This window comes from Melanotaenia boesemani, chromosome 10 (genome assembly GCF_017639745.1).
Source record: "Melanotaenia boesemani isolate fMelBoe1 chromosome 10, fMelBoe1.pri, whole genome shotgun sequence".
In the NCBI taxonomy this organism is placed as follows: Eukaryota; Metazoa; Chordata; class Actinopteri; order Atheriniformes; family Melanotaeniidae; genus Melanotaenia; species Melanotaenia boesemani.
In genome coordinates this window covers 4,858,170-4,967,936 of record NC_055691.1, presented here as the reverse complement: position 1 = coordinate 4,967,936, position 109,767 = coordinate 4,858,170, and the positions used below count along the sequence as shown (strand labels likewise).

Here is a 109,767-nt window from a genome sequence, read left to right as displayed (position 1 = left end):
TTCTTCCTATGCAAAATAAGTCTGATATGTTAAATATATATGCTAAATATGTCTTGTGCGTCTACAGTGGATGTTTTGTGCACCATTGTAGTTTTTTTGTTTTGTTTTGTGTTTTTGTGTGTGTGTGTGTGTGTGTGTGTGTGTGTGTGTTTGTTTGTTTGTTTGTTTGTTTGTTTTGTTTTGTTCTGTTTTTTTTACCATTTGTATCATGTTAACCATGCTTAAGATGATTTTCTGCCCAGTTTTTGATGTATGTATGGTGAAGTAGAACAGCACTCTGCTTTAGTAATCACATACAATGAAGGTGCTGGAGAGGCTCATGTTGGCTAACTTGAAACCACGGGTGAATCAATCAATCAATCAATCAATCAATCAATCAATCAGTCAGTCAGTCTGTCTGTCTGTTCCAGATGGACCCATCAGAAAATTTTAAATGTGAAAAATGTGTGTTTAATACTTAACTAGTTATATTTCTGTGACCTCAGAATATGGTTATTGTCATTCGAACAAATCCAAGTGTTAACAACCAGTCTGTAACAAATTGTATTTTTTCTTTTTGTTGTTTATTAATCAGTTATTTTTTCTATCAAAGTAACACACCCATCAAAACAGCACATCTCTTCATAGACTACATTCTTTCAGATTAACCCACCTGTCAAAACATCATACCTCTTTATGAACTGTATTATATCAGATTAACCCATCTATAAAAATAGCTTTAATTAGTGCTGTTTTGACAGAGTAGCCAAAACGGTAAATAAGTCTAAAAATGTAAACTTCCGGTATGCTATTCTGATGAGGTATGCCAAACTGATAGAACACCTCCAGAGGAAGAGGAGACGGGACACGTGTAGGCTACTTGTGGTTGCTGCAGCGGCTGCTATCTTGCTAAGGCTTGTCACGTTGTTGGAATCACCCAAACTGCCAAGAGTGCTGTATTCTTGCTGTGTGACAACTAACATATGATCCTTTCTCCACATTATCATTAGATCGCTGTCTTATGTCCACTGTCCAAAGGGATCCGTCTGCCACTACTTCAATGAAGCTAGAGAAAGACTTTGCCCCAAATATCGCGATAACTTAAAGAAAGCATTATGATCTGTAAATTGTCGCGGGATTTTGTTATTACACGCACACAGATTAAATATACAAGTATACACACACACAGCTTGCAAATATCTCGAGACATAAGTTTTCTTAATGCAAAAATAGCACAAATGATTCTACATTTGATAATATGGTACCACTATAAAAATTACTGTTAAATAATTATAAATTAAAATTATTTTTAAAAGAACACAAATTAAAATTAAAAAGTTGGATGGGAGGGCCTGACCTGTGAATGGGCGGGACTTACCCAATGGGACCCGCCCATTGGGCGTGTTCGGATTCCATTCTGTTGTGATGTAATCACATGTAATTTGTTGTGCCTTTGATCACTGTGATGTCACTTCTACATTCTGTACATTAGAACTTCTTAACGGTTTGAACCCAGAAAGCAAAATAATTGCAAAGAGGACCAGACCATCATCAATATGGCAACAGCTATTTCTATGCATGAAAAATCGAAGAGCAGCTCACCTTTAAGTGAAGAAGTATCAATGGCAGAAAAGGCTGATCAATTCGCCTCCTCAGAGGCCGCAGTAAGGACAGAAAACAAAAATCACACCCATCTGTTTGTGTCTCTTCTCACTGTGAACATTTTGGAAAAGTTCAACGGTTTCCAGGGCCAGAAAGAAAAGGACTGGTACGGCCACTGCTGTCACGGTTTCTGGGTTTTGGTGGGTGTTTTGATTGTTTAGGATTTTGGTTTTTGTTATGATTAGTTTGGTCATGTTCTTGGTTTGTAGTTATGTTCATGCTTTAGTTTTCATTTTGTCATGTTTGGTTTTTGTTCTCTGGAGTTTATCCCCGTCGTCGGTGGTTCCCTGTCGTGAGTTCCTGGGTAATAAACCTTTTTACCTGCACCAGTTCTGCCTCCTGCCTGCATTTGGGTCCTCACCTCCACCTCCATTCGTGACAGTAGGATCTGACCACAACTGGACCCAGCAGGTTTGATGGCTTGGTATCAGTTTTACGGTTCTGAGGATGCTGACTGGTTCCCAACGGTGGAGGAGCCAGACCTGTGGTTTCCTGATCCTCCTCCCACAAGGTCCAGGAGGAGGAGGACGTCCAGGCACCAGGGGCGGCAGCCCATCGAGTACATGACGTCAAATGAACTGGTGGGAATGCTCCTTGGACTGGACACGGAGCCTGAGCCGCTGGAATATCCAGAGTGGTCGCCGTTCTGGGGAACCAGACTGGCGATTAGCCCAAAACCACTGGGGCAGGCCAGGTCTCGGAGGTCGACACCAGCTCCTCGGTCCACGTCTCGAGTGACGCCATCAGCTCCACGGTCACGGGTGTCGTCACGGGCTCCCAGGCCCACGCCTCCAGTTTCACCTCCAGCTCCAGTGGCTCAGCCTGCGGAGGTCCTGTCAGCTCAGCCTGCGGAGAACCTGTCAGCTCAGCCTGCGGAGAACCTGTCAGCTCAGCCTGCGGAGAACCTGTCTGCGCAGCCTGCGGAGGTCCTGCCTGCTCCCAGGTCTGCTCCAGTGCCCCAGCTCTCCACGCCTGCTCCCAGGTCTGCTCCAGCTCTTCAGCGTCCCACACCTGCCCCGAGGTCCTGCCCTGCGCCGCGGCGTCCGACGCCAGCTCCGAGGTCCTGCCCTGCTCTGCAGCGTCCCACGCCAGCTCCGAGGTCCTGCCCTGCTCTGCAGCGTCCCACGCCAGCTCCGAGGTCCTGCCCTGCTCTGCAGCGTCCCACGCCGGTGCCCAGGTCCTGCCCAGCTCTTCGGCGTCCCACGCCGGTGCCCAGGTCCTGCCCGTCTCTTCTGGTCCCAGTTCCTGAGGGGGTCTCCAGTGGTGACGCCTCTCTTCTGGTCCCTGTCCCTGAGGGGGTCTCCAGTGGTGACGCCTCTCTTCTGATTCCTGTTCCTGAGGTGGTCTTCAGTGGTGATGCTTCTCTTCTGATTCCTGTTTCCGAGGGGGTCTCGGGTCGAGACGCCCCTTACCCACTACTGGTGCCCGACCCAGAGCTCCAGTCTGCCCGTCCGCCGCCAGGGCTCCGGACTGGCCGTCCGCCGCCAGGGCTCCGGTCTGCCCGTCCGCCGCCGGAGATCCGGTCTGCCCGTCCGCCGCCGGAGATCCGGTCTGCCCGTCCGCCGCCGGAGATCCGGTCTGCCCGTCCGCCGCCAGGGCTCCGGTCTGCCCGTCCGCCGCCGGAGATCCAGTCTGCCCGTCCGCCGCCAGAGCGCCAGTCCAAGCCTGCCCGTCCTCCAGAGCGCCAGTCCAAGCCTGCCCGTCCTCCAGAGCGCCAGTCCAAGCCTGCCCGTTTGCCTGGAAACCTGTCTGTGCGTCCTCCGGGTCGTCCTCTGGAGGTTCTGCCCCGGTTCGTCCGGCCTCCTGGCCGGAGCCTGCTGTCTGCGCGGCCTCCGGGTCGTCCTCCGGAGGTTCTGCCCCGGTCCGTCCGGCCCCCCGGCCGGCCTCCTGACCTACTCCTGCCGTCTGTTCTGCCTCCAGGTGGCTCCCCCTGAACTTTGTCCTGGGGCCTGTCTTGTTTTGGTCGGTCCCTCCTCCGGGCCCCCTCCGCCCGCCCTGGGTGGCCTGCTTGGGGTTTTTCTCTTTTGTGGACTTTGTTGGGCCGTCTGGTATCCGGCCCTTGAGGGGGGGGTTCTGTCACGGTTTCTGGGTTTTGGTGGGTGTTTTGATTGTTTAGGATTTTGGTTTTTGTTATGATTAGTTTGGTCATGTTCTTGGTTTGTAGTTATGTTCATGCTTTAGTTTTCATTTTGTCATGTTTGGTTTTTGTTCTCTGGAGTTTATCCCCGTCGTCGGTGGTTCCCTGTCGTGAGTTCCTGGGTAATAAACCTTTTTACCTGCACCAGTTCTGCCTCCTGCCTGCATTTGGGTCCTCACCTCCACCTCCATTCGTGACACACTGCAAGTATCTGATAAATGAAACGATGGTAGGAATTAATGTTGCTGCAAAGGATTCCCTCGACTTTAAAAAGATTGACAAGGTCTGTAAAAAGATAATTTCAGAGCTGAAGGCTAAGTTCCGCTCCAAGGATGTGGGCTCACTGTTGTTACAGCAAGACCCAGTTTTGGACATAGTTATTATTGAGTCTATGGAAAACCACATTGCACAGCTCTCCAAAAACCATCTAAAGAGGAAACTCAGATTCAAATCGTGGAAAAAATTTACAAAGGAATTGTCATTAAGTGCTGGTAACATAGCAATTATCGCTGTTGTGACATTAATCGTACTGGTCGTGTGAAAATCAAAAGAAACATCAAATTATATTAGGCTCATAAATATTTTTTTAAATAATCGCCAAGGCAAGTGTATTTGTAAAGTGCATTTCAGAAAGTTTTCGGACTTCCGGTTATGGCGGCACGCTAAGCAGACGCGTTTTCCTTCAGCTCCGTTGCTGCTTAACAAATCCTGCGTCAAAATGTTAAACAATGTTTAAATCAAATATTTTTTGAAAGCATAGGGAAGTAACAACACTAAACATGCCCAAAAAAGTTGTAAAGGACAAGCTCAAGGCTGCGGAAGTCCCTGGCGAGGAAAACAGCACAGCTTTGGACAAAGAAAGTGCTGCATACTCTCCGCAGCCTAGCCTAAATAACTTCGACATCAACGTGGAAAACCCCTCGACTGTGGATTTAATGAAAGCCATAGAATCTTTCAAGCAAGATTTTCACACGAAAACTGACAGCATATTGTCAGCAATAAAAAAGTGTCCAGGGCGAGGTTAAAGAATGCGCCAGGCGTGTCACTGAAGCCGAGCAGCGGATATTTACAGCTGAAGATGAGGTAACTCGCTTGGAGAAAATTGTGGAGAATCTTAATCACAAGACAAAACTCCTTGTTAATAAGGTGGAGGACTTGGAGGGAAGGAGTCGACGAAATAACCTTCGCATATTGGGCGTTCCTGAGAAGGTAGAAGGCACAGACACTTGTTTGTTTATGGGAAAATGGATAGCAGACATCTTGAAGATAGAGCCCCCGACACTGGAGAGTGCTCACCGGATAACATCAAATCAGAGGCCCGCTATGTCTTCAAGAACAATCATGGTCAAGTGTTTAAGCTACAAGGACCGGGAAAACATCCTGAGAGCCGCAAAGAACTCAAAGAGGTGACATAAAAGAACAATAGAATAAGATTTCTCCCAGGTCTGCCAACTGAAGTATACAAGAAACAAAGGCAATACGATGGCGTAAGGAAAAGGCTACGTGAACATGGACTTATATGCACTGCACTAGCACTACATGACAGCACCTGGGTCCAACTGGACTCAAAAGCGGTCTGACTATCACTTAATTATGACGTCCCATCTTGTTTGAATTCATGCTTGTGTTGTTCTTCCTCTCAAATGTAAGTCGCTTTGGATAAAAGCGTCTGCTAAATGACTGTAGAATAGAATAGAATAGAATAGAATAAGCACCGGATCATATATCCTACAAACTGCTCCTCACCAATGAGGAGCGCACCTTTGTTTTTAACACACCAGCAGAGGTAGAAGAATACGTCAAGAAGATGAAGCCGTCTGCAGAGGACTGATAAAGGAGCGCCTGTATATGGTATTTGCTTCTAAAGGGAAATGTCGAAAGCCATCTTATATTTTTTCTATGGGTTAATAATGAGGACATGCTCTGTTTTAATTTGGTTTGACTCTGCCCATGCGGTCCATTCAACTGGTACTCACAAAGGTAATTATAAAGCATCACATAATGGGCCGATTCATAAGTCGGGTTATTTTTACTTTGTATTTTTTCAAAGTACCAGTGTGACATCATTTAAGGGAGTTAGTACATGGCAATCCAGTCTACATAATTTGGGCAAATAGGCATTTTAGATAGCCTATGTGGACTTTTTATTTTATTTCTTTTTCCCGTTTATAAAGCCACGAGCTGAGAATTCATATACAGCAGAATAGGGGCACTCTCTGCATTTCTTTCTTCTATCAGTACCAAGAACATTAGGTATACATTTATTTTCCTTGGCTGAAGCACATCTCTCTAAGTTCATTAAAATTGCAGGATAGATGACAGACGTTTTGATTGAATGCATCTCTTGGAATTGTAGAGGTCTACATAAACTAACCAAAATAAAGCAGGTTATGGATAGGATAAAACAATTAAAAGCAAAGGTTGTATTTCTACAGGAAATCCACATGTTAGCCCATGAAACAATTAAGATAAAACGTAGATGGCCTGGACAAATCTTATCAGCTCCCTATTCTTCGAATTCTAGGGGTGTTATGATATTGATACATAAATCTATCCCATTACGTATTGATAAAATAACAGAAGATCCAAATGGTAGATATCTCATTGTACAGGGAAATATCCTCTCCACTCGAATTAATCTGATTAATGTGTATGGACCAAATGATGACAATGCAGAATTTTATAACAACTTATTTTTAAAAATCTCTACATTGCCAGGAAAATATATTATAGCGGGCGATTTTAACTGCGTTATTGATCCAAGTAAAGATAGATCAACAGGCTCAGATAACACCCATATAAGGACTAGGAAAACAATACATTACTTTATGAAAGAAATAAACTTAGTAGATATTTGGAGGCTTCAAAACCCATTAAAAAGGGAGTGCTCTTGCTGGTCAGGCACCTCCAAAGGTTTCTCTAGAATAGATTACATTCTGATATCAGCCAAACTTATTTCGCAGATCAAAAATTGTCAGTACAGTGCCATAGTCATATCAGATCATGCTGCTATTTCTATAACATATGAGTCAGAACTGAGCCAAAGCCGCCCTAAAAAGGAGGCTCCCAATTAAATGGATGCTAGACAACAAATTTCTAGAATTTCTGGGAGGAAAGGAGTGGGGTTATAAATGTTTTTTCTTGAAATAACAATGTATAAATGAATGCTGACTGGTTAACATGTACAAGGAAAAACAATAAAGATATTGTTAAAAAAAAGTGCATTTCATGTACAAGAAAAGTGCTTTACAAAACATTAAAAGCATTCCAGCAGGGTTTCAGGAAGCAATAAAAAGTACAGTGTTGGGGTAGTTACTCTAAAAAAATAATTAGTTACTAGTTACTCATTACTTCTGTAGGTTGTAATGAAATTATTTTACTAGTTACTGCATTTGAAAAGTAACGCCACTACGTATTACTTTACCATTTCTTAATTCACCGTGTGGACATGGACAAACATCGTAGCCGAATCATCCCTACCTCTCTGCATAGTGGGAACTGGGCTGTGCCTAAATCAATCACACAATCAACCAAAATAATTTATGTTTGGTTGTATTTCTGCAAGTCTTTGTAATACTGGAGTGCTACTGAATGTTAAAATTCTCCTACACAACAACATAAAAGTATTGGTGTTCAAGTTCAAGTCGGGAAGAGGCCAGGATGGTAGAAGTGGACACATTTGCCCTTTCAGTTTAACAGAAAGCATGTTCATATGGTAGTGTACATGCAATGTTCTGAAAAATAAATAAAGATTAAATCAGGTCAGTCCAGGATCTCTATTCAGAGACTGCCTCCTACTTATTACTGCAGTCCAGTTTGCACTTTAAGGCCATATTTGCACTGCATGTTCTGGGATTCAGTTTTTCCTGCATTGCTTCTTCCTGGATCATCACTGTAAATGAGAAATTTTTCTCAATTTACCTGTCTGGTTAAAAAAAGATTTACCCTGCATCGGCTTGTTGGCCTTTGTTGTAAGACAACGAAAGTTTATGAGCTGTTAACGGAGTTATGCTGTAGATACACCCATTCAAGAATGATGTTTTCTGCAGTTCCACAAAACACACAACCAATAAATCTTTGTGTTTAACTGCAGTGCTGCATCCTCGTAGAGATTATTGATAAAACAGTAAATGTGTGAAGGTGATCTTTGCTGACCTCAGATTGGGAACTAATATATATAAACTGTATAGTTTAACCAAAAAAAAAATTACCTTCCACCAAAGAAAAAAGAATTCAATAAAGACCTTAAGTTTGGTTGAAGATTCCTACCTGCTTTTCTGGAAATAAAGTTAATGATGTTTGGCAGCCATCAGGTGGCACTGTTGGACCTGTGTTGTAGAGTTTAAACCATTAACTCATACTTTAGTTTATCTAGTGTTATATAAACTACTGGTCATACGTTTGGGAATACTTTCCCATTAAAACAATCCATCCATCATCCAATGGGTAGTATAAAATTAAGAATGTTACGGCCACTGCTTATTGCCGGCAGCTGTGGCTCATCCTGCTGGTAATTGCCTGGCCAGGAGGTCTGTTTGGAGTGGCTGGATCAGACACACCCCGGTCTCCTCCCCGCTGATTGACTCAACGCCCAGCCAATCATACGGCAGCTTGGTTGGCGATCAGGAAATAAAGGACTGCGGCTGAGATCATTCTAGAGGGGGAGAAGCTGCACAGCTTAGGCTGCTTCCCCTCACCTTGGCAGAATTACGCTGGCGTTGCTAGTCAATGGAACCATCGACTTTCCACACTCCTCCAGGGATGTCCAAACAAAAAGGGAAAACAATGTGAGATGGGGAAGTCACACAGACACTCCCCCTGCATCCCACAGCCGACAGTCTAAGAGGCCTTTCCTCTACGCACTCTGGGTCGCCCCTAAGCCAGAGCCACCATGTGTAGCTGCAAAGACAACAGGTTCTGAAACACCATAACTTCTCCCAACTCAACACCAACGGAGCCAACTCAGCCTCCGGGTGTCAATCTCCAGAACACAGAGCGAACTCCCCACTTAGCATGAATGAAATGAATGAAATGAAATGAAATGAAATGAAATTAAATGAAATGAAAAATACTTTATTAATCCCAAAGGGAAATTCAATTATGAGACCCACTTGACGGTCTCCACAGGAAGCAGCTGGAAGAAGCCCTCACAAATAATAGATTTTACTCACGTCCACATCCATGACAAAAATGGCTGACTTATCCACAACGTAATGACAATCCCAGGGATCTTTCTAGGTGATATACAAAGGGGAGTCTACCCCTACCTGAAAGAAATATCCCGGACGAGCCCCCACTTGTTACGACCCAAATCTGGGGTGTGACTGGGTGCAACAAAAGTAACGTTGGGACGGATGTAAAAGGTGAACACAGCACATTTTATTAACATGAACATGAAACATGGATTAAAACCTAGAACAAAAGGAAAAACATGTGTTGGGGTTAGTGAAACTGCTGAAATAAATACAAAAAAGGTTTAACCAAAAACCATAAACAAAAACCACCGAATGACTTGAAGGACGTGACTAGAACTCTGGGTTCAATCAAAACCAGACAAAAGAGCAGCAGTTCCATAAACTAAAATGATCTCAATCACAAACAAATTCCTAACCTAGCCCAACACAACTTAAGACAAAAGATAACGAAGGCAGAATACACACTAGGAGGCAGCATAGCTTAAACCAAAACTGAGTGTAAAACAAAAGGTAAGTCCAAACTAAACTGACTGTTCTACCGTCCCCCACTGGGAACACACAAGCAGCCAGGATTTGTCCTGCTGCACACACTCGAACAGTCCAACACCAAACAGACTACCAAATAGCACAGCGGACACCCAATAAACCATGCTACCAATTTTCTGCCACACTCGGAGACAAGGCTACCTGCGCTGACCAGCCTCGCTCCTACAACACGACTACAGTGAATAAGGTGAGGGGACGCGGCCTGTGCCATTCCAGCTTCCCCTCCCGACTGAATACCGCAGCAGCCTTTTCTGTCCTGGCTTCCACTGAACTGCAGGCTGATTGGCTGCACGTTCGGCCAATCAGAGGGGAGGAGACAGGGGAGCCAAGCAATTACCTGCAGAACGAGCCGCAGCTGCCTGCAATAAGCAGTGGCCGTAACATAGAAAAAGTTATAATAATGTAAGTTTTTATGATACATTTGTAACTTTGATCACAACAACCAGCAGTAGTCCTGAGTTTAGCTTTACAAAAAATACTTTTCACATCATTAGTGATGGACAATAATGGGGTTTTTCTATGACATTCAAGTACTTTGTTAAATGATTTTTCAGATTTGCTGAAAAAAATTATTTAAGATTTTGACTTGAGACTAAAATAAGCTTTTGTTGAATATATTTTGATTTGTCATTATGGATTCAGGACAAGATAGATAGATAGATAGATAGATAGATAGATACTTTATTGATCCCGAGGGAAATTCAAGCATCCAGTAGCATATACATACATTAAAGGTTAGTACTTGACATTAGGGGTTAGTACTTAAGCATAACTAGACTAATTTAAAATTAAATAGAGGCAACGGTAGATAAAGAAGACCATTATTATGGTCTATGTACATATATACTGTACAGGTGATCAAGTATGTACATATGTTGACGGTGGTAGCCAAACAAGGTGCATGAGTGAAAAAGTGCAGGATGTGCAAAAACTGCTGAGACAGTGTTAACAGAATGGGATAAGAGCAAATGTGCTTCCAAATGAGAAAAAGGCACATGTCCATAAAAACTATTCAGACTATGGTTGTGGTTGTGACCCCTGCGCCCTCAGCGAGATGTTGTACAGCCGGATGGCCCGGGGTACGAAAGAGTTTTTGAGTCTGTTGGTGGAGCAGGTCAGGGACAGTAGTCTGGGGCTGAACACACTCCTCTGCCTGCTCAGAGTTCTATGCAGAGGGTGAGAGGAGGAGTCCAGGATGGTCAGGATCTTGTCCAAGGTCCTTTTTTCTGCCACTGAGACCAAAGAGTCCAGCTCTGTGCCCACCACAGATCCTGCCCTTCGGATCACTCTATCCAGCCGTGCTGCGTCCCTTTTCTTTATGCTGCCTCCCCAACACACCACAGCATAGAAAAGGACACTGGCCACCACAGTCTGGTAGAACATCAGCAGCAGTTTCTTGCAGATGTTGAAGGACCTCAGCCTCCTTAGAAAGTACAGACGGCTCTGTCCTTTCTTGTGGATGGCGTTGATGGTCTCTGACCAGTCCAGTCTGTCATCAAGCTGCAGTCCCAGGTACTTATATGAACTGACCGACTCCACCTCCACACCCTCTATGGAGACGGGCCTCAGGTCTGATCTGTTCCTCCTGAAGTCCACCACCAGCTCCTTGGTTTTGGAAGTGTTCAGCTTCAGGTGGTTCGCCCTGCACCAGCCAACAAAGTCTTCCACCAAACTCCTGTACTCCTCCTCCTGTCCATCCTTAATACATCCAACTATGGCAGTGTCGTCTGAGTACTTCTGCATGTGGCAGAGCTCAGACTCATACTGGAAGTCTGATGTGTAGATTGTGAACAGGACAGGGGAGAGCACAGTGCCCTGTGGTGCTCCGGTGCTGCTGACCACAGTGTCAGATGTGCAGCCACCCAGCCTAACGTACTGTGGTCTCTCCGAGAGGTGGTCCACAATCCAGGAGACCAGATGTGAGTCCGCTCCCATGTTATGCAGCTTGTCTCTCAGAAGAGTGGGCTGGATGGTGTTGAAGGCGCTGGAGAAGTCGAAGAACATGACCCTCACAGCGCCTCTGCCACTGTCCAAGTGAGTGTGTGCCCGGTGAAGGAGGTACAGGATGGCGTCATCCACCCCCACCTTTGCCTGGTAGGCAAACTGCAGGGGGTCCTGGGCGTGTTGAACCTGGGGTCTGAGGTGGTGGAGCATCAGCCGTTCCAGGGTCTTCATCACATGTGATGTTAGAAATTAAAAGAAAATGGGAAAAGGACATAAACAAATGTATGTATTTAACACTACATTTCTGTATTTCATCACTTATTTACAAGTGAATGAATAAATTAATGTTTAAGAATCACTCAGGGCACTAGGGGTTAATACTATTAATACTTGTGTTCGATCGCCATCATTTGCCTGTTGTTTAATTCACTCAACTGACCAATCCGGCATCAGACTGTGGTTTGGAACATCTGTTGAACAGACTAAAATGACATATGATGATCTCAGCTGACTAAATTCTCATTAACACCATCCTGTCCTAAAAGGTAACTCACTATATTTATGGATCAATACCAGTAAAACTGCTGTCTTAGTCACACCCAGTTTAGCTGTCACAGTTATGATGTAAACAAACAACTTGCCTGAGAAAATTTCCCAGCTGACCATGCCAAAGTTAATCTCTCACTACTCTTGGAATTAAGATTCCTCTCCACTGCATTCTTGTCATGCTGTCGGCCCCCGGGTCAGCAGAGGGAAGCAAAGTCTGAATGACTGACAAAATCAGAATGACACTTAATTTCAGTGTCATGGAATCAAGAACAGATTATATTAAGATACATCAAGCATTTCTTTCTTTGGTGCCACAGTATTTAATGTCAATATCAAACAATTTACTTCACTACATTGTTTGAAACAGTGGAAGCACTAATGGTGTTTCCTACAACAACAAAAAGAAAGCCCACTTAACAGTGATCATTGATCCTTGTCCCTTCCCCCAGCCTGTGCTTGCAGCTTGCTCACATTCCTTTCCAAACACAACTGTAAACACACACGTGCATTCACACCCCATTTTCTCCTCACTTTTCCCTTTCCTTTACCTCCCTTTTACCTCCTACTATTGAGTTTTAGGCCTTTTACTCTGCCATACACACTAACTGCAAGTTTTTTGAAAGGAAGAAGACTTGAACTTATCATTGTCCAGGTAGAAAAATCCAAATGTGAATTCTTTGTTTAGTTAGAGAAGATATCTCAATAAGCTCCCATTAAACAAAAAAAGTCTCTTTTCAGAGTCTTTTCAACAACAGCTGGTAATGAAACTGATGTAATGTGGCTAATAATGAAATTATTAGGAAATATAAAGATCTGAGTTAAAATGCATTTTTTTCACAGTATCAATACCATGTTAGAAATCATTGTCTGCTAGGTTGTCAGGTGTCCACTGAAATTTCACAAGCACTTATTAACAAAAGCAGCTGAGGTCACACATCTTTGAAATGCTGTGTTGGGTAGAATCCACAAATGATTCATCATTTCCTTGTTTTTTGAGGGAGGACAGTTCCAGTCCACAGCATTCAGGGGCTCACGTGACAGGAATGGGAGGTGTATCTCATTAAGTAAATAGAAAAAGAAAATAATAATAAGAAAAAAATTCCTTTAAAATCCCAAGACTGAAGCAGTTTTCACTGATAAACTCTGAATAGAGTCTATAATTTGCTTGTTTACTACATATGTGATGCAGAGTTTGAGAAAGTGCCATGAGCATGTTTTCTATTCTATTCTATTCTATTCTATTCTATTCTATTCTACAGTCATTTAGCAGACCCTTTTATCCAAAGCGACTTACATGTACACTCACCTGATGTAAATTCTCTGAAATACACCTGCTCAATCCACATGAGCTCATTCAGGCATTGCCTGCACTTTGCACCAGGACTGGCAGTATGCTCAAAGTCCAGTCCAGTTGTCACAGATCCTGAAGACAATATTGAGATCATTTCAGGGCTGTTTCGCTGTTTGTTTCACTTCTATAATCTGCCATAAGTGTTTGATAAGTAGGTACATGCTCTGGGAGAAACAATATGCATTGCCCTTAATGTGGCACTGCTTGCAAGCTGGCAGTGACTCCAAGCTTCAAAATGTTCAGTCAGGAGTGACGGCCAAAGATGCTGAGCTGACCTTTTCCCACAAACATTTAGTTATTTTCAGATCTGGCTGTACATTAAACATTTTATTCTATTAAATGTAAGTATGTTGTGAGACAGCAGGGATATTGATTATTTAGTTTCATAACAGGGCAAAGTACAAAGCCAAGAACTGAAAAATGCACTTAGGAGCGTGATCTGGCTTTCATCAGTGTGAATGTTACAAAGCAATGTTATAAACCTTAAACTATGGTTTATAACGCCGCTAACAGTAAAGAACCCCAACTGTATAATGGTTAGCAGCTCATTGTTTGCTATTCTCTCTGATATCTACATCTGATAAAAACAAAAATGTGTTTGTCACGTCACACTGCGTCAAAAGCAGAGCTCTGTTATTGGCAACAGTGTGACATTGGTTAAGGTGATATTGTATGAATGGTGCATTTGGCTGCAGATTCATTCCAGCAAGCCAAGTGTGACTCACCACTGCTCTCAGTGCAGTATTCCACCATCTCACTTGTTTCAAAGTCCATTATCTAAATGAATGTTCCATACAAATCTGTACGGGATACGTCCAACAATATGCTGCATTTAAACAAGAAAGATGTTGCAGATAAATAAGCTTTAGAAAGTCATCTTGCATCACTTTCAGTTGTACTTTGTGCTTACAAGAGTTTTCCAACGAAATGTTTTCTGACATGTTGGGCTTTGCTGCAATGTTCTGTAACTGCAGTCTGCGGGGACCACTACCCTGCTGTTTTAGATGTTTCTTTTGCTTTAAGACACCAGTTTGTGATAAAGGTTTCTTCTTTTTATCGTTGATGCTATGCTGAAAAAAATTATTTGAAGTGATTTAAAACCAGACTGCAAATTGTCTGAGCCAAAGCTGTTAGTTTGTACTGTGTTTCTGAGTCTTAAAACATTGACTGTATGGTATGGAGGAAGTAGATCTGAATTTTTAACAAATTATCAATGTTTTCCTAAGTGTCTGATATAGTAGTCAGCAGTGCAGGAGCACCACAAGGGACTGTACTCTCACCATGTCTTTTCACACAGTACACCTCACACTTCCAATACTGTTCACACTGTTTATTTGCTAATGACTGTGGGTCTTATTTTTGAGTAAGAAGCTCTAATGGCAAAATAAGGCAGACTAGACTGGAAATGCAACAGGGATAAAGCAGACTTTACTTCTTATGGAAGCTTAGATCATTCAGTGTCTGCACCAGGATGTTTCATATCTTCTATCAATCTATTATGGAGCGTGCAATCAGCTTGTCAACCATCTATTGCAGCAGCAGCATCAGAGCCAGAATTTTTTTTTTTCTTTTTTTGTCCTGTCCAGCATCATAGCAAGCAAAATGATAATCTGGTTGCTGTATCGTGCTGAACAAATTTGCTCTGCCAAGGGGAGGCCTATGGGTAAGGCTCCTCTTGATAATCTGATTCATTTATTTATTTATTTACTTTGAATCACGGAATCTATGTAATCTTGCTGGACCTGACCGGAGGGGACAGAAAAAGATGGAAAATAGCAAAAAGAGCAAAAGGGGAAGAAGAAAGGAGACAAAAACATCACAGACAGAAGGAAACGACCCTTCAATCCACACCATCACCAGACAACAAACTGTTACACCTGTACATGAACACACCAGAAAATTTCCTACAACTTTTACAAAAAAACAGAGCTGCTAGTCATTAAGAGTTTTTAAATAATAACCAAATCAAAAAGACATATCATGAAAGTAGCATAACAGCGACCAGATACTAACTCACAGGAAAAATAAAAAAAAGAATTATCTCTTAGTATATAAATCCACTGGACAACTCAGTGACTGTGTCAGCATGCAGAGCATGAGGAATAAGGAGTGGTCAGTGATGAAGAGTGGTGAGTGAGATCATGCAAATGCGACCACGCCTCCACGGAGGTCAGCAGCAGACCAGGGCAGCCCAGGGCCCAGGCCCTCAGCAGGAGCCCCGGAGCACTAACCCAAGCTACCCCACCACGAAGCCGACTCCAGCCCCACCCGAAGGGCAGCAGAGGAGAGCCCCAGCAAGAGCCCCCCACTGTCTTGGGGCACAGGTCCCAGTGGGCCAAGACTGGCAGCCACCAGCCCCGCCAGGGACTGGCCACCCAGGGCAGCCCAAGTGAAGGGTCCTGGGCCCCAGGAGCCCAGAGGTGGCCGCCCCACCCCCCAAAGACAGAGGGCCCGCAACATGCCTAGGAGGACCAGGCCCCCCAGACAGCCACCCGGCGTAGGCCAGCACGCACCCCGATGTTCCAGCCGCACACCCCAGGAACCAGGGAGCCATCGACCCCCTCCCCCCACCCCCCACCTACTCCAATCTGCACCCCATATAACCCCCCACTCACACCCTTCCCTGTGCCCACAAGCACTCACCATCACACAGTCACGTCACACATAACCCATCCACCATGCCCCGTGGGGGACACCCTAGGCGGACCAGAGGACAGCGAGCCCCAAGCACCGCCCCCCCTCGACCCAGCACCCACAGAGCCAGCAGCCCACCAGCGCAGCCACCCGGGGCCACCTCCCCCCGCTCGCCCCCGGCCACACCCAGGGGGAACAGGGGTGTGAGAGGTCCCCAATACCCTCTCCCTCCCAGCTCCTAACTGTTTATGTAGTGTATGTTGTGTGCAATTAAAATTGAGGGGCAGTGACCGCAATGAGCCCGGAGCCAGGCCGCCTAAGTGGGAGAGCGAGAAATTTAAAGAGGCTGAACAAACTAAATAAACTGGTTCTGCACTGGAGACAACTCTGGATCTGCTGAAGACGATTGTCCAGAGGAGAATGCTGAAAATCAAATCAAATTAAATCAAACTTTATTTATAAAGCACTTTTCATGCTGAAGGCAAAGTGCTTTACATGAAAAAAGCAATTCATGCATATTTAAAAACACTGAGCCTTTACACATATCAAATTAGATTACATAACAACAAATTTAAAAAAAACACTCAAAATCTTTCACACAATCACACGCACACACATGTATATACACACAGACACACACAAAGCAGAAAAAACAAACACAAAAATAATACTAATAAATAAATACTAAAACATTGCAATTTCCCTCTAAAACTATTTAAGTATTTTTCATTTCATTAATTTAATTTTAGAAAATCACTGATGTGTTTTTTATTTAATTCTAAAATATGTAGCTAGATAGATAGATAGATAGATAGATAGATAGATAGATAGATAGATAGATAGATAGATAGATAGATAGATAGATAGATAGATAGATTTCAAGAGCAAATTTCATATTGAAAAGTATATAACGCTCTTATAAAACTGACTGTGACAGCTGTAAGATTTCCATTGCAGCTCAGTGTAATTTGATACAACAAACATGGAGCACAGTCTTTAAAGCTCTTCACTGAATGCTCCACACTCAGCAACCTTCTAAAGCTGGTGGCATGTTTTAAAAACAGACTGTGCTGGGAGGTTACTGCTGAAGAGGGCACAGCAGCGTCTGCATTTCCTGCAGCAGATGAGAAGAGCCCACCTGCCTCCGCCCATCCTCGCCATCTTCTACAGGAGAACCATCAATAGTATCCTGACCAACTGTATCTCTCTGTGATGTGGAGGCTGCAGTGCCTCCAACTGGAAAGATGAGAGGAAAGTAGCGAGGACAGCAAAAAAAGTCATTGGATTCCCTTTGATACGAGGCTCAGGAGCATCCTTTGCAGGACCACCAGGTTCTGCAATAGCTTTTTCCCTCAAGCCATCAGACTGTTGAACTGTTAAGGGACATTACCAAACCCATCTAACTATCTCATCCACTACTGAAACTTTACTCTGCTTTACATTGACACTATAATTACTGTCACTTTTGTACTAGCTAGAATTAGTTTTAGAATTCCTTTGATAAGTTTGAGGTTATTGGCATTTTGGCTGTCTAACTCAGTGGCTCCCAACCTGGGGTCCCTGACACCCCCAAAGGGGTCCCCAAGGAGCACAAGGGTCTGTGAAATTTCACTGAATGGAGCCTTTGTGATTCAAATTAAGACCATGTCCACAACAGAGACAAGTTTATGTTCATGTATTTAAGTGTATTTGCTTAAATGTTTTATTATTTGGATGTTTCATTCACATGAAACTGGCGGTTTGGGAGCCATAAAACACAAATGACCAGGTCTAAAAGTAAATAAATGGGGCTATGAAAACCTGCTACGCAACAATATTTCAAGGTAAGTGTTGAACTACAGGGGGGCTATCGCTTTCACAGCTCTGGGGAAAAAGCTGTCTCTGAGTCTTTTTGTAGTGTTTTTTTATGTCCCTGTACCGCTTTCCTGATGGAGGTGGTACAAACAGTGCATTGCCTGGATGGATAGGGTCGGCTGCAATGCATCTGGCCCTCTACTGGACTCGGGCGCTGTAAATGGAGACCTGCTCTGGATAGACATCGGCCCACAATCCCCTGAGAATCCCTGGACTAAGTTCCTACTGTCCTGTGCAGCTGCCATACCACACCGTCACACTGAGACAGGATGCTCTCAATGGTGGCTCTGTAAAAGTTCACAAGCAGCTGAGAAAAGAGCCCTGTCTGCTTCAACTTCCTGAGGAACAAGAGCCATTGTTGGGCCTTCTTCACCAGGTGTGAAGCGTTCATGGTCCAGGAGAGGTCACAGGAAATGTGGATGTCCAGGAACTTAATGCTGTCCGCACGCCTCACTTCAGCGTGCTCAGTCTTCCTGGACCTCCTGTAATCTACTATGACCTTGTCTTGTTGATGTTTAGAGCCAGATTGTTGATGGAACACCATTTTGTAAGACTCTGGACCTTTTCTCTGCAGTGGGTCTTATCATTGTTGGATATCAGACCCACCACGGTGATGTCGTCTGCTAACTTCACAACCCTGTTGGTGGAGTGGATGGCAGAGCAGTCCTGTGTGAAGACGATGACGAGAGCAGGGCTGAGCACACAACCCAGCAGAATTCCAGTGTTGAGGATGTTGACTTCCCTGTCTTCACACCTAGATCAAATACCTTATAAATCCAAACTAGTGATTGCATTACTTCTAGATGATATGTGTTGATAAAATGTAAATATGATGGTTCTGTAAATTACAGTTTTCTTACAACATCTACGATTTACACCAAGAGCAGCCAATAGAAAACCATGACTAAAACCACAGACAGGATCAACGAATATGCAGGCAAATATGCAGCAATTCCTGCAAAAAGTTGTGCATAACTTTTCAACATTATATTCTACAAACAGGTAATAAGAATAGGTTGAGTTTAGTGGGCTCAGTGAGCTGGTGAAGTAATGGAGTAGTTCATGTCTATCCTGGTAATTTTCTGCATCATTTTATTCTTGAAATATGCCAGAGAAACACCATAGTGTCGACGATTCATCCATAAAAAAATTTGTGTCCAATAATTTTTTGCAATTGCATGAAGGAAGGAAAGTAGGTTTGGAACCACTGATCTAATTTATCTGACATTTTATTTGTTAATGTTTTTTTCACACATGCAACTGGACCTGCAGCCACAGTTGTAAAACATTTTGCAATTCCACATGTTGCTGCTGCTATGCTGTATCTCATCATCTAAGATTTTAAAAATTTTCAGATTTTGAATACTAATTTCTTTAGAATTTATAAGTGTGAACCTCTTAGTAAATCTGCAGTTATTCAACTTCATGCTATCATGGTCCATGTTAGCATGTTAGCACAAAGAACAAAGGAGTCATTATTAAATACAATGAGATCTTTTTCTGGGGCAACCAAAAAACAGCGCTTCCACATCATCTTGAGATATTGTTGTCAAGTTTAGATCCTGAATTGTTGGAACACAGACTAATTAAAAGTTAGACCATAAAACTTGTTACTGTGAAATAGTTTTAACTATAACACATATTACTTAAAAATATTTATCTATTTTAACCTGTAATAACTTCAAAACGAATGAAAAGTTAGGGATCAGCCAGAAAAGCTTAAAAAGAACTTCAGCACATTTTTTTGTTAGTGAAAAGTTTCATTCTGGACCAAAGTGATAGACCCAACCTACCATGTGCACTTTCACTGATATTTATTGTTTGCTTGTCATATTCTCATTTAGGACACCTAAAAACTATTGTCCTGATTTTGAAAAACCTGAATATAAATGCCTAATTGCAGGTGTAAGTAAGTAAAAGTAAGTAAGTAAATGTTTATTTATATAGCACCTTTCAAGATAAAATCACAAAGTGCTTAACAATACTGAACTGTACTGAAAAGCACCTAACATGTCTCCCTGAAGAATTTGATAGACTATAATTTACATTCAAATATAGACATTTTCCTATATCTAACAAACCACAACATCCAGGACAGTTTCAGAAATACAAGTTCATATTTAAGACTATCAGCCTGAAATCCCCTCCTTCACCTTGGTTTCAGTCTTTTCATGTGTGGATACATGTCCAAACAAACCTGACACCCACAGTATGTTGCATCTTTTAAACTTTATTTGTGCAAAGCAGTAAATTTACAGCCAAGGTCATTTCTGTGCTACAGCAGTTCACCCAAAACCTTTTTAGATTACAGAGTACATACACATTCAGCATAGCTGCATAGATAGCAGAGGTGATTGCTGTAAATAACATTATAGTGTAGTTGTGGCTGCTCATCACAGAACAGAGCATTACCCCAATATATATGAATGTATGTATTAATAATAATAATAATAATAATAATAACAATAATAATAATAATAAGGTACAGCTCTGTGATTATTTATAATTGCTTGTTTTTTTCTACATAACTGTTGGTGAATATTACAATAAAAGAAACAGAAGTTGGGGTGTTTATTTGTTCTCTACTGGAAATAATTACAGTTGTACTGGAGGAACCAATCAGAGCCATGTTTTTAGGCCTCTTGGTCTAAAGGGTGTGTGATTCTACAGGTGAAGTGATTAGTATGGAATATAATATGATGACACATAATCAGTCAGTATTTTTTTTTTTTTTTTTTTTTTTGTTTTGTTTTGTTTTATAACAAAGTAAACACTGAATAGTCAGGGCAAGTAAAACATAAAAAATCAAAGTAAAGTTCACTAGGAGAAAAAATCAGGCTCAGCAGAAGAAAGCATCATTGGATCGGTTTTTTTAAAAAGAAAAAAAACTTTACATATTCATATCTGTACAGAACAACCCACTGCACATTCTGCTGGTGGATCTCAAGTCCAGTATATCAAATAAAAAATAAATCTAAACATTAAACACATTCAAAAGTAAATATAAATAGGTTACATTAGCATGTAAAGTAAAACTAACATTTCAACATCTTAATAGTCACAGTTTAGCAACACTATTCATTTTTTTTTTTTTTTTGCATCCTCCAAAGTGCCCCGTTGACATTCAAATGTCTCTGATTGGTTCCAGTATCAGATTAGGTGTGTAGTGACCAGTTTAGTATTTTAATAATGTAGTAATAAATGAAACGTCATATTCACATTATGCTAAATCCCAAGGATTCACAAACTGGAAATATATCTAGATGTAAAAAATCACTATGGCTTCACAAGAATGAATATAGATGCATATCAGTCTTTGCAGAGGTTGCACAGCTTTCATTTGTAGCAGCACAGTGTCATGGTTATGTATTTTCTATATTTTTTGACAAACAAAATGAAGTGTTTTGCATGTTGGCAGATGTTAAGCAATATTATGACTTCTGTGATCTTTGAGCTGACTTGCTAAACACCTTCATCCTAAATGTCAATGGGTAATTCTTAACTTAGCAAATTACTAATTTATTGACACATCCAGCTAGTAAGTGATGTTTAGTTGACTATAACCAAAAATCACTATCTAACTAAGTGGTAAATTACAAAGTGACCCAATTTGTCTGTCAGGTTTGAGTGTTTTCATTGTGTATGAGCTCATTTGGAAGTTAGGCTTACAATAACAACTGTTAGCTTGTCCAAATTAATGGAGAGTAATGCTAACTTGCAAAATTAGGCAAAAGTAGCAAAAAAGCAACAAAATGGTTTAAAGCTTGAAAGGTGCTCATACCCAATAAAAACTACATATGTTGAATAAAAGAAAAGGGAAAAATAACAACAATCAAAAAAGTGCTGGACATCTGTGCTAGTTAGCTTCTGTTACTCTTATACAGCATTATGATTGGCTTTTAGCTGTAGTTTTAAGTGGTTCAATTATAGGTCCAATTAAAGTAAAGTTGTAAATGTATTAAAATTAGTGGCCTTACGCAGGTCAGAATGAGACTGTAAATTAGCATTAGCTAAAGCTAGCTGTACAACTAGCACAGATCCCAGTTTGGTCTTCACTTTTTTTAACTAAATGTTTCTGTGTTTTATGATATGCATGTAGCAAAACAGAAAGATAGTTTAGCAAGTGTGGCTTAGCTGAAGTTCAATTTAGTCTGCTCAGTCAACTTTTGATACCCTGGCAATACAGGGTCTTACATCAGTTTTAATGGTCTTTGTAATTCACATTAAAAAAAAAACATTAAAATGCAAAGTGAAGGCTGTCTTAGCAGTAGGTGATACATATTTAAGTGTTTTGTGTAAAATTACTTGATGGTGTTAATTTGTCACAGTTTTCATTCTCAACACTATCACTATTTTCAAAACTAACCATCTGCAGTGGATAACCTCTAAAATTAGAACTGTTAAAAGTCAGCACAGTCCTTCCTCCTGTTATATGTGCCTAAAGTCAGTATTTTACCAAGCTTTAGTACACAGCAGTCATAATATAAGCTCAGATTTGAGGGAAAGTATTTCTCCTGATGAGCTATTAGATTAAAGGTGGTAGCAGACTAACTGCACAGCAGTTCATTTGCAGCTTATTAAGTAATAATTAATGCAAAAATTGGCTATGCTGCATGATGAGATCACTGAATCATTATTCTGAATTATGTGTGCAATGATGAGGCAACTTGGTAGCAGGCACTTGCGCCAAAACACCAGTGTCCAATCACCAAATCCATCACCACTGTTATGTGCACTGTAAAGCTCCTCTCTATTACATGATTGCCAATACAAAACTTAGCAGCCATCAGACAATGCAGGCCTACTTTGTAAAATTACACACAAATGTGAAGATTTGAATCTCCTTGTCACAGTGATCAGAAACAATAATTTAAAACCCTCCACACCTCCACTCTTTGTTGGAGGATTACTTGTAAAAATGTCACAAACAATAAGGCATACAAAGACGCCTGGAGTTTGATGACTTGGTTTTGATTTGGTGGAGCCACCCAGGAAAACAGTCACCTCATTGACAATACAAAATAACTATCAGCCCTGGCCAAAAAACAATGTCCTACATATCCATTAAAAAAAGGAAATCAAACAAACAGCAAGTATACAAAAATTAGACCCATAAATCAAGTCATGATTCCACTACACTAGCCTATTCAGCCCACCAGTACCAGATAGGACCAGGCTACTGGCACATTGAAATGTATATATAGTAATCTATATATAATGTAATATTACGTTGTTAGCAACTGGCTTCCTCAGTGAGCTAGACTACCCAGAGAAGTTCGCATTTTGGTTTTTTCCCATAGAGCATTTTCATTAGCGAATGATCTATACATACACATTGATGCAATGTTAACATTTCCGATCTAGCTGTAACTGGAATCCACCATTCTCCTTCTCAAAACCACTGTTAGCAATATGGTTTGAATAAGACAGGAGCAGAGCACTTCTGCCTGATAATGAAAGTTAATAAAATTTGATGTCTTCTCTTTCTCTTTCTGGTTTTTTATTTATTTATGTTGTTGTTGTTGTTGTTGGACTTCAGGTAGTAGCGCAGTGTAAACTTTGAGCTACGATGGATTAATGGGCATACTTTAAGCGCCAAGCCATGAGATTAAGCTTCGGCTTTGGTCAACACAACACCAACAGTAGGCTGCAGATCCCTTCAAGACAGGGAGTGTAAGTAAAGCGTAGATCGTGGAATCTATATCAGCCTGTATGTCCACTTCCTGACATTCTGGCTGTCAAATCTTCCAGTCATCTTGCTCCATTAAGGGGCCCAGATCTTTTTCTGCTGGAAGTAGGCATCAAATCTGGCCTGGGCGTACTCCTACACAGCAAAATAAAAAAAAAAGCACTATCATGAGTATTGATGCATAATCACAATTCTAAGTATTAATAAATCTGATTTTAAACCTTGTAACACATAGAAAATATTGTAAACTTCTGTAATAGTTATTCATATAAAGGAAGGGCAGCATTTTTTGCATCAAATGAGGACAATTACTTGTTATGACATTGAAGTAATGTGTAAGCAATTAACAGTAGTCCAAAAATCTGCTTGTAAAAAGTAATATTTCTTAGTCTAGCCAACATGTTTCATTGAATGCTGTAAATGAAAACTGGTTTGTGAATTTACTAATGTTAATATTATTAGTGTTGGTATTTGGAGCTGTCCTGGCTCAGGTCATGACATCCCTTCAGGCAATAATGGCAATCAGCTGACACCAGATCTGACACAGCATCTTCCAGGAGGTAAAAATACTAACATGGCAGGCATGACAATTAAAAAAAATTAAGAAATATAAAGCTTACCAGGTATCCAAACTCGATCGTGGACAGCCGGGCCTGGATGATGGACCATAAACCCCAAAAGAAGTGAGATGCAAGGGAGAATCTGCACTCAAAAACACAAAAACACTTTGCTAAGTACTTTAAAAAGAAGAAGAAAAAGAAGAAAAAAAAAGCCACTCACATGTTAACTTTCCACTTAGACTGTTGGACTCACCTGTTGACCTCCACATACATGTTCTCTTTCAACTTCATTTGGTCGTCTGCACTCAAGATGTCAAACCCTTGATTGGACTCACGCAGGTAGCTTTCAATGAAGTGGAGCTAAGCACAAACATCTTACAGCAGTTAGTGGTCCAATCAGAGAAAAAACAAATAAATAAACATCAGCACATTAGGAACAATTAACACACACCTGCTGGGCTTTTGAAGGATAGTTCTCGGTATTGACTTTGAAGAAGGGAAACTCCTCACAGTTGTAGTCGTACATCCATTCACAGAAATGGTTGCCAATATCAAATCCCCTGCAACATAAACAGAAGAGCAAAACTTGATTAATTTTATGTACTGTGTATTTACACTATTGCAACTTCTTAGGTTCACTGAAAAAATAACCCTGTATCTGTATGAGGATACAATTCAATATTTTTTCTGTTTTTTTCTTTTATTTTCTTTTTCCATAAAATCTAATTCAAGTATTTAATCGTGTTATCTATTGTAATAGCTGGTATCTTTGGAATAGAGTATTTCTGTGTATATGTGTGACAGTTACAAGGATTTAGGATTTAAAGTTTATTTGCAACAGTTAAACTACCTAATTTTTCTTTTTATCTTTTTTTAAGATAACCTGAGACTTTGTTTGTGTGTATGTGTGTGTGTGTTTTGTGTTTTTATCTGCAACTCTCACTCACTGCCTCTGCTTCCAGTCTCTGAGGGTTTGTTTTGTAGTCTGTGTTCTGTATTTAAAATATAAACACAGCTGTTCCTGACTTGATCTCAGACCACACGATGTCCAGCATATTAAGGAAGTGACTACTGACATGCAGCTTTGGCTGATTTGCGACACGTTGTGTAAAAACGTGCACCACATGTGAAAAACAGATTAGCTAAAACCAGATATAAATTAGACTAGTAAATGCTTTAATAGTATATACTAAAATAACTGCTTAAATTCTATTTCAGATAAACAATGTTTGATTTAATTCTCCACTGCTGTTGAAGTGCTTTAACCCAGAACAAATACAGTAGACTGTGTCTGCATGAGCTTATGTCCTAATGTAGCACTTGGAAGCTGGTTCCCACACTGTTATCAGGGGCCTGGGACTGTTTTCAACATAACCCCCTGCCCACCCTCTGCTCTGTGGGAGGCTACATTCCAGGCTCGTCCCTCCCGTCTATTTCCTCTTGTAGCCAATGAAGAAAGAAAAATGTTTGAACACCCACAGTATGTGACAGAAAGTGTGCGGAGGGGTGTGTGTCCATTCTGTACATACACAATCATTTGTTTCATATGTGTATGGTCATTTGTGGGCCCAATGTTTACTGTGTTACATTTGGATAGACTAAAAGGGCCTTTACCTAAAAGGGTGTCCTGGCCATCTAAAAATAAGCTACACTGTAATTGGCATAAAAATAAGTTCTCCTTGAGACACAGTCACGTTCCAGTTTTTGTCTCTATATGCAACCTGTGTGCAAGCTGCAGTGGAAATCCACCACACAATCATCTCCATAAGTCACACTGACAGGTCTTCCCGTCCCCTTTATCCTGGGCGCCCTCACCAGCCTGACAAATTGTGGTTACATAACATCTGCAATGAATATTTTTTACCAGGCTGAATTATGACATCCAGGGTCAGCAAATACTGAAAATACTGAAGAAACAAATCAGGGTGACTTTGTCCTTTTTTCCCAGTTTCCATTGGCTTTGGTGTTTGTTTGTCTCTGGATCGGGGTCACTCGATCGATTGCTTTTGCAGATTACCAACCACCCTATCTAGTTTAAGGGGACTAAAGTTTAGCTGGGAGGAGAATTACTGGAAGTAGAATGAGCAATGGTGACGCAACAGCAGAAGCACACACTAAGAAAGGAGGGTTCAGGAAGGGTCTCAAAAATGAACACAGGGTTCAAACAGTGTACACGTTTGTACCTCTTTGTCTGTACATGTAATAAAACTATTCTACACCCATAGCTACAACACTGTTTGTTTATATTCTGGTGCAAGAATGCATGAAGGGAGATGAACAAGCAGATCCTACTCCTATAGAAACTTCTAAAGGAAGCAAGAAAATAATTAGCTAAACACAGTATATGGCAAATTCTTATCTGTGAAGTCACACAACACTGTACGAAGCAGAGATGGGAGACAGAAACTAAAAAGGTTATCCTTCAGGATACTTGGAGGGAAACATTCTCTTAAACACACAATTCCAATATATCCTGGACTATCTAATGGCTTGAAAGAGATTTTTCATCCAAATATCCCACAACCAACTTTCATATCCTCCCTGTGTCTATATTACATAAACTTCATGTGCCACCCTCATATCAGAGCCTCATTTGTACCAGAGAGATTACTGTTATCACCCAGTTTATTCCAGGTCAGGCTTTCACACGTGTATACTCATAAATATAATTTTCATAAGATTATTTCCTTTTCTTTTGAGTCTCACTTTTCATTTAATGAAATCTTAAAATGGGACATGGAACAGAAATATTTTACTTTTATTCAGCGTCACCAAACAAATAGACCAACTGATGTGCTCAAAACCAGCCTCACTGCTGTGGCAGGTAACAACTGTACATCATGTAAAAGGTTTTGTGATACAAACACAGAAAATAACACCTTGTTTTTCATTTAGATTGACAAGACTAAATGGGGCTCAGAGTTTGGACTATACAGGGTCAGTTAGACTAAATTTAAACAGTGAAGACATAAGATTTCTACGAAAGAAGCCTCGTGTGTTTCTGTATGGAAAAGCTTAAAGAAAAAGATCGATAAGAGCAAAGTGATTTTTTGTTACACGCAGGGAAATCCCCACATTTCTACAGACTATCTGACAACCTGCTGACAGTTAGAACATGCAGGTTCTCTGGTTAAAAAACAAAACCAAACACAACTTTAGCTGGAACTGAAAAAACGACCAAAATAGATTTCCCCTTCCTTTGTCTTCAAATTTCCTTCCTTTTTTAACTGGAAAAGGTCAGCTTTAACAAGAATAAACTATTCAGGGAATTTTAAAGAAAAACATTCATTTATGTATTTTCCAAAACCTTCCACTGTTCCTGGTCTACTTGTGCTCTTTCTTTATGTGACTCACTGCTCATTTTAGAAATATGTTTTTAATATGTCTGGTAAGCTAAATAAAGATATGAAGAAAATGTTTTTTAATAAATAAATAAATACATTCTGAGCACTTTTCGGTTGCTGAAGACACACATCCTTAAAATGTTACACAAAGCACATTTGGGAACTACTTTTTGCTGCGGATTAACACACATTACTCCACAAGTGAGTACTTATAGCAGAGGCCTAACATGCATGTGTGAGTGAATCCAAATAAACGTATATCTATGTTGCCTCAGACAGATTCGTTTTCATTACTGATTATTCTGCAAGCCATTTTTCTTAAGAGTCAGCCAGCTTAAAAATAGGGAACAATCTCCCATATACTTCCCACAGTCCAAAGGGAAACCTCCAAACATCATCTATTCAGATTAACAGCCACAAATTTAAAGAAACTTAGTTCCCTTTCACGTGTGCCAAAAAAACAATACAAATTATTGTATTTGGTAGCTGAAAAATATATATAAAAACAGTAAACTGTGTTTCTGAAGTACCTGTAGTTGTAACTGCTGTATTCAAAGTCAATAAGCATCAGCTTCTGTTTGTCTGAGCTCTGGCGGCCCTTCAACAACAGGATGTTCCCTGAAAACAGCACAAACACAAATGTTAGGTCCTCTATAAAAAGACAAAAGCAAATAAAATTAAGCACAGAGAGCATTTGTGTTGGTATCTGGTACCTTCTTGACAGTCGTTGTGGCAGAACACCACAGGAGAATGGGTGGACTCCAGCAGCGACCTAAGCAAACACAAGAAAAAGTCAGAAATCTAGAAGGCGTCTCATTCGTCCAGTTACCTGGCAGCTTAAAGAGGTCTGCCTTTCTGCAGCGTGTTGGTGGCTTGCTGTACATGTGAAAGGCTTGCAGTGCTATAAAAGTAAAAGTTAATGCCAAAAGAAGACAGTGCTCCTGAGCAGCCTTTAACATGCAGCTTTTCTTCCTGGATTTAATTACAGAACATCAAAACTGACTTATTTAATGTCTGTTTAGTGGCTTGTTTGGCAATCGTCCCACTCCATTGTTTTTGACCAGTCATTTGACCAATCAGAGCCAGCTGGGCTTTCGGGAGGGAAGGCTTAAAGAAACAGGAGCTGCAATTCAAACATGTGGCCAAAAGCGTGGCAACAATAAAGAGTATGTGAAAAATATTAAAGCTTACAGACTTAATCTAAAAGGACCCCTGATAAGATCACTTCTAAATCCAAATCTTTTCTATGATCTGTTTAATTTAATTATTTTCTTATAAAAAAAAAACACATGGCCTTAAAACCAATACATGTTGAATTTACTTCTTTACAAAGTGGGTCTTAAGTACAAAAACATCAAACTTCTCAGCTCAGTTTTATTTAATCAAATAGTCACATATTATTAGCCAAATAATAATAAGAAAGCTTGTGTCTAACTCAGATTGTGGTCTAATTTTACACTGTTATACAACCTAGAAATGTCTCTGCTCTGCGAAGGTCTGGTTGTTTTCTTGGAAAGGAGTCAGAAAACAGCATTCCAGCATGATGTATCACCTTCACAGAATTTATACATTCTATACGTCCTGTTACATAAGACCGTGTGAGGAAGCAGCCCATGCATGTGCCATGTGTGTGTTCTGAAACGGTGTGCGGGAACATACTTCAGCATTTCCATCTCCTGTGGCAGGTTGTAGGCGAGCAAGTGGTTGAAGCGGCGCAGGTGGGACTCTCTGGTGAAGTTCAGCCTCATGACTTGGCTCAGGTACCTGGTGAGGGAGTGACGTTCAGTTACTCCTCCTTTTATCTCATGAAGGACCACAGTGTTTTGCTCGAAATAACCAGGTTGCAGACATAGCTGAATTAAGCTGTTTCTGTTATTTAGTTGCTTCCAGATGGAAATCCAGTTCTGCTGAAGGTGCCTTCAAGTTTCTGTGGTCAAATCTGTGGAAACTGAAGTCCATCACAGCTGTCTGCAATTAAAACTCAATAGGTAACTTCTAAAGCATGTTCCTGCCTAATTTCACTAGGAGTCTTTTTATTACTGCGGTAAGCCTCCAGACTCTGGAATGACTTGCCCCTGACCCTCCATGGACTCTTTTAAAAGCAGTTGGAAACTATTTTAATAGGGAAGCTTTTGTTGATAGTTATTATTTATTTTATTAAATTATTATGTTGATTTATTGCACCCATTTTATATACAGAACTTTGTGATTTTTATCTGTGAAAAGCACTTTATAAATAAACTTTTAATCTTTTTTCTTTATCTTTTTTTGTATTTATGTTTATATATGTTTGTATGCATGTGCATGTGAATCTGTGTAAATGATTAGCTGCTTCTGCTTCTCTGTGAATGTATGATATGAACATGTCATTTGCTGCTTGTTTGTTATTACTTTTTGTCTTTTGTGTTCAGCACTTTAGGTTTAGATGTAAATAAATGTGCTACATAAATAAAACTGGCATGGCCAATCACCCACAACTCTCTGATAAGCTTAGAATAGATGAAAAATGATTGTGTTTAATTTATTTTTCATAACTTTTTTTCCAAATCCTAGTATGACCAGGGCTGTTCAGGGCAGTCTTAGAGCTGTCACTAATAATTATCACTAATTAAATGTTTGCGCTTTTACAGATGGAAATCCACAAAAAAAGTCTTAAACCTAAGGGGTTAATATTGGAAAGACTGATTCCTAAATAGGTTGATAAACTTGACTGTCAACCTCACTTTATTATGCAAATATAAACTTCAGTTCAGTCAGTTTGGTCTGCAGGCTAAATCATTCCAGGAATTCAACACATCAGCAAATGAAGCGTTTGACCCTTTAATGAAGCATTTTTACGACCACGATTGGACTAATTTCTTATCATTTCACAATGATGACACTGACTTTTGTTTAACTCATCAAACTATAGTTTTATATGTAATAATTATCTTCATATTGTATGTTGACTACATTAAGCTGATGAGACCCAAAGCAGGAATTTAAAATGTAGTGGAGTAATTTTACTTAAGTATAAAGTCTGAGGACTTCATCCATCACAAGTAATGTTAAAGAGCAAGCTTACAACATTATAAAAATATTTTGGAACTTTTAAATAAGCTGATATCATAGCTGTGTTGTATAACTACATCATAACAGTAATAGTTTCCAAACCTTTCATGCTGAAGTGTATTCTGCCTTCAGCAGCCTGGTGGCTAACACAGTCAAAGATTCTGTTTAAAAACAACGCAGCTGTTTCAACACATTTAAACCATTTCAGCCACTTTCTGGGCTTACCAAACTTGTTAAAGCTTTCAGGTTTAAGTTTCTCTGTTTGAATTTATTCCCCTTTTTTAGCATATGATCCACAGTAATCATTTCTACTGCAACCTTCTCCAGGCAAAGGAAAAGACAAAGATGTAGTTAAAATCCAAATTTATTATCATTATTTTTCAGAATGATTTGACTGTTTCTTATTTTTCATTTCTCGAGCTGAAGTTTGTGCTTTTCCTAATGATGGCTTGGGAATCCTCTGAGCTCTCTGCTTTATGGCGTGGAAGTTTACATAGCCTGACATACAACAGGTCAAATTCCCACCGGGGGCCGATAAGTGTATTTAGCTATCATTGCAAATGATCACTTGGTTGCAACAACGGACTTTATCACTACACGCTGACAAATATTATGCAACATCAACCTTGCAAGCAGCCAATCAATTCACTTGAAAGTCCTTCAAACGGAAGCGCATCCTGATAAGCCCATGACCCACAGATTTGTTAACAAGTTATCAGTGGTGTGACATGTTACTGGCAGAAAACTTTCCAAATGCTCTGTTGGCTAGATGGTGATGTAAAGAGATGAATGACTCACTTGTCCATGGTTCCAAACAGCCACTTTGGCTCCTTGTTGAAGGGCATCCTCATCCCATGAAACTTGGCCATCTTCTCTGCAACCTCAGCTGAGATGCTGGAATCACTTAACTCACAGGTGTCCAGTTTACGGCTCTTTCAAAAAGATAACATGTCTGGTTATCAACGTGATTTATATCAGCCGTTTATATGAAAATGACCTGCTACAGACACTTGACAAACACAAGCTGCTGATATGTATCTGCTATACTCCCATTTAGGGGAAGTGTTGCCTGGAGAATTTTACATTTTTCTGTTCTTTTACTATGTTGCAGTCAATGTTTAAACCAAACAAATATAAATATATCTGAACGCCTCTTTGTTCACACTTTAATGACTCCCCCAAGGAGTCAACTAAGGTCAGCTTTATTTCATGTGAAATAACAGTAAAGAGATGTTTCAGGGAATAATGACAAGTGTATGGACACGGATCAATGATGCATAATGGAAAACTGCACACCCACACACACACTCACACACACACGCGCACACGTACACATTCACATTAATTTAAGAAATAAAGGAAACTCTTCCTTTATGTGCTAAACTATACTAATGATCACCTCAAACTAATCTACTCACATTTATTTCATATAAATATTACATAGAATAAAAACTTGTTATTGAGAGAAAATGATGTGCAATTTTATTCAAATCTAATCGGAAATAATCGACCTAACTCCCTCTTGTGTTTTTAACAATCCTAAAAGTTTTACATGTAAACAAACCCATTTGAACAGTGGTTCTCAACCTGGGGTCCCTAGACCCCCCAGGGGGTCTCCCAAAGAGCAGAGGGGGTCCCCGAGGCGTTGGCTGTTCAGACCCTTGTCGAAACGCGCTACCGCAGGCCAAATTTTTAGGTTTATTTTACAATCTGTGCTAACCCATCAGAACAGAATATTATTTTTTAGACCGCTAACTGTTTTGTGTGATCAAAATTACTTAAAGATCTTTTAACAAAAATAAGTACTCTTTAGGTATGATCTTAACAAATGATGTCACGGCTGTTCACAAATGAAACTCTGAATTAGCTAATGATGATAGGATGTCTCAACAGTATTTATTACCCTATAAAAGCCTTGTACCTTATATACTAATGCAGGTAGAACGATTCCACATTGTAGATTAGTGAATGTACATATTCACATATTATATAATAATTTAACACTAAAAATAGTTAAAAGAATTTATAATATACAATTTCTATAAACATGCATATAAATGAATAAATCAAGCTTATATAAATCAAAATTAAGCTTATTCCACAACACAAAAGTCTCACAACACAGAGGTACAGCTGTGACACCTGGACGGTATAAATTAACCCATGAAAGTAAGCAACATAATATATAAAATTAATGAAAGGTAGGATGATCCGACAGTGTAAATTACCCCATAAAAATGTGCTACTTTATACATAAGTCTAAAATTGTGCAGGTAAGATGCCTCAACAGTATAAATTAATGAAAGTTTATATTATCAGGCTTTCATAATAATAAAAAACTCAAAGTACTTTAAATATAGGCCTAGAATTTCTATGAAAATACATTAAATACATATTTGAAATAAAAGTATATTAGTTTATTTGATGAGGAACAGCTGATGAAAGCCTCACCACATGAAGGTACAGCTGCTAGACACAGACTTTGAGGGTAGGATGGATTTATGGGTGTGTGCTTAGTACACTGAAATTAGGTTTTTGTGTTGTGTGCATGCGCGATGGGTGGGATGAAATGTTAGAAAACACTAACTATGCATCATTTATTTAATGTGAGATGTCTGAGAAATGCCACAGTGCGGATTATTCGTCCTTATTTTGGAAAAAAAAGTAAGGCTATACGGTGATAATTACTTTAACTTTGCTTTTTTGCATCATTTACGTTGAGAAGCAGCTAATGAAAGCATAAAACCAAGGATGGTATCAACACAAGGCAGCCAGGGGGTCCACCGTTCTTTGGTAGTTGCATGAAGGGGTCCTCAGGTAAAATAGGTTGGGAACCACTGCATTAGCTTAAGACAAACAGCATGTTGACTTACAGGGACGTACTGCTCCAGGCGGCCCTGAGGGAAAATGCCATAGAGTTTAGGCCCCAGTTCCCTCTCTGCCAAGATGGCGAACATCACGCTTTCCAGCACCATGGCCTCTGCCCCCTGCAAACACACAGACGGTGAGAAACAGCTACAAGCTCTACCCATCAGTGCTGCAGAGAGAAATCAGAACAGGATGAGAAATGACATTAAGAGCTTTTTCTGGTCATCACACCTAAAAACATTCAAGTTAGAGTGAGTTAATCTTTGGTCGGCCCCTTTCAGATATCCGTAGCAGCTCTTTAATTCCAGTTAAATCGATGAGTTAAGTTTTTGATTATCTCACTAAGGAGTAAATAAATATCTGTAGGCCTGTTTTAATAAACACTGTGCTTACAGCTTCACAGGAACAGCAGCAGAATGGTGTCTGTCACCTACATTTTCTGTGTTTAATTATTTATAACTTAAATGTTACATATTCTATCTCCACAGAAAACAAGCTTTTTGACCTGGATTTCCCTTTGCTCTTCTTAATAGCAAAAAGATTTCTGGTCACTAAGACACTTGTTTCACTTATAAACAAATTCTGGATGCTGGCCTTTACATATCTAATGTCACATTTAATTTAGAAATCTCTGGACACACCTTTGTGGATCAGTGGGAAAAATAACAGAGCTCTGGTCTGCTTCCAAAAACTGTGAAGTGAAGGTGAAAAATGTGGGAATGTTTCACAAGTTGTAAATCAGTGTTTGTGGAGCATACCTGTGTTACAGCCCATACATGCATCCCATAATTACATTGCACCCTCCACTATTTAGACATCATATTTGGTAAATGCATACTTTATGTATTAGTACTCTTACTAATACCTATTAATAGCCTATTGATATATATTTATTTTTCATACACGAGCATTCACACTGCTTACTCTCTGATACGGTTGTTTAGAAAGTATCAAGACCTTGCAACAGACATAATCTATTGTCAATCTATAAACTTTAACATAAAATGAAATAAGTGAAAACGTATTAATTCTTAGTTTTGAAAAACTAAAATTACTGACTCTTAGTTCTTTACTTTATGAAGGCCCTTTGGCAGCTCTTGCAGCTTTAAGACCTTTCAAGAGTTTTTCCTTTTCTTTAGGAAAGCCTCTTTAAAGCTCCAAGACTGGGAATAGTCCAACAGTCCAAGTCTAAATAACTTTCCACACATGCTCTGTGGGCGTTAAGTCTGGGCTGTAGTTGAACAACTCAAACAAAGCCAGAGATTTTTGATGAAAGTACTTCAGTGTTGTCTTGGCTATTGGTTTCAGACTGGTAACTTGTTTCTGTCTCAGCTTTTGGCACTAAGTGGCTACTTTTCTTCGAGGATATCTCCATATATTCATATTTGGTTGCATTCATTATCCTTCTCTCAGTTCATACCAGCCTCTTAGCCCCTGCTACAGAAAAGCTCCTCCATAGCATGATAACGCTACTGTTATGTTTCACTGTAAATGTGGTGTTTCTACTGGTTCTTAATGGTCACCAGTCCCTGCCAAAAAGCTTCTTTAATCTTCTGAGGGTTGTATTTGACGACAACCTGAGTGACACAAATAATCTGAAACATTTCAGACTTTCTGTTTCATCAACTTTGCTGAACTTTGTAAATGGCAAACCAATAAATTATTATACTGAGAGCCGATTATTGGTAGTTTTGAACATTTAAAGTAACTGTAATTACATGGAAAAGATGGACTTTGGCTCTGTTTTTTTGTAATTTACTGTCAAACAGTGACAATCCTATTAAATCTGCCCTAACTTAAAAACATTTTCAGTTCAACACAGTTCAGTTTTTTCCATCAGTGGTTTTGGCTATCTATGACCTTAAAGTTTCATTTCTAAAATACCCTTCCAAAACCTGAGATCCCCAAACTAGGAGACTGTGAGAACTGATTGTGCCAAACTGGTTGTTATGGAGACCTTGCCTAAACTGCTAATTTTGATAATGTTCACATATTTGACTATGATTCAATCGAGAGATAGGGCTACAGAGGCATTATTCTAAAGGAATATTCATATTCATTCTGAAAGTGTTTTTGGTTTTAGGCAAGTCGAAAAGTGTTTTTCTTGTGTGCAATATGCAAACTTCATTTACTTCTTCACCACTAGCACATACACAGCTTTTCACATATTAAATCTCACAAATGTTCCCTTTACTATGACTCAAACAGACCTTGTGGTTGCAGAGATATACTTATTTCATTATTGGTATGCAGAGGTCTAAAACTAGGTTCAAAGGACTCAAAGGGTTAAACTACTATATTACCTGTGTTTGCATGCTTAGAAGCCAAACTGATATGTTCATATTTAAAGAATTACACTGTAAAATGAGGCACATTTCAGTGTTTCTAAGCTGGAAACTGCCAAAGCTGCTTTAAAAGAAAAGGCCTTGAAAATACCAAAATGTTAGCAGGGTGGGTTGGATGTCTGAAAGGAGCTTAAGAGAAAGTTAAGGGGGGTGGAGGAGAAAGATGGATGACCCTGAATGAAAAAAGAAATGCTGCAGTTAGGGTTAGTTAGGTCTGCCTGTCAGAGCGGTGAGGAGAACACAAGAGGTAGATTAAAACTTTCAGGGAAACTTGGCCATCATTCAGCAGCAGCCACTGTTGAAGTTGCTGAAGCAGAGAAAACAGCCTTGTCTGTCTCACTTTATCTCCAGGACACACAAAAGTCCCACGCCGACACATGCAGCCTCGAGGACAACAGGGGCTCAAGGCTAACGAGGAAGCCTTCCCTCATACCAACACAAACACGTGACCGACTAAAGCTGAGTGCAAGTTTCTCACCAACTGAGTCACCTCCACCCTATTGTGTGGAGAAGATAGAAAGCTGGGCTTCTTACCAAATAGGCAAGAGTCCATTGGCAGAGAAAGATCACTTGCTAATGAACAGTAAAGCTACCAAACTGAACAGGTTCACGACTCATTCTCGTTGAAATATCCTGTGGGAAAGTTAACTTCAGATTTGGGAAGTTTTTATTTGCATGTCTTGGAGGCAAGTATGGATGACCAACTCAGTTTCCCAGTTTCATTAGAAATATCCTTTCACAAAGTCCAACATTTTTCATGTTGTCTTTTCTTGTCATAAAATGACTAAAGCTTCAAACTGAAGCATGAATCCTGATTTACTTACAGTTATGGTTCTAATAAAGAAGAAACATTAAGTAGCATTATGTGAAACATTACTTCAAAACATGTTTTATGTCTACTAAAAACGCTGGAGTGCATCTTTAATATGAGCTGCAGCAACCAATCTGCTGAATTTAAACTAAACTCAGAGGTCAGAGTAAAAAGTAGTGTGCTGTATTGCTATCACAACCCTCCAAAGTGAATTACCATCAGACAAATTGCTGCAAAGACAGAGACTTGGACCTGAACACTGCGGTTGCAGTCTCATAGCCAGAGGAATGTGTTTCATACTGACGGTCCAGCAGGAAATCAGCTCAAATAAAACAATACCGCCCACTTTCTGGCCTTTGTGAGATGATATGCTTTATTTTGACCCATTTTGCGACCAAACCTCTCAAAACAGAACTGTGCTGAAGCACCTGTAGAGAGGAGCTCTCACTTTTGGGGATGTTTGTATTACTGCTTTAGTAAAGCTAAATAACTGCCAGAAAAATGTGGGTATCAAATAACAATTTGTAAAATAGAACCATTCAAGAGCTCAGCAAGGATTTTTCAGGTAAGGTCTCCTGGTTGCCGTTTGTGAAAGGAGAAAGGTGTAGAACAGGTACATTTTAGAGACTTTTGGCAATCAGGAAATTGTATCTGGCAAAGATAGCTTATTTGTGAAAGGAGAGATTAAGAAAAAGTCCAAAACAATCATTATTTATTACCTTAATTTCTGCACGGACAAGTCTAGCAAAACAATAACTGAAAAGCAAGTAAGAAAATCTCTGCTCAGTGATGCTGGACTGTGTCCTGAGTTCATCTTAACTGAATGCATATGGTAAGAAATTAAATCTGAAACTCAATCATTAACTGCTGAAGACAGAGCACCAGATGTTTGAGGTATAGAAGGACAAAAGCTGGAGAAGGAGAGAAACTATTCCGCCAATAAATGTTTTCACTATTTTGTTGTATGTATTATAAATGAGTTTCTTTAAAAAATTATCTTAGTTATTTTTCTTCTCAACTTTCCAAGGAAATTTAAAAGACCAGAAAAAGCTCTGCAACCATTCAGAGACGATGTATTTGTGCAACAAAGGCTGCAGCTACCTGGATGTCAAATGGATGGCGAGACTGTATGTTTAGTGGGCTCAAGGCTAATATACAGCTATATTTATAATGTCTCAATAATCAGAGCAGGTTTAAAAGAAGAATTGCTCGACTATGTCACACAAAAAAGATAAAAGTCAACTTTTATTCTTTCATTTCTACCCCTCTACATAGCTCTCAGATTAAAGGATTCTGGGTAATTTTTTTAACACAAATGGACAGACCTACAGGCTTCCAAAGAAGCTAACAACACAGAGCCATCAGTGGTGATGTGTTGTTCATCAACGAGCCGGCTCTAAGAGCTGATTTGTTGTAGTGAATGAGAAGAGTCGAGTCTTGTCGAGTAGGGGGCGGGACTGTTACGGCCCCTGGCCTGTCAGCGCCTGAGGCCTTATTTGGAACAGCTGTGTCCCATTGTCTCGGGGGTGATCGACAGCAGGAGCTGCTCCTCAACTCCGCCCACCTCCGCCGGGATTGGTCGCCCGACGGTCGGGAAACACCCAAAGGGACTGCTCGGCTGGAAAGCCTCGCCCATAAAAGACTCGCATCACCATCATTCTGGGCAGCTGTGTACCTTGAGCACACAGTTCGCCGGTTTGGGATCTATTGGTGATTGATGTGACTGATTGTAAGAGCTTTCTGTGACAGCGACATATCGTCTGGTTTAGAGAAAAGACACTCTTGTTTCTGTGTAGCATTTTTGGTTGAGAGATTTAGGTTTTGCCATACCCTCAGTAGGAAGGAGGAATTTATGTTAGTTGTTTAGCGATTGATTAGATTCTTTATTGGTTTACTTGTGGAAGTCCCAGCACGATAATTGTCTGGTTGACGTTTTTGTTTGTAAAGTTTATTGTTAAAGTACCTACCTAGGACACCTTTTGTTGTATTTATGTATCGCCGGGGACGGTATTTTCATTTGCCTTTGTTATAATTTATTGTAATAAACCTTTGTTATACCGTTTGATTTGACTCCGGCCCGTTTTTGTTAATGACCTTATACCCCTAGACGATAAGGTTATAACAGGGACTTTATTTTGATAGGTATATGTGGCCAGTCACATCCGAGGAAAGACCAGGATCATACTATTAAATGAAAGAAGTACTACAGACTTTTAGAAGAAAAGAAGTAGTGGAGTAATATGTGCCATTTTGTAGATTATACCTAACCAAAAAGCATTACAACGCAAGCTTCAGTCGATGCAGTGATAGGTAAAAGAAAGTCAGTAAAAGGAAAATTCACTGTGGTACAGTCCAGTAAGGTAGCTTTTGGATCCCTTCCAGCTTGTCGACTAATCCTCCTTCACTGTAAATTATCGAGACCTCCCCTCTTTAAAATCTGGATCAAGAGTGTCCTGTTTATGTTACCGCTCAAAAAGTTAAGACATGGAAGGGCCGGAGCCAGGCACAGATTCATCACTACCTGGTACCCATTCATAGAGCCTCTCCTCCATGTGAACCGACCACAGATCCACCTGAGACAGAGATTACGCTGGTGGTGAAAATTACTGAACTGACCTTCCCTTGAGACGGTTATTGTGTATATTTGTAATACACTAAGATCATTAGCCATGTACCCTCCTTTTTACTTGTACTTTGTTTTGTGTTTTTGTGTCTTTCATTTTATTTTATCTGGGTCTTGGTGGAATGGGTGGGGGGTTTTGGGGGGGTTCATCCTGAATTTACACTGTTGTGGTGTATTTTCACAATGATTACTATCTTTAAATACCTGTTCAATAAATACAAATAAAGTTTATTTTAAAAAAGTCAGTAGATATTTCATATCAGCATGTTTGAATCAGCATTTCCTCAGTAACACAGGGAAACACAAGACTGATTTAACAAATGACTGGACATTCTGAACAAATAATAATCCCGACACGGACTGTGTGCAGCTCACTGTTTCACTTGCTCATACATTACTCCCTCTGGTTACATAACGCCTTATCTGCAGAATGCTGATCACATGCAGTTTCAAATCTGCAGCGTGAATTATCCACATTACCATAATCATCTTGACACACATACAGCCAAGCAAACCAGCTGGCAGGCAGCCTGTGCAAAAAGCACTGAAAAATACTATGAGAGGGAAGAGAGGGTTGCTTTATGGAATAACTCAACAAGTACATCATGTCAGGTAGTAAAACCTAACAATATATAAAGACTAACCTTTTAGATATCATACCCTACACTAAAACCTTGCTGCAAATCTGTCCTGCAGGTGGAATCGGTTATTTAGACTGGATAATCTTTAGCTTGTGCTAAATACATTTGAAAAACTCCATAGAAATATGTCTCTCTTCAGAAATCATGACTCAGATGGCAAAGAAAATCCACAAACCTTGATGTGACCAAATTCATGTAGGAACTATTTTCTTTTACTGACTTAAAACCAATAACTGAATCTCTGCACAGAAAGAAATGTGCAAAGTGATTAGGGATGTGCACTGTAAGGAAAAATGCAATTTGTATTGCACTACTAATAAGACTTAAGTACTTCAATACATGATGTTAATCTCAGTTGTCTCAGTGAGAGCTGCACTCCATTTCTGTTGCAGAAGCTACACAAAAACAGAACATCCATGTAAAATTAACTTTAAACCTAACCAGACATGCCACTGTCTTGCTCATTCACACCTGCAGCCACACACAGCTGAGGTAGAAATAGCTGCTACTGAAAGCTAATCTGAAATGGGTTCTCATGATGTCAGCTGTACATGAACAGCTCAGGGAATGTAGTTTTAACTGAGAGCTCCAGTTTGTACAACCCATCCCACAGAATTTAGTTTACTCCTCTGTTCAAGAGCTTTCATGGCTTTCATTCCATATAAATAAATAACAACAGAACCCATTTTCTCCATCTTGAGTTCAGTAAGTTCAGTGATACTGTCACGAGCAGGAGTCTCGTGCCATGACGAAGCACATTTTCTCCACACTGTGATACAGCTGACATTTTGAGCTCAGCAGAAGGGAACTGACCACTGTTGAGCTCACACAATAATCAGAATTGCTCTAGCTGTTACTGACATTAACAAATAACACAGTTGATGCTTCTAATGCAATTTTCAAGAATCTACTTTGTACCTTTGTGAAAAAAATTAAGCCGAGAGGAATTCGCCAACCTACACTTACTAGTCTGTGAGTATATGTCGGCCTTCTCTGAAGGGGGGAGCTGAGCTGAAGCACAGCAGAGAGGAAGGAGGAGGAGCTTGCACATTGTATTCAAAAAGCAAAAACCTTAACTTAAGTTCTCCTTCTTCACATAGTTTTTCTCTTCTGCTTGAGGGGTTAATCGATGTAAAAGGTCCAAAAGAGGCAGAGCATTATACAGTGCCTGATATTAATCACCTTAAATTACTAAACCTATGAATGCATCATATCAGGCAGACAGAAAGATATTCAAACAGCTTGAGTATTTCAGAAAATACCACTGATATAGAAATGTGTTTATAATAACATGTTGCCTTTTTATCCGCACTTATTTATATCTGGGTAAAGAGATAAATGAAAATGAGCTGGTCTTTTTATTTTTTCTTCTTTTACATTAAGTCATCAACACAAAATGGACCAAAAAGGACAACTTTTTGGGGATTACTTACTTAGTTTATCACTAAAAGCAGCAATCTGATGAATTTAAACAGGCTGGAAGGTCCTTTTCTCAATGCAAATCTTAATTCTGTTAATGCTCTGCTCGGCCAATCGTGCTGGGTCCGCTGTTTAGAGACTGCAACGTCAGCCCACACACTGAACCATGCTACAATATTGATTGTGTAACAGCCCTAAGTTAACCTCTTTTTCATTTCCCCTGTCCTATTTTAAATGCTAGAATTCGCTTAAATGGTTTATTTGATTGATTTCCTCCCTTTGACAAGTTTTCCATCTGTTAAAATGTTGATAATCAAAAAGTAAAAGATTCATTAAGGAGGCTAGTTGTCCAAAACAGCTGAATTTTGACGCCTAATTCCTGCTGTTTCCTGGTGTCAGAGCGGAAACAGAAACTTCCTGATGTAAAGCTGTTATCTTTTGTTGCCATTCCTTTCATTTTAACCATTGTATCGCATTCAGTCTAGTTCACATTCTGTTCCTGTTCAGTGTTTGATTACAACTTTTACTCTGGTCACGTTATCAGTGCTGCTTCTCTGCACTGGGATATTTAGCGGCTGGCCTTGGAAAGATGCACCAGGTGCATTGTGAGCTGCAGACAGCTGCCGCGTTGACCTCAGCACTTATCTCCACTGCTATGTGTGTCAATAAGCCAGTGAGGGGGGATGGATTAATGAAGTTCAGACCAGTCAAATCCATCTGAACTAAGCAAAACTACTGTGACACATTTATTCCACCCATCTGTCTACAGCAAAGAAGTGGACAGTGATAAGGGCTGGAGTATATCCACATTTAATTACGTAACATGTAACAATCAACCACAGTCATGTTTACAAACTGTATGAATTCATTGTTTTAGCTATTAAATATTGGGAACTGCTCAGAAATAGAGAAAAAAAATTAATAATATTTTTGAAACTGTAATCAAGGTGCTTCCTGCTCTTTTTCCTCTACATGAAGATCGAAATTGGGCTGGTAAAATATTAAAATGTTTAATCGTCCACTGGATTATTTTAAACTGATACCACTGCTGATATGGTTTGTTTCAGGGTAAAATTTTCCCAGTTTCATACATGGTTAAATCATGCAAGTGAATGATTTATATTTACAGGTATTGTCTCACCTGAACAGACATATAAATTCTTACAACATGAAATCTGGTGGCGTAATTTTTATTATGTTGCATTTTGTTTTTTTAAGTGTATTCCAGACTTCATAATGAAATGGAAAAACTCCAAAATGGAAAAGAGCAGATGTAATGAGCACATAAACACAATATTTTTCTTTCAATCTTCTTTTTTTAAGCAGGAAATGCTTAAATTAAATTAAACTTGACACTCTCTACAGATGTGTTTCATTTAAAATCCCCCAGAAGCTCAAAGACCACAATCTCTTTGGCACTTTGCAGCTTTGAAGTGGAAACTTTCAAAGGAAGTGGAGCAGACAAACATGGAGGAAATATTACACTTAAAGTTTTTTTTTCTTCTAAATTGGTGCAATTATTACACTATTAATACACTATTTAATGTTTGTGCAATATATCTGCATATTTTTCTTGGTATGTGCTTTTAGACTAAAACAGATCTCTTGTTTATACTTATTAGTACAACGTCAGTGTGCCTTCATCACATGAAGGTTGTACGTCTGACATGGCCTGAATGCTGCTGTGACGGCTGAGATATCCTCATTCTGTGTCAATCCTTCTAATCCAAATAGGATCTACCTTGACCAGACAGCATTGTTTGGGAAGCTGGATGTAGGCGAGGTTATCCTAAGGTTCTGACACTGGGTGGGTCAGCTCTCCATAAGCCCCACTGCTAAGTGAAGGCTGGATTAGAGGGGAGGGAAGCTTCAGAGGAGGAGCAGTAATCTTGAGGGAGAGAGAAGCCAGCATGGAAACAAAAGCTAACTGGCTGGTGACATCACCTCGATCATGTGAGGAGCCTTCATTCAGCTTTGTAACATAAGGGTTAAGGGTCATAGTCACATGACTGGTTGTAGGTTAAAGAAATTTCTAGGTCAGTGGGTTTAAGGGTTGGCAGGCCCCACGCATGAACATCCTGGAGTAACGCTGCCTTCACTCACACTTTGCTTTAGGAAAACTTAAGAGTTCCTCAGCTGAATTCTGAGGATCTATTTTTTACCAAAACACGAGTCTTTAAATGACATTTGTTTAATATATAAACTGCCTTCATTTAATGAAAAATCTTTTAAAGCTGAGTATGTGCATTTCAGCAGTTTAGCTTCCTGTCAGTAATGATTACCACACACTTCATGGGTCAGAAACATGTGGATGGGTGCAGTGATCCCATCACAACATAGCCTAGTATTTGCTATAATGCACACTAGTTTACTAAATACACTGAGCAAAAACCAAGATGACAGCTCTACATTAAATCCTCCTTAGTCTAGGTAAGGATGTTTTTATAAATGCTGGGAGGTCATTACAGAGGCTGCACTTTGTTCTTGTATCAACTGAGGTTAGGCTACATTATGCAAAGAGCTGTGATAGAGGCAATACAATGAGTATATGGTTGAATCAACACCTTTTTTTAACATAGCAAGACAAAACTGTTGCCTCTAACTCAAATAACCTGCATTATTGAGCTGAGCATATTGCAGGACAGTTCATCCTTGTAAGCTACATGTAACTTTGCACCAATCCTTTTTTTAAATAATATATATGAAATATTATGTCCCTTAAAAAGCTCTATTTCAAGACAGGGATTTGCATCTATAAGGCTGTCAGCATATTAGATGTTCACTCCATGATTATTACAGTTGAAATTCTGAATAATGTTATCTATGTTTTTATTTTATTTTTGTCCTGTTTCTTATTTTGGTAATTCCTACTCAAGTTAGGAGAAAAGAAACTGGAAAAATATACAAAAATCTCAATTATCAATCAATAATGTTTAGATATTGTCAACATTGTATCAGTATTTAATTCATTTAGAATATGATTTTACTGTTATAACACCCCTATTAGTAATTTGTTCTTGCCTTTAGACATAATTTTTTAATTTAGACTCGAAGTCTACAAGCTCAGTTTTACAAGCTGTGTTGCAGAAAATGCTGACATGCATGTGCCCATGCACACTCAACTTTCTAAGCCAGGTTTGTTGCATTTTTGCTCAAAGAATGAAATGGAGGAAGACGACTAAATCTCTGCTGACTGACCGATCTGTGTTGAATCCAGCTTTCTTATGTGATCCTGCTTTCTGCAACAACCTGCTGATCAACAAACTACATGAACTCACATCTGTTGTCACATTAACTTCTTTGAAAAGGTAAAAGTACGTTTTTTTTTTAATTATTAATAGGATGGGCAAGTTTATGTGTTTTCCTTATTTCTTTTTTTACAAGCCAAGTTGAATCCATCTCTCAGGATTGGACAAGGAAAAGATTAATTGACCGTGCTAAACAGAGACACTGACCAGTCAGACGTTGGCAATCTCACCCTCTCTCTTCAACAAATAGCAATAGTTAGCTAAGCTACATTTAATAGCATATAATGTTATCCATTTAACTACTGTTCCACAAGGGAGACCAACGAGAAACGACACTTAGGGAACTAATCTGAAAAAATGTGGGTTTATCTGAAGCACAACCCATAAAAGTTAACGTGTTCAAATGCACAAAGTGGAGCTTATAAATGAAAACTGGACTTGGGTTAGTAAGGCTGTACAACGGCTGTCTAATAAAGACAATCTCTAGTGCTTTTAACTTGCAGGTTATTATTTCCTATTAAACATCTTGGATGCATATTGTTTGTTAGACTTTTTCTATAAAAATCATCTCTACAGATGACAGAGAAGGTCAAACAATACAGTTCGTTTTTTGTATATTCTTTTTTTAAAATGAAAGAACAATTATGTGCTGTTAGTATCTGGTTTTGGTCATTAGATTTTGTTCTTTCAAATGATGCATAAAACTATTAATTAGGGGTTAACATGTTAAAACAGAAAGGGAACAAACAAAGGGATGGGATCAAAAAACATTTCCCAACTTCAGTTTTTAAAGTCATGCAGTGTCAGGAGGTTAGAGAGGTGAATTATAGGTGAACTAAGCTAAAAAAAAAACCCACATGGTTGCAGAGGTGCGACCTTCTCTATGAATTCCTCTAAATGCCTCGCTCCCTCTTTACACAGAGGAGCAACAGGAGTTAGAGGAGAATATAAGGGTGTAACAGAAGAGTTTCATACATGAATAGGGGGTCCAACATATCATGGCATGAGGCAGATGTTTGTAGATGGACTCTCTGAGCAGAGAAACATACTTTATGGCAGCACCATCATCAGTTACTTACTTGGAAGTGATTTTCTTTGTTTGACTGTCGAGAATCTCCTTTATTACAGGACATCTATCAACAAGAGAAAAAGGAAAGAACTATCCATGAATAAATGCGAATCCATCCATGTGCGTCAACCCCATTACCTGACCATGCCCCGTAGTGCAAGACAGTACAGTATGAGTTCAAACACACACCTAGTCTTTTGGACATGAACGTGCAGAATGGCGCTTCCATCACTACCAGCTCAACGCTACACCCAGCCGGAAAGCAGAAAATGAGGAAAACTTGCTTTACAGTGAATGGCATGTAAATTCATCTGCTCCAAATGTCTTCACTGCTAAGAAACACTGTCCCCAACGCAGATAGTCAGTTTAATCATTAGTAGCTGTGTACTCGGACAGAGGCTTCTGAGTTCCTTAATCATATTAGCTTTTTGATTAGACATCCCTAATTCCTCCCGAGACACGGCTGTGTCACGGCAGAGACGGCTGCAGTTACCTTGGTGAAAGACACAGCGTCTCTGTTCACTGAGACATTCTGAGCAATAAAGGCTGTTTACACACCCATTAGCAATTACTCAGACTTTAGTTAATACATAATGCAGGTCTCATCAGCCTGCACTTAATAAAAAATAATCACTTTACAGCTGCAATTTGAGGGTTGAGATGAAATCTGTGTCTTTGTTTTGGCTGTACTTTTTATTTATCTCAGCAGATCACAGTCAACTGTGTGTTTTGGATGGTAAAATTCCAGAAAGAAATTAGAGCGTCTCTCAGTCCTTGAGTTTCTGTAGCAACTAAACTTTATCTTTGGAGAAGTTCTGTTAAAAGTGGCGCTACTGGTAGAACGAGTCTGGAAATCATGAACTCTGGACTCAGCCACATCATGTTAGAAGATAAGAAAGCGTAAGAAAAAATGGGAAGCACCAAGCTGAAGTGCTTACAAACTCATGACTTCTCTCTTTGCTGTTTTGTTTTTGTCAGCTGAGCGAGCTGCAGATGTGCAGAGTCATCACCAGGACCTTTTCTTTTTCCACTACTTTAAGAGAAAATTGAAGCGGACTTCTTAATGATTAGCGATCACAAGGCAGGGATTTAGAGAAGGAAAGAGACAGACAGGAGAGGCGATTCAGCACCTTTTTTTTCCCTCCATGCTGTGTTTTCCTGGCGCTGTGCTACATGAGTGTTTGTTACATCTTTGTATTAGGCTGAGATTTCAGAGATCCCATACTGTACCGTGTTTTTTGGTGGGTTCACCTGGGAACAAGAGTGCCCAAGGCATGCTCCTTTGGGAAGCCTACGGCAAAGAACACATGCATGTACAGCCATGGGGGTACATCACCACATACAACAATGGCTAAAACACTCGCACACACACGCATACACACGTGAAAACATAACTATACATGCATGCATACTCTAACATAAGCATATGGGCTACGAGCACACACACAACAACATCCGTTGATGGTGGAGCCGACACATCACACTGACCCCTGTTATGTGAGTCATCTCTATGATAAAGGCCGATGAGCCAAAGAGTCTTAAAAGTTTTCATTCAGGGAATCATAGAAATATTTATGCTGTTAATTTTGTGTGTCATATGGAAGAACATAAAAGCAGTAATTACACAATAACAACTAAACACTATTGAGAGGGAGGGCTAAATTTCCTCAGATACACATCCTTTTGAAGAGTCTGGCCTACTTGTATATTTATTTTTGTAGAGGGAAACAACTCCCACCTGCAGGATGGCCCCATAGAGGCGCAGCAGGATGCTCCTCGGCTCATCCCCGACAGATTCCAGGCTGTCAGGGAGACTGCACAGGAAGAGCTTGTTGCTCAAACCACCCCTGGAGAACATAAGATCAGATATGTGAATATTATTGTTGCCAGTACTTCTGTTTTGCTGCAGATGGTGCTTTTTGTCAGTGTGGTTTTCATAGACCTTTAAAGCAGTTTTTTTAGGGGATCTCCACACATGAGATGCATAAAGTGGTTGAAGATCCCAAACTACATGTCTAAAAAAACAGATTAAAAATCCCCAGTTTCCTGTCTGTGCAAGAAAGAAAAAGAAGCAGTTTTTTAAGTCTTTAATCAGGAAGCATTTAAGATATTTGCTTGTCCAGACAATATTTCAGTCTAAACATGTGTCTGTTTATTTAACTCAACGTATGAAGGACACCTCGAAGCTGCAGACGAAATAGTAAAGACCCACTGTCACCTCATATGACATTTAATGTCTCAAAATATGCAGTCATGTTTAATTAAAGCACAAACAAAAGCATTTCAATTATTTACATTTCTACGAATCAGCATTAAGTGGTTGAAACAGCAAAACAATTCTCATTACGTCACTCGTTAAGGTAAAGTTTAGGTAAGAACAGAGATTACTCATTAAATCAACTACTGCGAAGTCTCCTGAGTCACATCCTGACACCTACACCGAGTGGTACATTAGTTTTCTGGTTTATTTAATGAGAATAACATCATCTTGTCACATGGCTCTTCTGAGTCAGTGTTTGCGTATGGTATCATCTTAAACAGACCAGATGCACGAAACTAAACAGAGATAACGGTTCTCAGGAGGCAACAATAACAACTCTATCACTGCAAAAGCAAATTGATCATAAACGATTGTACCTTATGATGGTAATCTGGAAATCGTCCTCGGCGAGCCTTTTCCAGGCTCCGTGCAGGAACTCCCTGCACCACAGATACGCTTTGTGGCTTGTTTCCAGGTCGGGCTGGTCGGGGCGGACCAGCTCCTTGCGGTCCTCCTGGGTGTTTGGCTGGACCTGCAGGGCATTTTCGGTCACCAGTAGACCGAGCGACATGGAGGGGGAAGAAGAAACCCCATTAATGAATTTCGTTTTCATTTTTAATGAAAATGGTAAAACAAAGAAAGAAGAAAAACGCAATCCCCGCGCTTGAGATGTGTCGCAGTAGAATTTATTTACAGAAATTATACAGAACAAGAAGATGTAGCTTGATTCTTTTCCTTTATTGTTGGTTAGATATTCGTCCTAGTCTCGTAGCAGATGCAAATAACGGAGATAAGCGACGGAAAGGACCGTTTACTGGCAGGGAATGAATCAGGGCTGAGAGATGCGCAGAGTACCAGGGAGGTAGGCGGGGCGCAGGGGGCGGGGCAGGTTGACTGGAACGCAATTCCGTAGCCGGACCACAACAAACGTAGTGGTGCCTTCACTAACTATAGGAGTTTGAGACTTTAACTTAATAAGACGCGCTCTGTCTCTTTCTCTCTCTCTCTCTCTCTCTCTCTCTCTCTCTCTCTCTCTCTCTCTCTCTCTCTCTCTCTCTCTCTCTCTCTCTAAAAAAAGACATATAAGGGGTTTATGAGTTTGTGTTGTTGTTTCTTATTGAAAACCATTATTAAAGCTAAAAATTTGTGCAAAACGATACATTGCACCCTTAATATTATTTAAAATAAACTCTTAGCGATCCAAAGGAGATAGACAAATGAAAACAAAGATATACAAAAGTAGTATAAGGACACACGAAACCCAAACTCAAGTTGTTCATATCGGGATCTGGTACAGCCAAGCCTTGTTGGCCTCATAACAACACCTCCCCCTTGATTTTTTTTTTTTTTTTTTTTTTTTTTTACGGGCCATTATTACTCTGCCAGTTTTCCTACTTTCCGCGTACTCCTTGAATGCAGCTTAAAAATCGTAACATTTTTCCCTCGTCGGTCACGTAGCAAGAAATTTTCTTCCATAATAAGACATACATAGCTCCAACAGACTTAAAAACATCCAAGTTCTGCTCATGTATTACATAAAAATCATCATCAAAGTAGGGTGTTTGTATTGAAATAATCAGTCATGGACAAAAGAATATCAATGCATATTCCTGGAATATTTTTTTTATTATTATTTTTTTTTCATTTAACAATCAAGTTACATGGAAATCGCAACAAATTTATAAACAAGTGGACACCTTTTAATTAAGCACTTAACCACACGTAGGATTAAAAGGCTGTAAGTACAGTTATCATACAATAATAACTGAGGACGTATGTAAGTACATAAATAACTATGTATAAGAACTAGAGATTTGGCTCTTCTTTGGTTTGCTCTTTCCTCCTATTTAATTTTTTTGTTTTATTTCTCAGGTCTGACAATGGAAAAAGATAATATTAATGACAATAAACCTTATAATTTTAGGAGATGAGCACAAATACACAGCAACATACACACACATTTGTATGCGGTAAAGTCTTTCTGTCTGTTAGCAACTAACTCAAAAAGTAGAAAAAAAAACACTGGCTTAGCGAAGGTCTCGAGTGTTTCTAGTTAAATTTAAAATGTGAATGTCTATGGTATACGCAGTGATGTTACAATAATTAACTACTGCTATATATAAGAATAAGAAAACCTTTATTAGTTCCTCAATGGGGAAATTACTTTATTGAAATAAGCCGTACTGAATTTGCTAAAAAAAAAAAAAACATATCCAAGATTAGAATTGATTTGAAAATTAATATATTTTTTAACTCAATTTGGCAAATTAAATAAGCTCAAGCCCTTTTTTGTTTCAGTCATGGTTGCCTCTGCTAAATCCAAAATATAGTCCGTTGACAGTTTAAATTTCATATTATTATTGGCATAGAATTTTGAAATAAACAGTATAAAAAGATGTCAGATAAGGACAACCTGCATCGCAACACCAAAGCCGTCTGTATATCCAGAGTGCCATCTACTGGTAAAAACGAATAGCCTGAAATGGATAACTACTTTAAAAAATACAGTTTACTAACATATTTAAACAGGAAATTGTACTTTTAAGACGCACATGACATTGATATAACTCAATTAAAATGGTAGGAGCATTTAAATTTAGTATATATCAATACAACCCCTATATTCCATATTTTGATAATCTGTATGTATTAAGTCCATACTAACTAAAGAAACTGCAGTGAACTAGTAAAAAATAAATAAATAAGTAAAATATAATCGCCAGTTTGTTTTACGCATATTTGTTTTTTTTAAATAGACAAGTGCTTAAACTTTATCCCTCAAAATTATGATTTTGACAAAGTCTTTTAACAACCACACAAAATTAATTTTAAGTTTGTTCATAACGTAGTTTTCATAACTCATTTTTACAAGCAGTAACAAACACGAAAATCAAATGCACAATGTGTACAGTTTGCAAAAGGACAGCATCTACCTCCATCAAAATAAATTTGTTAGAATAAGAAAAAGAAAACCTTTATTAGTCCCTCATTGGGGAAATTAATTTGTTGCAACAGTACAGAAAGCAAAAGCTCACAAGTAAAACCAAAAACAACACACACACTCAAATAATAATATGTACAGTATATGGTCTGACAGGGTGAGTACCAACAGTATATAATATAAAAATATTTACAAATGACAAAAGACAGTTTACATGTGTTCATTGTAAAGTCTGACAGCTGCTCACTGAAGCTGCTCTCCAGAGCAGACAGGGCGTCCTGCAGGGGGTTTGACTCATGGTCCAGCATATAGGTCAGTTTTGCCAGGACCCTTTTGTCATCTACCTCCTGCACTGAGTCCAGAGAATAGCCCAGGACAGAGCTGGACGTCCTGATGACTTTGACCAGCTTCTTCCTCTCCCTCTCTATGATGCTGCTGCTCCAGCAGACCACACCATACAGAATGGTTGATGCAGATACCAGATACTTGGCACAAATGGCTCTGAAAGGGTTAACCCTTCTCGTATCCAGCAGGGGGCGCTTGTTCTACCTACTCAACCGTGTCTACAATCTTAACTTGCTTCATAAAGTTTGTTATATACATACACTTATTGCTTATTTCATGCAATTTCAACAAAATAATGTTTGTTTACAAATAAGAGCACTGTTATTCTTTTCAGCTTCCTCTTTCCTTTCTCTCCGCCGAGTAGTGAAAAAGTTGCAGTATGGCCGGGCGCATGCTGATGACATCATCACCATCGACAAGCCACAACAAAAACAACAACAGAGCTCAGCTGTTTTAGAGCTAACTAGCTGGCCTAGTTAGTCGGCTCTCTTCTCTACACTTTCCTTTACTTTTTAATTTTCAGTTGCGTGTTTACATTCATGAATTGATCAAAATATGAAGTTTGTCTATATGATGTTCAGCCCTGTGCTATGGTTAAATTTTGGAATTCTGAATTCCTTTGTCTGCTAGCAGGTTAGCTTGTTAAACTAAGAATAAGGCAAAACGGAGCCTTTCGAACTAAAGGTAAGAGTCTATGTTTTTTCTTCTTCTTTTTCAGCATGACGCAAAATCAACCACATAATCCGCACATAGGACTTTATTGAGTAGTGTAAACTTTCTAAATGAGGGCCCTTATCCTGGTGGAAACTGGAAAGGAAATGGGTGAAGGGGACGAATAACGGGGCTGTCAAAGAGCTGCGAGTCATGTTACAGCCCGAGGTGGCATTAGCTTAACTGTAATTCAACGGCTTGTGTGAATTTGGGAACATCACATTACTCCATGGTATTACGGCAACTAACGGTAGAAAAATCTTTGTAAATATCTCTTTATTTTACCTTAAAATTCACAAGATAGATATAGATGAATAGATAGATGGCTTTTAAAACTAAATGCACATAAAATAGCTAAAGTCCTAAAAGCTACATTTGTATCTGTGGCTAGTGTTTGTAATTTTGCACACAAAAGGAAAATTAAAATAAATACTACAGTGCATTTAAGGATTATATGCATCATTATGAACTCGTGGTTTCAAAGTACTGAAATCACGCAATCCCCAGAATTCTTTGCAGTCTTACGTTGAAGCGTTGAAGTTGTGTTTGAAGCAGGGTTTATATGATCTCCTAAATGAACAAGGATGTTTTACTGATATAACTAACTGATTAAGAATACTACACAAGGATAACCCGGCACATAAAATTAATGTATTATACTACAGATAACTCATGTAAAAAACACCTTATGTGACAAAAGTCTGCTAAAGCAGGACTAAAAGAAACAATGAAGCACTAGGAAAAGTTTGAAATTGAGTATTGGTTCTAATTTACAAGTGCGATCAGTGCAGGAAACACTGAGTGACGTGAGAAAAGTCTCCCATTTCATAACAATAGAACATCTGCTGAGAATCTTTAAGACCCTTTCACTGAACTTTAAACCAAAACTGAATTCTGTAAAGTTTCTTTTCAGTGACTGAAGGTATCCTGCTTTATTAGCTTTGGAGAAGACTGACTTCTCGACTAGTATTAAATATTTTTCTGCAGAATACTTCCTCATTGTTTTTTCTGTTTCATTTCTCTATCTCTAAGGCCTCACAGGGCGAACAAATTTATGGCAAAGCCAGATCACAAGACCACTCGGTGGAGATTCTGACCTCAATCAATGACTGCAAATATTTCCTCATCCCACAGTATGTCACCACGGAAAAGACCTCTGGTCCCAGTGAGCAGCCGTCGAAAAGCAGCAGATGACTACTTCCCCTTCAACTTCCTGCCTGTGGAGTGCCAGCTACACGTCTTGTCCTTCCTGGGTGAGGTGGATAAATGTAACTGCGCTCTGGTTTGCCTGAGCTGGAGCTGCCTTGTCCGCTCATGGAAGCTGTGGAGAGTAGCAGACTATTCTCGTCGTGGCGTCTTCCATCTTGGTCAGGAGGGGCTGCTAGTTTCCAACCGTGAGTTTGAGAGGTGGAAATCCTGGGTCCACCACTACACTCACCACCTCATCTCCCGCCGGGCCAGCCTGCTAACCCTGAAGGCCAGCTTTGACCTGGGGGACCGCTGCAACAAATGGAGCGAGCTGCTGAGCCACCTGCTGGATAACGTCCACTGCAGAGACCTCAGTCACCTGGACCTCAACTGGACTTTTACACTCCTTGAGCCGTTGGACCTCAGGGTCCACTCCAGTTCCAGTTCACACCAGGACAGCATTACCAAAATGGACCAGGTATATTTTTATACTGATTAAATACTTTCAAAGATGCAGGAATAGAAAGCACCCAGAAATCAGCAATCAAGATCCAAATGTGATGTAAGCTCTAGCACAGGAGTGGCCAACGTCGGTCCTCGAGAGCCACAATCCTGCAGGTTATACATGCATCCCTGTCCTGCACACCTGACTTAAACTAATGAGTCATTGTGCAGATCCTTATAGGCTGTTGGATCCATTTAATTTGAGTCAGGTGTGTTGGTGCAGGGATGCATGGAAAACATGCAGGATTGTGGCTCTTGAGGACCAACGTTGGCCACCCCTGCTCTAGCAAGTAGTGAACTTTATCTGTTGTGGCATCTTCCATCTTGGTTCCAGTCAAGGTTTCAAACCTACTTTGTCCAGTCCTGCCAAAGGTTTCAACAGTCCTACTTATATCCATGGATATGAATCAAATCATAGAACTTTGCTTAAATTTTCAAGCAACTGTGGAAAATTCTCCAAGTTGAATAGCACATTATTGTAAGTCCAGCCAGTTAAAAGGTCAAAACAGTATGAAAACTCTTCAGTTTGCAAAATTGTTTATGACACAAAAAGTTTGGGAAACAATGTTAATGTCCATAAATTACCTGATTTATACCTGATTTGAAGTTTTAAACTGTATCCACATAACCTAGCTTGAAAATATAAATCCTATTGCGGCCTCAGCTCCGGCTATGTTTGGAGTTGGCAGTCAGAGCACAGGAGGTGTGAAAAGTCCATACAACACACACACATTCTGAAGGAAAGATAGCCTTGAAGGCTGAGAGATCACTTAGAGGGCAGTTCAGAGTTTCCACATAATTTTGGCTTGAATTATTTAATCTGGTAGTGTCACAAAAAACTATAGATGCCTCCATAAACTGTCCGCAGGTAAATCAAGCTTTTTAACAGTTGCACACTTATTATTTTTTGTCATGTTGATCATAAGAATACAACAAAAACAGCTATTTTTCACCTGTCCGGAGATCAGTATCCTGTTTTATGTACCTCTTCACACTCATCAAATCAAGTGGTTGAAGCAATGTGCAGAAGAGTATGTGGTTCATGCTGTTTAGAGCCCACAGCTGTCTACAAACATGAACCCCATAAATGTGTTAGTCCTACCTTCTCGTGGTAACTTTAGCAAGCTTGTTAAAAATTCCAAGAAGCAATAAGGTGGGCAAATAATACAGCTGCGTTGCTTTCCTGCACAAGGGAAGAGGACATATTTTTATATCAGATATGAGAGCAAACATTCATCAATTGGATGTTAATATCCAGATATCACATTTTTAAGCCAAGTCATTGTTTTCCTTTCATTTGCCAGGTGACCAGTTTTCAGGAACTGCTGAGCAAACTCACCCACAGCTGCCCTCGTATCGCCAAGATGCGTTTACATTTTGACTGGTCGGATTTGTCCGTGTCGCTGCTCACCCAATTCCAGCAGCTGCGAGTACTTGAGCTCAAATACTTCTGGGTCTTCAAGGGAGTGACCCCTTCCACTTTGCAGAACTTAACCAAATCCCTGCCTAACCTGAAGTCTCTCACTTTACACATCCTGGTGCCGCTGAGGAACCTGGGCATCTCCTACACCCTGGAGTCTCAGTCTCTGGAGTTCCTGGATGTGTCGCCCAGCCGAGGATTGGTCTTCTCCTGCCTGAAACTGCCAGCTCTGCGAGAACTTCGAGCTAAGAAGATCGTGCGGGGTATCACGTTGGACCGGAGGACCAGGCTGCGAATCCAGAGCCGGTGGCCCTGTCTGTACGACGTCCTTCGGGAGGGAACTCCGAAGCTTCAGGCTCTAAACAATGAAAGGCTCCTTCCGACGTGGAGAGAAGACAGCTATAGGGAACTTACCGCTATCCTGGAACAATCCTGTTACTGTGTTCACCATCTAGACAGCTGGCTTTGGTAGTCAGCTGACAGACAATTAATATCCCACCATTCTTTAGTGGGAAAATTCCAGAAAAAGCAAAATATTGCTTTTACACTCCACAGATTTGTACTGATTTTTAATCAATGGAAGCTCAGAGGGCCACAGAGACTTGAACACAACTCTTTCCCTTCTCTTTAACAGAATTCTGCTGTTACAAACTATTCTTTAACATCAGTGAGACAGAAATGTTTGTTAAGCTGTCTGCAAAAAGCCAAGGTGCTTCATGCTGACTGCAGCGTGCTGATCTGGCCTGGATTCATTCATAACATGGGGCTGCAGCCGGGGCCCAGCACACACAGCCCAGGACAATGAAAGCTTCTTTAAGTTGTTTCAAACCTCTCAACAAAGGTCCACTGTTGTCAAGTAAAAGAATTCATGAGAATGAAGGCAAAATATTTCAGATATCTTAATTTAAAAATAAAAATCCCTGTATAACATTATTTTTATATTTGTAACAGACTAAGTATTCATAAGAAAAGAAAGGAGGCATTTAAAACATTTACATAATCAGTTCAATCAATTAAATATCCCAACATCATTTTCAACTTTAACACAGGCAGGCAGGAGCACTGACCAGGAAATAAGTAAAAAAGTGAAGAAAATCTTGTAAAGCAAACAGCCAATGATGTATTTTATCAGCAGGTGTTTACTTTGGGTGATGCTGCTGTAGGACTTTTATCACTGCTGCACAAACACTCACACTTCAATGATAAAAGGAAAAACCTGTTTTTATCCAGATCATCAGTTTTATCAGAGTTTCTTCATCAATGTTGGCTGTTTAACGTCAATCTTCACATCTGCTGGATTTATAGTTGAAATTATCACCATGGAGACAGTTGGTGAGATGGTGATATATAAATCCTGAATTATGATCTAAAACATGTTAGAGGTGAATTACAACAACACATAGAAGTACATTACATGCTGCATTTACTAAACCTTGGACATCTGACATTTACCCAAGAGAAAGTCAGTTAACAGTAAATAGTTGTAATACTGGCTCCTTCTGTTGATACAACACAGTAAAAACAGGCAAATTTCAGACATGATGACTGGTGATTAATCATTTTGAAATTATTTGAAATTTGTGATTGATTTGAAATATATATATATATATATATATATATGTATGTAGTTTAGCGATAAAACTTTTCTGCCCACTGTTGTTAAAATTTTTCTTGTCCGACTTTTTTATTCCTAAAATATTGCTCTTAAATTATTTAAAAATATTAAATATAAAAATATTACAACTTAAACCTCAAAATATTAGTTTTTATTCTGGAATAAATATTGTGACCCTTTAATTTGACTTAATTTTGATCAATTTTTTTAAACTTTGCCTCCATCCCAAAAGTTTATTTGTAAAATATTTTGCCTTTCTTCTGTGTAGGACAAAAGGTATCTCCACTGTGGAAAATAACATGTACTGTAAGTTGAACTAATGTTCTTAGTGTAGTTATTAATCCTCAGACACAACTGACTGCGGTTTCAAGCTGGTGGCAGAGCTGTACACAACTTGAACCCTTTGCACAAATGAGACATTAGATCAGAGTAACATGAAGTAAATACTTAAAACTGATTGTGACCAATGCATTTTAGCTAAATATTGTGAATATGCAAAAAGGAGGAGCAATCAGTGTGAAGTTAAGGTGTAATGCAGGACCAAAGAAGCAAAACTAAAGCTCCTCTTTTAAAACGAGCTGAAAACTGAAGCTGGTTTTGTTTCTGCCTTTCTGCAGCCGGTGTTAAGCTGATGTAATTCCAATCACAGCCTGCCAGGAATGCAAAATAAGTTAATTATAATTCCAGCGCTTGGACAGATTTGTTTTTTATTTTCTCCAAACCTTGAGATCCCCTGTTTTTTTTTTTTGTTTTTTTTACTGATATTAAATAACATTTATGTTCTTCTCCTTAAACTAAAAGAGCTAGTGAAGTTAAGAAATGTGATCTGACTGACTTTAAAAGCTGCAGATTTTCTCTTTTCAAACTTTTTGCACATTCCCTGTTGCTGTCTCGGAAAGCTGTTTGTCACTCATGTCGCTGCAGAGAGCGACCCACCAAATTCCAGCTGGTTTTATGATGCTTTATTTTACCATGAAGTTCAGCTGTTCGCTGCTGTCTGCGGAAAAATCCAATCAGCGTGTTTTGCTGTTTTCCCCCTAATCACTAGAGGTCCTTATTCTCAAATATTTGACCATGAACATTTCCTTCTGAGACACAAACATGGTTGCGTTTACAGCCACATAGTGTAACCAGTACACTGCTTTGTGGTATTTATACGTGTGCTTGACGTTTCACTGGATTTTTCATACGGAATTCTTTGTTGTTGTTAAGTTTCCATGTTGATGAGCGTGCAGGCATCACTTCAAATGTACTGAATGATTTAACTTATGACCCTCATTCTGCTGTCTAAGGAAATAATTCCTCCTACACATGAGCAGGAGGCCCTGACATTTCAGCAGATGTTTTAACATCTGGTCCACTTTTTTCACACAATAAAAAGATTGAGCTTATGCCATTTCTTGTTTTATGTAAACACCAGAGAATTGTGTGTCTGGTCTTTTTATTCACTTCTGTGAACTTGTCAAGTTCACAAAAGACCCCCCCCCCCCCCCCCCCCCCAAAAAAAAGAATAATAAATAAATAAATATTTTGCAACCATAAACATTAGGTCTTTAAAAACTCATTTATGAAGCAATTAATTTAAATTATAATGCAATACAGAAATGCCTCCACCTGAAGTTCATCACTATGTTTTTTTATTTGTTTTTGTCCCCCTCGACTCCTCCATCTGTTCTTGATGCAATTAGCCACCATTTCTTACGCTTTTCCCACTTTGCCTGTTTGCCTTCACATTTTTCCTCTCCTGAGGTGAGATATGTGTGTGCTTTGGTCAAGATGGTCCTGACTCCTTGAGGATGAAGCTTTCCTGCATATTCAGTGATTTCCCAAATCCACTGTGTTCTCTATTTTCCTTCTTTCTCGCTCACTTCTCTTTTTTTTCAGTCCACCTTTTTTATCCAGCCCCCTCAGAAGTCCTCCCCTCATATGCTTCTAGCTTGCTGGGAGTTTGTCAATCTTGCAGGCTCTGTGTAGACAAATGTTGAACCCTGCTGCAGCGAGGACTTACCTACCGACTTAACTACAACAATCACAGGGAAGAAGACTGTTGCTTGACTGTGACTCTGGACGCCTTCAGTTCCAATCAAGTGATGGCCTCCCCTTGAGGGATTTTCTTGTGTTATGTGAGACATTTGATTATAATTGTTTGAGCAGTGTGATCATAGATAGGGAATGTGCCGTGGAGTGTGATGAATTGAAGAGTGCAGTGTGAGGATTAAGAGTTCCCTCAGGTTTACCTAAACCCTGCATTAGTGACAAAACCAAAGTAACCACCTCCAGATGTTTGAGAGCACAGCCTGACTATCTACAATGGACATTGCCCTCTTCACACTACAACGCTTACTCTTTCCTTCTTTGGCTGTGGCCAAGTTAATGCTTAATCTAAATACAGATCCTTAATTGCTGAGGCCAAGCCCTGTTTATGAGAGAAAGGTTACGTAGATGCATGCAGATCAGTCAGTGTAGACCAGAGGCAGATAGGCTCAGAGACGCATTTCCAGCTGGAAAGGAACCTTCAGGAGTGACCAAAGGAGGCAGCCACAATGCCGCAGTACGCCGGCATGTCCAAGATTATCGCCGGTGCTTTCGCCCTTCTGTCGGCGTCTGCCATCACTGGCCTCATCACCATGGTCATCATATACAAAATTGAGATCGGTCCAATGAAACCAACACCTCGTCCGACCTTGGCGTCCACCACCACATCCCCACCACCGGTCATGCGACTGCCCAAGAACCTTAAACCTGATAGCTACGACATCATCATCCAGCCTCAGCTCTACTCGAGAATCATAGAGGAGGTCAATGTCACAACCCCCAACCAGACACTGCTCTTTACTGGAAACTCTACTGTCCACTTCCACTGCGTCCAAGGCACAAGTTCAATCTACCTCCACAGCAAGGACTTGACAGTTTCTTCTCCGCGTGTGCTGGACAAAGCCACAAACGAGCAAATCAGTGCTTCCCAGCCAGTTCTGCATCAAGACGAAAGCAACTTCTTGGAGATCCAGTTGGATGAGTCTTTGAAAGCAGGAGGGAACTACAGTTTGTTTCTGGCTTTTGAGGGAGCAATATCAGATAATCTGGAGGGGCTCTATGTAAGCACATATATCGAAGGTAGCCTGGCTTATGAAGGTGACACAAATGCAGAGAGGTAAGTAACAGAGATCTTCAGTTTATAGTATCTGAAATATTCAGTTGCACAAACCCTCACTTAGTGGCTTTAAGACTAACACTGGAAGTGTAAAGAAATGTAAACATTGTTGGATATTCACAAAGTTTCAGTGGTAGATTTTAATCAGAATCTGATTAGAATAAAGATATAATTTCAGTTTCACTTTAATTAAAGTGGTTCTATCTAGAGGAAGAATTGTGTTCATCATATTTATATGAAAGGTCACCTAAAACTATTTCCTGGAACTCTTTGTCAGTTTCAGAAGAAACTAAAGACATAAAAATGGAAACCATCTGAGACATTAAACCTCCAGTGTTTTAGTGAATTATTATCTTAATTCTTATGCTAATATTAAAAACAAAATAAATAAGTGTGTGTCATGAAAATATTGATGTAACATTCACATCACATCCAACTTGAAATGTAAAAGTTTGCATATGTTGCATCAGGTCTGAAAGGGTCAAGTAACAGTTTTAAAAAAGAATAAAGTAATGAAATCCAAGTTTTTGGGATGAAGAGGATAATTTTATTTAGATTACCCTAGATGTGAGAAATTCAGTGTAAGCAGCAAAACTAAACAAGACAAGATAAAATCATTTAAACTGTTTCAGTGTTGTCAAACTTTGTTGTTAAAAATATGTATAAAACCTTTATGTTTTCATTAAAGTCTGCCTCATCGTTTTTACAAGAGATTTAGTATTTTAGTCAGGTCAGTTTTGGTTTGAGTGAGTCATTTTTATTATCATGATTAATATAAGGGGTGGCCAAAAGAAAAAAAGGCAAAGAAATAAGAGAAATGTGGCATTATAAAATGTCCAAACCCTAAAATAAATAAATACAGAAACACGAAACAAACACTGAAATTATTTAACGTGCCCTTTTGAAATAGATGCTTCTAAGAAAGAATAAAGGTTGGTGTATAAATATATATGAGTTATATATATATATATACATATATATATATATGTATATATATATATAGTGTATAAATCTAATCACTTATATACTTAGATATTTTTTTTCATAATCGCTTTTCATACATTTTATAGGTTTATTTAAGTTTGAAAAATATTTATTTAAATTTCATTTCCTTTTTTTAAAACTACCATATAATCAGGTATAAATGGTCCTGAACCAAATGAGGTTGAAACAAACTTTGTACAGGTTAGCTCTGCAGAGGTCTATCAAAGCATGAAATGGAAAAGTAATTTGGATTATTTCATGCATTTTTCCTCTTTCTTTTCCCCTTTTTTTTAAGTTAAATTCCTGCTGGTTTATCTTTTTGACACAAAAATCCCAAACTGAATGAAGAATCTTCCCAAACACTCACAGCAGCAGGATGTGTTAACAATTCAATTCATTTTGTGGACTCTGCGGCAGTATAACAAACATGTTCTGAAACTGAATTCAAAGTAAAAGAAAGTTAAATTATTTGTCATGTTCAGGTGCTGTGCCTTTTGTTTATTCTTCAGTGAAGATAACTACTTAATCTACATAATATTACTTTTTCTGTCAGTATTTAAAAAGCTGATAATCACAGTGGTACTTTTTTTGAAACACTAAACCACTGTCTCAAAGTCTTTTTTAATCTTCTGTCATACAATTCATGATAATGAAAAATTGGCTCTGTATTCAGATTCCTTGCTGCCACAAACTTGGAGCCAACAGATGCAAGGAGATTGTTTCCTTGTTTTGATGAGCCAGAAATGAAAGCTGTGTTTCGTGTGACGATCATCCACAGACGAAAGACAGAAGCTCTGAGCAATGGAATGAGATCAGGTAAGAAAGGGAAGGTTCTGTAGTGGTGGCCATGGCTAAATTGTTATGTAATCCTCATTTATTTTTATCCTGCATTATTTCGTCTCTTCCAGTCTCGAATATTATAGATGACGATTGGAAATACACTCGTTTTTTTCCAACACCAAAGATGTCGACCTACTTGTTTGCCTTCACGGTTTCAGAGTTTGAAAAATCAGTCGAATCCAAGTCAAATCGTGTAAAAATAAAAGTAAGTGTACCCCTGCAGATTAAAGAAGAATTAACTGTAACTGATTTAATGATTTCACACGATCATCTTGGACCCCAAACCTATAATTGTCTTTATGAAGTATATTAAAACTGGTGTCAAACTATTTAACAAGATGAACCATAAATGTGCTACAAAATTATGTCACAATTTCTGATGTCTTCTTTCTTAGAAATGATCCCATTTGTTCAGCTAAAACCAGCTCATTTTAGTAGTAAACCTCTGTGTTCTGCTCATACAGACTTATGCCCGTCCTGAAGCCATTGCAGCAGGACATGCTGAATATGCCGCCAACATCACTGGACAGATCCTCTCATATTTTGAGGACCATCTTGAAATTGAGTATGGCATGAACAAGCTTGGTAAGACTTCATGTGGAAATGGATTTGGTGAAGAGTTAAGTGAGTTATGGGCAATTTCAAGAGCTCAAGTGCTAGATTCTTTATTTCTAGGCATCTAGATCTTCTGTATCTAGACTGCCATAAAAAAAAAAAGGCCACCCAGCTAATTGACAAAGATGGGAATATGGGGCCACACGGTGCAATCTGATCAAGATTAGCCTGAAAATCCGTTAACTGCAAGTACATTAATGATTCCTCAGTATGCATTTCAAAGTATTGTGTTCTCATAGCTGCTTTTTCTTTCATTATTACAAGCAGTCAGATCAACCATAACTCCCTTCTCAGATGCCTTAATTATCTGTTGAGGCAGTTTCATGAGCATCATGATGCATCTTATAAATAAGAAATTTCCGTACCAACAGGATATTTCAACGGCAGCTCCGCTTCTTGTCCTTCCACGTTCATTTTTAAATTCAACATTCGACATTCAGAAATTTCCAAGAATTAGAATAACTAAAAAGCCCAAAACATTTACAAGAAATATTTCTTTTTCAAATTCTTGTTACAGTGTAGGATTAATAATATCAGCTGATACAATGAGTATAGCTAAGACAAGCTATTTTTTCCTGAAGTTGTTTTCTTTTTAATATATAGTAATATATTTTTCAAGTATCCCTCAGGTCACCTTCACGCGGACAACTATCTAATTAATCAAAGTTTCTTTGGCCTAGACACATTTCTAGGATGTTCTAGGATTTTATTAATATTTTAAGCTCATAATGTTCTGAGTTTAGGATTCTACGGAAGCGTGGAGCTGTCACCCGAATAAAAAACAAAAAAACAAAAAAAAAAAAAAACAAAAAAAAATTGGGACCTTATCACGTTATCGCGTGATACGTTTCACGTTTTTACAATAAACTATCATGTTATAACGTGATACGTGTCACGTTTTTACAATAAACTATCACATTATTATGTGATATGGTCTCAATTTTTTTTTTTTATTTGGTTAATTACTCCATGCTTTCGTAGAAAATAAAAAAAAACGTTATCAACAGCTTACATACAGGTGTTTAGCATTTTACAAAAAAAATCCCATCAATACATAGTTATCATCAGGGCACAAACAAGGAAATGAAAATGTTATTTTGTGTCATATCAACAATATAGAGGTATAAAAGTAAATTATTTCTTCACATCTGTGTTGTTCCTCTAGACCAAATTGCACTGCCAGACTTAGTTTCCTTAGCAATGGAAAACTGGGGACTAGTCACATACCAGGAAGGCGTTTTGCTCTATGAGGAGGGAATTTCTTCCCTGTTGCACAAGGAAGTAATCACCAGTATTATTGCTCATGAGCTGGCACACCAGGTAAGAGCATAAAGTGTTTGTGAGTTCTCATAATGATACAGTTCTAAAAGTTAAATTATATTGCATACAAAAAAAAAGAAGATGAAAGAAGCATGCGAGGCTGGAATATTTTTGTGTTGCTGATTTTTTTTTCTCATTTTGTCAACAGTGGTTTGGTAATATGGTGACAATGAAGTGGTGGAATGAACTTTGGCTGAATGAGGGCTTTGCAACCTACATGTCATACTTTGCTGTGGACAAAGTTGAACCTACATTTCAAATAGTAAGTTCCATGAACGTCTTGTCATTCAGCGTTTGTACAACATGCTCACATCAGCACCAGTATCTCTTAGTCTAATCTGATTTTCATTTGGAAAAGCTTCAGATTTGACAAACACAATACTCTCACAATGTAAAATGTGTGGAGACCTTACTGGATCACTGTTGGAGAAGGAAGATATTATAGAGCAACCTGATATAATGTTCTTTTATTTCCCCCTTGTATGATACACTACTTGAGTAGGTATTTTCATTCAATCAAATAAAACACAAAGCATTAGTAATGTAACTGCAGGCTACAACTTGAGACCTGCTCAATATGTGTTTACATATTTAAGGTTAGGATTGCCAACTTTGCTATTAAAAGCTCCATTGTGGCATTAAACACTGACAGCTATGTGATAACCTCTTGTAAAGGTCATTGAATATCTTTGACCTTTTACTAGTAAGAACTGAGGAATCTTTTTCTTAAGGTCTTAGGAATCAAAGATAATGATGTCTGTATAAGCATAGGTCACAGTGAATCACAAAATGTCTAATGTTTGTATTAAAATCTAACCACGTCTAATTTTTTACATTTAACACACATACATGCATATTCTTGTCAACTTTGTATTATATATGACTCCCATCTCTCCCTTACAGTTTGAAAACCTCTTGAGTACAATTCAGGTCTTGATTTTGGGCAACACTGATGACACAAAAGGGAGTCCAATCAATTAATTTTCCCACAGTATCTATTTTTTCTGTTTTATTTATCCTGTACTTGACCAGGCAGTTTATTAAGAACTATCTCTTATTTATATTGTCGAAGGGGCAAAGATTAGTTTTAACTCATCAAACTTGCTAAAGTGAACATATTAATAGTGAAAGGAGTGGTTTTATAAACTGAGCATTTATAGCAGAGTGTACAGAAAGAATGTCAATTTAGATCACCTATAGCTTAACATGGGAAGGGTGGTCGTTTTGACCAAGATCCACTCTAGCAAGGCGTCTAAAGGTAGTGCACATCATGCGAAACCTTATGAAAAAGAGAAGGTGCTACCAAACCAAAAACCTTAAAACATTTTGATAGATAGCCCTATCAAGAGTAGTGATATTTGGGTCTTTGTGGGATGACAGAATCCTTCCCACTAGACAACATGATGTTGGTCTTGGCAGACTTTCACAGAAGATTCAAAGCAGACAAAACCTGTGGAACCTTGAGGAAACTATCCTGTAGTAATGTAAACATTACATCAGGAAAAGGGCTAATGGCCTAGATGACAGTATCATCAACATAAAGGTGAAGTAATGACCCACAGAACTAACAATACATTTATTTAACAAAATGATTTGGTGCCAAGGTAGGGGCCCTGGGGTGCACCCCCAATGGCACAAATACACTGAGGGATGACATGCAAATGAACATGTTGCTACTAGTAGGTACTTTTGAGAATCACCCTAGAGAGTGATCTGAGGCACCACTGATGTCCACTCTACATAGAAACATCTAGTGATCCACAGTGATAACAGCTAATCAATGGTTTAATCATGGTACCAAAATTTTCTAGTTGCAACATCTGAAAAGCAGAAAGGTCTTCAAATATACTGTAGGTAACTTTGAAAATTATGGAAGTCTTGGTCATTCCAAGATCCACACCTCTAAATAAATGGTTAACTATAAAAAATAGCTATGCAAATACAATGAATATGGAATATAGTCACATCTTTCAATGCTATTTCATTCAACAGTTTTATCTCTGTTTTTGCTAGAAAGACGCATTGATCATGTACGACCTACACATGGCGTTCGAGGAGGATGCTCTGGCCTCCTCTCATCCTCTCAGTCCTCCACCACAAGATGTTGAGACAACTTCAGAGGTTATTGGGATGTTTGACGCTATCAGCTACAGTAAGGTAAAGTATCAAAGCAATGATGAATGCAATCTGTGTAGTCCCTGCAGCAGCCAAGCAACCCTCAAACATGTGAATTCATCAGGTTCATCAGAGGATCTTATTCTGAAAAGATTCCTCAGTTTGCAATAAGCATGACTACTTTTACTGGATTTGGTTAATCTGCTCTGAGCTGATGATTAAAAAATGGCTTGGTCTTTGCTTATATGTTCACTGGCAAACTGCCACTTTGCAGTGATGTTTTATTTTTGGACAGGAAAGCCTTTTAAATACCCCAGCTTTCATGGAGGTCGAAAACATGCAATTTTGTTTGGAATTTAGACACAAAACCTCAAAACAAACAGAGTTACCTACTGATCTTGGGCAAAAGGTGAAAGTTAATGGAGTTAATTTAGTTATGCTTTTGGCTTGAGTTTAGTTAGGCAATACATCTATACTTCTTGTAGCTTCTCTTCTGGATATTCTTTCAAATCCATTAGCAGACTCATAGGCACCCAGAACTATTTTTTTTCTCCAAAAGATTTAGAAAGCTCCTCTGCATTTCAATAGCAAAAAAAAAAACAGCAGAAAAAAGATGGCAGATGAACTGACATTTGTTTAAACTTTTTTACTTTTATTAGTATGCACTGTTTCTCATGGGGAGAAATGATTGCTTGTCCAAGTTTTACTTGCTTTTAATAAATTATTTATATTATCATGTGCTTTGTATTTACCTCATAGGGAGCGATGGTGCTGAGAATGCTGGCCGACTTTGTGGGAGAAAGGGTTTTCACCAATGGGATCAGAGTAAGCAACTGTTTTTAACGTTACATAGAGAGCTTGAAATTCAGCTGGAATTCTTACAAAAGCTCATGCCAAGGTTCTGCAGGCAGTCTCTTTGACTGAAGACTAAAGGCGACCTCTGACCCTGACTTCATACCACTGACTGATTGGAGTTAAGACTTAAACTCTGTTTTCAATCTAGAATAGATGAAGTGTCATAAAATGACTTTCATCATGGGTGGGGAAGACGACCACCACAAAGAAGTGTTCTCCTTCAGTGCTTTGATTGATAAAATATCATAAACTCTTTTTGTTTATGCATGTTTGTTTTGCTCTTCTGTGTTTTTGTCAAATTTACTGTGGCTTTCAATTCATGGTGTAAGTATATGATGATATGCTGATAAATACAATTTTCAACACATCTGGTTAAACAATTCTGATCAAAAGATGACAGAATGATAGTTTTAAGTTTTTTTTATCTTTTTTTAAGAGTACATTCTTTTATGTTGGACTGATAGCAGATGTGTCTTCTTTTTCTTTAAATTCAGCTCTAATACAAATAATCATCCTGAAAATAAATTCTGTGAGTTTAGAATCTCTGTTTTTGTACATTTTAGATGTACCTCAAGACTTTCAAAGGAGGAAACACAGAGCAAAACGATCTCTGGGACTCCATACAACTGGTAAGACATCGGGCTCTCACAGTGACAAGACAGCTTCATTATCATTATTATGAAATGAATTATTCAATTAATCAATGTTAATATTGACAGGTGAGAAATGATGACAGTCACTTAAGCATTTCCAAGATGATGGAACCATGGACCACACAAACAGGCTATCCTGTTATCACCATCGACACTGACAACGGAGAAATCTACCAGAAGCGGTTCCTGTTCAATAACACTGCTGAATCTAGGTAAGTGCTTAAAGTTTTTGAAACAACTCTTTTGGAAAGCACAAATCACTACAATTTTGTCTGAAGAAAGTAATGCGTTTAGAAACTGTAGGTCTATTTTTGTGACATTTGTTGTACTTGAGCGAGTATTTACAGACTTGTTGCTCACTGTTCTGGTTGTTTAGATCTGCTTGTTCCACCAGTATGACGCAGATAATGTAATAAAACTAAGTTTGGAGCATAGGTTGGTAGAATGATGTTTAGTTACTCATTCAGGCCTTGCAAGGCTAATGGTGATAAACCAGGAACAAGCAGTGGAAGATGATTGCAAAGCGTAATCGTCATTCTTTCTTTCCACTCTGACTTATTACTGTTTAAGTCAAGATTTTTGATCAGCTAATTATACACAATTTACCTCAGAAGTGATGCTGTTCCCCAGACCTCATCATTTCTAAAGTTAGCTAGGAAAAATTATATCCAGTATGACTGGATGGTAATTGTGGATTAATGTTATTTCAGAAAGGGATGCTGTATGGAAGCATAAAGTTATGCTTTACGTGATTAATCACATTGCTCCTCCCCACCCCAAAATCCCGACTTTTCTCTTAATCATGATTAAATAAGACATGTTTTATACATTTTTTGCTCCTCTGTTACTAAATATCTACTGATTTTTCCCTGAACACAGAGAGAGAAAAAAAAAATTCAATTCAATTTTCTCCATTGCACAAGCATAATGAACTTGTCTCGCCAAGCTAGCAGTGACTAGCATCTCTTTGCTAACATCTCCATGCTAATGTGAAGCATTTCTCGCCACCAGCATCAGTTAAGCTCTTCCTACTCCTACAAAATATTAAAGAGGACGTGATTATTGTGATAAGAACGATCCTCCCAAAGTCCCATTTCAATTTCTCTGCTATCAGCGGCTAAGTCAGTAGCTAATAGTCTCATCCTTGTGGCAAAAACTTATTCTCATCAAACTATTTTAAAAGCCTGATACAGTGAATACGATTAATACAAAGGAGTAAAAACTGTCGAAAAAGGGAACGAATATTAGACCTAATTTAGCAGCTTGGCAGTAACATGACTGTTGTTCTGTTTTTGGTTTTTTAACCCTTTAAACTAATTTAATTAGATAATGTAATTTATGTGTTTTATAAATTTAATAAAGGCCTGTTCATATTAAAGCAACATAGCGTGACAGTAGACGGGATATCTATGTTTGACTAGTTTATGGTTGACACTGTGGGAAGGTTCTCCTTTCATTTGTTTACCTGCATCGCCCTCCATAAATCTGTCTTCCAGTAACTTCAGCACATTTGTAATTCCCTTAGAAAAAACAGCTGCAGCTGTCAAAATGTCCAACTAATTACTGAAAAGGCAATTTCTTGAGTCTGTTCCAGCTGCCAAAACAGGGAAAGTTACTCCCTGAAGTCCGACTTATTTGCATTTTCCTGCCTGGCCTGCATGAAATCAGTTCTGCTGATTACAGCGGATTATAATGTTTGGCTCTGCAGAGTGTTTTGAGGCAGTGTTTTAAAACTATGGATGTCATAGCACTGTTGCGGTAAGTTGCATGATGATTTAACCATTGGTGACCTGGTTTCAAGTTGCGTCCACCACATCCAGACCACCAAAGATCTGGACTCAAGAAACTCCAACACCAAGCTATTGAAAATAATCTGGTCTTTATGAGGCTCTGTACCTTTGTTATGTTTGACATAAGAACTGCTCTCTTTAGTGTTGACTTCATTTTCTGGAGAATCGTGTACTTATTACACCATGTTCTTTTTCCTTGTTTAGTCTCTGGTGGCCCATCCCAATCAGGTACATGACTGAGGACTCTGAGCCTTCATTTGTCTGGCTGGATGTTAGAGGCCCAGGTAACATGCAGTAATACACAACACAGAGCCTTGGTATTTACACAGAAAACATACATTTCAACAGCTTTTTTTCTTTTATATTTGAGAATATTTGTCCTTCACCTTTTGTTTTATTATGATTACAGTAACTTACAAAGATTTGTAGACATCCAACAGCCATATGTTGAGTTGAATGGGATGCAAGTCAGCTGGAGGTGTAATAACACATGGGAAGCTTACTGAAAGAGCCCATGAGACGTCTTTGGGCTGCAAACATAAATTAGATTGTTGAACTTTCTACTAAGACAGTCAAAAAGTTCACAAAATCAACCAAAATCACTGCAAATAAACATATAACTACTACATTTAGATAAAAAGATCACAATATTTGTGATGACAACAGCAACACTTAAAATGACCACAGAGATAGAAAATAAGCACACACAGGAAAAAAAAAAACATAGAGACCTGAATTAAACACTAAATAACAGTTAATGAAAGATACCTGATGTCAACATGCAAAACAACAGAAAAAAAACAGAGGAACATAGAAAAACTGTTGGAGAGATGTAAAGATGTGAAGAAAAGATTGCAAAATTTGCCATTACAAAGAGGAGTGAAACAACTGTAAAAAGACACAAAACAGAGAGATGTGTAACAATAATCAACCTGTATGAGACGGCAAGCGATTGCACACAATACATCTGCTTTAGGTTTGCGTATCTTGCTCCCATTAGCAGAGTGGGAGGCATTTATATTATTGTGCCCGGAGGTCCACGGTCTTAATTTGTCCAGGGACGCATGAGATTTTCCATTTTTCTTTGTACTTTTTCATTAAATTGTGCTTTGCAGTGACTTTAACTTAAGTTCAATGAATTTTTGTCTTTGGAACAGTCAAGAAAGAAGAATTCATTTCCAAGAGTGGTGAGTGGATCCTGGCTAACATCAACTGTGCTGGATACTACAGAGTCAATTACAACCTGGAAAACTGGAAGCGCCTCCTGACTCAGCTGGAAAAAGACCCAGATGTGAGTACGGGGGCCAGATAATCAGTGAGCAGATAACAGAGCTTAACACAAACCAAACCTCTTTGAGATGCTCTTTATTTAAAAAATAAATAAATAAAAGCTATGTTTAAAAATGACAGGTTTTAATTCGAAAGTTTAAACCTGACGTTTTTAAAACCTGATGCAGACGCAGGGATGTGTTAAGCTGCAATCCTGACAAAAAACATAAGTACTTGACTTCATTAGTACAATTACAACAATAAAACTACTGAAATAAAATTGGACTGGATCATTTTTGTAAGTGGTAAGAAAAAAAATTGTATTTACAAAAGCTGAATGGTCTTCCTGAAGAAGATCAGGACACTCAACACATGGCTTGAGCTAAGAAACTCCACGGAAAACAAGACATGTATTAACAGGCAAAAAGGTACAGGTAATTAATTTTTGTCTGGAGATCTACTGAATCCCAGGGCAGTGCAGGCATTTCTTAAACTTCACTCTTTCCAAGTGCTGATAATCCTAAACAGATGCTGTGAAAGACACTGGTTAGACACACACAAGTACACACACACACACAAAGCAAACAATTCATCTGCAGAATCTTCTAGAATTATAAATCTCAAAATGACCTTCAGCAGTGTGGGTGTTGCTTGTATGATCTGTCACCAGCATTTAGAAAGCAGTGTCTCTTTATGGATTATTTTACTGTTTTGTCTGCCACTGTTGGCTGGATTTCTGTGGAATAACTTAGTTCCAAAAATCACTTTAAGATGGTGGCTTGGTTGATGCTCTGTCTTTCCATTTTGTGCAATCAGCAGATCCATGATCGTTGTCACACCTCTTCTGCCAAGAGCAAAATCCGACTGCAGCTATATTAAAGCTCACAGGCAGTTGTCCAAACAGTAGTTGTCAAAATTTTAGGATTTGCCAGAAATGCGACAGTTCTTGTTCAGATGTAGCTGGATGGAAAACTGTTGTATAAGTCTGGTAGTTCAAGTCTGTGACAGGAGGGCAAAGATCAGGGGCACATTTCATTTGGTTCCTTGTTTCCTTTTTCTTGTAACTGATTTAGTAGGTATTGAGTTATTTTGTGAAAGTCCTCCTTTATGGGATCTTTCTTATGAAAACTGTCTTTTCTCCTCTTTCAGCGAATCCCACCGATGAACAGAGGGCAGCTTGTTGATGATGCCTTTAACTTGGCAAGGTACTGACTTTGACCCAAACATTTACTTATTTAAAAAGTACATGATTTTTGTGCTATGTTATGTGCTGTGTGTGTGTGTGTGTTTTGACACCAAAGCTGAGTTCCTGTAGTTTCTGCAGTGCGGACACAAAGAAGGGGGGAAGGTTTTTTTGTGGTATAAAAGTGCCCTTTATCTGTACTGTAGAAAATGTGGTTGTAGACCCAAGCTGCTGACCTTACCAAAGTATAATCCTTTTTCTTTTTTTTTCTTTTTTTTTTTTTTTGTCCTCAGAGCCAAACTGCTGGATGTGGCTCTGGCTCTGAATTCAACCCGCTTCCTCAGTAAAGAAAGGGCGTACCTTCCCTGGGAGTCAGCAGAAAGGAATCTGAAGTACTTTGTCCTCATGTTTGACCGCTCAGAGGTGTATGGACCCATGCAGGCATGTGTCCCTCCAGCATTGCAGTTTGTTATAAAAAAATTTTATATCAGTCATTGCAAAGATTTGCACGAGACTAAATGTTATTTACTTACATTACAGTTCATCCATCTTGAGAATATTCTAAACAAATGTTAGGAAATATTTTATAAAGCTACAGACATTTGTGTAAGCCTGTTGTAAATGATGTCCCTGCAGCTGTACCTCCGAGAAAAGATCAGAGGGCTGTATGACTTCTTCAGGAATGAAACAGACACATCAACAGTCCCAAGCGATCACACTTTGCAGTAAGGAATGATTTTTTTCTTTTTACTCACCCTGGAGCTGTTAACCCTTTTTATTGTTTAGACAGAATTATCCCAGGTTAACCATTAACAGATTTACAAGCATGGAGTTTTACAGATTTCTAAGTAAACTACAGGTGAGAAACGTAAACTTTATTTTGTACATTTGTAGCTCTTAAGATTATTATATTAAGATTACAAATGGCTCTTTAGTAGCCATGGCAAAATCTAGAACAACTGCAATGGTCCACAGTGCAAGATTATGCCGTTTTAAAGCTCCATAAATTATACCATGAATATGTTTTCCACCCTCATTTCCATTTGTCTTTTTAAGCAAAATACTCATCCTCAAACAGGCTAGTTGAATCTCAGCTTTAACAGTGGGCATACACATCGAACACACAAATACCATTCAGTAAAAGGCACTGGAATGAATGCCTGGTTGTGATTTGGCTGCCCAGGACCTCCGCACTGTAAAGTAGATAAAGAGGCTGAGACTGACAACAGTTATGTTAATCAGACTCACTTGGCAGTATTCCTTGAACCTTTGCCCCACCACTATGCTCTGCAGCTGAGTCAAAACCACACCCTACTGCTACTTACCTGATATGTTTCATGTTTCTTCTAAATAATCTCCTTACTGTTGCTGTAAATTCTCAAAGAGATGTGAGCACAACCCAAATTAATCAACCAGTGATGACTAATCAGCCACAAGCTTGGGGTTACAGCAGGCTGGTTATTGTACTGAGCTGCTCTGCGTCATGGCTGGACGGTAGTGTGGATGAACATGCGTTTCCACTGTTTATGTGCATTTTCTCTGATAAAGCAGTTCTGTGGAACACCAGGTAGTTCTTTTAAGTTGTGGCTCCTCTTTTCTTTTTCTATCAAAGTTGTCCATAATCTTCTGGCTTCACAGGCTTGAAATAGATCCTGGAAAACTGCTTTTTACACCAATGTGAAAAAGGACATCATATCTATGCATAAAATTGTCTTCATTCTCAGGCACAACCAGATCATTGCCATAGACGTGGCCTGTTCCAGTGGACTCCCAGAATGCATTGAGATGGCTCAAGAGAAGTTTGCTGCCTGGATGGACACCAACAGGACCAACAGGTAGGAATTTGGATAAGCAGCTCATTTTCTGAAACACCCCTCTAAAAATGCTCCTCCTATAATAGCTTTCCTTATATTCTGTAGCTTTACTCATCAGCAATGATTTAGTAAAGGTAGGTGTAATCTAATTGTGTGTTGTGTCAGTTGTTGGTGGCTGTTTGAGCATTGTAGTTTCCTTTAAAGTTGCACCTGTTGGGATTTTTAGGACCTTTTGAGCTGCAATAAATCATGATCTTATGAAACAACTCTGATACTTTTACAAATGTGTTTGTCATCTTTAATACGCATCAATTCAGGTGCATCTTTAAAATAAAGACACTGACATTTCAGTAAATATGTTTGTTGCATGTGCTGTATGTACATGCATGAAGGTGTGTTATGGGATCATTCTTTTCATTTGCATGTGCATGTTTTGAACAGAAATGTGTGCACAGTACAAACTGCAGAGCAGTAAGAAAAACGGCTGTTCCTCCATGTTTTTCACATTTTATTAGTTTGCAGCCTTGCTTTAGAAACACATGTTATCATGGGGCAGCAGATTTCTGTGGGTGTAATCCTGTGAGCTGAATCTCACAGTGATGGGAGAAAGTTCTGAAAGTAGACTTCTTGGAGAAGGTTTTCTGTCTGTCTAGGAATTTGCTGAGAGGCAGAAAAAAAAGTCAAATCAACAGTTAAGCAGAACCAAGAAAATGTTAAAATGAGCCTTTCCTCTAGCAAAAAAGAAAAAAAAAAAGAAATCCTTTGTTGATTTTGTGCTTCAGTATCCATCCCAATCTGCGGTCTGTAATTTACTGCCAAGCTGTGGCTGCTGGTGGGAAGACAGAATGGGAGTTTGCCTGGGAGAGGTTTCTGAACTCCAGTGACACCTCAGAGAGAGACCAGCTCCGACATGCTCTCTCCTGTTCCAGGAAGACCTGGCTACTCAACAGGTGATGTGCACAACAACTTCTTAAATAATACACACACCCAAGATAAGATGGATCCCAAACATCCAGGTATTATGAAGTGGACCATAACTTAGTGTCCTCTTTATCTTGCAGATACCTGGATTACACTTTGGACCCTGAGAAGATACGTCTGATGGATGTTGCTTCCACAATAAATTACATTGCTGAAAATGCTGCAGGGCAGGCGCTGGCCTGGAACTTTATCAGAGCGCACTGGGACTACGTCAGTCAGGGGTAGGTTGCTGTTTTGACTGAGTCCTCTGTCTCTCACATGAGTTTTTTCAACTTTGAGATGAATAAGAATTTAATATAGTACTGATTATGGGTTTGACCAATATGGACTTTAAAAGGAAGATGCAATGCCAGTATTTTTGTGTTATTTATATAAAAAAAAAAAAAAATGTTTGTAAAGATATATAAAGACCTGTGGGATTGACTGCATTTTATGAGAATATGAACTTTTTTTCATAAAATAAAGGTTAACTTCTATACTTTGGCAGATTTTCCTACTCAGGCACTCCCATAATGATGGCTAATTTGGCATCTGTCTTGCATGCTAACTTTACTCTGAGCTCTCTCCAACAAGTAAAAATTAATCTGATGTTCCTTCTTGCTTTATCTTTTGTTCTGTCCTTTTCTCTCTTTCTTTTCCTCACTCCCTCCAATTATGTCCTCTTGGGTTTCTTTGCTGAATCAGCCTCGGTGCACATTCAAAACGGCCTGTATGTTGATATCCAGTTGATAGCGCGCAACATGGTGCTAAAGAGAAATGCTGCTATAAAGTGATGCGCTGGGATAGGGAATGAAAGTCACTAAATGTGGTTTCTAAGCCTTGGGAGGCTGCATGGCCTCCATGGCCCCAGCAATGGACATGATAAATCTCACTGTGTCATCAACATGGAGTTTCAAAGTCGCAAAGTTATGTAATGCTACTTCAAGCTAGGAGAAAAAAAAGTGCTTTCATTCAAAAGTGACACATTTCCGTGTGTTACAAATGTCTGATTCAAATCTGATTTAATTTTCAGAGGAAGATGTAAGTACACACATGGATAAATGTTCAAACTCTGATGAATCTCGGTTATATTTACATTATGTATCTATATTTTCCATTAATACGAGATCTGTGTTGCCAGATCTCTTAAATAACCAGATTCACAGATGAATTAATATTCTCTTGGATTTCAAAAAAATGTCCAGTTTGTATTTGAACTATCAGAAGATGTGGAAAATGGGTCCAATATTTGCTGCACAGTCTATAAAGTCATATAAAGTCATCTTCCATTTGAATGAACTTTAGTCTCCCAAAGGGTTTGAGCATTGATCACATAGATGCAGGAAGTTACTCATTTCTTTCTACTGACATTAACATGTCAAAGCAAAGATTACGCAATCAGTCAGGAGGAGAGTGTATTGTATTTGTTCCAACATTACATCAACATCAGGAAATTATTAACAATCTGTTTCCTGGTAAACCAAAATATTCTTTTCATTGCAAAGACAATGCATTTTGAGTTCTCTGCTGTTCTGGTTTGTAGTGCTCAAAAATGATGTATAAAGGTAAAGCTGAAATAAATCAAATTAAATTATCCAGTAGTATTAATGTATTCAGTAATAATGAGTTTATGTTTGAAATATGTTAAGAACACAGAATAGATCTAGTAGATTCTTAGCACTATTTATTACAAAGTTAATAGGAAATAATGCAAATTGTTGCAGATACTAAAATCAGGTATTTAACCTTAAACTTGGGTTCATAGAGCAGCAATATACAGAAATGGTGGGCGACCATCAGCACACTAACGGGTGGACCCACTGACATTTATCTTGGCTCTAAATTCTGTCTCATGATCCACTCTGAGGCTCCGAAGAAGACACCAATGTTAGCATTTCTCTGTGTCTGCTTCTTTTTCTAAACCGTTGTTTACAGAAGCTTCTTGATACTGAAGTGACCCACAGCGGAGTCATAAAAAACAGTAATAATAAACTTTGGCTTATAAAAAAGAGAAGAAGATGAAAAAAAAAATCTGCTCTGTGTCACTGAGTACAAAGTTCTTGTTATTTAATCAGTGCTTATCATTAAGTCTCCATCATAAAGTCTCCACTGTTTGTTCTGTTGCTAGGAAGCTAAAATGAATGATATCAAAGTATAAATGTACACACAGGAGACAGGCTTTCATTTCATGAGCCCACACCTGAGATTATCTAAAGTAAACGAACTAATAAAGACTTGATAGCTCTTCTGGATTTATTGATTCTTGCAGTAACAGTTTATATAATAGACAGTTTCTTTTTTTTTCATCTTTTTATTATATATATATATATATATATATATATATATATATATATATATATATAATCTATTTATTTTAAATCAATATTATTGAATATTGTTGATTGTTGATGTGCATCACTTTGGAGACTTTTCTTTGTTTTTAAAAATGTGCTGTATAAATAAAGTGAATTGGATCTGGTTAAATACTAATAACTGTGTATCCTGACACTGATTCTATTTTCTAGGGATCCAGCGATGCTGATTGAGGGAGTGACCAGAAGATTCTCCACTAAATTTGAACTGGAAGAGGTAATTTACCTTTTTAACAGTGGTGTCAGATGGATTTTTGTATCTTTCTAGATACAAAATTGTGACTTTTAATCCAAATGAGTAAGTGGAAACACCCTGATACCTTATCATAAATCTCTGTCATCATGATGTTTATTCATGCTGAGACACGAATCCTACTTGTTTTCTTTCAATTCACCTTTGAGCCGGGATCAAATTGAGACTTATGACGCTTTATACTGTGGTGATTATCAGTGTGATGTCATTCATCCATAACTTTTAGCTTTTAAATTATAAATGGTTTTTAGAATTTCAACTTTAATCCTCAGGTGTATATTTTAAATTATTGACTGGTGATTTCTAATTTTTAAAATAATTTATCTACAGATCCCAGTTCTAGAAAGTAATTTTCCTAAATAAAAAAGTAACTGATTTCCAGTGTTTCAATAGACCAACTTTATTGTATTTAGAAAATGTCAGTCGTATTTTGATGCCAGCAATACACTCAGTGGATTGAACACCAGACTGTTCAGCAGGTGAAATCTTGTTTTCAGCAAGAACGGAAACAGATTCCTCTGAAAAGCTGCAACAGTTTCAAATGACTAAAAAGTGTCTTTTGTTAGGAAGATTGACGTTTCCATCCCAACTTTTACCTGACTGCGTTGCCGGCTTTCATACTCTTTAACACAGTGAAGGTGTTCAGAAAAAACCATGCAAATTATTTAAAGCCTGTTTATGTTTAATTTTTGAAAACTTCCAATCTTTTCTGGAAAAAGGATTTGTACTATCATTTGGTAAAGACTTCAGTTTAATTCAAGGTATATACTTTCTACATCCTTTCTCTGTGCAGCTCAAAATTTGACATAAATCTCAATGACTTTACATGTCATACATAATGTGTCGCAACACAGTAGAAATAAATGTTTTTGGTCTAACCTTGTTTGTGTATAATGTGTTTGTGCAGCTGGAGCGTTTCTCAGTGGATTATGAGGTCCATGGTGCCTTCAGGGCCGTGCAGCAGGCCATAGAGCAAACCCAAGTCAACATCCAGTGGGTCAAAGAGAACAAGGACGTTATCCTGGAGTGGTTCGAAAGAGAAACTGCACATTTAGAGTAACAGTAACACTAGACAGATTGTTTCCGGTGCCTCTCGGATCACTTTTCAGACCAGCAGATGGATATTAAAATGACAGATCAGCAAACTGTACCATGACTGTGCAACTTTTTTTGTAGCAAGGACAAGAACAGAAGTGTGGTAGTGTTTATGTAAATACTAATGTGCAATATTTATATAGTATATTTTCAATGCAAAGAGTGAGAATATAAGATTTTAATTAACTCCTGTTTGTGAAATTTGCACAAGCCTCTCATCCAGGATCGCTCCATTAAAAAGTTGTATCTTTGATTTAAGACAAAGATTAACTCTTCAGAAATCTTTTCTTTTTGTTGCCGCTGGCTCTTTCTCAGGATGATCTCATAATGGATGGATGTATGTACTGAGTGTTCAGGAGTTGTGCTGTTCTGATTCAACTCAAACATGCAGCTAAATTTTAACAGCATCCACATGCTGCCAATCTCCACACGCATTTCTTACATTTACATAAGTCCTCATGTGTATTATATTTGTAATAATCAAAAAACCAATTATGTTGTTGAAATGGTTATTTTTAATAATAAAACTATTGTATTAAAAACCAGCCTCTTCACTGAGTGCATTATTTATAAGAATAATTTAACAGGAAATTCCTTATTATCTGTGTCTAGACTTTAAGGCAAATCAGTTTTTTGTTCTTATTTTTGTCATGTTTGTTTTCTAAAAATGTGCTAATTGTCCTAAAATTCAAGACCCACATCCCTATTTCTTTCTCTTTGTTGCAAACAGGCACACACAGCTTTTCTAAGAAAAACCATATTTGTTGTGGATTGTGCATATCTGATTCAAAATACTGAGAATTAATACAGATTTAAAGACAGGCTCTTCTTCTTAGGATTGTTATTAACTAAATGAGAGTGAAAGATCTTCTGTTGGCTGAGCAAGTTTTAATAATAATAACAAGAATTCCTCTGTCTTCTTTAAAAAAAAAAAAAAAGCAAGACAAACACCCCGAAACCAGTGTATATAAGTCGGTTTATTAAGCTTAAGCCAACAAAATGGTTCTTCTGCTTCTTCTTAAAAAAACATTAAAAATCAAACTTCGTCTTCTGCTGAAAAACTTCTGGTCAGGGAAGTATTTTCATAGATTCAGATACTGAACAACAAAAAATGGCCTGTTGTGATTGGTTAGTTTCCCCATAATAATAAAGTTTTTCTGTGTATTCATATTAAATGGTCATAAAAACGGGTAACAGGCTCCTGAGCTACAGCCACTAGAAAATAGATTAGATTAGTTTTCAGGATGGATTCATTATAAAAGTGAATGAGCCCAGGCCAAAAAGCCCCACCCACAACACCATACCTGGCCATTATTCTTTACATGGATAAAACATACAAACAGGGAAACAAGAGGAACAGATACAGATTTTGAGAGAACTCTGTGTACCGAGATGATGGTGCTTTATAACAGGAAACAGCTGTTTATGTGCAAAGACAGGGGACATGAATTACAATACCCTGAAAATGTGGATTTTGCAACTGTAATTAAAAGCAGGGTATGGGTGTGTTTGCGAGTATGTGGGGTTCTCCCAGTTGTATAGATGACGGGATCCAAGTCAAACAATACATAAAGAGAGGAGTGCCGTTTTCAAAACATAGCAGGTCCAGTCCTATACTGCAGAGCCCCAAAGGCCACGAATGTCAGACTTAAATGTATTTAATGTCCACCCTGGAGACTGGATCAGGGCCAAGATTACAGATGAAGGGGAGAGGCGGTTTCCTCAATCATCCTGAGGGAGAAAAAACAAAGACATGCTTACATTCAGAGCAACATATGGATCCTCGGATGGATTCTGCTTCCTGTTAGTGCAAATCAGTTTGTTCTCAGATCTGATCAAGTCTGTACGGACTGAAGGATGGCAGCTGTTCTGTTTGGGAGTTCTTCTGACTCTGCTTTTTGCGCCAGGAATAAAAGAAGTGTGAAAGATACCGATCATGGATGCAGTTAGCAGGAATGGGTTTTTGCCCAGCTTAATATTCCACTGGGGATGCACAAAGAATCAGACAGATGATGTTTCTTTTTCAACAAGATCATTGGACAGAAGGTCTAAAGCCAGTAATGAATACACAACCAGTTTTTAATGTTTGAACAGCCAAAAGTACCAAATCATATTAAGTGAGTTCAGTCCTGGAGGTGGCAGCATCTTTAAGTTACACAACCAAAGAGTTGGTGAGCATCTTCATGTTTGCATTTACTGGCTAAATGAAAACAGAACATATGGAAAAATGTGACAAATAATCCAGTAAATGGAGGAGACAAACTGGGTGACTTGTTTGGTAAATTCAGAAATCTGATCTTTGACACACTTCATGCACCGAAACTATGAGAGCCCCAAACAGGAACACAAAAACTCTCATCTTCATGTCATTTCAAGACAATTTCCTCCCAAATTCCTAAAATGAACTGGTATTAAACTTATAATATATTCACTGTAATTAAGGACCTGGTTATTAAATCTGAGTTAAATGGTCTGATTTATGGAAATTAGGCAGAAATATGTTGATACATATGGGGGTCCCGTATGCACTGTAGCTACAATTTACAGACTGTTTGATACAATAACAATTTGCCTACAGTAACAACACTGAAAAAGAGGACGACTTACTTATTATTAATTAATATAATTTTTATTGTGACTGACTGTTACCTGGGTAAACCTCAGATGCCTGAGTGGAAGTGAACATGCACCAGCTTTCATGCAGCATCATCTCACCAACTTACTTGGGTGATAATATGTACGAACAAACTTTTATATTTTATGAGGAAGATGTAAAAGTCATAAAGCCACCCGATGGAATGACCATGCAAAGTTAAAGAGCCAATAATAGAATAGAACTTACTACGTTCTCCAGTCAATGCAAAATAGAATAATAAATAAAATAGAAATATCTGCAACGACATAAATGAGACAATACAACGTAGCTACCGATGAAACACTAAGAAAAAATATTTTTCACCTTTCGTGGCAGGATCATCAACAACTGCTGATGAAAATATATTATCGACTGTTTCCTTTTACGAAATTAGATTTACTTTTTATATTAATGATCAACGTAGTTTTATTAATTAGTTTCCTAAAATTTAGACCTCCTTTTTTTCATTTAATTGTCTCACTATAATGTGACATGTAACGCTTTGTTACTCTCCACATATCTAATACCAAACTGTGTCATCAGTATCAAGAATCGGGTTTTATTTGGTAAAGATTTGTCTCTTACCCATTCATCTTCGTCTGCTCCTTCTCCTCCGGGCTTCTGAGAGCTGCTGACGTCCGCCTTGTTGGCCATAATCTTGTCCGTCCACGAGGCTCCAGCTTTTTCATCTCCAGCGAAGTTGCACCTGGTCACTGTCCCACTGTCCACTTTGGCCAAAGAAACTGGGAAATGAAGAAGAAAGAAACTATTTATGAAGCCCATAAAACACAGAGGAGTTCAAAGATCTTTCTGATGGTAAAATCATTATTTTTAAATCATAACTGTTTCTGTTTAGGCTTTAATATCAATATAAGGGAGCATGGTGCTTTCAGGTATTCCAGTCCCTCATATACCAGATATTTAGTGTTTGTTGCAACCTGAAACGTCTGATTATGCAGCAGCTTCTGCAAAAGGTTGCAACAAAAGTTGCAGTGATATTTACTGTTTTCATCCCTTGCATAATCAGCTGAAATTAGGGCTGCCAATGTCAGGAAAACATGTCATATGTGCAATTAAAGAAATAAAATTTGATACCGCTGTGATACGGAGTTTCACTCACAAAATTCTCATCCACCTACATCTGTTGAACTTTATAGCTTTTGCTGTAACGTAGCATTGTTGTAGCTACAGATAGATTTAGTAACTATTTGTTTTTGTAAAAATCAGTCAGTAAGACAAAGAGATCATGTACAGCAGTGTCCTTCAGCCTGAAGACTAGAGGTAAAATAGAAAACAGACAGCCTATGCAAGCGTTTGAACCTGGTTACCAACTCTAGATAAATTATAACACGATTAGTGTTTTATATTCTAATGTGTATCGTCAGTTAATAAAAGCAGTATCTGTCAGATGAAGCGTAGTTTACATTAATGCACTGATGTCTACCTAAAATGAAAAACAGAATAACTAAGATCCCCGGATAAGATACTGGTATCCTATCTGTTGTGTAACTGTGGCGGATACGAGATAATTAATACTTGCAGTAATGGTGGAGCTGCAAGGTGGTAAAACACACAAAATGTGGGCTGGATTTGTCTATAGCTCCTCGTGGTTGTACTGTAGGTGGCAGCAGAGATTCAACGTCTTTCCTTGCTGCTTGGCACAAATATCCAGCATGTCTTGCAGAGTATGTGTTTGTAGTGTCAAAATAGTTCCCAATAGCCAACATGCTGTTTTATAGCAACAGGTTTTTCTGCATCCACATTTTCATCGCTCTTCTTGTTCCGCCATCGCACTGATGGCCACAGCAGCTACATGGAGCATCCAGGACAGTAAGAGTCCATCTGATTAGCCACTGGTGCACACAGAGGACGAATAAACAGCAATGTTTGAAACGTAACATCATTATCTTAAAATATGCAAATAGGGACTTATTGCAGTTTAGGGAGTTGCTGCATCATGTATGTCATGCAGGATAATTTTGCAATAATGGTATTTTCTATATACTGTGCAGCCGCGAATGTTACGAGACCTTTTGAAAAAAGACAAGTTATAATTTTTGATAAATATCTACTTTGGGAAATCTATTGTCATTTTTGAAGAACCACATTTTTGTTTATTTTTTTAAGTTTTAAAATAAAGAAAAACGTAATACTTTAAAAAAAAAAAAAGGATAGGCAGACTTTTTTCTATGGGATGTAAATATTTGTGGAAAAACAAAACGCCCATAGTTTCCAACCTAATGACAAGAAAAATAGATTAAAAAATATTACTGGTACTTTTAGTGTCATTATGTTGTGGAAGTTAAGTGCAATTACTCCATGAAAAAACTGAAGAATTGATAAAAAAAAAAAACTGCATATGTTATTACATGTATATATAAAAACATTAGTTAGTTCTTTAGCATTTTTAGCCATGTATTAAGAGCCTTTGTAGAAGGTCCAGAGAGCCACTTGATCTAAAGATTCTCCGTATGCGGTTTGTGGTGAAAAATGTTTGTCAGCTGATGATGTTTGTTTGTCTTTTACCACAATGTTCCACATGGTACAAAACAGCCTACCTCCACTTTCATGGTTAACGCTCAGAAATTATTTTCAGGCTCTGGGGTCTTTATCAGACAGCTGGGTGAGGTTGTGGGGTCTTGAACTTTTTGAACATGATTTCCCTCTTTTTGTTAATTTTCTGCATGTCTTTGTGTGGCAGGGACCTCAAACACTCCTGGTGGGCCCTGCAGGGTTTAGATGATTCCCTGCTCTATGATGCCTGATTCAAATTAAATGGACCCAACAGCTTGTTGTCAAGTTCTGCACAATGGCCCAATAATTTGAGTCAGATGTGCAGCAAAATATCTAAAACCTGCACTGGATCTTATGGACTGGAGTTTTAGAGCCCTCTTGTAAAGTTCTCTGTGCATTAGTTGTTTCAGTCAACACAGAAAAAAGATTTTGACTTACTTTAACAGAATTGGTGGCAGACTCATGACAATTTGAAAAGGTATTAGAAAAGTTTCTGTTTGAGTTGATATAACATATTAAAGACTGCCGATCTAACAACTAAGCATGGAAAAATATTTGATTATTTATTGTCTTATTATATAAAGTGATGCATTCCCAAATGTCTATCACAGAGTAATAACTTCTGGCTAAAGAATGTGTACATGTAGAGGCTGTGAATAAATCAAGGAACAACTATTGAATATCAAAGTGTTGGGTGATTATTGCGAATGTGACAGAGGTCAAACTCTGTTCTCTCCCACTGAGTATGCTTATAAAACTGTGAAAGAAACCAGTAAAATAAAACATCATTCCCTTCCTGTTAATTCTGAGGTCAGATCTGGGAGGAAACCTGATCAAACACAAACACTGTCAAAACCAAAAGCGAGCCTCTGGCTTTGAAAATTAACAAACTAAGAAGCCAGAGCTCGGAACAAAGATCCACCCCCTGCTGTAAGGTTGGACATGTCTTCTGTAAACATGGAACAACTCATTTAAATTAAAATAGGCCTGTTAACTCTCGCGGGTTGTTTTTTTTTTAAATCAGTCTGATGAATTGATCCTGAACCAAGTTATCTTATAAGAAAGACTTACATATGAAAGGACTGTTTCCTCTGGTCTTCAGCCGTACTTCCTGTCCTGTTTCCAGCTCTGTTTTGTCCATCTCTGACTCTGGGTACCAGAAGGCCCACGTCCCGGCGGGTCGATGCTTGTCAGTTATCTTAGCCAGCTCAGGTTTGTTCACTATTGCTGAAAGCTGCTCATCAGACAGACGATCTGACTCTCCTTTAGCTTCCACCTCTGTAAAGACAGAAGATACACATTTAGGAAAATAAAGCAGACCTCCTGAGGCCTGAACAGTAATTAAACAATACAAAGAACCAGATGTGAAAAACACCGGGCAACCCTGCAAAGCCTTGATTTTGCATGTTTTGGTGACTTCCTAGGACCTAATCAGAAGCTCAGAATTAAAGATAAACAAAATTATATCTGCATGCTCCAAACAATTTAAAACATTAGCATAAATTTTAATAAAGTGGAAAAACACTCACTGATACAGTATCTCACAAAAGTGAGTACACCCCTCACATTTTAGCAAATATTTAGTTTTATCTTTTCATAGGACAACAATGAAGACATTACACTTTGATATAATGTACAGGAGTCAGTGCACAGCTTGTTCAACAGTGTAATTTTATTTTCCCCTCAAAACAACTCAGCACACAGCCATTCATGTATAAACCACTGGCAACAAAAATGAGTACACCCCAAGTGAAAATGTCCAAATTCAGTCAATATTTTGTGTGTCCACCATTATTTTTCAGCACAGCCTTAATCCTGTTGGGCATTGAGTTCACCAGAGCTTCACAGGTTGCCACTGGAATCCTCTTCCACTCCTCCATGACAACATCACGGAGCTGGTGGATGTTAGAGACCTTACGCACTTCCACCTTCCGCTTGAGGTGGCCCCACAGATGCTCAATAGGGTTAAGGTCTGGAGACATGCTTGGCCACTCCATTACCTTGACCCTCAGCTTCTTTAGCAGGGCAGTGGTCATCTTGGAGGTGTGTTTGGGGTCGTTGTCATGTTGGAATTCTGCCCTGCGGCCCAGTTTCCTCAGGGATGGGATCATGCTCTGCTTTAATATGTCACAGTACATCTTGGCATTCATGTTTCCCTCAATGAACTGTAACTCCCCAGTGCCGGCAGCACTCATGCAGCCCCAGACCATGACACTCCCACCACCATGCTTGACTGTAGAGAGGACGCACTTGTCTTGGTATTCCTCACCTGGTTGCCGCCACACACGCTTGATACCATCCGACCCAAATAAGTTTATCTTGGTCTCATCAGACCACAGGACATGGTTCCAGTAATCCATGTCCTTATTCTGGTTGTCTTTAGCAAATTGTATGCGGGCTTTCTTGTGCACCATCTTTAGAAGAGGCTTCCTTCTGGGACGACAGCCATGCAGACCAATTTGATGCAGTGTGCGGCGTATGGTCTGAGCACTGACTTGCTCACCCCCGACCTCTTCAACCTCTGCAGCAATGCTGGCAGCACTCATGCGTCTATTTCCCAAAGATAATCTCTGGATGTGACGCTGAGCATGTGTGCTCAACTTCTTCGGGCGACCGTGACGAGGCCTGTTCTGAATGGAACCTCTGCTTTTAAACCGCTGTATGGTCTTGGCCACCGTGCTGCAGCTCAGTTCAAGGATCTTGGCAATCTTCTTGTAGCCTAGGCCATCTTTATGAAGAGCAACAATTCTTTTTTTCAGATCATCTGAGAGTTCTTTGCCATGAGGTGCCATGTTGACTCTCCAGTGTCCAGTATGAGAGAGTTTGAGAGCGTTAACACCAAATTTAATACACCTGCTCCTCATTCACACCTGAGACCGTGTAACACTAATGAGTCACATGACAACAGGGATTCAAAATGGCCAATTGGGGCCAATTTGGACATTTTCACTTGGGGTGTACTCATTTTTGTTGCCAGTGGTTTATACATGAATGGCTGTGTGCTGAGTTGTTTTGAGGGGAAAATAAAATTACACTGTTGAACAAGCTGTGCACTGACTCCTGTACATTATATCAAAGTGTAATGTCTTCATTGTTGTCCTATGAAAAGATAAAACTAAATATTTGCTAAAATGTGAGGGGTGTACTCACTTTTGTGAGATACTGTATACTGCTCATCACAAAGCAACTGCAGGCTTGTTTTTTAGCTGGCCTGACTGTCTAGTAGCAACACATTTTTGTTGCTCAAAAGCTTTAGTGCATTGGCTTGGAAGGAGAGAATTCTAGCACTGAACCACCAATGTTAAAAAACAGCAAACCTATGCACAGTAAAAACTGACATTTCCATCATGAAGTAACAATACTATCCACCCAGCGTTTAAAAACAGCATATCTGGCTCTGACTTTTACCACAGTTTGCATGCTGTCACGTTCCCTCACATTTGCAACAAGAACCTACATTCTTACGTACAGGTACTCTGCAGAGAAACGTGGCTCGGTGTGGAAAGGGCACCCCAGCAGGACAATTACTGAAAACCAGAGGGCTCAAGAAATTACTAAATGTCAAAGCATTTTTAATTCAAATCTAGTCCAAATTGTGATATTTGTTATAGAATTCATCTATTTTACAACAAAACCATTTTAAAAATGCATTTTGCTACAGACTGAAAAAAACTGCATTCACCTGTTAGGCTGATTTGCAGCTCTGAGTAGTTTTACTGGGTTTAAAGTTCTCCTGACCTGAGGAAATCACCAACTACCGTCCTGCTTTTACGTACCACTACAACTGCTTCAAAGTTTTGAGTATACTTACACATTTTCTGTTGCTCTATCCCGAGAACAAAAACATGTTATGCACTGGCTGGGAATCGAACCTGGGACTAGGCCTGTCGCGATAAGCAATAAGTCAATTAATTGAACGATAAGAAAATAAGAGCACGATAAGTTTGCCGGCCGCGATAATTTTTTTTCGTCCCCCCTTTACCATAGACTGTGTATGACAATAGGTTTCACTATGGAGTATTTCGACTAAACGCTCTGGTTTCTTCCGGAGTGATCTCTCTAGTGTCACACTTGACTGCAGCATGTTGCAGCACGAGCCGGTAAGCCGCATTTGTTTTGCACGGCTGCCAACACGCAATGGCCGTGAGACTTGCGTATTTAAGTGGCTTCTCACGCTCTCGCGCTAAACCTCCGATTCTCATGCTGAAATATGTAAATAATAGATGCAAGCATCTCCTCTTTTATTGTTTCGCTGCTTCCCACATGTAAGCAGAACACACACATTCTAGCTTACGACGTCAGTACAAAGCCCCCACTTCCTGGTCTACCGTAATAACCCCTGTAATCCGCAGGCACATTACGCAAATAGAATCAGCCTATATACTACCGTATATGACAAAATACACATTAAGAGCAATGCCGGCTAATCGAGAGGTTTGGGAGGATTCCCAGTGGGCCGCATAACTTTTGGGCCGGTGTCCCGGCGTATGTGAATGTGGTATCCCAGCTAACTGCTGGGTTGTAGTTACTTATAAGGCCAACAGAGGGCAGAATGACTTTGTTTCACAAGCAGTAGATTTTGAAGAGCAGAAGAAGAACACGGGTTTTTGTTCGATGTAAAGTGCTGAAGTTTGGTTCGTCATTAAAACCGGCATGCTTGTCTACTTGTCTGGAGTTTATTTGAAGATGCAACAGTGAAAAAGGCGCTTTTATTTATTTAGTTTATTGACCTTTGAAAATGTGTACTTGCATTATTACGGCATATGTCACTATATTAGTTGAGAATGGTCTCAAAATGACACATTAGCGCTCTGCGCAATATTATCGTTTATCGCGATAATTTCTGAGAAAATTTATCGTACAGCTAAATTTGTTATCGTGACAGGCCTACCTGGGACCGTGTGGCAATTAAGAATTCTACCACTGAACCATCAATGCTTGGCATAACTGTAAATATGAGCCCAGAAAAGAAAAGAGAGCATACACATCATGTGTTGTACATGATGCTGAGGCTATTTTCTCTCTGTTAACAACTATTATATGAGTTGCTGACGTCAATCTTTAAAGGTTCAGTGGTAGAACTGTGGCTTGCCGCGTAAGGGTGCATTCACACCAGGATAGTCCAGGAGACTTGAGCAGGGAATTCTGAAAAAAATTGCACCTTCCTTTGGTTTGATTTTGATCTTACTGTACTTAAGATGACCAAACCACATGGACAATGTCACAGTTATGGCTGGGATATACATGCTGTGTAAACAAGCGTACAAATCAACGTTCCGCTAAGTTAGCGCATATAGCTGCTGCAAGACGACAGCAGGACGGCGCAGCCAAATCACTTGATACTGGAGGTCACCGCTAGTGGCAGTACACAGCACTTAGACTCTGACATAGTGAAAAGGTGAGTTTTGCACATGCGCAGTTTAAAAACTTTTGCCAACTGTTAAGGCATGAGTGTTTATCACTGTGCAACTGGGAGGAGAGACCACAAAGATGCGGTAGTTGTGGACAAGATCCAGCAGGGTGCCATCTGCCACTGTGACCTCATTGTTTATGTGCACCTCTAGCATTCAAGTTAATATTGCAACTTGCACACTGGACACGTTAACTCATGTCAATGCAAGCGGCCTATGTGCCAAACGAAAGCTAGGAACGCATGGCAGCCGTGAAGTACGCGGATGGGTCGCTAACAGAATGTTTATCCCAGCCTTTACAACAGCTGCTTGCTAGGTGCAATGCATCCTGAAACATCCAAAGACCAAGAAGAAAGAAGAGGAAAATCCAGCTCATTAATTGGTCAGGAATGAAAACAGCTTGTTCACCACAAGTAAACAATGGAGCAATAATCATTTTTTTCAGAGTTGGGGTTTCTGTTTTAACTTTGGTGTTTAAACCGAATACAGTTTTTATGAGAAGCTGCTTAAGATGAGCAGGAAGAGGGGTGGCGAGATATCCAACATGTGGTACGACACGCTCTGCATCACTTCCTCTCTCTGGTTATTGGTTTTTGGTCTGTTTCCTTCCACACCTTAAGGGAATTGCACCAGGGTTCACATGCAAGTAAACGAAGACACCCGGTTTTCAACCAGCACAGAGTTTGCTTCTTTGCTCCGAACCAGAGTGTGAATTAGTGTTCACACTGCTTCAGATGAACCGTACTATCCCTGGAAGCAGACAAGGGTTCATTTAAAGCAGGCCCGTGTGAAGAGGCTGGATGAAGCAGCCCCCAAAGACTATAATACACATGAGCTGCTAAATTACTTCCTGAAGACTGTATAATAAAAAGTAATGTTCCAGAAAAGACAATATCATTTAAAGTTAGAGAGCTTGTGTGTGGTAATTAATATCAGTGGAGTTACCACAGCAGCCAGGACACTTCTGGACTCAAAAACTCTTTTTGGTCCACAGATTCGTTTTGTTTTTCTCTCTCTCTCTTCTGTGAACTGGAATGTCCTCATTTTCAAACATATTTCCTCAAGTTTGACTCCTTCCCATGCTGCCAAAGCTTAAGATTAGGATTGTTTTGACCGCTTGTTCGGTCTGTTTTGACGCCGCAAAGCAGGAAAACACTCAAAAAACGGATTAAGTTTTCAGTGGAGAGGAAATATGCTAACTCAAATGTTTGTTGTTGTTTACTCACTGTAGGAGGACATGAGGAAGCCAGTGTTGACTTTTCTTGTGTCACTGAAGTTTGGCTCAACCTCCTTCCCGCTGGCATCAAACTTCCTCTGATGGATTCGGCCGGGCTTGATGTACAGTACATAGAAGCGGACCTGCCAGCAACAGAAGATAAAAGGAAAACAAAGGGTGGTTTGAGTTTCTGTCTCTGCTTATGTTTAGTCTCACATGTTCACAGTGACATCTTCTGAACTTCTTTCCTGTTAAGCTGCCATTCACACGGTCCAACAATGTCTTGCATAGTTTCACAACAACGCTTGCATTAGTTTGAGAAAAAGTGTACACATACAATCCTGGGGAAAAACCTGAATATTTCAGAGACTATCGTCTATCTTTACCTTTTCCCTTACCAATAACCACTTCCCCTACTACCCACTATTTAAGATTATTTTTAACCAGTAACAGTATAAGGTTTACTAAATTTTCTGAGACCATTTGATTTAAAAGACAGGGTTTTACCACTCACATTATTTTATGTATTTTCTTATTAATTTTATAAGTACTTTTCTTCTGATTAATTATGTTGTTTAGCATACCGGCCAAAGTGCATCACTGATGCTACTTTGTTTACAATAATTTACAAACACCTTAAAACTTATTTAAAAGCTTTTTTCAGTATTTTTCACCCTGTTCTAGGAATGTCCCAAAATCTTTTCATGTATCATGTTAGGTTCCTTAGCAGGGTCCTCAGAGCCTCCCTCCCGGTCTCTATTAGGCAGGGCACGAGCGTTCAACGCACCCACGTGGCTAATTAGCATAACGATACAGACGTAAGGACGCCGTTTCTTCATATCCACTGATAAACACACACACACCCCTTATTTTTCTTTCACGTATGAAATAGTTTGTACTAATCAATCATTGAACCTGTGAGAGATGGACAACAAACACCGACAAGTTAGTTTAGTAGGCTAGCTTAGACACAACACGTTAGCCCAGATGCGTTCAGTGTCGTCACGTCACAAAAGGCTGCGTTCAAAGTCATAATGGAACAATTACCGTGAGATATTACATGCTTGATTTAGGTTTGTTCGTTGTGTTTGTTTGTTTGTTTTTTTTCTTATTTGTTTACTTCTACATTACAATACTAAGTGTAATAAGGATTGTCTAGAATAAACTTTACTTACACTTTAAATTTTGTGAACATCATTTGCAGTGCAAATAATTACATACCCAAGAGCTTACTAAGAAAAATAAATAGATAAAAGGAAAAACAAGGAGATCAGATTTTAAGATTATTTACTGGAGAAGACCAAGTGTGCAGCTGATTCGAGTAATCACAAAACACCTATTTTGTTTGAGCATAATTTACATTTCAACTCAACTCATTTCAAACCATAGAAAGCACGGTCAAAGACTTTTAGTGGTCTCACTGGGCTCCATAATAGTGACCACTACTATTTATTAAGCCTGTCAAAAATACTTGCTCCCCCTTAACAAGGAACACTGCATCAGCAGTTGTTATTGTAAATAGCTCTAACAGTACTTACAGGTTGAAGCTTGCAAAGAAAATGCAAATGTCAAACTTTTTTGTTTTTAGCTCAAATTCATCAGCCTACCAGGTGGAAGAAGCTTCACTGAATTATACTCCAGTCATAATCACCATTGCTATAGCATGCATCCACTTTTGGTTATAAAGATGGACGTCAACCCATTTGTTCATACTTAACTACAGCAAAGCAGGAAAACCAAACTAACCATACTCATAGTTCCACATATTCCCAGCAGAGCACTTTGCTCTTAGACTGCAGGTTTACTTGTGGTCCCCAGAGTCTCTAAAAGTACAGTGGGAGGCAGAGCCTTCAGCCATCAGGTCCCTCTCTTGTGGAACCAGCTCCCAGTTTGGGTTCAGAAGGCAGACTCCCTCTCTACCTTTAAGATCAGGCTTCCTTTGTGATAAATAGGGTTGTTCTAGCCATCATTTAGTCATGCTGTCATAGGCTTAGACTGCCAAGGGACTTCCCATGATGCATTAAGCACTTCCTTTTCTTCTTTCTGCTTCTTATCTTCCATGCATAAACATATGACAGTCTTGGTATCATCAATGTGTTTCTCCTCTCTCAGCAGGTCTTCCCGGCTAAAAGTTGCAGCATCTTTTGGTCTCTGTTTCCTGTCCTCTGTGAGTGCAGCTCAAGGTATTCCTTGCTATCTATCAAACTAATTTGGCTGTTGACATCCAACTTTGGTACAACTTTAAGGTGGAAATCTAAGTGTTTTGTTACACTTTATGCCTTGAATTCAACAACATCAATATTGTTTTGAACCCTGGACACCTGCTGAATAAAAAAACCTGACTGGAATTAATTGCTGTTTTATGTCATTTGCTCACAGGTTAATGTTGTTCTCTAAGAGAGGAAACGATGTTTGGAAGAATCTGTTTACATCTTCATATTATTTGTTTACTTTGATAATGATGTGTAAGAATGAACCGAGAAATTATTTCCACAGTACAATTTTTGCTCATCATTGCCATCGAACACTCCCAGAATTAAGGAATCAAACAGTGTCAAACAGTTATTTTCTGTGTAAACCAAAGAAGACATAAAGATGCAAAGTTTTCTGGTGAAAACTAAGCACACTTCAGTTTTGTATTCTCCTGAAGAGAGAGGACATCAGACTTGAAAGAAGTACCTTTTGACTTTTGGCATCACTGATGGAATGTCTAGAAACATCCAGCAGTTTTCCTTCTAGAAGAACCCCGGGACCACTGTGTGCAAGAGAAAAACAGACAAATGAAACATGTAAAATTATTATATTTGGTTTGGTTTCACTGCCAAAATTAAAATAAATATTTTTCTTCGGTAGAGAACCCAATCCTCCATCACTAACACTAACAGAGGTGTAGTAACCTTGTATGCATGCTTGTATGAATTTATTGTGCAGCCCCCAATCAGATGGTCTCTGTGTACTTATATAAATGTTGCATACATGCACAGAAGTCATGTTTACAAATATATAATTGTGGACTTGATTGTGAACAGAGTAATGTTGCTAATGAAGCTTACTTTTGGAATGATCATTATTTTTATTTTGATATATATATATATATATATATATATATTCTTTAAAAAAAGATACTGAAGTGATGTGTTCAAATGTCTTGTTCAACTAGAAGTCCAAAAGACCTCAGAGATATATTATAACAAACACAATACCTAATACATCAACATATATGAATTATTAAAACATCATACCACACACACACACACACACTGCATTTTAAAAGCAACAGTTTTGACGTACAATACTTTTGGGCCGAATTTTTCTTTTGTCTTTCTTAGGCAACATGAGTACTGTGTCCCATGTCATGTCCAACGAACCTATACAATTGCTCTATGACAATAAACGTCTTATTAGACCTTACATCGAGATTATATATTTATTATGTCATATAACAATATATCGAGGTTCTGTGGTTCTTGCTAGTTCTTGCTTGGTGAGATGAGGGCAGTATAGCCATCAATACTATGCCGAATATGCCCGTAATAAATTGCCTTAAAATAATTATATTTTTATATTATGGCAATTATTCTGACTTGCTCTACGTGGTGAAGAAAAAGAAATTGCTCGTTTGTCCACTGGAGTTTGGTGCTGCCTCCACAGAACAGGAACAGAAGCTGCTCTAAATGTAAAACTTTGAGCCCCTACCTTTCAAACTCAGACGGTGACCACACACCCTCAAACTTCTCATTGTGTACCGGCTTGTTCTGCAAAGACGTGTGGTGATAAATTCGGCTCATCTTCCAAAAATCTTTACTGTCCTTCCCGTCTCAGAGATTTTTCCTGTTCCCAAACTTCCTGTTCCTACATCTGCGTGAGAGAGGTGCGCTCGGTTGCTTAAACCAGAGGTGCCGAAGGCCCTGTTAGACAGGCGGAGTAGAAGATGTGGCGTGTGACGACTGTAGACTAGGGGTTAATACAAAAATAATAATCATAAACCGGAACACAAAAAGATAAAGTGTTTGGTTTCTTTGTTGTAACAATTCGCATTCATAATAAATATTTTTCCCTTATAACCATTGTGCCTAAAAATTTGACATTTTTACTGGCTTTAATCAGTTTAAACAGTTTTCTCATTGTAGGCTCATGCAGGAAACGTTTGTATTTTTGCCAGTCATATCATGGAGACATGGGGCCACCAGGGGGCGCTAAGAGTGATTTCTTTGTGTAGTAAATAAACTAATTTCAGATCGTGAAAACGTGATTAGCTGTTGGTTTAGAATTTTTGAAAAATGACTATCAGAAGTTCATTGATAATGAAAATGATTCTTGTTTGCAGCCTTCCAGACTTTGCAATGTGATGACATATTTTCTGTGTCCAAAACAGTGACTTGTTTTACAATACAATAATAGAGACTTCACTAGGGCACCAACATCTTCATGCATAGATACAAGTTTCTGATGATGTTAGACAAGTTCATTTGTGACGCTACACTCTTCATGAGGATGAACAGATTTAGTCATCCAACACAAGAAGTCTTCATTTATTGTGACTCTTGCCACCTGTCCTCAGAGTGGGGAAACTACACTGTTGCAGTATAAATGAATGAGGATGGATGGTTTAATGCAGTGATTCCCAACCTGTTTTCCTTTAGGACCTCCTTTATGCAAATACTAAAAAGCCAAGGACCCCCTGGCCCACCCCTTGCTCAATCCATGCTTGGTTTATGTTTTCAAAAGTGAGATTCTCACCATAAATACTGTATTCTGGCTGAGTCCCGTCCTTCCATAAAGCCAGCGTCAAATTAACAACATATAGCCTTACTTTTTTGGTCCTAAAATAGGGACAGTGTTTGGACATTAATCGCAATGGCTCTGAATGTTCAAAGCTTAGGAAACCCCTTGTGCTTATTGGGGGTCCAGGACCCCAGGTTGGGAACCACTTAAAGAGATGTGGAATTAAAATAAGTATAAATTCACCTATACAGTTTAGGTAGATGTCCGCCACTTGAGTGTACGAAGCGTTCCCTGTTGCATATAAGTTCTGCGTGAATTCACAGATTGACAGTCATTCTAGATCTTTTGGCACTTTTTTGCATTTCCTCCGGTTCATCGCTGCTGTGCTTTCCTGACAGAGTGTCCTTGGATTTCAGAGCTTGCACTGTGATTTGGGACCTGGTGAGAGGTTCACAGTCCAAAACATCAGCATTAACTGCAGGGTTACATCTTGTCCCAGAGATCTTGCTGCTCAGGGAGATTTTTCCATGGTTCATATCACCAGGTTTAATCTGTTGCTCAGCAGAGGCTCTTAGCAGTAGAGTGTTCATGTTACAGCTACTCAGTGAGATATGGTCCATTTCACAAGTCTGTATAAAAATAAAAAACAACAACAAAAAAAGCTTAACATGACTCAAACATCTGCTTTCATTTGTTTTTAAATTTAATGTCCATTATATTGTTACAACTCACCCGACCTACCATCACTCATAATCAGATCACATATAAAGGTTTTTTATAAACAATCACTTTTCCTGTGGCCTTCAATGACCCATAAAAATACTTACTTTTGGAAAACAGTGCTCTTATTGCTCCTTATTCATCACCTTCATAAAGAATTTATATTCCCAAGTTTATTGTTAATTTCAAAATCTTACTATTTTTTCTTAGAACATCAACAATGACAAGACAACCTTCCTCCATAACAACATTAACAGAGCTGTTAATAAGAATCCACATTATTTACAAAAAGTTTATTAAACCAATTTAAAGACACAAAACAATCACAAAGAAACTAAAACACAAACTTAAACAAGGGCAAAGTTAGTTTTTTAAATGTCATTTTAATGTTAGACTATAAGCCGGATCGTTTGTAAGATTTCGCAGCCTGTAGTTTCTCATTAGACGGTTACTGTGGTGGAGATGAAAAGTGATGGTCTGAACAGCAGAAGTGGCTCATTAATCAAACCTGCCACACCCTGAATTAGGCTTGGGTCCCTAAAGTCCCCATGAAATCAAATTAGATGTTAAATCGTTTGTAATCTGTCTTGAACTATATGTTGTTAATGTATCAACAGTTACGTTTGCGATGTGATCAGTTGTGTTTACATGATGGAAATATTTAATATGATCAAAACACTTTTGGTTCCGGCTATGAAGAAGACAAAGAAGATTTTATCCAAATATATTAAACATTTGATCAAGCAACTTGTTTTTTTAAGTCTTTTGACCATCGAGATGCTCATTAATCTTTAACTCAGAATTTCCAAAAAAGAAAAAAACGTATCTGCCACAGTATTGTTCTGTTTTGCCGCCATTTTTCAAGTCTTTCCTGAAACTAATCAGGTCCAAGCACGTACATAAAGAAAATGCACCATCAGATTGAGTGTATATATGGTCATTCTTACTTGTTGATCAGATAGATTGAGTGTATATATGGTTATTCTTACTTGTTGATCAGATAGATTGAGTGTATATATGGTTATTCTTACTTGTTGATCAGATAGTGAAAATTAGACTACCCCCCTGAATTGATCGGATCAAAAGTGCTCCATGTAAACGCAGCTAATCACCTGAGAGGTTTGTAGGTATTGTTAATGTCCTTTAGCAGCACTGATTTCTAACTTTGGGCTGAGTCTGCTCAGGCCACTGAAGCAAACAAATCTTTTTACCATAAATCTGTAAATGTGCAGCAGAAGATGGGAGTGTTCTAGCCTTTCTATGGGGGTTAACATGATTTGAAATGGTAAAGTTACAAAAAACACAGTGACCTCAGTTATTTAGAAGCTCTGCTGATTTCACTGATTTGTTTCCAGGTGAGTTTGTCTTTGATGTTCGCATTTTAATCCAAAACGTATCAGTCAGCTGAGACACTTTTCAGGAATTTTTTGGGTTTTTTTTTTCTGCCGTAACAGACCTCATTGTGTAACAGCACTATTTGTTATCCTTTATGATAATACTTGATAATCCAGTCCACGTCACAGAATCTATTTTTACATGTGCAAATCTCATTTTGACAACTCCTGTGAAGTGGAAATCTTATTCCCCTTGTAATCTTTGGTGCTTCTCTTAGAATCCAGCTGCCTTCAAGTCAAACTCTTAGGACTAAGAGTTTATATTATCGGCAGTGGAAATGATGATCAGTGACTTCACAAGTGGAGGAATGACAAAACTGTAAGTAAATATTTTTATCCCAGCAGAACAAGAGCTTCTGTTAAACATCTGGAAGAATACTACAAGAATAATTCTCAATAGGTAACACTGAACAGGGAAAAAAGCAAAAATCAGTGTGAAGATTTCCTTTAACGTGACAGTTTGAAGTTCATGTTCTAACCACAAAACCCTGTTCTCAACCTCCTTCTGACCTCAGTGATCTGTTGCTGTAAAAGCCAACCCAACAAAAATGTCAAAGCAAGAAATCAACAATTTAATCAAACTAAAAAGTTCAACCAGATTCACATCACATGCACAAATTACCTGTTAATAAATGAAGGGTTTGTGCTGCTTAATGTTGCACCATGTTTGCTGAACATCTGCACAATGTGTGCTGGAAAATTTGTAAATGATGTTCACACAATCTCTTTCAGCCTATATATATAATAACTTCAGATAATGTGGCATTCTCACCTGCTGAAATGAGATGCTGCCTTTATTCTGTTGTGTTTGCCCTGATGTTGGACTGCTCCCCTCTTTAATGCCTAGAAGAATTGCATCAATGAAGTTGTACACCTTGTTTCACCGTCTGAACTCTTCAGGAAATATATTTTGGTAAAGCAAAATGTGACATTCTTGCAAGCATCTAAACAGTTAAACACTAGTGTAACATACCAAGGTGGTAACGGTCCAGCCGGATGTTGAGCCAGATGTTTCGTCGCTGAGTCCAGCCTCCTGGAGCCTCCACCTCATACAGACGCTCACGGTGCTCCTCATGCTGCTGCAGGAAGCTCCTGACCACTAAACACAGCATTCACAACAGGGATTGGTCTTAAGCACCACCACCTTAAAAGATTATTTGTCTTAATTCTTATTCGTGTGTCTCTATGAGTCATTTAACTGCATTTCTAAGCTCTGTTGTAGGACTGAGAAACATCATCCTGCAGTTTCCATGTTTTCAAATGTTTGCTGTCAGTCTTAGAGCAAAGATCAGCCTTTTATCCTGTAAAGGAATACCAGCCTGCTGTCCAGAAAACCCTGTATGATCGACAAGTTTTATTACTTAATAAAGATTGCATGTACACAAACCACAATACTTCTGGAGTAGAGTTCACAGTGCCATTCTTGGGGAACACTGAACGTAGCATATCAGCAAAAACAGCTCAAAACATATGTTAAGCACGGTGGTGGAGGGTTGATGATTTGGGCGTGTTTTGCAGCCACAGGATCTGGACACCTTGCAGTCACTGAGTGGACCATGAACTCCTCAGTAAACCAAAGTATTCTAGAGTCAAATGTAATGTGTCTGACAGCCAGTGCTTGGCTAATACTGGCTCATGCAACAGAAAAATGGTCCCAAACATGGCAGCAAATCTACATCAGATTCGCAGAAAAGAAAAAAAAAATGTTTAAGGTTGGTCCAGTGAAAGTCCAGACCTCAATCTGATGAATATGGTGTCATAGGATCTGAAGACAGCTGCGCATGTATGATGCAAATATTAATGAACTGAAGCAATGTTGCAGCAGAGTCAACGAAAATTCCTCCACAATCACAAACAAGTTCTTTCTTTTTACTGCCGCTAAAGGTGATTCTGCAAGTTAGTGAGTCACAAGGTGCACTTTGCCCACTGTTTCTGTTTTGACTTAGGTTTGGTAAATGTGTAATAATATTCATCCCCTGAGGATAAACAAATTATTTCTAATCTAATTTAATAAATGTTGTATTTATCTGATTTTAGGAACTGGTTAGGATCAGATGATATCTGCTATTACGTTATGTAAAACCAAAGAAAGTGTAACTGTATTCTGTGGAGGTGTCAGGCGAGCCAGAGAGAGAAGCCGGACACAAGTACAGGGACAAAGCCAAAGTGTTTAATGAAGCCTCTAGCACAGATGTTTAGGCAACAGAGACAAACAAGAGAGAAACAATGCTACACAATGATTTAGATTTAGTCTGTGCGGGGAGTCTGTATCGGTAGACGACCAGGTGCAGACTGATGATGATGAAGATGGGATGCAGGTGAGATCCAAGATGGCTGGAACAAAGGGATTCTGGGTAATTTAGTGCTGGGACCGGTGGTTAGAACTCAGGGGAAGTGGAGCGCACCCAAGAGGCAGGTGTAGGCATGACAGGAGGATAAATTTTACCAGATGTACTACACATATATGAAAGTTTCTTCTTTTGATGTACAGAAGTTGAATGTATTCATGGCATTTTTGCCACATAACACAAGATAAAGTAAAAATGTCACGGACTTCAATAGTTTATTAAAACATAACAAAAAAAGAGCCATGGGTCGGTTTGACCTTGTGGAAGTTAGTGTTAGAAATAAATTACTCTTCTCCTCAGCTTTCAGATTTGTTTTGGGATCTCTGTGAGGAGTGTTTAGTTCGGGAATTAAGATTAAAATGTCCCAGCAGGATAAGTGTGTCATGACCTGTGTGTTCGATCTGCTGTGAAACATAATTATACAACTACTGACAGCATGTGGTTATGAACATTTAAGAGTAGCTTTCATAGTTATTCCCATCTGGCATGAATGCAACCAGTGGAAAATTTGACAGCCAATGAAAAATGTTGTTTGTCTTCCAAATATGGCAATCCAGTTGGCAAAGTTCTTCTCCAGAGGGGTATTGCACGAAACCAGAATAAAGCAATCCAGGATAATTAAACAAGCCCAGCTTGACCTAGCTTGCGCGGCCTATCCTGGCTTAATTGGTTGCACGTTTGCTGAGCCAGGATGAGAAGGTGCGGCTAGGTTAAGCCAGGTGAAGATAGTTGGGATAAGTGCGTGTGCACGGCATACTGAAGCAGACCTCGCGATCGCTCACAGAATCACCGATGGGGAAATGGATAAAAGTCGCGCGTCCTACGTCACGGCCGCTGAACAACAGCTCCTGACGGAGTTCTCTGACGAAGTTAAGGATATTATAAGGAAAAAAGGCAATACCAATGCCATAAGTAAAGAACGCGAGAGAGCCTGGCAGACAATAGCCGACCGGCCCAATGCATAAGTGGTCAAAAACTGTACAATTAATAAACAGTGCTCCACTGGAACTGTCATAATTAGGCTACAATTAAAGGAGTTACTTTTCAAATCCACTAACTGTTGTATACTTTAAGAGTGACAAGCAGGTGCATGTTACTCAGGAAATGTAGAGTATGATTAGGTGCAAACAATTATCCACAATGTGTCATTTAATCTATTTTCCTCATGTAACGTTTTTATCTATTTGATCTTTCTGTCCTTCATAAAGGACAAACCTGTCTGGCCATAAAAGGAACCGGCAGCAAGAAAAAATTAAATAAAAGAACATTTTGCAGGCTGGTAAGTGACTCCAAAGTAGAAACTGTCCGCTTCATACAAGGTACACAAAGTACTGCAATTCTACTGCACATGACATTTCCTTTACAGACTTCACAAACTGTCAGAACGCTTTATTCAGGGCACCTGGAGAGAGAGAGAGAGCTGGCAGATGTTAAAAGCTGACTCAAAAAGAGCAAGCTCCAAGAAATGGAGCTGGATCTTGAGATTAAACGCCGGACACTCAGAAAACTGGACCTGGAAATCCAGTAACCGAAAATCTGTATCTCTCAATGACATAGTCATCTCCAAAGGCCAGGGGATGTGAGCTGTCCCTCAAGACTCGTTCACATCTGAATGCTCTTCTGAGGATTCGGGCTTCCTCGTCCAGCACATCCTCCGAAAAAAGGGCAAGCCATTATGAAGAGGGGACAGGTGAAGGGGAGTTGGACCTGAATATTCTACATTGCCCTCGTCACGGATTTCTTTGAATACACCTTTGTAACCTCATCCGCTGTGTTTTGTAATCTCAATTAATGCAATAAAACACATATTTATAAAACCTCTGACAGCAATTTGACGAGCAGTCTTCATTAGCATAGCAATATAACACTTGGCCTGATGAAATCATGCACTTATGACCAAGTTGATATTGTGTGATGAAATCGTGATCCTGTATTTAAATAAAATGACTAAAAAAAAAAAAAAAAAAAAACTTAAAAAAAAAAAATTTATATATATGCACTGCACTAGCACTACACGACAGCACCTGGGTCTAACTGGACTCAAAAGCGGTCTGACTAACACTTAATTATGACGTCCCATCTTGTTTGAATTCATGCTTGTGTTGTTCTTACTCTCAAATGTAAGTCGCTTTGGATAAAAGCGTCTGCTAAATGACTGTAGAATAGAATAGAATAATAATACTACAACTCGAATCCATATAAAAAGGCTGTTGCGATTACGAACAGATTTCGATTAAATGTACAGTGACTGTATATGTAATATTTTAATACTGGATGATTAAAATGACGCGCCATACTTAGGAAGACCATGGACATGCTGTAAAACACATTAATTCCTCACAGAATTGACGTTGGACATGCAGGTGACTCGCTAGGATTAATCTTAGCCTGAGCAGTAAGCCTGGTCTGGAGCAGGCTAGCTGCAGCGGATAAATCACCACAGTAACTTGGCCGGGATTAGTTTGAGCTGCTTTCATGCAACCGACTTAGGGCTAAATTCAGCCAGGATAACCAACATATCCCGGCTTAATCGCTTATCTTGGTTTCGTGCAATACCCCTCTGGACATGAAGGGAAGGAAGAATGTAAATAAACACAAGAAGAAGCTGAAGTAGGACCTCTGCTCACCTGCTGCCATGCTCGGTGATAATGGAGAGCTGATTCCCAGAAACTCCTCAGAGGAGAAAGAGGAGCAGAAATCCACCAGAATCTGAAGGCTGAAGCCTCTCCTCCTGCAGCTCCTTCTTACCAGCACCGTGTCGAGGACGGGCAGCAGGTAGCTGCAGCTGGTCCAGCCGTCACACAGGCTGCCTGAAACAGCAGTTTTACGAGAAGATTTGTGGTCCACATGATATTCTAGTCAGTAATTTAGAAGGAGTGCAGAAATGTATGCACTGTTAAAGACATTTATGTAGAGTCTTCCTTAAATTTTAGATAGATCTATTTCTTTATTTCTTATTATTCTACATATGATTTCTTTATTATTTCGTATTGCATTGTTTAAAGTGTTTCTTGTTATACTGTCATGTATTTTATTTTGCTGTAATTTTACAACAAGCCCTTTGGGCAGCATGAGTTATGGGAAATGTGCTATGTAAATATTTTTGACCTATATATTTTTTTCTGTAAATGTAGAGAAGAAAAAGCTAAAGTAACCTTTAGTTCTCTAAAAAGTTCAACAACAGCAGTTTGTAAAAATTGAAATAAAAAAAATGCAGTTTTTGCTATAAGTTTTAAAAACGTTTGACTGGCACTGCGCGCATCTATCTGTCCGTCCATTGTCTAAATCCTTTAATTCAGAGCAGGGTTGCACAAGAGCTGGAGCCAATCCCATCGGCTACTAGACGAGAGGCAGGGTACACCCTGGACAGGTCACCAGTCCATTGCAGGGCCATGTTTAACCATTTATGAATCAATACAAACAACATGGTGCTCTATATCACATGTTTCCATTAAATTTCTACCCCATGGTACAAGCAGCTGCTTTCTGAGACAACAACTGACTACAGACCCCAACAAAGTTCTGTGTTGACTTTACAGATATTTCATAAAGCTTTGTAAACATTTAGATGTTATTTTCCAACAGTCATCAACACCCACCCCCCCACCTTTGTGTTTGACGCTGTAGAAGCCGACCGCCTGGTTGTCCATCCACAGCACTTTGCAGCTCTCTGTGCGGGGGTGCAGGGAGAATAACACCTCCCCTGACGAAGGCCTCTCCACTACCTGACTGAGCAGGAACACAATCACCCGCTCCATCATCGTCTGCACCTGCGGACAGTATGCTGGAAAGTATTATACATTGTTTTGTTTAGTTCTTGGTTTGTTGTTGTTTCTCAGATGTTTAACTTTCTACATTCCAACTGTCATCTATAAAGCATGCTGAACTCTTCTAACCAGTTCAAAAAATGTAACACAAATAAGACTTCAGGTATTAGTTACCACACATTCACCCCCAGGTCTCCTCCTAGATCCAGATGCATAAAACTGTGATAAAGTTCCTGACTAAAACAAAGGCAGAAATTGCTTTTGACAGATTCATACAGTCGTGATCTTATAGGTCTCAATCACTGTGAAATTTTATGCATGGGCACAAATCCTTTCGCTCCAAAATTTAGCCATGAATGCTTAAAGCTGGTTATTTGCAAATCAAAGCATTGTGTGCACCACAAGTAAACAGCTATGACAATGAAAGCAACAGCAAAGAAGAAACATTTAACAGAGTGTGAAGCAGAAACTGTGACTCACTTATTCCAAATGGTGCTCTAGCACCTGTCAAACAAAGCTGGTACTGCAGTTTTAAGGCTCAGAAGGTTCGCACTTCACTGTTTCTCCATTCTTTGATTTAGTTTTACATGGCACCTTTAATTCAAACCAGAACAAAAACTACTGCATTAAACAATAAAAACCAATCAGCAATCAACTCTTAGAGTTCAGGGTAAAGGACCCAGCAAGGGCTCAAGAGAAAAAGCTTGATTACAAATAAGAGGCTATTTTGCAAGTCAGCTCACATAATGGCAGCATCAGAGCTGCAGGCAGCTGGCAGCCCCGTCTGATCCGCACTGGATGAAGACAGAGCCTCGGTTGGAGGTCATCCAAAGGGAGATGCAAATCAAGTATCATGGTATGCTACCAGTACCATCAGTGTCACGGACAGTCTGCCTGATGACCTTAACACATTTTACACCTGCTTTGACACCTCCAGCCCCCACACAGAGACGAGGCTCTTAGACACCTGGACAACAACACCCCAGTCGTCTCAGTCCAGCTAAACAAAGCTCTGAGGAGGATCAACCCTCACAAAGCAGTAGGACCAGACAACATCCCTGGACAAGTCCTCAGAGCATGTGACAACGAGCAGACTGACATTCTCACCTCCATATTCAACCTCTCCCTCAACCAGAGAAGTGTCCCATCCAGCTTTAAGACCACTACAATTGGCCCCTCCCCAAAAAGAGCCCCTCTAGCTGCCTGAATGACTACAGGCCAGTAGCACTCACTCCAATCATTATGAAGTGCTTCGAGAGAGAGGTGCTGACCCACATTCAGAGCTTCCTACCAGATACACTGGACCCCCTGCAGTATGCCTACTGGTCCAACAGGTCCACCTCAGACACTACTGCTGCAGCCCTGCACATCTCCCTCTCACACCTGGAGAATAAAGACTCCTACATCAGGATGCTCTTTATTGACTACAGCTCAGCATTCAATCTGGTCATCCCCACAAGCTCACCCACAAGCTGTTTTTCCTGGGACGACACCCCATCCTCTGTGACTAGTTCCAGGACTTTCTGACTGGCAGGCCTCAGTCTGTCAGGACTGGGAACAGGACTTCAGCCAGCATCGTCACTAACACTGGCACACCACAGCAGACTGGAGCAGAGCTTGTCAGAGAGCCATTTAATTTGAATCAGGTGTGTTGCAGCAGGGAGACATCTAAAACCTGCAGTATAGTGGGCCTTGAGGACCAGGGTTGGGAATCACTGCCCTACACCCTGTTCACCCATGACTGTATGGCCTCCCACAAGGACAACACCATCCTGAAGTTTGCGGACGACACTGCTGTGATAGGACGCATCACTGGCAGGAACGAAGCAGCCTACAGGAGGGAGGGGGCCCTCTGGTGGCATGGTGTGAGGACAACAACCTCATCCTCAACAAGGACGAGACCTCTCTGCAGAGCATCTACCAGCACAGAGTCCACAGGAGAGCTGCCTCCATCATCAAAGACCCCACCCACCCCCAACATGGACTGTTCACTCTCCTCTCCTCATGCAGGAGATACAGGAGTCTGAAATGCAGGACAACCAGACTCAGAAACTCTTTGACTGTTTACATTGTCAACCACAGTAACAGTAATATTGTTTACTGTTTTATGCCTCTTATTATTTATAATAGATATTGTACAGGCATCTTACCGGCTACCTCATGACAGTTTTTGCACAGTTAATCATTCGTTGTTGAATGTATCACAACAGGTTATATTATATATTATTTATACACTGTACTTTTAAGATTACTTAGGAGTTTTTTTTATAATCTTTTATGGCATTCAATGTGGACAGCAAAGTAAGAATTTTATTGTTCAGGGAAACTTGTTTCCTTATTGTGCAAATGACAATAAACGCTTTGAATTTGAATTTGAATGCTGACTGCCTTAAAAAGCAACTGGAAGCCTTTATTAAGGCTTCGACTGAATCTTGAAGGAAAATCTAAATGCTTGTTCTCTTTTTGAAGCCTCATTACCGAAGTCTTCGACCGCCATGAAGCTTTGCTGCAGCTACTGACAGCACCCACAAAACAAAATGAGTACATAAGAAAACCTATGGTTGTAGTAAGTTTTTCCTGAATCATATACTATTTTCAGATTCTGTTATTCATCTATGTTATAATGAAACAAACTGATGTGGGTTTTTAATGTATGTAACTCAGTTATCTGTTTTTTAGAATAATGTATCTAATGTGTAAACGTTTAGACACGCCGACCTCTAAAGTTAATTATGTCGCATCCCGTCGGCTGACTGCTCATTTGTCTGGGTGGTGTGACAGAAAGTCATGTCCATTTTTTAACCACTTTGAGCACATAAAACGTTTTTTATTTGCTTTATTTAGCTTCTTTTTTTTTTTTTTAGTTTAACATAAATTATTGATGAATTTTGGTTCATCCTTTTTGGAGAAAAATAAATTAAATCTATATTTTTGGAACAAAGAGCCACAAGTATGTATGAAAGTAACACCTACTTGTGATGCCTTAAAAAAAAGAAAGAAAGAAAATCTTAATCACACTTTTCCCCCTTTTTTAGGTAAAATATTTAGTCTCTTTTCTGTTTCGACATCATATCAGGCTTAAATTGTTGTAAAACCATCTGAACTACATGTTTGGTGCATGCATGTTCTTGAGTTGAACCCAGAACCTCCCACACCTAAAAAGACCTCCTAGACCAACAAGCTTCATCACAGATGTCTTTGTTTCAACTTTATCATCTTTCTCCATTAATGCATATCAAAATTGTTGATAAAACGTATACTCAACCACTATAAGTGAAAAAGATAATGACTGGATCTCTGCTGTAAAACAAAACTGAACAGACTTTACTTGTATGAGGAGATGAAAAACAAATGAGCTCTACTTTGTCCCTGATATCTGACGTCTATATTTCTACCCCAGAGTATACAGTAAGTGATTAATAGTGCATGAGAATTATGAAGGAAATTATTTGCATTGCTAAAAATTTGACTAAATTTAATGTTTTAAATACGATACAGCAACTTAAAATCCAAATCAGCATGGCAGGTTGTGTGGTAGTGACACTGTCATAAAATCAGAAGAGCATCAGCACAGTTACCGACACCAAGCCACTTCTGGATTTACTTGACGTTCGCAACACATCATCCAAATGCCACCACTTGCCATGCAGGTATAAAGCCACCACTGGAAGGTAACATCAGAGCAGCAAGAATTAGTGGTTGTCAGATCTGCAGCTCCTGTAGAGAGCAGCGTGTTCAGCTCCAAACCTTTAGTTTGATCATCTGGAGGGTGAAGTGCCAGCACCACACAGGTTGGTTGCTCATCTTCAAACAGCTGCAGCTGGCTTATATTTCTCGCTGTTATCTCCACCTGTGTTGTGTAGAGAGAAAGATGAAGTCTAAAAAACGGTTTAATAATGTAAAACCATGAAGGTTCATTTTCTTGCTAAAGAGATAATAACATCTTGATTATTATGGTTTTTTGTTTGGCACAGATAACCAGACCCGCAGAAATCAAGCTATCCTGTCTATGATAAAAAACAGTCTTTGCAAACAGACATGACTACAATTTGTGTCTGTGACAGAATCCATCAGCAGTTAGGTCTTCTCCGACGACTCCTGAGTAGTCAATGTCTCTAGAATATTATTGTTATTTTTTTACAGAACAGCTACTGAATCTGTGTTACTGTATGCCATTATCAGCTGGTTTGCAAACTTGACTGTAAAGTCAAAAGCACAGATACTAAGTCTGATAAACTTTTATCTCCTCAAGACTTGTCTGTACAAAACACCCTCAGACAGGCTAAAAGCATTTTATCTGACACTTCCCACATGGACTGCATGGGATTTACAGCATACCTCTACTGAAACTGATTTTAGTGTTGTTTATTTATTTTATTGTTTTTAAGTTTACTTTTTATGGATGGTTATTTATTGATTATGGATGTGTAAATGTACGTGTTGTCTATGTAGCAGATCCCTCTGTACAAAAAGAGAGACCAACAAAGATTCCAAATCTTCGAAATTATCCATGATTTGGTTTTCCTTTTTGATTTAGTTAAGGTAATATAATGCAAGTTTATTTGTAAAGCACATTTCATGTACAAGACAACTCAGAGTGCTTTACATAAAACATTAAAAGCATTACTGATGGTCCAAAGAAAGCATTAAAAAGTAGCAAAAGGCAGCAACAAATAGTAAAAATCATAATAACTTATAATAAAATAATAAATTACAATGAAATGATTAAAACTAGATATGTTAAAAGTTACCATGCAGATATCATGCATAGGCACACGAGAAAATAAATGTTTTTAACCTGGATTTAACAGTGTCTACATTTGGTGAAAGTTTAATTTCCACTGGCAGTTTGTGGCAATTTCATTTAAAAAAATAGCTGGATAAAATTACATTTATTACTACAAACAGCTTTATTGTCTTGAGAAAAGATATGATCTTGAAAAGTCAGTATGAAAGTAAATAACTGCAGGCATATAGTTAATTAGGAAAAAAATACCACGCAATTTACTTTAGTAAGAAAGTAAATAACTTAGTTATATAATATACAAGATTATATACAAGAAATTAGATAGATTTTAGCTTTTCAAATGTGACTTGTCCTTGTTTCATACGTCAGAAATGTGAAGATCTTTAAGTTTAAGATCACAAACAGGAAAGAAAAGTTGGCACGAGATGATTATTTTGATTATTAGCATCCCTTAATTGTGAGTTATGAAATAGAGTTGTGGTACCTTTGAGGTTTGTGAGCACTGAAACCACTCATTGCTGCATGGTGTTGCAGCCAAAGTGGAGAGGTACTGTTGAGCTGCAGAGTTCAGCTCGGTGTCATCCACAGCTGGCAGGTCTACTGGGTACATGACTTCTCAGCGGGAAGACAGCAGTTTCATGTTAAGTCACACAACAGCAATGTCACGACTCTGTTAATAACATGTTTATTTACAAGAGTAGTGAGTGGGGTGACGAAGTCAAAAAAAAAAAAAAAGACACCTTGTACCAGCTTTCGATGACAGATGTTCGCCCACCAGATTATGTTCGTGGCAGTTAAAATTTATTTGCTAACACAACAGAACATTTTGTTACTGTAACTTCATTGTTGTGAACATCGTCATATACGTTGTGTTAATTAACAGCTAAGATTTATTTTATTCTAAAATTAATGCTTGGATCATGCAGTCACGCGGAGTTACACGAAAGAATATTTTGCTGAGTCATGTATCTAAGAAAGTTACATAACTCAGACACATATTGGGAAGTGAGTCAAAAGTTATTTTGGATGACAATGAGTTTGGGTGTTTTACATGTCTTGACTATGTTGTACCTAAAATGACTGATACGATAACAAACAACAGTTGTGTGTACACGAACTTCTACCTCAGTAATGTCAACAAAAATAAAAATGTAATTCCAATTTTATTTTTTATTTTTTTTTAGCTTAAACTAAAAAAAAGAAGATAATTAACTTACTTCCTGTTGACATGAGAAGATATTTGAGATACCTCTAATGTTTCGTCCGTGCATGAAACTTTTGAGACCACCTTTTCCCTTTTCCCTCCTTTGACCGGCAGCGCCACCATAAGGTCGAAGACTTTTCCTTCTTTTATCCTCGCGCAGGAATAACCGGAAGCACCTGAGATGACCTTCAACATAAGAGCTTAAGTTTTCCAAAACATGAAAATCTTTATTAACATATAAACTTTATATAGTCGGTTACATTCTATGTGGGGTTTTTATGCGTATGAGATAGTTTAGCTTCCGTCATTCAGTCTTTCTCTACAATTTTCTCCCAAACAGACTCTAGATTACATTATTTTATGTAACCCTGAGTTGTTGTTTTTTTTTGTTGTTTGTTTGTTTTGTTGTTGTTTTTTTATATTTACGTTTTGTTTGTCTGTGTGTGTGTGTGTGTGTGTGTGTGTGTGTGTGTGTGTGTGTGTGTGTGTGTGTGTGTGTGTGTGTGTGTGTGTGAGAGAGAGAGAGTGTGTGGAAGAATGACAATAGAATCATATATATATATATATATATATGCTTTTTATTCATATCTGTGTGTCTGTGACAACTAAACATCATCTTCCCACTTCTGATATGTGTATATATATAAACTATGATTAAAGCTATTGGAAATAATACAAATATTAACCTGTAAAATAATTATGTTTTTGAAAAAGACCTAAAGTTATTGTTTAAGGGTTTCTATTCCCTGGCCCTGTATTGCACATACTAATTTTAACCAAAGATAACAATGATCCTGTTGGATGTTGCAGTGAGTGCTATCTGTTGATTGATATTATTTCCTCCAGGCATGATAAGACAAAAAACAGCTATTGAATGTTTCCTCAAAAATAAAATAAAATAAAATTATAAAAACCCAGTCAAGTCAGCAGGCTAAACAAGGAATAGTGACAGAGCAGTCAGCTCTATCTAATATTTAATCTTTTAGTCTGCACAGCAACATGACCACCTTCTTTTAGAGGATATACAACACAGCCTCATACAGTGAACAGGTTTTGTCTGGTGGACTGATTTTTATTGTATAATATTTTAAATATTTCAATGTCCATAGCAGGTAAAGCTTGTTATAACAGGGGAGTGATATTGGCTGCAGAAATTATATGTAAATAAATAAGCTTCGAAAACCAAAACTGTAGGAAGATCAGGGAAAACTTTGAGAAGGCCTTAATTTCCTGGCCTGGAGCGCCATCTGTAGGTTACAAATTTCCACCTCTAGTCTACGTAATTTCATCGGAAGTAGTTGGGAGAAGTTTCAA

The 109,767-nt window shown here is 38.9% G+C and overlaps 6 protein-coding genes across 13 annotated transcripts; 3 read left to right on the top strand and 3 right to left on the bottom strand.

Moving 5' to 3' along the window:
- The first annotated feature begins 1,995 nt into the window (after positions 1 to 1,995).
- LOC121647487 (serine/arginine repetitive matrix protein 1-like) lies at positions 1,996 to 3,575 on the top strand. Its single transcript, XM_041996991.1, has 4 exons — positions 1,996 to 2,438; positions 2,592 to 2,740; positions 3,027 to 3,217; positions 3,562 to 3,575. Exons 1-4 carry the CDS (start codon positions 2,058 to 2,060, stop codon positions 3,573 to 3,575), a joined length of 735 nt encoding a protein of 244 aa, XP_041852925.1. The 5' UTR covers positions 1,996 to 2,057.
- Positions 3,576 to 21,476: 17,901 nt separating this feature from the next.
- chka (choline kinase alpha) lies at positions 21,477 to 48,620 on the bottom strand. Of its 3 annotated transcripts, XM_041998177.1 has the most exons (13): positions 48,157 to 48,278; positions 47,258 to 47,366; positions 46,750 to 46,810; positions 45,530 to 45,583; positions 33,369 to 33,482; positions 31,294 to 31,427; positions 29,104 to 29,208; positions 28,158 to 28,216; positions 27,975 to 28,062; positions 24,552 to 24,660; positions 24,354 to 24,460; positions 24,161 to 24,242; positions 21,477 to 23,675 (listed from the first exon to the last, which is right to left on the bottom strand). In XM_041998177.1, the coding sequence occupies exons 2-13, from the start codon at positions 47,302 to 47,304 to the stop codon at positions 23,616 to 23,618; spliced, it is 1,020 nt and encodes a 339-aa protein (XP_041854111.1). In that variant the 5' UTR covers positions 47,305 to 47,366; positions 48,157 to 48,278; the 3' UTR covers positions 21,477 to 23,615. The 3 variants fall into 3 exon arrangements, with proteins under 3 accessions (XP_041854111.1, XP_041854109.1, XP_041854110.1); XM_041998175.1 differs by lacking the exon at positions 46,750 to 46,810 and having other exon boundaries at positions 48,157 to 48,620; XM_041998176.1 differs by lacking the exons at positions 45,530 to 45,583; positions 46,750 to 46,810 and having other exon boundaries at positions 48,157 to 48,620.
- Positions 48,621 to 51,493: 2,873 nt separating this feature from the next.
- On the top strand, positions 51,494 to 56,053 carry si:dkey-12e7.1 (uncharacterized protein LOC557553 homolog). 2 transcript variants are annotated; one of them, XM_041997647.1, is made up of 3 exons: positions 51,494 to 51,749; positions 52,911 to 53,442; positions 54,773 to 56,053. In XM_041997647.1, the coding sequence occupies exons 2-3, from the start codon at positions 52,912 to 52,914 to the stop codon at positions 55,358 to 55,360; spliced, it is 1,119 nt and encodes a 372-aa protein (XP_041853581.1). In that variant the 5' UTR covers positions 51,494 to 51,749; position 52,911; the 3' UTR covers positions 55,361 to 56,053. The 2 variants fall into 2 exon arrangements, with proteins under 2 accessions (XP_041853581.1, XP_041853580.1); XM_041997646.1 differs by having other exon boundaries at positions 52,809 to 53,442.
- A 2,216-nt stretch (positions 56,054 to 58,269) lies between these two features.
- On the top strand, positions 58,270 to 78,306 carry anpepa (alanyl (membrane) aminopeptidase a). 2 transcript variants are annotated; one of them, XM_041997644.1, is made up of 20 exons: positions 58,270 to 59,654; positions 61,312 to 61,454; positions 61,547 to 61,683; positions 61,943 to 62,063; positions 63,259 to 63,413; positions 63,562 to 63,675; positions 65,427 to 65,570; positions 66,288 to 66,353; positions 66,947 to 67,012; positions 67,103 to 67,248; positions 69,031 to 69,110; positions 69,984 to 70,117; positions 71,245 to 71,300; positions 71,572 to 71,719; positions 71,915 to 72,003; positions 73,003 to 73,113; positions 73,875 to 74,042; positions 74,154 to 74,294; positions 76,578 to 76,641; positions 77,585 to 78,306. In XM_041997644.1, the coding sequence occupies exons 1-20, from the start codon at positions 59,047 to 59,049 to the stop codon at positions 77,735 to 77,737; spliced, it is 2,844 nt and encodes a 947-aa protein (XP_041853578.1). In that variant the 5' UTR covers positions 58,270 to 59,046; the 3' UTR covers positions 77,738 to 78,306. The 2 variants fall into 2 exon arrangements, with proteins under 2 accessions (XP_041853578.1, XP_041853579.1); XM_041997645.1 differs by lacking the exons at positions 74,154 to 74,294; positions 76,578 to 76,641; positions 77,585 to 78,306 and adding an exon at positions 73,198 to 73,226 and having other exon boundaries at positions 73,875 to 73,958.
- A 424-nt stretch (positions 78,307 to 78,730) lies between these two features.
- On the bottom strand, positions 78,731 to 93,433 carry arpin (actin related protein 2/3 complex inhibitor). Its single transcript, XM_041996798.1, has 6 exons — positions 93,245 to 93,433; positions 92,228 to 92,303; positions 89,559 to 89,691; positions 83,993 to 84,199; positions 80,993 to 81,150; positions 78,731 to 79,503 (listed from the first exon to the last, which is right to left on the bottom strand). The coding sequence occupies exons 1-6, from the start codon at positions 93,334 to 93,336 to the stop codon at positions 79,495 to 79,497; spliced, it is 675 nt and encodes a 224-aa protein (XP_041852732.1). The 5' UTR covers positions 93,337 to 93,433; the 3' UTR covers positions 78,731 to 79,494.
- On the bottom strand, positions 92,234 to 108,585 carry fam169b (family with sequence similarity 169 member B). Of its 4 annotated transcripts, none has more exons than XM_041996793.1 (10): positions 108,467 to 108,585; positions 107,734 to 107,861; positions 106,250 to 106,352; positions 106,081 to 106,166; positions 102,343 to 102,505; positions 101,363 to 101,545; positions 97,361 to 97,486; positions 97,160 to 97,230; positions 94,517 to 94,902; positions 92,234 to 92,303 (listed from the first exon to the last, which is right to left on the bottom strand). In XM_041996793.1, the coding sequence occupies exons 1-9, from the start codon at positions 108,477 to 108,479 to the stop codon at positions 94,591 to 94,593; spliced, it is 1,185 nt and encodes a 394-aa protein (XP_041852727.1). In that variant the 5' UTR covers positions 108,480 to 108,585; the 3' UTR covers positions 92,234 to 92,303; positions 94,517 to 94,590. The 4 variants fall into 4 exon arrangements, with proteins under 4 accessions (XP_041852727.1, XP_041852728.1, XP_041852729.1 ...); XM_041996794.1 differs by having other exon boundaries at positions 107,734 to 107,919; positions 108,467 to 108,573; XM_041996795.1 differs by lacking the exon at positions 94,517 to 94,902.
- Between the last annotated feature and the right edge of the window lie 1,182 nt (positions 108,586 to 109,767).

Coding starts and splice junctions, on each gene's coding strand:
- si:dkey-12e7.1 (XM_041997646.1), top strand. CDS start 52,882: ATGACTGCAAATATTTCCTCATCCCACAGTATGTCACCACGGAAAAGA. Junction 53,443..54,772: donor GCATTACCAAAATGGACCAG/GTATATTTTTAT, acceptor TTCATTTGCCAG/GTGACCAGTTTTCAGGAACT.
- chka (XM_041998175.1), bottom strand. CDS start 48,392: ATGAAAACGAAATTCATTAATGGGGTTTCTTCTTCCCCCTCCATGTCG. Junction 29,209..31,293: donor CTGTTTGGAACCATGGACAA/GTGAGTCATTCA, acceptor CTCCCTCACCAG/GTACCTGAGCCAAGTCATGA. Junction 24,461..24,551: donor ATCCTTCAAAAGCCCAGCAG/GTGTGTGTTAAT, acceptor GTTTGTGCTTAG/CTCCACTTCATTGAAAGCTA.
- LOC121647487 (XM_041996991.1), top strand. CDS start 2,058: ATGGCTTGGTATCAGTTTTACGGTTCTGAGGATGCTGACTGGTTCCCA. Junction 2,439..2,591: donor CCAGGCCCACGCCTCCAGTT/TCACCTCCAGCT, acceptor CCCAGGTCTGCT/CCAGTGCCCCAGCTCTCCAC. Junction 2,741..3,026: donor CGTCCCACGCCAGCTCCGAG/GTCCTGCCCTGC, acceptor CCTGTTTCCGAG/GGGGTCTCGGGTCGAGACGC.
- arpin (XM_041996798.1), bottom strand. CDS start 93,336: ATGAGCCGAATTTATCACCACACGTCTTTGCAGAACAAGCCGGTACAC. Junction 89,692..92,227: donor GTGATGCCAAAAGTCAAAAG/GTACTTCTTTCA, acceptor TGTTGCTGGCAG/GTCCGCTTCTATGTACTGTA. Junction 84,200..89,558: donor CTTCCTCATGTCCTCCTACA/GTGAGTAAACAA, acceptor CTGTCTTTACAG/AGGTGGAAGCTAAAGGAGAG.
- anpepa (XM_041997644.1), top strand. CDS start 59,047: ATGCCGCAGTACGCCGGCATGTCCAAGATTATCGCCGGTGCTTTCGCC. Junction 69,111..69,983: donor GCTGGATGTTAGAGGCCCAG/GTAACATGCAGT, acceptor TCTTTGGAACAG/TCAAGAAAGAAGAATTCATT. Junction 72,004..73,002: donor CCAAGCGATCACACTTTGCA/GTAAGGAATGAT, acceptor CTTCATTCTCAG/GCACAACCAGATCATTGCCA.
- fam169b (XM_041996793.1), bottom strand. Junction 106,353..107,733: donor AGTGCTCACAAACCTCAAAG/GTACCACAACTC, acceptor TACACAACACAG/GTGGAGATAACAGCGAGAAA. Junction 106,167..106,249: donor TCCAGATGATCAAACTAAAG/GTTTGGAGCTGA, acceptor GTTACCTTCCAG/TGGTGGCTTTATACCTGCAT.